Raw genomic sequence first — 144,179 nt, 5'->3', positions numbered from 1 at the left:
GTCTTTGGCAGAGGATTTCCGCAAATTCCTCCAGTTTCAAGTCAGGCAAGTACATCTACAGTTCACCTGTCTCCCTTTCGGGCTGACAACTTCACCTGGAGTTTTCTCGAAAGTCCTTTTAGCTGTGGTGGCCCTCATCAGAACAAAAGGCATACGCTTGTACCACTACCTCGGCGACCTCCTGTTGCTGTCTCAAGACAAGGAGCAGCTGTTGGTCCACAGGGAGCTGGTTATCTCCACAATACCCAAATTCGGTTGGCTCCTAAATCTGGAAAAAAGCCATTTACAGATCCAGTCCAGTGCCTAATATACTTAGGCACTGGACTGGAAAGTACCATCTCTCTCCTAGTGGAGAAGATCCCAGTCATTCGGGAAAGAATCTCATGAGCCCTGAGCTCCCCGCGCCTGAAGGCCTCTCAGTGCCTAAAAATTATTGGCACGATGGTCTCTATGACCCCCAAGGTCAAGTGATCCCTGTGGAGGTTACGCCATTTCCAGATAGGGTTTCTTCAGCAGTGGGAATCAGGGGACATTAATCAATCGATTCACATAACTTCAGTGATGAGGAACAGCCTCTTCTGGTGGCTTCAATGCAGGAATCTGCTCAACCGCCACTCCACTGTCCCCATCTCATGGGTCACAGTCACGACTGATGCCAGCAGTACTGGTTGGGGAGCCCTCTGCAGGTCGGAACTTGCTCAAGGCAAGTGGGATACTCACCTTCTCAACCTGGGCTCAAACGTCCTGGAACTTCGGGCAGCCTAGTGTGCCCTCCAGTCCTTCACCCATCTCCTGAAAGGGAAATCAGTGCTATTAAGGATAGACAACACCACAGCGGTCTCCTTTGTGAAGAGACGGGGGGCACCTTGCTCCAAGAAGTTGAGCCCATAATGTCTTGGGCACAGAAAAACCTGGCCAACATTTCAGCAGTCTTCATCCCTGGAGTCCAGAACATCCAAGTGGACTTCCTGTCTTGCACTCAGTTGGACAACGAGTGGTCCCTTCACGTGCAGATGTTCAATTGAATCCTGTCCTTGGGAGTCAATCCCAATGTAGATCTATTTGCATCCCCCTGCAACTTCAAGATCAAGAAGTATTACACTTGGGGCCATTGCAGCCAGGCCTTCAGAATAGATGCCCTAACGGATTAGTGGAACTTCAACAGGGCATACGCTTTTCCCCCGCTCCCGATCATCCTAAGGTTCTTACGGAGACTTTAAGCAAAAGCAGTTTGAAGTGGTAGTGATAGCACCCTACTGGCCGTACAGGCCATGGTTCCCCTCCTGGTCCAGCTCAGCTTTCGAGACCTGGTCCCTCTTCCTCTCAGGCCAGACCTTCTTTCCCAGGGGGCAGTCCTGCACCCTTGTCTGGCATTACTGGGACTAATGGTCTGGTTCTTTGGTTCTTTAGAGGGAGAAGCTGCAATTGCTGAGATGTGCTTCAAGGGTGATTTCCACCCTTATGAGGTCTAGGAAGTTAAGCATGAATAAAGTCTTTGAGAGAATTTGAACCAAGTTTGTGGAATTCTCATCCTTTACGGGCAGATCATTCAGAGACCCAGATATTCGGGATATACTCAGCTTCCTTCAATCCGGCCTAGATTTGTTATCTATCAGCTCTCTCAAGGTTCAGGTCTCAGCCGTATCAGCCTTCTCCGGAACATCATGGGCGGTCCACCCTTTAATACGGCAGTTCTTCCATGGGGCCACAAAGAAAACCAAGATTCCCCAAATGGGATCTTCCGCTTGTTCTTGACTCACTGTCTGGATTAAGTCCTGTGGGATCTACCTCACTTCCTATTAAAGAACTTTCTGCAAGATTTGCTTTCCTAGTAGCTATAACTTCGGTCAAAAGGGTTTCCGAGATAGGATCCTTGGGTTACAAAGAACCATTCCTGACTTTCTTCCCGGACTGGGTGGTCCTAATCCCTATGCTCGGCTCAAACCCAAAAGTCATTTCTGTGTTCCATGAGAACCAAGAGATTGTCCTACATACATTTAGGGCCCCAGGGTCCACAAAGATTCACCCTCTGGATGTGGGTGAAATACTGAAAGAATTACTGCAAGTTAGTTCCTCCTTGAGACGCTCCGACTACCTGTTTATCCTGTACTCCGACAGTAACAGAGAGAAGCGAGCTTTGACCAGAATGATTGTGGACTGGTGGCCCTGTGTAGTGTGTGTTCGGTGTTGAAAGACAGAGACAGAGAGACAGTGTCATTTGATTTAAGTTAGATAGATTAGGCAGGACAGTAAGTGAGTTAGCTGCACTTACAGTGTATTGTGTGTGTGTGTATATATATATATATATATATATATATATATATCCCAGGTGTTGTGTATGTGTGTGTGTATCTGTGTGTGTATGTGTGTGTGTGTGTGTGTGTGTGTGTGTATATATATATATATATATATATATATATATATATATATATATACACACACACACACACAGATACACACACACATACACAACACCTGGGATATATATATATATATATATATATATACACAATACACTGTAAGTGCAGCTAACTCACTTACTGTCCTGCCTAATCTATCTAACTTAAATCAAATGACACTGTCTCTCTGTCTCTGTCTTTCAACACCGAACACACACTACACAGGGCCACCAGTCCACAATCATTCTGGTCGAAGCTGGCTTCTCTCTGTTACTGTCGGAGTACAGGATAAACAGTTAGTCGGAGCGTCTCAAGGAGGAACTAACTTGCAGTAATTCTTTCAGTATTTCACCCACATCCAGAGGGTGAATCTTTGTGGACCCTGGGGCCCTAAATGTATGTAGGACAATCTCTTGGTTCTCATGGAACACAGAAATGACTTTTGGGTTTGAGCCGAGCATAGGGATTAGGACCACCCAGTCCGGGAAGAAAGTCAGGAATGGTTCTTTGTAACCCAAGGATCCTATCTCGGAAACCCTTTTGACCGAAGTTATAGCTACTATATATATATATATATATATATATATAGTGTGTGTGTGTGTGTATACACACACACACACACACACACACTCTATTCAGTTTAGCGAGATCCATTCCTGTTATTATCTTCCTACTGACAGGCAGGCTTGTCTTGTTACAGTATTTACAGCTACCTGAAGAAAATTGCTGGTGTTCTTCTGATCCTATTAGTACTACAGTCGGGCAGCTAGACTATTTACATTTAGTGTAGTGCGTCCTCCTCACAGTGTTCAGCTAAAGCTACAAGTTAGTTTAGTGTGACCTCTGCACAGTGTTCAGCTAAAGCTACAAATTAGTGTAGTGCGTCCTCTGAACAGTGTTCAGCTAAAGCTACAAGTTAGTGTAGTGCACAGTGTTCAGCTAAAGCTACAAGTTAGTGTAGTGCGTCCTCCTCACAGTGTTCAGCTAAAGCTACAAGTTAGTGTAGTGCACAGTGTTCAGCTACAGCTACAAGTTAGTGTAGTGAGTCCTCCTCACAGTGTTCAGCTAAAGCTACAAGTTAGTGTAGTGCACAGTGTTCAGCTAAAGCTACAAGTTAGTGTAGTGAGTCCTCTGAACAGTGTTCAGCTAAAGCCACAATTAGTGTAGTGCGTCCTCTGAACAGTGTTCAGCTAAAGCTACAAGTTAGTGAAGTGTGTCCTCCTCAGTGTTCAACTAAAGCTACAAGTTAGTGTAGTGCGTCCTCCTCACAGTGTTCAGCTAAAGCTACAAGTTAGTGTAGTGTGACCTCTGCACAGTGTTCAGCTAAAGCTACAAGTTAGTGTAGAGCAAAATGTTCAGCTAAAGCTACAAGTTAGTGTAGTGCATCCTCCTCAGTGTTCAGCTAAAGCTACAAGTTAGTGTAGTGCGTCCTCCTCACAGTGTTCAGCTAAAGCTACAAGTTAGTGTAGTGCGTCCTCCTCACAGTGTTCAGCTAAAGCTACAAGTTAGTGTAGTGTGTCCTCCTCACAGTGTTCAGCTAAAGCTAAAAGTTAGTGTAGTGCGTCCTCTGAACAGTGTTCAGCTAAAGCTACAAGTTAGTGTAGTGCACAGTGTTCAGCTAAAGCTACAAGTTAGTGTAGTGCGTCCTCTGAACAGTGTTCAGCTAAAGCCACAATTAGTGTAGTGCGTCCTCTGAACAGTGTTCAGCTAAAGCTACAAGTTAGTGTAGTGCACAGTGTATAGCTAAAGCTACAAGTTAGTGTAGTGTGTCCTCCTCACAGTGTTCAGCTAAAGCTACAAGTTAGTGTAGTGTGACCTCTGCACAGTGTTCAGATAAAGCTACAAGTTAGTGTAGTGCGTCCTCTGAACAGTGTTCAGCTAAAGCTACAAGTTAGTGTAGTGTGACCTCTGCACAGTGTTCAGCTAAAGCTACAAGTTAGTGTAGTTTGTCCTCCTCACAGTGTTCAGCTAAAGCTGCAAGTTAGTGTAGTGTATCCTCCTCACAGTGTTCAGCTAAAGCTACAAGTTAGTGTAGTGCGTCCTCCTCACAGTGTTCAGCTAAAGCTACAAGTTAGTGTAGTGCGTCCTCCTCACAGCGTTCAGCTAAAGCTACAAGTTAGTGTAGTGCACAGTGTTCAGCTACAGCTACAAGTTAGTGTAGTGCATCCTCCTCACAGTGTTCAGCTAAAGCTACAAGTTAGTGTAGTGCGTCCTCCTCACAGTGTTCAGCTAAAGCTACAAGTTAGTGTAGTGCGTCCTCTGAACAGTGTTCAGCTAAAGCTACAAGTTAGTGTAGTGTGACCTCTGCACAGTGTTCAGCTAAAGCTACAAGTTAGTGTAGTGCATCCTCCTCACAGTGTTCAGCTAAAGCTACAAGTTAGTGTAGTGCATCCTCCTCACAGTGTTCAGCTAAAGCTACAAGTTAGTGTAGTGCGTCCTCTGAACAGTGTTCAGCTAAAGCTACAAGTTAGTGTAGTGCACAGTGTTCAGCTAAAGCTACAAGTTAGTGTAGTGCGTCCTCTGAACAGTGTTCAGCTAAAGCTACAAGTTAGTGTAGTGCACAGTGTTCAGCTAAAGCTACAAGTTAGTGTAGTGCGTCCTCTGAACAGTGTTCAGCTAAAGCCACAATTAGTGTAGTGCGTCCTCTGAACAGTGTTCAGCTAAAGCTACAAGTTAGTGTAGTGCACAGTGTATAGCTAAAGCTACAAGTTAGTGTAGTGTGACCTCCTCACAGTGTTCAGCTAAAGCTACAAGTTAGTGTAGTGTGACCTCTGCACAGTGTTCAGATAAAGCTACAAGTTAGTGTAGTGCGTCCTCTGAACAGTGTTCAGCTAAAGCTACAAGTTAGTGTAGTGCGACCTCTGCACAGTGTTCAGCTAAAGCTACAAGTTAGTGTAGTTTGTCCTCCTCACAGTGTTCAGCTAAAGCTGCAAGTTAGTGTAGTGTATCCTCCTCACAGTGTTCAGCTAAAGCTACAAGTTAGTGTAGTGCGTCCTCCTCACAGTGTTCAGCTAAAGCTACAAGTTAGTGTAGTGCGTCCTCCTCACAGCGTTCAGCTAAAGCTACAAGTTAGTGTAGTGCACAGTGTTCAGCTACAGCTACAAGTTAGTGTAGTGTGACCTCTGCACAGTGTTCAGATAAAGCTACAAGTTAGTGTAGTGCGTCCTCTGAACAGTGTTCAGCTAAAGCTACAAGTTAGTGTAGTGCGACCTCTGCACAGTGTTCAGCTAAAGCTACAAGTTAGTGTAGTTTGTCCTCCTCACAGTGTTCAGCTAAAGCTGCAAGTTAGTGTAGTGCATCCTCCTCACAGTGTTCAGCTAAAGCTACAAGTTAGTGTAGTGCGTCCTCCTCACAGTGTTCAGCTAAAGCTACAAGTTAGTGTAGTGCGTCCTCCTCACAGCGTTCAGCTAAAGCTACAAGTTAGTGTAGTGCACAGTGTTCAGCTACAGCTACAAGTTAGTGTAGTGCATCCTCCTCACAGTGTTCAGCTAAAGCTACAAGTTAGTGTAGTGCGTCCTCCTCACAGTGTTCAGCTAAAGCTACAAGTTAGTGTAGTGCGTCCTCTGAACAGTGTTCAGCTAAAGCTACAAGTTAGTGTAGTGCACAGTGTTCAGCTAAAGCTACAAGTTAGTGTAGTGCGTCCTCTGAACAGTGTTCAGCTAAAGCTACAAGTTAGTGTAGTGCACAGTGTTCAGCTAAAGCTACAAGTTAGTGTAGTGCGTCCTCTGAACAGTGTTCAGCTAAAGCCACAATTAGTGTAGTGCGTCCTCTGAACAGTGTTCAGCTAAAGCTACAAGTTAGTGAAGTGTGTCCTCCTCAGTGTTCAGCTAAAGCTACAAGGTAGTGTAGTGTGACCTCTGCACAGTGTTCAGCTAAAGCTACAAGTTAGTGTAGTGCACAGTGTTCAGCTAAAGCTACAAGTTAGTGTAGTGCATCCTCCTCAGTGTTCAGCTAAAGCTACAAGTTAGTGTAGTGCGTCCTCCTCACAGTGTTCAGCTAAAGCTACAAGTTAGTGTAGTGCACAGTGTTCAGCTAAAGCTACAAGTTAGTGTAGTGCGTCCTCTGAACAGTGTTCAGCTAAAGCTACAAGTTAGTGTAGTGTGACCTCTGCGCAGTGTTCAGCTAAAGCTACAATTAGTGTAGTGCGTCCTCCTCACAGTGTTCAGCTAAAGCTACAAGTTAGTGTAGTGTGACCTCTGCACAGTGTTCAGCTAAAGCTACAAGTTAGTGTAGTGCGTCCTCCTCACAGTGTTCAGCTAAAGCTGCAAGTTAGTGTAGTGCGTCCTCCTCACAGTGTTCAGCTAAAGCTACAAGTTAGTGTAGTGCACAGTGTTCAGCTAAAGCTACAAGTTAGTGTAGTGCGTCCTCCTCACAGTGTTCAGCTAAAGCTACAAGTTAGTGTAGTGCGTCCTCCTCGCAGTGTTCAGCTAAAGCTACAAGTTAGTGTAGTGCGTCCTCCTCACAGTGTTCAGCTAAAGGTACAAGTTAGTGTAGTTGGACCTCTGCACAGTGTTCAGCTAAAGCTACAAGTTAGCGTATTGCGTCCTCTGAACAGTGTTCATCTAAAGCTACAAGTTAGTGTAGTGCACAGTGTTCAGCTAAAGCAACAAGTTAGTGTAGTGCGTCCTCCTCACAGTGTTCAGCTAAGGCTACAAGTTAGTGTAGTGCGACCTCTGCACAGTGTTCAGCTAAAGCTACAAGTTAGTGTAGTGTAGGGATGAGCCGAACACCCCCCCGGTTCGGTTCGCACCAGAACCTGCGAACGGACCGCAAATTCGCACGAACGTTAGAACCCCATTGACGTCTATGGGACTCGAACGTTCAAAATCAAAAGTGCTCATTTTAAAGGTTAATTTGCATGGTATTGTCCTAAAAAGGGTTTGGGGACCCGGGCCCTCCCCAGGGGACATGTATCAATGCAAAAAAAACTTTTAAAAACGGCCGTTTTTTCGGGAGCAGTGATTTTAATGATGCTTAAAGTAAAAAAAAAAAAAGTGAAATATTCCTTTAAATATCGTACCTGGGGTGTGTCTATAGTATGCCTGTAAAGTGGCGCGCGTTTCCCGTGTTTAGAACAGTCCCTGCACAAAATGTAATTTTTAAAGGAAAAAATCTCATTTAAAACTGCTGGCGGGTTTAATGTAATGTCGGGTCCTGGCAATATGGATGAAAATCAGTGAGACAAACGGCATGGGTACCCCCCAGACCATTACCAGGCCCTTTGGGTCTTGTATGGATATTAAGGGGAACCCCGCACCCAAATTAAAATAAGGAAAGGTGTGGAGCCACCAGGCCCTATATACTCTGAACAGCAGTATACAGGCGGTGCAAACAAGACAGGGACTGTAGGTTTGTTGTTAAGTAGAATCTGTAATTTTTAACGGGTACATTTTTAACGTTTTTAGCTCCAGCCAAAAAATCTTTTTTAAGCTTTCTTGAAAACATAGGGAAGGGTTATCACCCCTGTGACATTTGTTTCACTGTCTTTCCTCCTCTTCAGAAGATTTCACCTCACTTTTTGTCCCAATGACAAATGTTTTTTGAAAATTTGGGTTTTTTGTGGAACAAGGATTGGAAAGCATCAGTGGAAAGGAGAAATATTTTTCCCATATTAACTCTTACAGGAGAGAATTTCCCTTCCTAGGGGTAGATTTCATCTCACTTCCTGTTGTCTCTTTCCGTTTGCAAGTAGGAGTCGTTTGTAAGTTAGATGTTTGAAAGTAGGGGCCTGCCCTATATACTCAGCAGAAATTTGGGCCTTAGGTGTTGTTGTGGCCACAACACTGTAAGCCCTCACAGGGCCCTGCTGTGAAATATTAGATCAAGAATTGTAATTACATGCCCCTGTTGAACAAGGGCAGAAAAATTGGGCCTTTGGTGGTGGTGGTGCCACAACACTGTAAGTCCTCACTGGCTCTTGGTGGGTGCAGAAATGGGCCCTGCTGTGAAATATTAGATCAAGAATTGTAATTACATGCCCCTGTTGAACAGGGGCTGAAAAATTAGGCCTTAGGCACTGGTGCTGTTGCCACAACACTGCAACCTCTCACAGATACTCTAGTTGTAACGCAGAAACGAGCCCTGCTGCAAAGTATTGCATCAAAAATTGTAATTACACGCCCCTTTAACAGGGGCTGAAAAATTGGGCCTTAGGCACTGGTGGTGGCGCCCAGAACCAAAAATGTTCTTACAAGCTATCAGCGTGATGATTGAGGAGGAAGAGGATAATTACTCAGGGATAGTCACTCAGCATTAGCATAGGCAGTCTTTTGAAGGGATCTGAGATTTCAAAAAAAATTATTCGGTTACATCAGCATCAGGTGCTTGGTAGCTGGGGGTGATCCAAGACTGATTCATTTTTATGAAGGTCAGTTGATCGACCGAGTTGGACGCACCCTGTGATTGGTTACAAAGCCTCCAGCAGCACTGAATGTGCGTTCTGAAAGAACGCTGGATGCAGGACAGACCAGTAGCTCAATTGCATACTGTGCAAGCTCTGGCCAGTGATCCATCCTCAAGACCCAGTAACCCAGAGGATTTTTGGTGGGAAAGGTGTCCAAGTCAGATCTTGCCCCTAGGTATTCCTGCACCATGTAAAACAGATGCTGGCGATGGTTGCTGGAACCGATCATACCTTGGGGCTGCGGACCAAAAAATTGTCTGAACGCATCGGTCAGACGGCCACCTTCTCCACCGCTCCTTCTTTGACTGACCGAAGCCTCAGCAACACGTTGTCCAGAATCAGGAGTTTGTAACCTCCCAGTCTCTGGGAACGCGTTGCACAGACTTTTCTGCAAGGCCTCTCCAAGATGTTTCATCCTCTGCTCCCTCTGCGATGGCAAGATAAGGTCCGCAACCTTGTAACGTGGATCAAGGAGGGTTGCCAGCCAGTATTGGTCCTTCTCCTTGATACCACGAATACGAGGATCCTTACGCAGGCTTTGCAGGATCAGGGAGGCCATGCAGCGTAGGTTTGCTGAGGCATTCGGTCCGGAGTCCTCTGGGTCACTAAGGATGACATGGTCCGCAGCCACCTCCTCCCAGCCACGTACAAGTCCATATGTTTCTTGGGACTGATCACTTAAAGACTGCTGCTGATGCTGAGTGCCAGGCTCCACCTCCATACTGACACAATCTTCCTCCTCCTCCTCCTGCTCTTCCTGTGTGATCGGCGGGCACGCAGGAACACTGTCTGGATAAAGGGGGCCTTGAGAGCTAAGGAAGTCCTCCTCTTCCTGCCTCTCTTCTGCCTCAAGTGCCCTGTCCATTATTCCACGCAGCGTGTGCTCCAACAGGTGGACAAGGGGGACAGTGTCACTGATGCATGCACTGTCACTGCTCACCATCCTCGTGGCCTCCTCAAATGGTGACAGGACAGTGCATGCATCCCTGATCATGGCCCACTGGCGTGGGGAAAAAAAAACAAGCTCCCCTGACCCTGTCCTGGTGCCATAATCGCACAGGTACTCATTGATGGCCCTCTGCTGCGTGTGCAGCCGCTGCAGCATGGCCAACGTTGAGTTCCACCTGGTGGGCATGTCACAGATTAGACGGTTCTTGGGCAGGTTAAACTCCTTTTTGGAGGTCCGTCAGCCGAGCATTGGCATTATATGACCTCTCTCCTCCACCCCCTCCTGACTTTCCTGGCCTGCCTCAGGACATCCTGTAAGCCCGGGTACCTGCCCAAGAACCGCTGCACCACCAAGTTAAGGACATGAGCCAAACAGGGCACATGGGTCATTTGTCCCTGTCGGAGGGCAGAGAGGAGGTTGGTGCCATTGTCACAAACCACCATTCCTGCCTTAAGTTGGTGTGGCGTCAACCACCTCTGAACCTGCCCCTGCAGAGCTGACAGAACCTCTGCCCCAGTGTGGCTCCTGTCCCCCAAGCACACCAGCTCAAGCACCGCATGGCATCTTTTGGCCTGCGTACTTGCGTAGCCCCTTGAACGACTACGGAGCACCGCTGGTTCCGAGGACAAAGCACAGGAAGAGGCCATGGAGGAAGAAGAAGAGGAGGGGGTGGAGGAGAGAGGTGTGTCACAATCATTAGCATTTTGGAGGCGTGGTGGCGGAACAACCTCCAACACTACTGCACCTTGTCCTGCATCCTTCCCAGCTGCCAGCAGAGTCACCCAATGCGCCGTGAAACTTAGGTAACGTCCCTGTCCATGCCTGCTGGACCATGAGTCAGCGGTAATATGCACCTTACCGCTGACCGCCCTGTCCAGCGAGGCATGGACATTGCCTTCCACATGCCGGTAGAGAGCCGGAATCGCCTTCCGTGAGGAAAAAGTGGCGTTTGGGTACCTGCCACTGAGGAACCGCACATTCCACAAACTCACGGAAGGGGGCAGAGTCTACCAACTGAAAAGGCAGCAGTTGAAGTGCTAGCAATTTTGCCAAGCTAGCATTCAACCGCTGGGCATGTGGATGGCTGGGAGCAAACTTCTTTCGGCGGTGCAGCAGCTGGGGCAGGGAAATTTGCCTGGTACAATCTGACGTCGGTGTACCAAAAGCAGATTGCCCACAAGTACTTGGCTGTGACACACCTAATTCTACACCTTCATTCCTCTCAGTGCAGGTCTCAGAGAGGACTGAACGTATAGTGGGGTTGGAGATCTCAGCTGATGAGGAGCAAGGAGAGGTCCTCTTTGTTCTTTGGTGTGGGCCTTTTAGATACGCTTGCCAACGAACTGCATGGCAGCTCAACTTATGTCTGGTCAAGCATGTGGTACCCAAGCAGGAGATGTTTTGGCCACGCGAGATACGCTTGAGACATATGTTGCAAATAGCAGCGGTGCGATCTGATGCACTCGTCTCAAAAAAGGCCCACACCAAAGAACTTTTTGAATAACGCGCAGAGACTGCAGCGCCCTGCACATGTGGAGCTTTGGGGTGTGATGCAGTCAAGGTGCTGCCCTTAGGCTGGCCCCTGGAGGGCATCCTGCCTTGTTGGTGATGTGCCGCCTCCTCCTCCTCTCTCCTATCAGGCACCCACGTTGAGTCAGTGACCTCATCATCCCCTCCCTCCTCATCACTGGAGCAAACCTGGCAGTATGCTGCAGCAGGGGGAGCATGACTGCCAGATTGCTGTCCTTCTTGGGCATCCCCTCTGTCCGTGCTCACGTTACTGCCTTCATCGAGCTCAGTATCATCACCAGAGCCTTCCAAACGCTGGGCATCCTCCTGGAGCATGTACCCAACACTGTGGTCAAACAGTTCGAGGGACTCCTCAGGAGGACATGGTGGGGCTAGGGAAGGAGTCACTGATGACATTGAGCCAAGGGAAGAGGCCGCTGCTTTGCCAGACAAAGTACCCTGAGCATGGGTGAGAGAGGATGAGGAGGATGAGGACGGCTTGGTCATCCACTCGACCAAGTCTTCCGCATGTTGCGGCTCAACACGGCCAGCTGCCAAAAAAAGGCCAAGCTTGTCCCACGGCCACGTGCTGATGAGGATGCACCATCTCCACGACCAGCACTAGACACAGAGCCTACTTGCCCTCCCTTATTGGCTTGTGACTGTCTGCCTCTCCTTCTTGGCCTTCCAGACATACTAATGGCCTGTAGCTGCACTAAGCTGGGATATAGATATATATATATATATATATATATATATATATATATATATATATATATATATATATATATATATCTCTATCTCTATCTATAATGTATGTACTAATACTGCAGCTAGCAAAATCAACTGCCTGCCTGTAGTATGAGAACACCACCAACCTTCTACAGGTAGCTTTAGCTGAACACTGTGCAGAGCTCACAAAAAAATAACTTGTAGGTTTAGCTGAACACTGTGAGGTAGACGCACCGCACTAAGTTGTAATTTTAGCTGAACACTGTGAGGTGGACGCACCACACTAACTTATAGTTTTAGCTGAACACTGTGAGCAGGACGCACAGCACTAACTTGTAGTTTTAGCTGTACACTGTGAGCAGGACGCACCGCACTAACTTGTAGGTTTAGCTGAACACTGTGAGGTGGATGCACCCCACTAACTTGTAGGTTTAGCTGAACACTGTGAGCAGGATGCACCCCACTAACTTGTAGTTTTAGCTGAACACTGTGAGCAGGACACACTGCACTAACTGTAAATAGTCTAGCTGCCTGACTGTGGTACTAATAGGACCAAAAGAACACCAGCAATTTTCTTCAGGTAGCTGTAAATACAAGCCTGTCTGTCAGTAAGAAGATAACAGGAACGGATCTAGCTGAACACTGTGAGCAGGACGCACTGCACTAACTTGTAGCTTTAGATGAACACTGTGCAGAGGTCTCACTACGCTAACTTGTAGGTTTAGCTGAACACTGTGAGGAGGACGCACAGCACTAACTCGTAGTTTTAGCTGAACACTGTGAGCAGGACGCACCACACTAACTTGTAGGTTTCGCTGAACACTGAGCAGGACGCACCCCACTAACTTGTAGGTTTAGCTGAACACTGTGAGCAGGACGCACCCCACTAACTTGTAGGTTTAGCTGAACACTGTGAGCAGGACGCACCCCACTAACTTGTAGTTTTAGCTGAACACTGTGAGCAGGACGCACTGCACTAACTGTAAATAGTCTAGCTGCCTGACTGTGGTACTAATAGGATCAAAAGAACACCAGCAATTTTCTTCAGGTAGCTGTAAATACAAGCCTGTCTGTCAGTAAGAAGATAACAGGAACGGATCTAGCTGAACACTGTGAGCAGGACGCACTGCACTAACTTGTAGCTTTAGATGAACACTGTGCAGAGGTCTCACTACGCTAACTTGTAGGTTTAGCTGAACACTGTGAGGAGGACGCACAGCACTAACTTGTAGTTTTAGCTGAACACTGTGAGCAGGACGCACCGCACTAACTTGTAGGTTTAGCTGAACACTGTGAGGTGGACGCACCACACTAACTTGTAGGTTTAGCTGAACACTGAGCAGGACGCACCCCACTAACTTGTAGGTTTAGCTGAACACTGTGAGCAGGACGCACCCCACTAACTTGTAGGTTTAGCTGAACACTGTGAGCAGGACGCACCCCACTAACTTGTAGTTTTAGCTGAACACTGTGAGCAGGACGCACTGCACTAACTGTAAATAGTCTAGCTGCCTGACTGTGGTACTAATAGGATCAAAAGAACACCAGCAATTTTCTTCAGGTAGCTGTAAATACTGTAACAAGACAAGCCTGCCTGTCAGTAAGAAGATAACAGGAACGGATCTAGCTAAACTGAATACACCTGGGATGCATATATATATATATATATATATATATATATATATATATATATATATATACACAATACTCTGGAAGTGCAGCTAACTGACTGACTGTTCTGCCTAATCTATCTAACTCAAATCAAATGACACTGTCTGTCTCTCTCTCTATCTATGAACGCCGGAACACACACTACACAGGGCCGCCGTGCAGGCGGCCTTATATAGTGTGGGGCGTGTGCTAAATCCCCTGAGCCATAATTGGCCAAAGCCTCCTTGGCTTTGGCCAATTACGGCTCTCTGTTCAGACGGCGCTGTGATTGGCCAAGCATGCGGGTCAAAGTGCATGCTTGGCCAATCATCAGCCAGCAATGCACTGCGATGCCGCAGTGAATTATGGGCCGTGACGCGCCACACGAATTTGGCGCGAACGGCCCATATCGTTCGCAATTCGGCGAACGGGTGAACAGACGATGTTCGAGTCGAACATGGGTTCGACTCGAACACGAAGCTCATCCCTAGTGTAGTGCATCCTCTGAACAGTGTTCATCTAAAGCTACGAGTTAGTGTAGTGCAAATTGTTCAGCTAAAGCTACAAGTTATCTTGCTGATATGGTACACAGATGATACGCCCCTTTCTGTGTGCCAAACACTGCGCTTATGGGGTGAGCCCCTCCCTCTGAGCAGCTGCTTAAAATCAAAAACTCATGGATTGGACATGGATGGTTTGGACTTTTTTATTGATTTTTTTGATTTTTTGCTGTTATACACCAATTAATTGCATGAGGAGTGTTCATTAGAAACACTGTTTGGTTCTTTATTATGGACACATAATATTATCACTTTTAGTTATCACATTGAGCAATCACTGTATATACCAATTTTTTTTGAATTAGGGTATGTTTTAGGTATTCAGCGCTGCTATTTGATCACACTATTGGTGAGGGCGATTATATAGTGTATCATTTATTTTATATCACAAAAGCTACAAGTTAGTGTAGTGCATCCTCCTCACAGTGTTCAGCAAAAGCTACAAGTTAGTGTAGTGCATCCTCCTCACAGTGTTCAGCTAAAGCTACAAGTTAGTGTAGTGAGACTTCTGCACAGTGTTCAGCTAAAGCTACAACTTAGTGTAGTGCGTCCTCCTGACAGTGTTCAGCTAAAGCTACAAGTTAGTGTAGTGTGTCCTCCTCATAGTGTTCAGCTAAAGCTACAAGTTAGTGTAGTGCGACCTCTACACAGTGTTAAGCTAAAGCTACAAGTTAGTGTAGTGCGTCCTCTGAACAGTGTTCAGCTAAAGTTACAAGTTAGTGTAGTGTGACCTCTGCACAGTGTTCAGCTAAAGCTACCTGTAGAAGGTTGGTGGTGTTTTCCTGATCCTATCACTACCGCAGGCAGCTACATTATTTTAACGTTAGTGTAGTGCATCCTCTGCACAGTGCTCAGCTAAAGCTATCTTTAGAAGGTTAGTGGTGTTTTCCTGATCCTATCACTAGCGCAGGCAGCTACATTATTTACACGTTAGTCTAGTGCGACCTCTGCACAGTGTTCAGCTAAAGCTACCTGTAGAAGGTTGGTGGTGTTTTCCTGATCCTATTACTACCGCAGGCAGCTACATTATTTTAACATTGGTGTAGTGTTTCCTCTGCACAGTGTTCAGCCAAAGCTACAAGTTAGTGTAGTGCGACCTCTGCACAGTGTTCATCTAAAGCTAGTTGATTTTGCTAGCTGCAGTATCAAAATATATATATGTATGTATGTATGTATGTATGTATATGTGTGTATATATATATATATATATATATATATATATATATATATATATATATATATATATATATATATATATATATATATATATATATATATATATATATATATATATATATATATCTCCCAGCTTAGTGCAGCTACATCTCACTGCAGGCCATTAGTATGTCTGGAAAGCCAACAAGGAGAGGCAGACAGTCACAAGCCAATAAAAGAGGGCAAGCAGGCTCTGTGTCTAGAGGCAACAGTGCTGGTCATGGACACAGTGCATCCTCATTAGCACGTGGCCGTGGGACATGCTTGGCATTTTTTCCGGCAGCCGGCCGTGTTGAGCCGCAACATGCGGAAGACTTGGTCGAGTGGATGACCAAGCCATCCTCATGCTCCTCATCCTCTCTCACCCATGCTCAGGGTACTTTGTCTGGCAAAGCAGCTGCCAACGCAGCCTCTTCCCTCAGCTCAATGGCATCAGTGACACCTTCCCTAGCCCCACCATGTCCTCCTGAGGAGTCCCTCGAACTGTTTGACCACAGTGTTGGGTACATGCTCCAGGAGGATGCCCAGCGTTTAGAAGGCTCTTATGATGATACTGAGCTAGATGAAGACAGTAATGTGAGCACGGACAGAGGGGGTGCCCAAGAAGGACAGCCATCTGGCAGTCATGCTCCTCCTGCTGCAGCATACTGCCAGGTTTGCTCCAGTGATGAGGAGGGAGGGGATGATGAGGTCACTGACTCAACGTGGGTGCCTGATAGGAGAGAGGAGGAGGAGGAGGAGGAGGCACATCACCAACGAGGCAGGATGCCCTCCAGGGGCCAGCCTAAGGGCAGCACACTGACTGCATCACACCGCAAAGCTCCGCATGTGCAGGGCATTGCTGTCTTTGCACGTTATTCCAAAAGTTCTTTGGTGTGGGCCTTTTTTGAGACGACTACATCAGATTGCACCGTTGCTATTTGCAACATATGTCTCAAATGTATCTCGCGTGGCCAAATCATCTCACGCTTGGGAACCACATGCTTGACCAGACATATGTTGACCTGCCATGCAGTTCGTTGGCAAGCGTATCTAAAAGACCCACACCAAAGAACAAAGAGGACCTCTCCTCATCAGCTGAGATCTCCAAACCCACTATACGTTCAGTCCTCTCTGAGACCTGCACTGAGAGGAATGAAGGTGTAGAATTAGGTGTGTCACAGCCAAGTACTTGTGGGAAATCTGCTTTTGGTACACCGACATCAGATTGCACCAGGCAAATTTCCCTGCCCCAGCTGCTGCACCGCCGTAAGAAGTTCACTCCCAGCCATCCACATGCCCAGCGGTTGAATGCTAGCTTGGCAAAATTGCTAGCACTTCAACTGCTACCTTTTCAGATGGTAGACTCTGCCCCCTTCCGTGAGTTTGTGGAATGTGCGGTTCCTCAGTGGCAGGTACCCAAACGCCACTTTTTCTCATGGAAGGCAATTCTGGCTCTCTACCGGCATGTGGAAGGCAATGTCCGTGCCTCACTGGACAGGGCGGTCAGCGGTAAGGTGCATATTACTTCTGACTTATGGTCCAGCAGGCATGGACAGGGACGTTATCTATCTTTCACCGCGCACTGGGTGACTCTTCTGGCAGCTGGGAAGGATGCAGGACAGGGTGCAGTACTGTTGGAGGTTGTTCTGCCACCACGCCTCCAAAATTCTACTAGTGGTGATTCTGCCACACCTCTCTCCTCCACCTCCTCCTCTTCCTCTTCCTCCATGGCCTCTTCTTGTGCTGATTTCTCCTCGGAACCAGCGGTGCTCCGTAGGTGCTCAAGGGGCTATGCAAGCACGCAGGCAAAAAGATGCCATGCGGTGCTTGAGCTGGTGTGCTTGGGGGACAGGAGCCACACTGGGGCAGAGGTTCTGTCAGCTCTGCAGGGGCAGGTTCAGAGGTGGTTGACGCCACGCCAACTTAAGGCAGGAATGGTGGTTTGCGACAATGGCACCAACCTCCTCTCCGCCCTCCGACAGAGACAACTGACCCATGTGCCCTGTTTGGCTCACCTCCTTAACTTGGTGGTGCAGTGGTTCTTGAGCAGGTACCCTGGCTTACAGGATATCCTGAGGCAGGCCAGGAAAGTCTGTGTGCAATTCCGCCGGTCATATAATGCCAGTGCTCGGCTGGCAGACCTCCAAAAAGAATTTAACCTGCCCAAGAACCACCTAATCTGTGACATGCCCACCAGGTGGAACTCAACGTTGGCCATGCTGCAGCGGCTGCACACGCAGCAGAGGGCCATCAATGAGTACCTGCGTGACTACTGCACCAGGACAGGGTCAGGGAAGCTTGTTTTTTTCCCCACGCTAGTGGGCCATGATCAGGGATGCATGCACTGTCCTGTTACCATTTTAGGAGGCCACGAGGATGGTGAGCAGTGACAGTGCATGCATCAGTGACACTGTCCCTTGTCCACCTGTTGGAGCACATGCTGCGTGGAATAATGGACAGGGCACTTGTGGCAGAACAGAGGCAGGAAGAGGAGGGCTTCCTTAGCTCTCAAGGCCCCTTTTATCCAGACAGTGTTCCTGCGTGCCCACCGATCACACAGGAAGAGGGTGAGGAGGAGGAGAAGGAGGAGGATTGTGTCAGTATGGCGGTGGAGCCTGGCATTCAGCATCAGCAGCAGTCTTTAAGGGATCATTTACATTCCCAAGAAACACATGGAATTGTACGTGGCTGGGAGGAGGTGGCTGCGGATCATGTCGTCCTTAGTGACCCAGAGGACTCTGGACCGAATGCCTCAGCAAACCTACGCTGCATGGCCTCCCTGATCCTGCAAAGCCTGTGCAAAGATCCTCGTATTCGTGGTATCAAGGAGAAGGAACAATACCGGCTGGCAATCCTCCTTGATCCACATTACAAGTTTAAGGTTGCGGACCTTATCTTGCCATCGCAGAGGGAGCAGAGGATGAAACATCTTCCTCGGGAGGCCTTGCAGAAGGGTTTGTGCAACGCGCTCCCAGAGACTGGGAGGTTACAAACTCCTGTTTCTGGACAACATGTTGCTGAGGCTTCGGTCAGTCAAAGAAGGAGCGGTGGAGAAGGTGGCCGTCTGACTGATGCGTTCAGACAATTTTTTAGTCCGCAGCCCCAAGGTATGATCGGTTCCAGCAACCATCGCCAGCGTCTGTTTTACATGGTGCAGGAATACCTAGGGGCAAGATCTGACTTGGACACCTTTCCCACCGAAAATCTTCTGGGTTATTGGGTCTTGAGGATGGATCACTGGCCAGAGCTTGCACAGTATGCAATTGAGCTACTGGCCTGTCCTGCATCCAGCGTTCTTTCGGAACGCACATTCAGTGCTGCTGGAGGCTTTGTAACCAATCACAGGGTGCGTCTGTCCACTGACTCGGTCGATCGACTGACCTTCATAAAAGTGAATCAGTCTTGGGTCACCACCAGCTACCAAGCACCTGATGCTGATGTAACCGAATACATTTTTTTGAAATGTCAGATCCCTTCAAAGACTGCCTATGCTGATGCTGAGTGACTATCCTGTTATACTGAGTAATTATCCTCTTCCTCCACAATGATCATGATGATAGCTTGTAAGAACATTTTTGGTTCTGGGCGCTGCCAGTCCCGCCACCAGTGCCTAAGGCTCAATTTTTCAGCCCCTGTTTAACAGGGGCATGTAATTAAAATTTTTCATGCAATTCTTTGCAGCAGGGCTAGTTCCTGCGCTCCAACTAGAGTATCTGTGAGGGGTTGCAGTGTTGTGGCACCAGCACCAGTGCCGAAGGCCCAATTTTTCAGCCCCTGTTCAACAGGGGTGTGTAATTACAATCTTTGATGCGATTCTTTGCAGCAGGGCTAGTTCCTGCACTCCAACTAGAGCATCTGTGAGGGGTTCCAGTGTTGTGGCAACACCACCACCACCACCAAAGGCCCAATTTTTCTGCCCCTGTTTAACAGGGGCATGTAATTACAATTCTTGATCTAATATTTCACAGCAGGGCCTTGTGAGGGCTTACAGTGTTGTGGCAAAAACAACACCTAAGGCTCAAATTTCTGCTAAGTATATAGGGCAGGCCCCTACTTTCAAACATCCAACTTACAAACGACTCCTACTTGCAAACGGAAGGAGACAACAGGAAGTGGGATGAAATCTACCCCTAGGAAGGGAAATTCTCTCCTGTAAGAGTTAATATGGGAAAAACTTTTCTCCTTTCCACTGATGTTTTATCACCAATCCTTGTTTCACAAAAAAAAAACAAATTTTCAAAAATCATTTGTCATTGGGGCAAAAAGTGAGGTAAAATCTTCTGAATAGAAGCAGAGACAGCAAAACAAATGTCACAGGGGTGATAACCTTTCCCTAGGTTTTCCAAAAAGCTTAAAATAGATTTTTTGGCTGGAGCTAAACACGTTAAAAATGTACCAGTTCAAAATTACAAACAGATTCTACTTAACAACAAACCTACAGTCCCTGTCTTGTTTGCACCGCCTGTATACTGCTGTTCAGAGTATATAGGGCCTGGGGGCCCCACACCTTTCCTTTTTTAATTTGGGTGCGGGGTTCCCCTTAATATCCATACAAGACCCAAAGGGCCTGGTAATGGACTTGGGGGTACCCATGTCGTTTGTTTCACTGATTTTCATCCATATTGCCAGGACTCGATATTACATTAAAGCCGCAAGCAGTTTTAAATGACTTTTTTTCCTTTAAAAATGACATTTTGTGCAGGGACTGTTCTTAGCACAGGAAACATGCGCACTTTTACAGGCATACTATAGACACCCCCTAGGTACGATATTTAAAGAAATATTTCACTTTTTTTTTTTTTTACTTTAAGCATCATTTAAATCACTGCTCCTGAAAAAACGGCCACTTTTAAAACTTTTTTTTGCATTGATAAATGTCCCCTGGGGCAGGATGCGGATCCCAAAACCCTTTTTAGGACAATACCATGTAAATTAGCCTTTAAAATTAGCACTTTTGATTTTGAACGTTCGAGTCCCATAGCCGTCAATGGGGTTTTCAAATACTTACCGTAATTTTCCTTTCCTGATGGACTCCATGGCAGACGGAGTTCCCACCCATCAGTCAAGAGTAGGCTAGTTACGGAACACATTCTCTATCGGTGATTTCAAATTTATGGGAGTGGGGTCCTATAGAATTGGAGAGGAGGTGGGATTAACCCACACGTAGGCTGCCATGGAGTCCATCAGTAAGGGAAAATTACGGTAAGTATTTGAAAATAAATTTCCCATCACCAGTACATCGGTTCGTGCAGGAGAGCCGACCTGCCGCCATAAAAAAATGGTGGCTGGACGGCCAGTGGTAAAAACTCTTATCAACAAAGCAAAATGCGTGTTCAACAATGAGTAAAACGATGCCTGTATGTTAACCCTGTCTGTACTCTGCTGGCAGATATCCTTATTAGTTGTAAACAAGATATGAACATTGTCATAAAAAAGGGTTAACAATTTAGAAGCTGTACTTAACTAAATGTTAATGAGAGAAAGCACACTCAGTCCTGTATTTTTTTTTTGATGAGTTGTGTGAATAGGAACACCTAATAAACATGCAGAGGGTTTTTTTTAAATTTGACTGCAAAAATGGAAATACATGTTAAGGGACACAACATCTTGTCAAATTGATAAAGGAGGATGGAGTGGGCATCTTAGTTTCAAAAGGTCAATGTCATCATACTTCATGTCTAAAGACAAGAGATAAAAATAAAAGTTAAGATAGAGACACCTGTTTTACTACCAAAAGAATTAGTGGCATCCTTTTGTAATAAGTAATATTATCAACATCTTGTCCTAAATATTTTCTAAAATAACACATGCATAATATAGGAATGAAAAAAATATATATACAGTATATCAATATATATCTACATAGATATATATATATATATATATACATACAGTATATATACATATACAGTATATATACACAGTTAGGCCCATGTATATTTGGACACAGGCACAATTTTAGTTTTTTTCAGGTATTTACCAAAAATGATTCAAGCTATAGTTATATAATGGATATGGGCTGAAAGTGAACACTCTCGGATTTAATTTGTGCATCCAAATTGGAGGAAGGGCTTAGGAATTACTGCTCTTAAGAATAGCCAACCCCCTTTTTCAAGGGACCAAAAGTAATTGGACAATTGAATCAAAAGCTGTTTCATGGCCAGGTGCGGGCTACTCATTTGTTATTTCTTTATTGATTAAGCAGGTAAAAGGTCTGGAGTTGATTCTAAGTGTGGAATTTGCATTTGGAATCTATTGCTGTGAACCTACATCATGCATTCAAAGGAGCTGTCCATGCAATTGAAACAGGCCATTGTAAGGCTTCAAAAAGTAAACAAATCCATCAGAGAGATAGCAGCAACATTAGGAGTGGCCAAATCGACAGTTTGGTACATTATGTGGAAAGAATAACGCACTGGTGAGCTCAGCAACATAAAAAGGCATGGACGTCCACGGAAGACAACAGTGGTGGATGATCGCAGGATCGTCTCTGTTAATTAAATACCCATTTACAACATCCAGACAAGTGAAGGACTCTCTGTAGGAGGTGGGCGTGTCATTGTCAAAGTCTACAATCAAAAGAAGACTTCACAAGAACAAATACAGAGGGTTCACCACAAGTGCAAACCATTCATAGGCCTGAAGAATAGAAAAGCCAGATTAGACTTTGGCAAAAAAATCTAAAAAAGCCTGACAAGTTCTGTAAAAGCATTCTTTGGATGGATGAAAATAAGATTAATCAGTACCAGAACGACGGGAAGAAAAAAGTGTGGAGAAGGCTTGAAACAGTTCCTAATCCAAAGCACACAACGTCATCTGTAAAACATGGTGGAGGCAGTATGATGGCATGGGCATGCATGGCTTCCAGTGGCACTGGGTCATTGGTGCTTATTGATGATGTGACAGAAGACAGAAGCAGCCGGATGAATTCTGCAGTATTTAGAAAAATACTGTCAGCCCAGATTCAGCCAAATGCAGCAAAGTTGATTCGGACTGCGCTTCACAGTACAGATGGACAATGATCCAAAACACACTGCAAAAGAAATCCAGGAGCTTTTAAATGAAAAGAAGTGGAATATTCTGCAATGGCCGAGTCAATCACCTGATCTCAACCCAATTGAGCATGCAGTTCACTTGCTAAAGGCAAAACTAAAGGCAGAAAGACACACTGAAGACACCTGCAGCTACAGTCTGGCAAAGCATCAGAAAGGAGGAAACCCAGTCTTTGGTAATGTCCATGGGTTCCAGACTTCAAGCAGTCATTGCCAGTAAAGGATTCTCAACAAAATATTTAAAATGAACATTTTATTTATGATTATATTCATTTGTCCAATTACATTTGAGCCCCTGAAAATGGGGGGACTGTGTATAAAAATGGTTGCAGTTTTTAAAATTTGTACTTATTATTCATGTTCAACCCCTTGAATTATATCTGAAAGTCTGCACTTCAAATTAATTTGGATTGTTTTGTTTTAATTTTATTCTGGTGGCATACAGAGACAAAAGTAAGGCGAGGTGATTGATGGACGTTATGTTTCACCTAATATGCGTTCATTTACAGTGAACTAAGGTGGAATCCTGTTTTACCAGCCACCTTGGCAGGGTTGGTTCCAGACCAGATTTTTCCATCCACTTGTGTCCACTAATATGTGGTATAAATAAAGCAGAACTGGAACAAAGAATTGCTCTTGGTCTGGGACTCAGGAATCCATACCTGAGAGAGAGAGCTACTGATGTGATGTCTGCTTTGTGAGAGACAGGAAAAAGGTTTGCATTGTCATTCTTTTGTGGGTGACTGGGAGAAGCCCTTCATCTGTCAGTTAGGATCCTGATCTGTTTAGTTAGTGCCTGCATGGCGAGGATTTATTTTCTGTTTTGTTTGATTTTGATGCAACCTTTTAAAAATAAAACTGGCTATAAGTCAGATTTTAAGAAAACCTGCTGCTTGGATTACCCTTTTTCCCAGGGAAGATGATCCCCCATTGAGCTAACCCCCCTACATTAATATATATATATATATATATATATATATATATATATATATATACACATATACACACACACACACACACACACACACACACACACACACACACACACACACACACACACACACACACACACACAGTATCTCACAAAAGTGAGTACACCCCTCTCACATTTTTGTAAATATTTTATTATATCTTTTCATGTGACAACACTGAAGAAATGACATTTTGCTACAATGTAAAGTAGTGTGTGTACACCTCGCATAACAGTGTAAATTTGCTGTATCCTCAAAATAACTCAGTGCACAGCCATTAATGTATCAACCGCTGGCAACAAAAGTGAGTACACCCCTAAGTGTAAGTACATAGTTTGTGTGGCCAACATTATTTTCCAGCACTGCCTTAACCCTCTTGGGCATGGAGTTCACCAGAGCTTCACAGGTTGCCACTGGAGTCCTCTTCCACTCCTCCATGATGACATCATGGAGCTGGTGGATGTTAGAGACCTTGTGCTCCGCCACATTCCATTTGAGAATGCCCCACAGATGCTCAATAGGGTTTAGGTCTGGAGACACGCTTGGCCATCACCTTTACCCTCAGCTTCTTTAGCAGGGCAGTGATTGTCTAGAAGGGCGGCACAGTGGTACAGTGGATAGCACTTTCGCCTAGCAGTAAGAAGGGTCGCTGGTTCGAATCCCACCCACGACACTACCTGCCTGGAGTTTGCATGTTCTCCCTGTGCCTGCGTGGGTTTCCTCCGGGTACTCCGGTTTCCTCCCACACTCCAAAGACATGCTGGTAGGTTAATTGGATCCTGTCTAAATTGCCCCTAGTATGTATGAATGTGAGTTAGGGACCTTAGATTGTAAGCTCCTTGAGGGTAGGGACTGATGTGAATGTACAATGTATATGTAAAGCGCTGCGTAAATTGACGGCGCTATATAAGTACCTGAAATAAATAAATAAATAAGGTGTGTTTGGGGTTGTTATCAAGTTGTAATACTGCCCTGCGGCCCAGTCTCCAAAGGGAGGGGATCGTGCTCTGCTTCACTATGTCACAGTACATGTTGGCATTCATGGTTCCATCAATGAACTGTAGCTCCCCAGTGCCAGCAGCACTTATGCAGCTGCAGACCTTGACACTCCCACCACCATGCTTGACTGTAGGCAAGACACATTTGTTGTTGTACTCCTCACCTTGTTTCATCCACACATGCTTGACACCATCAGTACCAAATAATTTTATCTTGGTCTCATCAGACCACAATGCATGTTTTCAGTAATCCATGTCCTTGGTCTGCTTGTCTTCAGCAAACTGTTTGTGGACTCTCTTGTGCATGATCTTTAGAAGAGGCTTCCTTCTGGGACAACAGCCATGCAGACCAATTTGATGCAGTGTGCGGCAAATGGTCTGAGCACTGACAGGCTGAACCCTTCAACCTCTGCAGCAATGCGGGCAGAACTCATACATCTACTTCCCAAAGACAACCTTTGGATATGACGCTGAGCATGTACACTCAACTTCTTTGGTCAACCATGGCGAAGCCTGTTCTGAGTGGAACCTGTCCTGTTAAACCACTCTTGGGTGGTCTTGGGCACCGTGCTGCAACTCAGTTTCAGGGTTTTGGCAATTTTCTTATAGCCTAAGCCATCTTTATGTAAAGCAAATTTTTTTTTTTCAGATCCTCAGAGAGTTTTTTGCCATGAGGTGCCATATTGAACTTCCAGTGATCAGTATGAGAGAGTGAGAGTGATAACACCAAATTTAACTTACCTGCTCCCCATTCACATCTGAGACCTTGCAACACTAACGAGTCACAAGACACAGGGAGGGAAAATGGCTAATTGGGCCCAGCGGTTTAGACATTAATGGCTGTGTGTTGAGTTATTTTGAGAAGACAGCAACTTTACACTGTTATACAAGCTATGCACTCACTACTTTACATTGTAGCAAAGTGCCATTTCTTTAGTGTTGTCGCATGAAAAGATATAATAAAATATTTACAAAAATGTGAGGGGAATGTACTCATTTTGTGAGATACTGTATATATGATCCATTATATTATTACAGATAGCTATAATAACATTTTATGTATTTTACATTGTTTCAATATGGTCATTTACTTTTCTAATATATGTAAAGAAAAAATTTGTAAAGAAAAAATTTTGTTAATGTATGATATATTTGTGCATCTCTAAAGTATTGTTTCACTATCCAGTGTTGATTATTTTTAGAATAATTGAAATGTGCTATATATTTATTAAATAATAATAATAATAATAATAATAATAATAAAAATAATAATAATTTTACAAAGAAATTAACTGTTGGTAGTTCATTTTGAAAATGACCTTATAGGAAAAGATTGTTTCAGCTGTTTGACAGAGTGCCCTCTCTGTAAGTGGTATCAACGGCCTCAGGCTCTCAAATCACAAATTTGCAGCATGCTAAAAATGTCTTTTCATCACTCAGAATTGCGCTGCTGTAAGGATTCATTAAGCAGACAGATAGGAGATTATCATAAGTGAAACTGGAATCTTCATTCTGGATGAAAAACTGACCTGTTTATTGCCAGCATCAACTGGGAAAAGGGCCTTTCATTAGAAACTGTGCCAGACACATCATAAAATGGATTTTGAGTAATCTATCTGATATGTAAAGGTACCTGCAGACAGCAGATGACAGACTACCAATCATGACAGATTCTGGAAAAAAACATAATCTTCATGTCAGTATTGCCTTCACACCTCACCAAACTCCCCCAGCCATGAGGCTATTGTTTCTCTGAGATCCAAGAAGCAGTGAGAATCCCTGCAGATCTTTTCAGCAAAAAACAATTGGCCCAATTTTTTCAGATACTTCAATGAACTTATCACATTGTTTTCACAGTAGCCTATTTGTATTCATTTTTTTTTTTTTCAAGGTAGAAACATAAACCTGCAGCCATACTCGTTAAGAGCTACATAGGTACCATCCCAGAAAGATACAAAAATCAATAACAAAGTTAGGGTGGAGTGGGACTTTGTATGTACGTCTGTAGGGTTTAAATGAAGATATATACCACAGAGTAAAAATATAGTTAAACTATATTTTCCCTATATCACTGGTCAAATAAGAGCATTTTACAACTATAACAAGTTAAAATCACAGTTACTGTTATTTGGTCCAGTGCTGATCCTGACAGAAAGAGTCAAAACAGATGGCCTACGCATTTTGCGGGGATCCCCACTTCGTCAGGGCCTTAAAGTAGCATGAATTTGGTACAAATATTGTAATAACCTATGAATGAAATATTGACAAGGTTATAGGTATGGATGGGCTTTATGTTCGGGTCGAACATGAGTTTGACTCGAACATTGGCTCTTCACCCGTTCGCCGAACAGCGAACAATTTGGGGTGTTCGCGGCAAATTTGAAAGCCACGGAACACCCTTTAAAAGTCTATGGGAGAAATCAAAAGTGCTAATTTTAAAGGCTTATATGCATGGTATTGTCATAAAACGTGTTTGGGGACCTGGGTCCTGCCCCAGGGGACATGTATCAATGCAAAAAAAAAGTTTTAAAAACTGGCATTTTTTCGGGAGCAGTGATTTTAATAATGCTTAAAGTGGAACAATAAAAGTGTAATATTCCTTTAAATTTCGTACCTGGAGGGTGTCTATAGTATGCCTGTAAAGGGGCGCATGTTTCCCATGTTTAGAACAGTCTGACAACAAAATGACATTTGTAAAGGAAAAAAAGTCATGTAAAACTACTATCGCTACTATCACTACTAATAGGTAAATATTAATAAATGCTTAAATCATTATAAGAGCATAGAATTTAGAACATTTATGAGGCATTCACAATTGCCCGAATAACATTACAGTGTAATATAGCATAAAACTTGACAAATTAAAGTTGCATTCTATTTATTTGATGTCCAACAATGTGTCAAGGAACCAAGAATGAAGAAAAGGAACAAATAGATCAATTAATGCCTATAGCTTAAAGTTATATTAATGTATTGTTCTTTCAATATCGATAATACAGTCAGTCCACTGGGGAAGGAGCCTGGTGAGCCCGTGGGGATGACCTCCACGTCCTCACTGGAAAGCAGTGCAGACTTCTATGTAATGGTGATTATAATATTGATGTTTGTAATAACAGTGTAGCACCCACAAAGAGAAAGAAAAAAGAGAAAAGAAAAGTAAGCAGAAAAGGGAAGGGAAAGAGAGAAGGAGAAAAGGAAAATGAAAAAAATAAATAAAGGAAAAGAAAAATGGTGTATGCATACACATAGAGATAGATAAATAAAAAGGTGTATGTGGATGAAAGTAGTATAGGGGGTAGAAAAGGAGAGGGGGATTTGTAAGTATTATAGTCCTACCTTGCACTAACAGGGGAGCCAATGTATGGTTTAAGATGTTCAAAAGAATATATATATATATATATATATATATATATATATATATATATATATATATATATATATATATATATATATATATATATATATATATATATATATATATATATATATATATATATATATATAGTGGGGATGGAAAGTATTCAGACTCCCTTAAATGTTTCACACTTTGTTATATTGCAGCCATTTGCTAAAATCATTTAAGTTCATTTTTTTCCTCATTAATGTACAACACAGCACCCCATATTGACAGAAAAACACAGAATTGTTGACATTTTTGCAGATTAAAAAAGAAAAACTGGAATATCACATGGTCCTAAGTATTCAGACCCTTTGCTGTGACGCTCATATATTTAACTCAGGTGCTGTCCATTTCTTCTGATCATCCTTGAGATGGTTCTACACTTTCATTTGAGTCCACCTGTGTTTGATTATATTGATTGGACTTGATTAGGAAAGCCACACACCTGTCTATATAAGACCTTACATCTCACAGTGCATGTCAGAGCAAATGAGAATCATGAGGTCAAAGGAACTGCCTGAAGAGCTCAGAGACAGAATTGTGGCAAGGCACAGATCTGGCCAAGGTTACAAAAAAATTTCTGCTGCACTTAAGGTTCCTAAGAGCACAGTGACCTCCATAATTCTTAAATGGAAGATGTTTGGGACGACCAGAACCCTTCCTAGAGCTGGCCGTCCAGCCAAACTGAGCTATCAGGGGAGAAGAGCCTTGGCGAGAGAGGTAAAGAAGAACCCAATGATCACTGTGGCTGAGCTCCAGAGATGGAGATGGGAGAAAGTTGTAGAAAGTCAACCATCACTGCAGCCCTCCACCAGTCGGGGCTTTATGGCAGAGTGGCCCGACGGAAGCCTCTCCTCAGTGCAAGACACATGAAAACCCGCATGGAGTTTGCTAAAAAAACACCTGAAGGACTCCAAGATGGTGAGAAATAAGATTCTCTGGTCTGATGAGACCAAGATAGAACTTTTTGGCCTTAATTTTAAGCGGTATGTGTGCAGAAAACCAGGCACTGCTCATCACCTGTCCAATACAGTTCCAACAGTGAAGCATGGTGGTGGCAGCATCATGCTGTGGGGGTGTTTTTCAGCTGCAGGGATAGGATGACTGGTTGCAATTGAGGGAAAGATGAATGCGGCCAAGTACAGGGATATCCTGGATGAAAACCTTCTATAGAGTGCTCTGGACCTCAGACTGGGCCGAAGGTTTACCTTCCAACAAGACAATGACCCTAAGCACACAGCTAAAATAATGAAGGAGTGGTTTCACAACAACTCCGTAACTGTTCTTGAATGGCCCTGCCAGAGCCCTGACTTAAACCCAATTGAGCATCTCTGGAGAGACCTAAAAATGGCTGTCCACCAACGTTTACCATCCAACCTGACAGAACTGGAGAGGATCTGCAAGGAGGAATGGCAGAGGATCCCCAAATCCAGGTGTGAAAAACTTGTTGCATCTTTCCCAAAAAGACTCACGGCTGTATTAGATCAAAGGGGTGCTTCTACTAAATACTGAGCAAAGGGTCTGAATACTTAGGACCATGTGATATTTCAGTTTTTCTTTTTTAATAAATCTGCAAAATTCTGTGTTTTTCTGTCAATATGGGGTGCTGTGTGTACATTAATGAGGAAAAAAATGAACTTAAATGTGTGTGTGTGTGTGTGTGTGTGTGTGTGTGTGTGTGTGTGTGTGTGTGTGTGTATATCTCTGTTGGAGTCTATCTCTTGGTAGAAGATGGATTGAGTGACTAGGAATGTGAGCCAAACCGCCCTTTTTCAATCCGAATCCCCAGGAATGGTGTTATAAGGGAAAGCCACAAAAGGACCTAATAAGAAGAAGGGAGGTCCAGTTAAGCCAAAGAAATAAACAAATGATAGCCCTTTAAGGTTTGTCCCAGCATGAGGAGCTCTCACCTGGTTCCCTGTATATGTGTGTCTCCTTCCAGTGTTTCCACAAGTAATTGGACCGCTGAATGGAGACCTTCATAGACTGTGGTATATATATGTGTGAGGGAGTCTGCTGTGATTGCCAGGGGAGGAGGAAGGAGGGATCCCCGAGGCTGCCCACATCGCTCGGATCACAGATCCAGATAGGTTCTGTGGGATCAGAAGGGACGGGGGAGGGCTCATCTGTCCACTGACATGCCAGGTGATGTTCACGTCACCACTGTGGCATGTATCTCCGCCGAATCCATCTTCCACGTTTGCAGGTATCCCAGAGGAGGTGTGGGTGGTGGCAAGTGTGCCCGCAGCTGATAGCTATCAGCAGAGGGGAATCCTCTGCAAAGAAGGGGAGGATCCGAGCTGGCCGAGTGCTGGAAATGACGCATACCGAAGGTGCATCATCGGCACTGTGCGTTCCAAGTGGGCAGAAGTGAGAAACTGGAAGTGACGCAACCCAGAAGTCACTTCAGAATGTGATCAACAAAAGATGTAAACATCCGCCCAGGTATTGCCTCTGTAAGATTCCAAGGTAGTGAAAGGTGCAAGAGATCCTGTGTGTGAAAAATGACACACGCAGGGCTCCAACTCCAACAGGCAGTGGGCAGACAGGGGTGAGGCTATTTCCATCAAAGCAGACAACAAATCGACATTACCCTATTTGCAAGGGAATTAGATAAAATAAAATTAAGCATAACTAAAGACTCGTGTAAATCTGAGCATACAAATCACCTTTGGTCCATATATTCTTGGTTTGACACATAGATTGTTGCTGGACATTTACAATATATGTACAGATACCTTTCAAAGATACATAGCCTAAATATCACAAAAGTACATATCAATATGTACATTAAGGTTTTTATTAACAAGTTCAGCCAATGTGGCAATCCAACAGAGAAATAATTCATTTTCATATTCAGGTGGGGAAAGGAGAGTGGTAGGGAAAAAAAAAACAAAAAAAAAACAAAGAGGGAATGGGACTGGATTTACCATAGATAGGGATCAAATAATTAAAGAAATGGGCATAACTAATAGCATCATTCAACCCTGGTGGTTGAGTGGCCCTTAGTTTGCATATCCACTTAGCCTCAATTTGCAGGATTTTCTGGTCAAAATCACCCTTTCTGACACTTCTACCACTTCCTCCCACAGATCCCAAACCAATCGCACACACCGAAGCTCACAACGTTCCTTCACACCTCACCCGAACCCTATGGGGCAGAGTGAGAACACATAGGAAGCTATGGAAACTAATCGCACTCAGGCACAGAAACGCAAGACATCACCACCATCTGATGGGGAGGATCTTGAACACACTTTAATAGACACTAATGGTAAAAATTATCCTAGTGGATCAGCATCTGGTGCCACTCCCAAACAACAAAGACAGTCAAGTTTTTGCACACTTGCCTCCAAAGACAAAACCCCAATGATCCCAAGACCCCCACACAACACAGCACAGAGTCACAAAGATCAATTTGTAGTTCATCCCACTTAGTTCAATCTTGTACTTTTGATGTTATTAATTTAACTTCACACACTTCCACACCGACAGAACTCAAGGTCATGGGACTTAGACTTAATTTCTGTCTAACAGGAGATTTAGATCGCTTTGACTGTGTCGAAGGTATCAACTTATTTGCCAGAAAATTTAATTTCAAATCCTATTGGCATAATCAATCCACCCATACCAAAGAGAACAAAGTGTACCAAGTTTTAACTAATACAGAAGATATAGATACCTCTAACTTCACACCCCCTGAGTATAAAAATAGATCACACAAATTTCTGGCCTTTTCCAAATCAAATCTCAAACTATTTGTTGATCGGGTAACCCAACATGACGCACCTCCGGCGCTTGGCCAGCTCCGATCCTCCCCTTCTTTACAGGTGTGGCCCTGATTTCCCTCTGCTGATAGCTATCAGCTGGGGCACACTTGCTGCCACCTACACCTCCTCTGGGATTCCTGCAAACCTGGAAGATGGATTCGGCAGAGGTACACACCACAGCGATGAAATGAACCTCACCTGGCATGTCAGTGTACAGATGAGCCCTCCCCAGTCCCTCTGGATCCCACAGAATCTGGATATGTGATCCGGGCGAAGTGCCGGCCTCAGGGATCCCTCCTTCCTCCTCCCCTGGCAATCACAGCAGACTCCCTCACACTCTCTCCCTAAGTCTATTAAGGTCTTCATTCAGTGATCCAATTACTTGTGGAAACACTGGAAGGAGACACACATATACAGGGAACCAGGTGAGAACTCTTCATGCTGGGACAAACCTTACAAGGCTATCATTCGTTTATTTCTTTGGCTTAATGTAACCCCCCCTTCTTATAAGGGAGAGCCACAAAAGGATCTAATAACACCATTCCTGGGGATTGGGATTGAAACCAAAGGGCGGTTTGGCTTACATCCCTAGTCACTCAATCCATCTTCTACCAAGGGTTTATATACAGTGGGGCAAAAAGTATTTAGTCATCGACCAATTATGCAAGTTCTCCCACTTAAAAAGATGAGAGAGGCCTGTAATTATCTCATAGGTATACCTCAACTATTTGAGACAAAATGTGGAAACAAATCCAGACAATCACATTGTCTTATTTTTGAAAGAATTTATTTGCAAATTATGGTGGAAAATAGGTATTTGGTCAATATCAAAAGTTCATCTCAATACTTTGTTATATATCCTTTGTTGGCAACGACAGAGGTCAAGCGTTTTCTATAAGTCCTCACAAGGTTGTCATACACTGTTGATGGTATGTTGGCCCATTCCTCCATGCAGTTCTCCTCTAGAGCAGTGATTTTTTGGGGCTGTCGCTGGGCAACACGGACTTTCAACTCCCTCCAAAGGTTTTCTATGGGGTTGAGATCTGGCGACTGGCTAGGCAACTCCAGGACCTTGAAATGCTTCTTACGAAGCCACTCCTTCGTTCTCCAGGTGGTGTGTTTGGGATCATTGTCATACTGAAAGACCCAGCCACGTTTCATCTTCAATGCCCTTGCTGATGGGAAGAGGTTTGCACTCAAAATCTCACGATACATGGCCCCATTCATTCTTTCATGTACACGGATCAGTTGTCCTGTTCCCTTTGCAGAGAATCAGCCCCAAAGCATGATGTTGCCACCCCCATGCTTCACAGTAGGTATGTTCTTTGCAACTCAGCATTCTCTCTCCTCCAAACACGACAAGTTGTGTTTCTACCAAACAGTTCTACTTTGGTTTCATCTGACCATATGACATTCTTCCAGTCCTCTTCTGGATCATCCAAATGTTCTCTAGCAAACCTCAGGCAGGCCCGGACATGTACTGGCTTAAGCAGGGGGACACGTCTGGCACTGCAGGATCTGAGTCCCTGGCGGCATAGTGTGCTACTGATGGTAACCTTTGTTACGTTGGTCCCAGCTCTCTGCAGGTCATTCACTAGGTCCCCCCGTGTGGTTCTGGAGTGTTTGCTCACCGTTCTGGTGATCATTTTGACCCAACGGGGTGAGATCTTGCATAGAGCCCCAGATTGAGGCAGATTATCAGTGGTCTTGTATGTTTTCCATTTTCTAATTATTGCTCCCACAGTTGATTTCTTCACACCAAGCTGCTTGCCTATTGCAGATTCAGTCTTCCCAGCCTGGTGCAGGTCTACAATTTTGTTTCTGGTGTCCTTCGACAGCTTTTTGGTCTTTATCATAGTGAAGTTTGGAGTGTGACTGTTTGAGGTTGTGGACAGGTGTTTTTTATACTGATAACAAGTTCAAACAGGTGCCATTAATATAGGTAATGAGTGGAGGACAGAGGAGCCTCTTAAAGAAGAAGATACAGGTCTGTGAGAGCCAGAAATCTTGCTTGTTTGTAGGTGACCAAATACTTATTTTCCACTATAATTTGCAAATAAATTCTTTCAAAAATCAGACAATGTGGTTGTCTGGATTTGTTTCCACATTTTGTCTCTCATAGTTGAGGTATACCTATGATGACAATTACAGGCCTCTCTCATCTTTTTAAGTGGGAGAACTTGCACAATTGGTGGCTGACTAAATACTTTTTTGCCCCAGTGTATATGTGTATACTTACACATACATATATATACTCTTTTGAATATCCTAAACCATACATTGGTTTCCCTGTTAGTGCAAGGTAAGACACTATAATACTTGCAAATCCCCCTCTCCTTTCCTCCCCCGTATATTACTTTCATCCACATATACCCTTTTTTATCTACCTTTTGTTATTGATTTTTGTATTTATACTGAGATTAAATTACACACAGGTGGAATCTATTTACTAGGTAACTTTTGAAGGCATATATACAAAACAATTCTGCGCTGCCGTAACGACAAAAAGCAGCTAACACAACCAACAAAGCAAAACAGAGAGAAAACACACAATAAGTGTAGTGCTAGTAGAAATGAGAAAACGTCCAATATGGAAAATGTCAAAATCACAGTTCCAAGTATGAATACTGCAGAGGGAACATCAATATGTGTATGGAGGGAAAAAGTCTTTAGAAAAACATTCCAACCAAAGCTATATAAAATCTTGAGATGAAAAACAGACACACCACCACCAATTGTGAGAAGGCTTACCGGATGGAGGGGACCCAATGGGGCATATGCCGGACTGGGTCGGATGCGCTTAGGTGATGGGTGGCTGGAGATGGCCCGGGAAGGTGATGTTGGTGGGTGGACCCACGCGTTACTCTGTCACTCTAGGTGATGCAGGAATCCAGAGAGATGTGTGGACCGGAACGCACATTGTAGTTTCGCTCAAATTGATGTTGAAGAAGGCTCTCCAGTGCACAGCCAGACTCACACAGCCTCCAGCATTGCTGGAGCGAAAGTACAATGTGCGTTCCGGTCCACACATCTCTCTGGATTCCTGCATCACCTAGAGTGACAGAGTAACACGTGGGTCCACCCACCAACATCGCCTTCCCGGGTCATCTCCAGCCACCCATCACCTAAGCGCATCCGACCCAGTCCGGCGTATGCCCCATTGGGTCCACTCCATCCAGTAAGCCTTCTCACAATTGGTAATGGTGTGTCTGTTTTTCATCTCAAGATTTTATATAGTTTGGTTGGAATGTTTTTCTAAAGACTTTTTCCCTCCATACACATTTTGATGTTCCCTCTGCAGTATTCATACTTGGAACTGTGATTTTGACGTTTTCCATATTGGACATTTTCTCATTTCTACTAGCGCTACACTTATTGTGTGTTTTCTCTCAACTTTTGAAGGCACTTGGTTTCACTAGATTATGGTTAGGGGTATCAGAATAAGGGGGCTGCATATAAATGCACGCCACACTTTTCAAATATTTATTTGTAAAAAAAATTGAAAACCATTTATCAATTTCCTTCTACTTCACAATTATGTGCCAATTTGTTTTGGTCTATCACATAAAATCCCAATAAAATACATTTACGTTTTTTGGTTGTAACATGACAAAATATGGAAAATTTCAAGGGGTATGAATAATTTTTCAAGGCACTGTATATGTGGCCTCCCACTGGAACCCCCCCATGAGACCTGATTCATGCATAGATTTTGACACATATTCATATGCACAGATATGATTAAGACATAAGTACACACGTGATGAGCTACAGCTAGCTTTCTTCTCTGGAGAGTTTTTTGGACATTCATTAAAAAAAAATACAAATACAAATAAAGTGCCCATGTGAATGAAGCCTCATTTTTTTAATTAAACTGAAAAAAAAAATATTTTGATAGATTTCTTTTCCACTTGTCAGAACAGGGTAAAAATTATTTTAGATTATATATTTATTATGATTGCAAGCTCTTCGGAGCAGGGCCATCTTAATCCTCTTGTATTGTATTGTATTATAACTGTATTGTCTCCCTTTTATATTGTAAAGCGCTGCGTAAACTGTAAACGCTATATAAATCCTGAATGATAATAATAATAATTATATTGCTATGCAAAAAAGTTAAAGCTTTACATTTAATCTTTTATAGATCATCCCTAGGTTGTTTAAAAATGAGCACAGTCAGTTTAATACATAGTTAAGGTATCCCTAGACAAAAGGTAGCACATATATACCTCTGGTCATTAGGAACATCTTTCCTATTTGCCTAAATGTCATGTATAGTGCAGGAAGACAGCTGTCTGCATTTGTAATGCTACAATCATATCTGTGTTGGCAAGAGCTCTGTGTATAGGAAATCTGCGTTGTAGCAACTGTCACATTTACACATGGAGACCTTGGTGACAGTTGATTGTGCAGAATTTGGCAATCATCTCAGTGTCAGACTGTAGCATGCCCCTAGGCTGATAAGTCTTAAGGAAAAATTGTCTATCAGGATGGATTTTCCCTGACCATTGCTATTGTTATCCTGGGTTAAAGGTACACTCAAAATTGAAAAAGAAACCATAAAGTGCATAAAAAGAGTCTGCCTGTTGAGTACTAATGTTTTTCATTTTTTCAAGGATTTCTGTACTGCACTAGATCACCTACTTCTTTGAAACACACCTGTTGTTGATGCTTGGCACCCTTCTTGGTGCTTCTCACACATATCCTGATGTACAAAAATACATGTTTTGTAAAATATCAGTACTTAGAATAGCTATCACTTTGAAATGCAATTGGTAATGCATAAATAGAATATTACATAGGCTTCAGTAAGTACACTTCTGCTGCCCTTTTATTGCTCCTGCATGGAGCTGTTTGTGCATACTCTGCTACATTGGTTACATTGAATTGAGGTTAGGGTAATGTATCAAGCCCCTACTCGCTCGGTTCCACTCACCCGACACTCCTCTGCAGCTATAGAATCAGATTGCAGATCGCAACATCTGATTGTTCAGTCATCCAATGCTCCGGGATTAGAACTACAGCTATGTGCCGTTCTAACCCAGTTGTGAAAGCTCAGAACAAACACCAGGCAGGCTGTATGTAAGTTCAACCAGGAATCTCCTTTATTGGAAAATACAGGCTCTTTTATACACTAAAAGTGGAGGTGAATACCTTCGCCTCATATTACTCTAACAATACATCTGTAACCTAATTAACCTAATTAACATGAGCTAATTAACTAATCCCTTTAGACAGCCTAGATGACTCAGACATGACCTTTAGGCCAGACTGGCCGTCTTGTAGTTCAGAAAATCCAATCAACATTATCACACTAGCAGAGTTAATTAAACACAAACAACAATGGGGATCGAATGACTCTTAGATCCCATACTAGAGACTTATTTACAATACTCATTTTAGCCGACAACAGACAGGTAGCTGGAATTGATGACATTAGCATTTAACAGTATGAATCAGTCACTATTCCAATATGGCAAATCCAGGGTCCCCAGAGTCTGTGTGTCCCGGTTGACCAGGACCCGAATCCACAGTAATACCACCTCAAGGGTCCCCAGGCATACAGCTCACAAAGAGCACCGTTCCCCCAAATGCCAGGCCCCACGATTGATCGGCCAGAGGCTAGCATTCAGTCCCCTCCAAAATTCTCTCTCCCGGCTAGGTCTGTCACATTTCTCCCCTTTTGGCAGGAGACTAACACAGGAGGAGACCCCAGACGGGTTGACTCTGAAGTTAATCAGTAGTTCCAGTCCTCTAATGCCTGTACCCACACAGTACCCCAAACAAATTGTTCCAAACAAAGAATTACTCACCCAGCCAACCTCTGCCTCTCTCAGAGAACATATCTGCCTCTGGGGAGAGGCCTGGACTGGCCCTTCTCGTCCTTTCTGCCGCTGGAGAGAAGACAGGGTGTCTGGGCTCACTCCGTCATGCTGTTGGGGATCTGGGCTGACTGCCCAGCATCCCTGGGGTATACAGGTGGAGACTAAAGTCCCATCCACCTTTACAGGAAATCCATCCTCTGTTAGTTGAGGGCAGAGTCCAGCAGTACTCGGCCCTGTTGCCAGCCCTTCTGCTGGAAACCCCACACCATCTGCTCCGGCTAACTGTTGGGGAGGGACAACACACACCTCCTCTGCCTTCTCCCCCTGTATCTGCTGCTGGGAAGTGATTGCCACCTTCTCACCCTGAGCCTCTGAAACTGCCACAGGTGTGGGGCAGAGGTCTTGGACCCTCTGTCCGGTTGCCAGCGCTTCAGCTGGGGAAGTTCCTTGTCACTTTACAGATACTTCTGTTGGTGCTGGGCAGAGCACAGTGAAGTTTGGCCCTAATAACAGCTCTTCTTCTGCTGGAGGCTCACCAGGTTGTTCTTCCTCAGCAGAAAAGTCTATCAAATCCCCTGTCTCTGCAACTGGTGTCTGGGGATAAAGGTTCTCTGTGGAACCCAGAAGATGCTATCAGTGCTGGGCAGAGGTTAGCAGAGCTCTGCCCTGTTGTCAGCACTTCAGGTTTGGGGACGGCAATCTTCAGATTTTCCGCTGCCAATTCTCTGGCATTCTGCTGGACAGGCACATTCCTCCATCCAAGATCATCCAATGCAGAAACAGGTTCATCCAGATCAGTCAGCAGTTGCTGCATCCGCCATAAGACCTCCACCTCCATAGCTGTGGGGGCAGGTTGGCAAAGCACACTGTTACTCTGCCACATTGTCAACTCTTCAGCCAGGATTTCAGAGTTGTCAACTGGTATTTCCTGATAGTCCCAGGCAAAGGGAGCACCACCCTGCTGCTGAGCAGGGTCTAACAGCTGTTTGTAGGTGATCTCCAGCTCCCATTCCTGAACGGCCAGAAACTCCAAATCTTCCTGTGCCCAGTGCACTTCTGAGACATTCAGTCTTCGCTCACTGTGCTCCATTATTTCCTCCAAACTCCACTCCCGATCACTCCCAAAGTCAGGGTCCCTGGACAGCCTCCAGTATAACAATCCCAGGCCATCGTAGTCAAAGCCTTCCGTGGGGCTGTCATCCGCTGTCCACGGGCACACTTGGGCTGCATACCACTGGAGGGCTCTGTAGCTCTCGTCCAACCGAATTTCGGCCCAGATCAGACTGCTTAACTCGGCTGTCCACTCCTGGTTCAGCTGTTCCCCCAAAAACAGCATTCGCACTTCATACTGCGACCAGTACTTCACATGGATGGAGGGGAGAACTTTTCCCTGGTGTTGCTGCTCACGGGCTAGCGCTTCCTTCCAGAGTTCACAGCGGATAGAATCAAACCATCCTAGCAGGACCTGCTCTGATACTGGTCCTCTGTGCTGTATCTGCATCTCTCGCAACCTCCTTCTGAATTCCTCATCCATGGTGGCTGGTATCTCTCCTCTCCTGCTATCTGGACCTTGGATCCAGGTGATGGTTTGGATGTGTTCACGGCAAGGAAGCACGATCCCACCATTCCCTCCACGGCTCTCAAGTAAGTCTTTCAGTGTGGCTCTCCTGCAGGCTGGTTTGGAGTGTCCCAGTAACTGGAGAGCAATTCCCACTGCTGCCAACCAATGGAACGAGCCCCTACTCGCTCGATTCCACTCTCCCGACACTCCTCTGCTGCTATAGAATCAGATTGCAGATCGCAACATCTGATTGTTCGGTCGTCCGATGCTCCGGGATTAGAACTACAGCTATGTGCCATTCTAACCCAGTTGTGATAGCTCAGAACAAACACCAGGCAGGCTGTATGTAAGTTCAACCAGGAATCTCCTTTATTGGAAAATACAGGCTCTTTTATACACTAAAAGTGGAGGTGCATACCTCCAGCTCATATTACTCTAACAATACATCTGTAACCTAATTAACCTAATTAACATGAGCTAATTAACTAATCCCTTTAGACAGACTAGATGACTCAGACATGACCTTTAGGCCAGACTGGCCGTCTTGTAGTTCAGAAAATCCAATCAACATTATCACACTAGCAGAGTTAAACACAAACAACAATGGGGATCTAATGACTCTTAGATCCCATACTAGACTTATTTACAATACACATTTTACCAGACAACAGACAGGTAACTGGAATTGATGACATTAGCATTTAACAGTAGGAGTCCCAACGGTATGAATCATTCACTATTCTTATATGGCAAATCCAGGGTCCCCAGAGTCTGTGTGTCCTGGGGGACCAGAACCCGAATCCACAGTAATACCACCTCAAGGGTCCCCAGGCATACAGCTCACAAAGAGCACCGTTCCCCCAAATGCCAGGGCCCACGATCGATCGGCAAGAGGCTAGCATTCAATCCCCTCCAAAAGTCTCATTCCCGGCTAGGTCTGTCACAGGTAAATTTAATGAACTTTTGGACTTTAGCACAATTCCTCTGTTTATTGGTGATAGGAATAACTATTTATTTATGAAACATTTAGTTATGATTATCAAAACATATATTCTGATTAAGCAGAGGTACTTTTTAGAAATGTTTAGTTACAGGATGTATAACAGCTGTTTTTGGTTGTGGTCAAATGCCATTCACACCTTCAGCTTGAAAAAGTTTATCTCTGATTTCCCACAGAGATTGGGAAGTGACATGTATATGTTAATTGACCAACAAGTTAATCAGGACTTCAAAGAGACCTACAAGGTAGCCCACACCTTTGTATAGAGTATAAATTGTACTATGAGGCTCTCAGCCATTTCAGAACAATCATATTGAATGTCACCATGTACTTACTGTATTGTTCTCCCTGCCTATGGCTAAAACTGTAGGCTTGAATATTAAACACATCTTTTTGAATGTGGTTCAGCAGTCAAAATGTTATTGGAAACCCCTAAATTCTGGGATTTTCCTATCAATTGGTCCTTTGAAGCCGGAAATGATAACTCTACAGACATCGCAAAGAAATGGAACACAAGTTGGGAATTCACTTCTGCTGGTGAAGGTAAGCTAACTTTTTGCTTACTGTGACTTCCCCTTGTGCTGTGCCTATTTCTGTAAGTTAGTGTCATGTAGAAGTACTCTTCCCAAGAACCTTGACTGTTGAATTTTTTTTTTTTTTTTTTTTTTAAGTTTTTTTTTACTTTCCATACTATCTGTACTTATTACTGTCCTTGCGTGTGTGTGTTCTGTGTGAATGGCTTGCCCTATTTCAGGCGCAATACTGTATGTTCATAGTTAGGATTTTTGCAGTTCCTGAAGTCTGGGGTGACCAGCCAGGTCAAAAATCGGGTCTTCGGACTCAAGGGATCATTCATAGGCTGTGGCTGATAAGGTACTATGCGTGGTGAGGCCCTGGTTTACTGCCGTGGGTGACGGCCTGCTTAAAAAACAGCACCGCTTGAAACCTTAGTACCATTTTTCTCGTCTGCGTAGTTCTCTATGAAACTACACAATAAGCAGATGTACTATCTCTCCTATTCTGCATAGTGCCTATAAACTGATGTGGAAGACTTTACAAGACTGCACAATTTGTTGGAATATGTGATGCTGTGTGTGTGTCCTGCATGAGTGGCTTGTCTAAGGGAGTGCTGTTTACATTCGTGAACTGGTTTAATCTGTCTATGTGACCCCATTCAGTTTGTGTAACTGAACCCCTATTCAGTTGTGTGCCTGTCATATGTGCTGCCATGTATCTTGCATATAAGTGGACAGTTTCTATTTAGAAAGGAGTGTGTTTTTACATCTTAAATCCAGAGTTTCCTTTTTTTAGCAGCTTCTGTGACTAAACCCCCCCATTCAGTTGTGTGCCTGTCAGTCTGTGTGACTGATTTGTGCAGTGTATAGTCCGGTATAGATCCTTGGCCGAGATTGGGGGCTAGATATATAGTTCCTGCTATTACTTAGGTTCACTGTGTCTGTGTGATGTGGGGACCTAGGAATAGATGAATCCTCGAGGAAGTCTCACCATCGTGTGATATGGGGAATTGTACCACCGAGTACACTCCCAGATTGGGATCTGTGTGATCCCACCAGGAGCTCCTGTGGGCTGTCTGTGTGACCCCATTCAGTTTGTGTAACTGAACCCCTATTAACAGGAGTGGCCGAGTCCCTCAAGGAATGGAACCATAGCACACAGGGGTTTTGTACCACTAGAAGGCTAAAACAAATGACAAAAATGTTGAAAAAAGGAAATGAAAGAAACTTATTGTCCTGTATATGAATTTGAACCTAATAATAACATTGCTAAAATAACTACAAGCACATTATACCCTGCCACCCAGCGCACTTATAATGACCCAAGTAGACATATGGATTAGAGCCCATTATAGATGAGTGAACTTATATAAAAAAAAAATTAAAAAAGTGCAGTTTTATTAGAGAAATATTTTTGTCTACAGGGTGTAGTTGGCTAAGTGTGAGAGTTATGTTTGTTGTACATATGTGTGTGAGATCCACGGATTGTTATGTCATGTTAGTTGTATTAATACGCCCAAAGTGCTGTACCAGCAAAACAGTTGATCCAAACCACAACTGTACCTACATGAAGTTTGCGTGTTCTCCCTGTGCCTGCATGGGTTACCGCCGGGTACTTCTACACTCTGGAGAAATGCTGGTAGGTTAATTAGATCCTGTCTAAATTGTCCCTAGTGTATGTATGAATGTGAGTTAGGGACCTTAGGATTGTAAGCTCCTTGAGGGTAGGGACTGATGAATGTGAAATAATAGTAACACAGTACGAATATGGGTGGCATGATGATTTGTTTTGTGTTTTTTTATGTATGTTTTAAGTGATGGGACATTGCCACATAGACAATTACAGGTAACAAGTCAGTGGAATGTTGGTCATTGCAACTTTTAGAAGTGTAACTTTAAAAAGACTAAAAATTGTATTTCTGACTTAAAAGAACAATTTGATCTATATAATTTGGGTATAAAAAAAAATTGACTTAAAATTGTAAAATCGTGTGCAATGTGTAGTCATTTTGCACTGTGGTCAATTTAATATGAAAAAGAAAACATAAAATATTATATTTGCTTATTCTAAAAGGAAAGTTAATCTAAAAACTGTGAGCTGAAAATTGTTAATTTAAATACTTGCTGGGGTGGCTAATCATGTGGTCATTGGAGTTATACCCAATACACTTAATAAAATAAAAAAAAAAAAAAAAAAAAATTAAAGTGAAATGTTAAAAGATTAGTGACGTAAAAAAACCTTTTTCACTGATGATTAAAGTTTAAAAATAAGGAATGGTGTTTTAAAGTTTAAAGGAGCAATGAGCCCCCCTCCCCCCTTTTCTTTGACACGGGTTAAATTGCATGGCTTGTGTGTGTGTGTGTGAACAACTGTATTGTCATGCAAACTGAGTGAGCTGAGTGAACTGTAAAGAAAGTAAGATACCTCCTAATAATGTATATTTATATGTGTGTGTGTATTTATGGTAATCTTTGTTTTTTTGAAGTTTTTGAAAAAGTTTTCCAATGTGCTCAGTATGGTGAAGTATAACTGTCTTGCAAGACAAAGGGGAACTTATAAAAAAAATTAGTTTTTTTGAGCTGCTCATTTTTAACCATGGTGAATAATAGTTTTTTTATAGTAATAGTATACCATACATAAAATCCACGTGGTAACATTTAGTTTGACATCAAACAATTCTTGGTATTAGAAAAAGTGCACTGGTAAAACATCTAAGAAATAAAATGTTCAAAATGCTTACTGTATGCTAAATATCTCTAACCTTTGGTTTATTTTTAGGAGGAAAATATAATGTGTTGTTACTAAAATGTTGATGCTTATTACTCAGATTAGTTATATGCCTTGAGTGGATTTATTTAACCTCTTCAGATCCATGCTATTGCCAAATGACGGCAACAGCATGGACCTACATTGCCAGGATGACGTCTATTGACCTCGTCCTGTGCACGAGCGGCCTGCGCGCCCCCTGCAGGGTGCGTGCGGCGCACTCGGTGATCAGCGAGTCTATGAGACTCGCCTGATCACAGATCAGAGTAAGGGGTCGGTCCTGACCCCTTACCACATGATCAGTTGTCAGCCAATGACAGCTGATCATGTGATGTAAACAGAGCTGGTAATCGGCTATTTTTTCTCCTTGCTCTGACAGCGTAAGGAGGAAAAAAAAAGCTGATCACCAGCGGCCGTGAGAGGGACATCAGTCCCGATCATGGCGATCATCTGTGTCCCCTGCCAGTGACACCTAGCAATAGGCAGCAGTGCCGCCTACCAGTGCCCACCAGCATCACCCATCAGTGCCCACAGTGCCACCCATCAGTGCCCACAGTGCCACCCATCAGTGCCCACAATCAGTGCCACAACAACAGTGCTGCAAATCAGTGTCACCTACCAGTGCCCATCAGTGTCACCTAGCAGTGCCCATAAGTGCCCATCAGTGCCCCCATCAGTGCCGTCCATCAGTGGCCCCCATCCGTGGTACCTATAAGTGCCACCTATCCATGCCACACATCCGTGCCACCCATCAGTGCCCATCAGTGGCCATCAGTGCCGCCTTATCTGTGCCCATCAGTACCTCCTTATCTGTCCCCATCAGTGCCGCCTTAACTGTGCCTATCAGTGCCACCTTAACTGTGCCTATCAGTGCCACCTTAACTGTGCCTATCCGTGCCACCTTAACCTTGCCTATCCATGCCCATCAGTGCAGCATATCAGTGCCCACCAGTGCTGCCTCATCAGAGCATATCAATGAAGGAGAAAAATTACCTGTTTGCAAAATTTTATAACAAACTATGAAACATGATTTTTTTTTTCAAAATTTTCCATTTTTTTTTGTTTGTTTAGCAAAAAATAAAAATCCCAGCTGTGATTAAATACCACCAAAAGAAAGCTCTATTTGTGGGAAAAAAAATGATAAAAATTTAATTTGGGTACAGTGTTGTATGACCGCGCAATTGTCATTCAAAATGCGTCAGCACTGAAAGCTGAAAATTGGTCTGGGCAGGAGGGGGTTTTAAGTGCCCAGTAAGCAAGTGGTTAAAGTCTTCCGAACAGAAGGAGACCACAGCCTTCAAAAACAATTCACCAATGGAAGTATTTTTCTAAAGTGTTTCTATTTTCATATGTCAACATTTATGGGTTTCACTCCCCCAATAGCTAAATATTGATGCAGTCATCTGAGTCTGTACTGCCCAGTTTCTTGTTCCTATTTACAATATAAGGTGCTAAATTTTATGTTGTGTTATGATCTGACATGTATGAGCTTTGAAATTTAACAAGTTTCAATACCCTAGATTACAGGTGTCAAACACAAGGCCCGTTGCCGAATCCGGCCCTCCAGGCCATTTCATGTGGCCCTCGCACCTCTCCTGCAGCTGCAGGAGAGCTCCAGCCCTCCTCTCGTCCCCCTCCAGACCCATACTTTCTGCTTTCAAGTAATGCATCCAGCTTCTTCCCAGCAGTAGCATAAGGAAAGGGGTGCACTGTGATGTAAGGGAGAGTAGGGGACTCAACTTCTGATGGTAGGATGGCTCTTGACATCTAATGTAAGGGGAGGGGATGCGCTGGACATCTAATCTTACAGATACAACCAGCCCTTTTGAGGACAATCATAATGCTGATGCGGCCCACGATGAAGTTGAGTTTAACACCCCTGCCCTAGATAATTAAGCGTTTCTTGTCCTAGACTACGTTTCCACTATAATGACTACTGACTTGCAATCTCGAAATACCCAATACAAGGACAATATTGACCGGTCTAAACTATGTGGCATGTTCACCAATGCCAGGAGCATGGCGGACAAGATGGGTGAACTAGAGATACTGTTGTACAAGGAGGATTTGGATTTTGTGGGAATTTCAGAGACCTGGTTCAACAGCTCTCATGATTGGCTGGCAAACATTCAAGGGTATACCCTATACCGCAAGGATAGAGAGGGTAAAAAAGGGGGAGGGGTATGCCTATATATCAAGAATAATGTACAAGTGAATGTGAGAGATGTCATCACCGAGGGAGCTAGAGAGGAGGTGGAATCCTTATGGGTAGAGCTCCAAAGGGATGAAGTTAAGGGGAAAATAATACTGGGAGTATGCTATAGGCCCCCTAAGCTGAGGGAGGAAGTGGAGACAGATCTCCTATCACAAATTGGATTAGCAGCAAGGATGGGAAGTGTTATCATAATGGGGGATTTTAATTATCCAGACATAGACTGGGCGGAGGGAACTGCGCATTCATTTAAGGCTCGCCAGTTCCTTACTGTCTTGCAGGACAATTTTGTGGGTCAGATGGTACACCAACTAGAAATAAAACATTACTGGATCTACTGATTACCAACAATAGAGACCTGATCACAGATGTGGAAATACGGGGCAATTTAGGTAACAGCGATCACAGGTCAATTAGTTTCAGTATAAATCACACAGATAGGAAACATAAAGGGAATACAAAGACACTGAATTTCAAAAGAGCCAACTTCCCTAAACTACAAACCTTGCTAAAAGGCATAAATTGGGATAAAATATTAGGAACAAAGAATATGGAGAAGAGATGGGTTTGCTTTAAGAGCATATTAAATAAGGGCATTAGCCAATGTATCCCATTGGGTAATAAATTTAAAAGAGCAAACAAAAATCCTGCATGGCTTAACTCCAATGTAAAAATGCATATAAAAGCAAAGGAGAAGGCCTTCAAAAAATACAAGGTTGAGGGATCATCCTCAGCATTCAGACTTTATAAAAAATGCAACAAGAAATGTAAGCGTGCAATTAGGATGGCTAAGATAGAACATGAAAGACACATAGCGGAGGAGAGCAAAAAAAATCGCAAGAAATTCTTCAAGTATGTAAACCGTAAAAAAGGGAGGACAGACCATATTGGCCCCATAAAGAATGAGGAAGGACATCTGGTTACAAAACATGGGGAGATGGCGAAGGTATTGAATTTATTCTTCTCCTCAGTCTTCACGAGTGAATTGGGGGGCTTCAGTAACCAAAACTGAAGTGTTTATCTTTATGACACAACACAGGAAGCACCTCCATGGTTAACAGAGGACAGAATTAAAATTAGACTTGAGAAACTTAACATTAATAAATCACTGGGACCAGATGGCTTGCATCCGAGGGTACTTAGGGAACTCAGTCAAGTGATTGCCAGACCGTTGTTCCTAATTTTTACAGATAGTCTACTGACTGGAATGGTACCAGCTGATTGGAGAAAAGCCAATGTAGCACAAATATTTAAAAAGGGCCCAAAATACATCCCTGGGAATTACAGACCAGTTAGCCTAACATCAATAGTATGTAAACTCTTGGAGGGGATGATAATGGACTATATACAAGATTTTAGTAATAAGAACGGTATCATTAGCAGTAATCAGCATGGATTCATGAAGAATCGTTCTTGCCAAACCAATCTATTAACCTTCTATGAGGAGGTGAGTTGCCATCTTGATAAAGGAAGGCCCGTAGACGTGGTGTATCTGGATTTTGCAAAAGCATTTGACACAGTTCCCCATAAACGTTTACTGTACAAAATAAGGTCCGTTGGCATGGACCATAGGGTGAGTACATGGATTGAAAACTGGCTACAAGGGCGAGTTCAGAGGGTGGTGATAAATGGGGAGTACTCAGAATGGTCAGGGGTGGGTAGTGGGGTTCCCCAGGGTTCTGTGCATGGACCAATCCTATTTAATTTGTTCATAAACAACCTGGAAGATGGGATAAACAGTTCAATCTCTGTATTTGCAGACGATACTAAGCTAAGCAGGGCAATAACTTCTCCGCAGGATGTGGAAACCTTGCAAAAAGACCTGAACAAATTAATGGGGTGGGCGACTACATGGCAAATGAGGTTCAATGTAGAAAATTGTAAAATAATGCATTTGGGTGGCAAAAATATGAATGCAATCTATACACTGGGGGGAGAACCTCTGGGGGAATCTAGGATGGAAAAGGACCTGGGGGTCCTAGTAGATGATAGGCTCAGCAATGGCATGCAATGCCAAGCTGCTGCTAACAAAGCAAACAGAATATTGGCATGCATTAAAAGGGGGATCAACGCCAGAGATAAAATGATAATTCTCCCACTCTACAAGGCTCTGGTCCGGCCGCACCTGGAGTATGCTGTCCAGTTCTGGGCACCAGTCCTCAGGAAGGATGTACTGGAAATGGAGCAAGTACAAAGAAGGGCAACAAAGCTAATAAAGGGTCTGGAGGATCTTAGTTATGAGGAAAGGTTGCGAGCACTGAACTTATTCTCTCTGAAGAAGAGACACTTGAGAGGGGATATGATTTCAATTTACAAATACTGTACTGGTCACCCCACAATAGGGATAAAACTTTTTCGCAGAAGAGAGTTTAATAAGACTCGTGGCCACTCATTACAATTAGAAGAAAAGAGGTTTAACCTTAAACTACGTAGAGGGTTCTTTACTGTAAGAGCGGCACGGATGTGGAATTCCCTTCCACAGGCGGTGGTCTCAGCAGGGAGCATTGATAGCTTCAAGAAACTATTAGATAATCACCTGAATGACCGCAACATACAGGGATATACAATGTAATACTGACACATAATCACACACATAGGTTGGACATGATGGACTTGTGTCTTTTTTCAACCTCACCTACTATGTAACTATGTAACTATGTGATTCAGAGACTCTGGAGTGTGACTTTGATCCATCTTCACAGTCTCTAGATCAGAGTTGCATTGAATGTCACATCAAGGTAGTGCAAGAACCTTTTCAAAGTCGCTGCAACTTTAAGTCGTAATAGTGTGAACTGAGCCTTATATAGTTTTTGTGTATTATTTTAAGATGAAGAAGTTATTCACATTGAATAGAATAATTGCTGCTCTAGTTTAAACACCTATGATGACAAAAAAAAGTAATGAATGTATTACTACATGTATGTCAGTGTTACTACATTGAGTGTTAAGAATTACTTGGGGATTATTAAGATTTTAAATTAGACCTGTCACAGATCGTCAGCTTTTTCACAGATCTGTCTCCTCTATTCCCAAAGATCAGCAGGTATGCTGGTATTACATAGTAGGTGAGATTGAAGAAAAAAAAAAAAAAAAGACACAAGTCCATCAAGTCCATCAAGTATGTGTGTGATTAATGTATTGGTATTGGCATTTAGTTCCAATGCTTTAACTTATAAGGTCTGCGGTTGTATCTTGTCCCACAAAACTTGTTTTTAAGACTAGATTAAACCTCCTGTTGTTAATTGGATTAGCTACATGCCCAGCCAGTACTGCCTTTTCAAGCTGAAGCAGATTGCCTTAGGCTTTGAATAATAATGTCCCAAGCAAGTTTGCCTTTGTGTCTCCAAGTGTATTTGTAAGCTAGGTTCCTGTTTGGTGACACCATGCAACTTCACTACTCTTATAGATTCTGTGTGACTGTCTGCATGGCTACTCATTTCTAGCTGTTTATGTGTCTGTGTGTATCTGTCCACAATGTCTGTGTGTGTCCAGGCACACACCTGTCAGCTTGAATTTTGCTTCCTACTGTTTAGTGATCCCAGCACCTCAGTGCTGCAAGGGATTCTTATTTGTCCATTGGCCTTTAGTTCTAGGTATCTGCCTGCTTGGGTGAGTAAGAGGGCCGAAACCGGGGAACTGTCCGCAGCACAAAACCATCTCTACCCTCAAGAGCTATGGAGAAGACAACTCAGTTCCTTAGACCCTGCGCCTCGGCCCTTTCAAGGGCCCTCACCATTGTTGAATGTGCGGACATGCTGCATTCTCCCCAGATAGTACCATTAGGTATCCTTCCTGCCTTAGAATCCTTGTACACATCAACTGTACTGTCTTATGTATCTGACTTCCTGTGAACCCTGAACCCCAGTACTGCACTATACTCCTGTCATTCTTGTAAATCCTGTATTCTTTTTTTTTTTTTTTTTTTTCAAAAAGTTTTTTATTTTATTTTTAAAGAATAACAGAGAGAGGGTTACAAATCCAAGACCATCAGTAGATTGAATACAGGGGTGTAAGGATACAAATTATATGCAAAAACAGAGTACAAATATAAACTGTAGAGTTATACAAATCTGTTAAAGATATTGAGCTATTCTGAAAGTCTGAGATTTAGCTAAATAGAAGAGACATATCTAAAAACTAAATCAAAGGAAAGGAAAATAAAAAAAAAAAAAAAAAAAAAAAAAAAAAAAACATACAAAGAAAGTCCAATGCTGGAAAATAAGAATTACAAAATCAAAATAAAAAGGAAAGAAAACCATAGGTTTGTCAGGTTTGGAGCCTAAATAAGAACCAAGGGTTCCAGATTGCGTCATGTTTAGGTATAGTGTCATGTAAGGTGTGGTAGATTTTATCTGTCAACATCATGTGGTCTATTCTTGCGATAACCTGAGAGTATGGTACTGAAGCCGATTTCCAATGTAGAGCAACCATCCAATGAAAAGCTATACAGATAGAGTGGATAAGTTTAACCAAAGGTTTTGGGGTGTCTGAAGGGGATTGAAATAATAAGCAGTGTTGGTATGAGATATTAAGAGGTTTGCCTGCTAATTTATCCATAACTTTAAGGATCTCATTCCAAGTTGGACGTAGTTTCTCACAGTCCCAAAATATATGGAGAAATGAGCCTTGTTGCATGCATCCTCTAAAGCATAGAGGGGATGATTGTGGGTAGATCTTGTGAATTCGTGTTGGGGTGTAGTACCAGCGTGTTATTAATTTAATAGCAGTTTCGCGAACTATGAAGGATTTAGTGCATTTACGTAGGTTCTGCCAGCCCTTCACCCAGTCAATGTCATCTACCTCAGGATCTAGTTCCGATTCCCATTGAGCTCTATATTTAAGGATTGTTCCTTCTGAGTTAGCTTCTAGATTGATATAGACTAGTGAGATCAGACCTTTTTGGCGGGATGAGTTGTAACATATGTCTTCATATAGAGTGGTGGAGGTCGCCACAGGTCCAGTGTAGTGTTTTTGGAAGAAGTGACGTATTTGTAAGAAGTGATAGAATTCAGTGTTTGGAATCTGGTATGTGGATTGTAGCTGAGAAAAAGAGATAAAGTTTGAGTTTATGAAAAATTTATCTAACGTAATTAGTTTTAGGTCAATCCAGAGTTGAAAGGAGGAGGGTCTGTCAAAGGCCAATGGGAATCTAGAATCGCCCAGGAATGAAGCACCTAGAGGGACAGCTGAAATGAGGTTGTATGTTTTTTTATATGTGTCCCAAAGTTGAAGACTGTCTTGTGTGATCAGATTTTTAGTGCCTACTTCTGGTCTGTCTGGGTTGTTTGACCACATAAGGGCAGGGAGATATAGAGGAGCAATGGATTCGTTTTCAAATTGCACCCAAGGGATTCTGGAGTTATGAATATTCCATTGCGCTTGTTGGGTATATCTACTGGCTAAGTAGTAAAGCCATATTTGAGGAACCCCTAGACCACCCCTTTTAGAAGAACGGTAAAGGACTTCTTTGGCGAAGCGTGGGGGTTTGTCTTTCCATATAAATCTGTTAAGCAACACCTGAATCGTGTGGAGGTATGTTTTAGAAATTTTAAGAGGCAGGGATCTAAAAAGGTAGAGGAGTTTGGGAAGAATAGTCATCTTAAGAGCAGTGATTCTGCCCAGGAATGAAATGTGAAGGTGTGACCAAGATTTAAGGATACCTTTTATTTTTGAAACCATAGGTGGGAAATTTACTTCAAAGAGTTTGCGGTAATCCTTAGTCAGGTTGATTCCCAGATATTGAAGGTGAGAATCTGCCCAAATAAAAGGATAGACTGACTGAAGATGTCGCAGTTCTCCAGGAGAATAGCCAATAGGCAAGGCGCTGGATTTAGTCATGTTGATGGATAGACCTGAGATCTCTGCAAACCTAGAAAGAGTTTGAAATAAGTTCGGCAGAGAGATCAGGGGGTTAGTGAGAAACATTAGAACGTCATCAGCATACATTCCAAATTTGTATGTGGAGTGGCCCTTAACATAACCCGAAATATCAGGGTCTTGGAGTATAGCTATGGCTAATGGCTCAAGGGCTAACGCAAAAATTAAAGGTGACAACGGGCACCCTTGTCTCGTACCCTTGCCTAGGTCAAAAAACCTAGAGTTACAGCCAGGGAGCCTGATCCGGGTTTTCGGGTTATGATAAAGGGCCAAAAAAGCTTGAAGAAATGCTCCCTGGAAACCCATCCTCTGTAAGAGTGTGGTGATGTATGACCATGAGACGCTATCAAATGCCTTCTGTATGTCCAGGCTAAGCATGAGGAGTTTACGTGAAAAAAGGTTGGCATCTTGTATTATATTAGTCGCTAGCCGGATATTATCGGTGATAAGTCTATGGGGTATAAAACCCGATTGAAAAGGGGAAATCAAATAGGGGATAACACCTGCTAGTCTGTCTGCCATGATCCTGCTAAATATTTTCAGGTCATTATTAATGACCGAAATAGGTCGGTAGTTTTGTGGTAGAGTGTGGTTTTTGTGGGGTTTCGGTATCAGGGACATATTGGCTAGTAACATCTCTTCAGGGAAACTACCACCTTGTAGGATATAATTAAATAAATGGGTCAACCTAGTGGTGAGGAGGGATGAAAATTTTTTATAGTATAGGGAGGAAAATCCGTCGGGGCCTGGGGCTGAGGTTGATTTTAAGGATTTGATTACGTTCAAAACCTCTGCAGAAGTGATGGGGGCGTTCAGTTTGTCAAGATGTGTAGGAGTAAGATGTGGTAGAGGAATGTTCTTAAACCAGGCCTCATCATCTGGTGAGGGTTTTAATTGAGAGGGGGCCAGCAGAGAAGAGTAAAATTGTTCAAAGATATGTAGGACCTCTGAGGGATGGGAAGTGAGATGTCCAGAGGGGGTCGCTAATCTATAAATGTGGGGTGGGCGAGATGAGTGATTTAACTTTCTGGCGAAGAGGGTAGAGGCAGAGCTCTCGTGAAGAAGGAATTTGGCTTTAGACCATCGCAGAGATTTTTCAACCCTCTTTGACAGGATGCCATCCAACTCTAATCTCTTTTGATCAATCTGCTGTCTAGTGGAGTCTAGGTGTAAGAGATTAGTATTTTTATATAGATCATCTAGGTCTTTAGTGAGGGTTAAGATGTTTTGTTTGTCCATTTTGTTCTGGGCTGAGGCTAGACTAATTAATTTGCCCCTAAGGACTGCCTTATGCGCTGACCAGACTACGGCAGGGGGGGTTTCTGGAATGGCATTAAAATTAAAATATTCTTCGATGGCTTGTGCGATTTCTGCCTCCACCACTGCATCTGAGAGGAGGGCTTCATTTAGACGCCAAGAGTAAGTGGTAGGCGCAAGCCTAATGTAAGTAGTGGTGAAGGCAGTGGCATGATGGTCAGACCAGGGGCAGGGGTGGATGCTAGCATCTGTGGTGTTGGCGAGAATTATTGGGGTGGTGTAAATATAATCCAATCTTGCATAACTTTTATGAGGATAGGAGTAGAATGTGTATTCTCTAGAACCAATGTTGAGGGCTCTCCAGGAGTCTACCAGCTGATGTTCTAGTAATCCACTGGAGAGGGAGCGGGGAAATGATTTGGCTGATGGGGACAGGTTGGATCTATCCAGGTTGGGGTTGGCAACCATATTGAAGTCCCCTCCAATAATCATGTGTGGTGAATGGTAATGAGAGAGGCGGTCAAAGAATGAGTGGAAAAAAGAGGCGGGGGAGTCATTTGGAGCATAAATACTGGCAATAGTGAGATCTCTGTTGTGAATCTGGCCTTTGATTATGACATATCTGCTGTCTTTGTCTTTAAAAACCTGTTTGACTTCCATTGGGAAGGATCTGTGCAAGAGTATGGCGGCTCCCCTACTTTTAGTTTGGTGTAAGGAGCAGAAAGTCTGAGGAAAGCTTCTATGGAGAAATTTGGGGTGTGAGGAGTGTGCAAAATGTGTCTCCTGTAATAGGAGAATTTGAGCTCCCAATTGTTTATAAAAGGTAAAAGCCTTCTTCCTTTTAGGTGGGGAATTGAATCCCTTAACATTGTGTGATACACATTTAATTACCATGGTAAATGTTTTTATCCGCTATAATCTGAAGATAGATAGGAGCCAGATGTGTTTTATGACCAGTATCTATCATTTCAAGGGTCAAGCTGAGGGCAGACATACTCATGCACAGGAGGGTAGTGAAGTATAACACACAAATATGCAAGCCATAAAGGCTTAATGAGGCATGTATCCAGCAAGACAATAATGCAATAAAGAGTCGATGCAAACATAGACTACCGGAAGTCCAAAACCTGTGGGTAAAAAAAAGAGCCAAAAAAATAAAAAGAGAGAAGGATAAGAAAAAAAAACATAGGAGTGATAGTAACATAAGAGTCATCATAACTAGAAACTGGATCAGGTAATTGTAGAAAACCTGATAAGAAAAATACCTACTCCCGAGACTGCAAGGTCTCGAACCCAGCGTGTAAAATGTCCTGAACTTTGCAGAGCAAGTGGGTATAAACCCAAAAACAAAACAAATAGAGAACAGGCCTGCAGTAATGACTCAAACCAAAAATAAAAAAGGTCAGAAACTGCAAGCTTCTGCTGGGTGGGGTGTGCATGTCGCAGCTCCAAGGGACCGATGTCCGGGTCACTGTAAACTGGTATGTGGTGCAAGTTGCTGGGGTATCTTGTAGTTGTCGGCATCGCTGAGATGATCACGGAAAGGGATCTTCCAATCTGTCTCCGATGTCATATCTGATCCTCCGTCTGTCTCTCCTAGTTGGGGGGGTCTGCCAGATGGGTGAAGGTCTAGGCGTAGAAGGGGGCCGACGGATGACTTCTGGTTCCAAAAGGCCCAATTTGACCAGGACCTCTTGACCTTCCAGGAGTGATGTGGCAGAATAAGTGGTGCCATTGTGGGGAATTACTAGCTTGAAAGGGAAGCCCCATCTGTAGCGGATGCGTGCAGCTTGGAGAGCAGATGTGATTTCTTTAAGGCCACGTCTCCTGTCCAAGGTGGCGGGAGAAATATCGGGGTAAATTTGGATGGTACGATCGTCTAGAGTGATGCGTTGTTGGTTGCGAGCAGCTCTGAGGATCTCTTCTTTAATTAAAAAGTCCTTCATACAAAGAACTATATCCCTGGGGGGCTTGTCATCTGGAGGTTTGGGTCTGAGGGCTCTGTGGATGCGATCACAGGTAAATGCTCCGGCATCTGTGTCAGGGAGCAGAGATTTGAATAGGCGAATCATTGTAGGGATGAGGTCTGTAACAGATTCCGGTATACCTCTTATCCGCAGATTGTTACGTCTATTGCGGTTATCGAGGTCCTCGATTTGGGATTGCATTTGGGAGAAGGCCGTGGCTAGGGAGTCATGTTCTCTGGATAGGTCACTGTATGCAAGTAAATCCTGTATTCTGTGCTCTCTTGTCTATGTTCCTGTAGTATCACTGATCCAAGCCATAAGTGATGCCCCCCCCCTTCTTCTGAGAAGCCTATTGTTCATGACAAATGTTTATGGTATAGACAGTTTAGTTTAAATGACAGTTGAATAACATTTTATACTAAATGAGAATGATTTCTCCTTGTATTAAGACATTTTCTTTTCTTCTAGGTCTTACCTCTAGAACATAGATTTACTTCAGCAGAAAAAAAAAAACGGCTTTATGGGCATTTTTGTTAATGATCAAATGTTGGACTAACAATCTAAATGATGCCATCCTCAAAAATATCCTCCCTCATTCCTTGGCTTTATGACATCAGCCACAAATAGCATTGATGGAAAAGCGTGCTTTCAGAAGCTTTTTAGATGTCTGAAGAACTTTGATACGTATCGTGTCAGCTGTCTAAAAAAATCATAGCTCACTTTGATATAATTGCAAAAAGATCTGCACACCTACTGGAAGTTTCTTGTCATGTGGACTGCGATAGTCCTGAAGTAAAGAAGATTATGTATGAAAACTGTATGCCTTCTTAACCACTTGCCGACCGCCTAACGCACATATACGGCGGCAGAATGGCACGGGCAGGCAGAATCACGTACCCATATGTGATCTGCCTCCCGCGGGCGGGGGGTCCGATCGGACCCCCCCCCGGTGCCAGCGGCGGTCGGCATTTGACTGGGTGCGTCGGGAGGCGAGGGGGAGACCATCCGATCGTGGCCCCCCCCTCGCGATCGCTCCCAGCCAATCGGAATCCTCCCCTGCCTGTGTGTAGTTTCACACAGGCAGAGGATGTGATGTCATCTCTCCTCGGCTTGGCAGTTTCCGTCCCAGCGCCAAGGAGAGAAGACATGTGAGTGCACAACACACACACACACAGTAGAACATGCCAGGCATACTTTACACCCCCGATCCCTCCCCCGATCGCCCCCCGATCCCCCTCCAATCACCCCCCCCTGTCACAAACTGACAGCAAGCAGTATTTTTTTTTTTTTTCTGATTACTGCATGGTGTCAGTTTGTGACAGTTACAGTGTTAGGGCAGTGAGTATTACCCCCCTTTAGGTCTAGGATACCCCCCTAACCCCCCCTAATAAAGTTTTAACCCCTTGATCACCCCCTGTCACCAGTGTCACTAAGCGATCATTTTTCTGATCGCTGTATTAGTGTTGCTGGTGACGCTAGTTAGGGAAGTAAATATTTAGGTTCGCCGTCAGCATTTTATAGCGACAGGGACCCCCATATACTATCTAATAAATGTTTTAACCCCTTGATTGCCCCCTAGTTAACCCTTTCACCACTGATCACCGTATAACCGTTACGGGTGACGCTGGTTAGTTTGTTTATTTTTTATAGTGTCAGGGCACCCGCCGTTTATTACCGAATAAAGGTTTAGCCCCCTGATCGCCCGGCGGTGATATGCGTCGCCCCAGGCAGCGTCAGATTAGCGCCAGTACCGCTAACACCCACGCAGGCAGCATACGCCTCCCTTAGTGGTATAGTATCTGTACGGATCAATATCTGATCCGATCAGATCTATACTAGTGTCCCCAGCAGTTTAGGGTTCCCAAAAACGCAGTGTTAGCGGGATCAGCCCAGATACCCGCTAGCACCTGCGTTTTTCCCCTCTGCCCGGCCCAGCCCACCCAAGTGCAGTATCGATCGATCACTGTCACTTACGAAACACTAAACGCATAACTGCAGCGTTCACAGAGTCAGGCCTGATCCCTGCGATCGCTAACAGTTTTCTTGGTAGCGTTTTGGTGAACTGGCAAGCACCAGCCCCAGGCAGCGTCAGGTTAGCACCAGTACCGCTAACACCCACGCACGCAGCGTACACCTCCCTTAGTGGTATAGTATCTGAACGGATCAATATCTGATCCGATCAGATCTATACTAGCGTCCCCAGCAGTTTAGGGTTCCCAAACACGCAGTGTTAGCGGGATCAGCCCAGATACCTGCTAGCACCTGCGTTTTGCCCCTTGGCCCAGCCCAGCCCACCCAAGTGCAGTATCGATCGATCACTGTCACTTACAAAACACTAAACGCATAACTGCAGCGTTCGCAGAGTCAGGCCTGATCCCTGCGATCGCTAACAGTTTTTTTTGTAGCGTTTTGGTGAACTGGCAAGCACCAGCGGCCTAGTACACCCCGGTCATAGTCAAACCAGCACTGCAGTAACACTTGGTGATGTGGCGAGTCCCATAAGTGCAGTTCAAGCTGGTGAGGTGGCAAGCACAAGTAGTGTCCCGCTGCCACCAAAAAGACAAACACAGGCCCGTCGTGCCCATAGTGCCCTTCCTGCTGCATTCGCCAATCCTAATTGGGAACCCACCACTTCTGCAGCGCCCGTACTTCCCCCATTCACATCCCCAACCAAATGCAGTCGGCTGCATGAGAGGCAATTTCTTTATGTCCTCCCGAGTACCCCTACCCAATGAACCCCCCCAAAAAAGATGTTGTGTCTGCAGCAAGCGCGGATATAGGCGTGACACCCGCTATTATTGTCCCTCCTGTCCTGACAATCCTGGTCTTTGCATTGGTGAATGTTTTGAACGCTACCATTCACTAGTTGAGTATTAGCGTAGGGTACAGCATTGCACAGACTAGGCACACTTTCACAGGGTCTCCCAAGATGCCATCGCATAAAAGTTAGTTACAAAAAAAAGTGTAAAAAAAAAAAAAAAACACATACAAAAATATAAAATAAAAAAAAAATAGTTGTCGTTTTATTGTTCTCTCTCTCTCTATTCTCTCTCTATTGTTCTGCTCTTTTTTACTGTATTCTATTCTGCAATGTTTTATTGTTGTTATGTTTTATCATGTTTGCTTCTCAGATATGCAATTTTTTATACCTTACCGTTTACTGTGCTTTATTGTTAACCATTTTTTTGTCTTCAGGTACGCCATTCACGACTTTGAGTGGTTATACCAGAATGATGCCTGCAGGTTTAGGTATCATCTTGGTATCATTCTTTTCAGCCAGTGATCGGCTTTCATGTAAAAGCAATCCTAGCAGCTAATTAGCCTCTAGACTGCTTTTACAAGCAGTGGGAGGGAATGCCCCCCCCCAATGTCTTCCGTGTTTTTCTCTGGCTCTCCTGTCTCAACAGGGAACCTGAGAATGCAGCCGGTGATTCAGCCAGCTGACCATAGAGCTGATCAGAGACCAGAGTGGCTCCAAACATCTCTATGGCCTAAGAAACCGGAAGCTACGAGCATTTTATGACTTAGATTTCGCCGGATGTAAACAGTGCCATTGGGAAATTGGGAAAGCATTTTATCACACCGATCTTGGTGTGGTCAGATGCTTTGAGGGCAGAGGAGAAATCTAGGGTCTAATAGACCCCAATTTTTGCAAAAAAGAGTACCTGTCACTACCTATTGCTATGATAGGGGATATTTACATTCCCTGAGATAACAATAAAAATGATTTAAAAAAAAAAAAAAAAATGAAAGGAACAGTTTAAAAATAAGATAAAAAAATAATAATAATAAAGAAAAAAAAGAAAAAAAAAAAAAAAAAAAAAAAGCACCCCTGTCCCCCCTGCTCTCGCGCTAAGGCGAACGCAAGCGTCGGTCTGGCGTCAAATGTAAACAGCAATTGCACCATGCATGTGAGGTATCACCGCGAACGTCAGATCGAGGGCAGTAATTTTAGCAGTAGACCTCCTCTGTAAATCTAAAGTGGTAACCTGTAAAGGCTTTTAAAGGCTTTTAAAAATGTATTTAGTTTGTCGCCACTGCACGTTTGTACGCAATTTTAAAGCATGTCATGTTTGGTATCCATGTACTCGGCCTAAGATCATCTTTTTTATTCCATCAAACATTTGGGCAATATAGTGTGTTTTAGTGCATTAAAATTTAAAAAAGTGTGTTTTTTCCCCAAAAAATGCGTTTGAAAAATCGCTGCGCAAATACTGTGTGAAAAAAAAAAAATGAAACACCCACCATTTTAATCTGTAGGGCATTTGCTTTAAAAAAATATATAATGTTTGGGGGTTCAAAGTAATTTTCTTGCAAAAAAAAATTATTTTTTTATGTAATCAAAAAGTGTCAGAAAGGGCTTTGTCTTCAAGTGGTTAGAAGAGTGGGTGATGTGTGACATAAGCTTCTAGATGTTGTGCATAAAATGCCAGGACAGTTCAAAACCCCCGCAAATGACCCCATTTTGGAAAGTAGACACCCCAAGCTATTTGCTGAGAGGCATGTCGAGTCCATGGAATATTTTTTATTGTGACACAAGTTGCGGGAAAGAGACAATTTTTTATTTTTTGAATTTTTTTTTGCGCAAAGTTGTCACTAAATGATATATTGCTCAAACATGCCATGGGAATATGTGAAATTACACCCAAAAATACATTCTGTTGCTTCTCCTGAGTACGGGGATACCACATGTGTGAGACTTTTTGGGAGCCTAGCCGCGTACGGGACCCCGAAAACCAAGCACCGCCTTCAGGCTTTCTAAGGCCGTAAATTTTTGATTTCACTCTTCACTGCCTATCACAGTTTCGGAGGCCATGGAATGCCCAGGTGGCAAAAAAAACCCCAAATGACCCCATTTTGGAAAGTAGACACCCCAAGCTATTTGATGAGAGGTATAGTGAGTATTTTGCAGACCTCACTTTTTGTCACAAAGTTTTGAAAATTGAAAAAAGAAAAAAAAAATTTTTTTTTCTCGTCTTTCTTTATTTTCAAAAACAAATGAGAGCTGCAAAATACTCACCATGCCTCTCAGCAAATAGCTTGGGGTGTCTACTTTCCAAAATGGGGTCATTTGGGGGGGGGTTTGTGCCACCTGGGCATTCCATGGCCTCCGAATCTGTGATAGGTAGTGAGGAGTAAAATCAAAAATGTACGCCCTTAGAAATCCTGAAGGCAGTGATTGGTTTTCGGGGCCCCGTACGCGGCTAGGCTCCCAAAAAGTCCCACACATGTGGTATCCCCGTACTCAGGAGAAGCAGCTAAATGTATTTTGGGGTGCAATTCCACATATGCCCATGGCCTGTGCGAGCAATATATCATTTAGTGACAACTTTGTGCAAAAAAAAAAAAAAAAATTTGTCACTTTCCTGCAACTTGTGTCAAAATATAAAACATTCCATGGACTCAACATGCCTCAAAGCAAATAGCTTGGGGTGTCTACTTTCCAAAATGGGGTCATTTGGGGGGGTTTTATGCCATCTGGGCATTTTATGGCCTTCAAAACTGTGATAGGTAGTGAGGAGTAAAATCAAAAATGTACGCCCTTAGAAATCCTGAAGGCAGTGATTGGTTTTCGGGGCCCCGTACGCGGCTAGGCTCCCAAAAAGTCCCACACATGTGGTATCCCCATACTCAGGAGAAGCAGCTAAATGTATTTTGGGGTGCAATTCCACATATGCCCATGGCCTGTGTGAGCAATATATCATTTAGTGACAACTTTTTGTAATTTTTTTTTTTTTTTGTCATTATTCAATCACTTGGGACAAAAAAAAATGAATATTTAATGGGCTCAACATGCCTCTCAGCAAATTCCTTGGGGTGTCTACTTTCCAAAATGGGGTCATTTGTGGGGGTTTTGTACTGCCCTGCCATTTTAGCACCTCAAGAAACGACATAGGCAGTCATAAATTAAAGGCTGTGTAAATTCCAGAAAATGTACCCTAGTTTGTAGGCGCTATAACTTTTGCGCAAACCAATAAATATACACTTATTGACATTTTTTCTACCAAAGACATGTGGCCGAATACATTTTGGCCTAAATGTATGACTAAAATTGAGTTTATTGGATTTTTTTTAGAACAAAAAGTAGAAAATATCATTTTTTTTCAAAATTTTCGGTCTTTTTCCGTGTATAGCGCAAAAAATAAAAACGGCAGAGGTGATCAAATACCATCAAAAGAAAGCTCTATTTGTGGGAAGAAAAGGACGCAAATTTCGTTTGGGTACAGCATTGCATGACCGCGCAATTAGCAGTTAAAGCGACGCAGTGCCGAATTGTAAAAAGTGCTCTGGTCAGGAAGGGGGTAAAACCTTCCGGGGCTGAAGTGGTTAAGGTGTTGCAATGGAATCTTATGGAGGACGAGCTGTCAAAGTTACAGCGGAGGAATCGACTAAAGACTTGGTGTTCATACATTCTTAGACCAACGTGTAATTTTTATTTTTAGACATTTTTGTATTTATATTTTTGTTTAGCCTTGACAAAGCAAAATGAGATTTTTCTGCAGAAGTAAATTGGGTACATAAATTAGGAGGAATATGAACTAGAAAAATAAATATTTAAACTAAGATTAGGCAGTTGGAGGAAGATGTTGGAATTTAGAAGCGATTTATGGGAATTGTAATTTTATCTGCCTTTCTTTGTAGGTTGTGCTTGTGTTATGAGACTTAGTTTGTTCCATTCTCAAAATATCATTGCCTGTAATATTTACATCTAGTTAGGTCCCACACAGCTTTAACTGTCACCAAAAGAATCTCTACACTGAATAGTCAAGAACCCAACTGTCCACAACCAGTGTATGAATTGTTTGTTATAGTGCTGTTATGTTATGTTTTGCTAGTTATGTGGTCAATTTTTAAGTTGACCAAGAGATGGGATTGATAGGGTAAATGGAAAAACTATTTATTTATCAAACATTTAGTTATGATTATCAAAACATGTATTCTGATTAAGCAGAGCTACTTTTTACAAATGTTTAGTTACAGAATGTATAACAGCTGTTTTTGGTTGTGGTCAAATGCCATTCACACCTTCAGTTTGAAAAGGTTTATCTCTGATTTCCCACAGAGATTGGGAAGTGACATGTATATGTTAATTGACCAACAAGTTAATCAGGACTTCAAAGAGACTTACAAGGTAGCCCCCACCTTTGTATTGAGTATAAATTGTGCTATGAGGCTCTCAGCCATTTCAGAACAATCATATTGAATGTCACCATGTACTTACTGTATTGTTCTCCCTGCCTATGGCTAACACTATAGGTTTGAATATTAAATACATCTTTTTGAATGTGGTTCAGCAGTCAAAATGTTATTGGAAACCCCTAAGTTCTGGGATTTCCCTATCATTGGGAAGCCTTTGTAGCTCAATGAATGCTTTTGCATGTTGCATGGAAAGGATCTTACATGCTTGTATTGGTAGTATCTGATAACCATTCCAAAATGCAATATTGGCATTCATGTCTCTCCTCTAATCTGAAAAAAAAAAATAAAAATACATCAATTGGATAGTACTAGCACATTTGACTATGATCTAGTGCCTTTAGCTAGCTTAACATTCCACAAGTCACACTGAAAGATAAGAAGATGGGTTATTTAAGACAGATAAGGTGACCTAAACATGTGGGAAGGCCATTTGGAATAAGAAAATTGTTTTTAGTTGGAGCTGTAATGGATGTAATTTATATAAAGATAATGACGTTATGGTAAAGTACTGTATAGACTATGAACCTCCATAAATATCAGTATTTCTTCTTAAGTATATTGACTTTAATGGGAACACCAATGTTTACTTCAAATTAATTTTCTTTTAGAAGGGGGCTGAAACTGAATCTTTATTCTTCAGGATTTTAAAACATGTTTCTATTTTACTCGCAAAAGTGCTTCTGTAATGAAATACTTTATTGCTGCTTTAAAAGATCTAATTGCATATTTTGAACTTTCTCCATTTTTTTTTTTTGTTTTAATCTATAGAAATGGAGGCACGGCTACAATATCAGCAAGTTACAACAGAGATATACAGTACTGAGCTAGAAAAGAATGTGCCGGCTTCTAGTAGCAGCTTTCGAATTTATTATTATGTTTGCGGAGTAAAATCAGTATTGATTATATCTGCAGCTGTAATTGAACCTTGAGGTCTTTTGGGAGTCAGAGCAGTAAGAGGAGATACATGGCACCAGAGAAAAAATATATAACTTTGTGTGCACGGGTTGATTAGTAAGACATGTCTTGAGGGACTGGATGGGACTTTTATTTATTTATTTGTCTGGATACTAAATAAAGGGATTATTCACTTGACATTCATTCACATTGACATGTTACTAAAGAGCATTAACAGGTGGACAATTGAAACAGCATTTATAGACCAACGATTTCTATTAAGCATGCCATAGACAATGGTCAGAAGATCACTTCAACTTCCTTTATAACATATTAACACATAGACATGCACTGTGGTAATAAAATATTAGGTTTAGCATCAAAGTGAAGTTTTATATAAAAAAAAAAAAAAAAGAGTAGTAAGGGTGCAGCAAAATGGCAAATTGTAAATGTCTTAGAAATAGGCTTTGATTTAGTCCCCACGCAAGGAAAATTATCAAAGCCTCTCCACAAGGCTGGAGAAGAACTAGCTCTGAGTAAGCAGGAGGTGCACCATAGAGACACTGCTGCTTCTACATTGAAAACATTGTTTTTCTCTGCAGTTTCCTGCCAGGTTACTGACATTTTTGCTGACACTAGGGCTGAATTAAAAATGTTTACCATTTTTGTAAACCCTCGGTATATCTACATTACTTTTTGAGGTTTTTTTTTTCTTTTTTTTTGTATTAAGCCTCAATTGAGCTTTAACACTCTGTAGTGGGAGACATACAGGGACTGCACTGCAGGGAGTGACCTTTTTTCTAGGGATCCTAGATCACTGGCAATCTCTAGCTTCAATACTTGCTGACCTGAGTTTCTGACCAGATACAAGCATAATGATTAGAAAGTAATAGTGCAGTTATAATTTTAAATACTTGCTCTAGGTCAGTGCCTACACCTGCTCAAAGTCACTAGAACAGAAAAACAGCTAGATAACTAGAATCTTCACAAGGAACGATTGCCAGCGGCAGCTCTATATTCTCTTACTACCAAAGAGCCTTGAATAGCAAAGCCACACAACAAGTGAAACCAATCACTTATTGAAATCTCAATAATATCAAGAAAATGCTGTGTGAGAAAACCATGTCAAAGTCAGAAAGTCCTTCATTCTACCATACTCTAAATTTTGTGTCATCCACTGCAACAAGAGTTAATATAGCTCTTTGCATGTTGTGGATAGGTCTGCTAAATCTACCCAGTGCTGTTTAACTTCTCATCTCTCTTTGTTTCATGCATTAAAAATCCAAGTCAAACTTCTGAGGTGGAAGAATAGTGAGGAACTTTTTAGTACTAATACATTAGGCTTTTCGTATGTGAAAGACAGCAAGAACCCTGCAATGTTTGTTTGCCCTAAAGTCTCCTTATTCCAAATTTTTTCTTTACTGAATAGTTTTAAAGTTCCCTTTTTAAGAACTAAAACATTCATGTCCTCTATAGTGTGGTCTGGTTATGAGAAGTAATTTTTCCACATGTGTGCAGAAATCTTTTTAACCGTTGGTCAACACGTCTCTCCCATCAATCAAACTAAAAATTAACTATTCTAGTACACATGTTAATTTCCTGGAAAACCACTGTATACATCAGGGATGATAAGCTGCACATCCCACTATATAGGAAACTCACTTATAGATGCAATTATTTCCACAGTTCCAACTTTCACCCCCAACACACAAACGGGCCATCATACATGACCAGGCCATCAGATATCACCAATTATACTTGAACCAAGAAGACAGAAATAATCAATATAAGCACAAGCAAGGCCCTGAAAACCTGAAGAGAAAGTTTCCTACAATACAAAGAGAGAAAAACAAATAGCCATGCACCTTTAGTAATCACAAACCATTCAACACTAGAAGAGATAAGAAGGATAATCAAAGAACATCATCATCATCATAACAGAGGATGAAACACTGAAATAAATATTCCAATAACCCCTATTGCTGACTTTCAGGCAACCACCCAACCTCAGACATAAACTAATAAGCAGGAAACATCATTCTGATTATGAAGTCATATACTGTATAAAGAAAGAAAGCCTTGCAACAAAAAATACTGTGAACTGTTCAGCCAAATCAACTCATTAAAAAAGTGCCATGCACACAAAAGGGACCTTTAATATTACAGGATCATACAGCTGTACTTCCAGTGAGGTTGTGTATCTCATCCAATGTAAAAAAAAATGTAACCAAAGATATTATTTTGGCAAAACAGGTCAGAAATTACAAATGAGAAGGAATTTAGACAGACATATATCAAAGAACATAAGAAAGATGATTTCTACACACCAGTGGGGCACCATTTCCCACAACCAGACCACATTACGGAAGACATGATGGTTTTAGTTCCTAAAGGGAAATTCAAAACTATTCAGGAAAGGAAAACTTTTAAACTAAGAATAATTCTTTTTGACACAAAGGATAAGTGATACTAAAGTCTCAGTTTTTTTTGTTAAAAATAACAAACATTGGGGGGCATGCGTGGTGCAAAGCTGGACAGTCGCAACTGAGCAGAGCACCGAGCACAGCGGGGACTTCCCTGAGGCCATAAAACTGCTCCTTTCATCTCTAAAATCACCAGCACCCCTGGGGGAACGAGCGGTGCATGTCGTCATCCAAGTCCCACTGCGGGAAACCAGAGCAAAAGTCCCTCACAAATTATCTCCTCAGGGTCTGGGAGATGTCTGGAAAGCCTCCAAGATGGCACCGAGCCACAACATGCTCAGGCCACAACACACAGCCCAGTGGTCTCCCCCATCCACTCATCAGGAGACGGTGAGTACCCAGTGCAGCTCACCAAGGTAGACCTTGATGATAGCTTTGCTGCAATGTATGCAATGATTGCAGAGAAATTCCACAAATACACTGCAGCAGGAGATAGCGGCTTTAGGGGGCAGAACAGATCTCCTGGAGGCAAAACATGATGAACTGCAACTTGCTTACACTGACCTCCGCAGAGATCATGAATCCCTCACTGAATCTGTCTCCCAGCTCCAGGCTTACCTGGAGGATTTGGACAACAAAAACAGATTGAATAATCTGAGAATAAGCGGGGTCCCTGAGACGGTCACCGACCCAATCCCTGCAATCCACAAACTGTTCCAGTCATTATTGCCTGCATCTCCAGTGGCTGCATTCTCCTGTGACAGGATTCATAGAGCCCTCTGTCTCAAACTGCCAGAGTACAAACCACCCATCCTGTGCCTTAAAGACTACCTGGTAAAGGAAGAGATCCTTAGGGCCTCCCACAATACCCCTAACATTCTGCTAGATGGGACCAGAATTTAGATATTTCCTGATATACCCCAGCCACACTGGACAAGCGTCGTAAGATGAAGGAGATCACCACAGCACTCTAAGACGCAAGTATCCTTTATAGATGGGAATTTCCTTTTGAACTCCAAGTCCCCCACATTGTCACTACATACACTGTTGTCACAGTCCAGGAAGGGAAGGAGTTCCTGGTCAAGCTGGGATTGATGGCTAAGGAGGATCTACCTAGAATGCCCTCCACCCCTCGTCCTTCAGCCATCTGGGCAACCCCTTCACCACAGAGAGATCGCAGACGACAGAGACAAGATCTCAGGGATCGGCTGAACTTATCAAACACTGCTTTCCATAGGTTCCGGACCCAATTCATTCATTTAATTTTTCCCACGGATAGGGACTGCACAAGTTGGTAAAGAATGACCACCGCATTATACCGAGGAGGGGAGAATTAAAGATCTGTTTTTCAGTACCAGAGCCTCACCTCCCCTCCTGTTGAGCTTTTACTCCTTTCTATGTTTTAAAGTTTTATTGGTTTTTCAAAAGGATAACATGAAATATCATTACAATCAGAATATCAGCTGGAAAATAGGTTCAATGTACAAAATAGGTCAATAACTTCTAGGTCAATAATGTTCACCACGGAGAAGACAGTCTTTAGGAAGACCTTGTGCGACCTGAGTGATTTAAAGAGGCGATTATTAATCCGTCCCAGGCCTCTAAATGTCTGATGACTTTATTTACCACCTCGTCTCCTAACACCCCAGTAGGGAACTCACTGTGTCAGGAGAGGAAGACCACATCTTGCTACTAGAGGCCTCGAGTCGGGCAAGGTATTAGTTATGTCTTCTATTCTTCTGGTGTGGATTGTCTGAGTTATTAACATTCAAAACCAGATATAGAGATCAATCCAGAGTTAATCCAGGTAAAATAACAAAATACAGAGAAATCAGTATATAATTAAAACAACGAAAATATGTCCCGGTTTCAACTTAACACACGTTCTGATGTTGGTTATAGTTACCATGGGACATGACCCGAGTTATCCCGTAAGGGGATAAGGAGGTAAGTGGGAGGGAGGGTAAGAAGGAAAAGAGGTGAAAGATAGACAGAGAGAGAGCGATACGAGTTAGTCATCTGCCCGTCCATTCCTGAGTTTATTCATTACTATTAACTTTTAGTGAGGGAACACCCACTCCGACGTATTTAGCCCATGGTTCCCAAGTCTTCTCAAACTGTACTGAGGTGTCTAGCATGGAACTCACCATCTTCTCTTGGGCCATTATCCATGAGATTTTGCGTTTCGCTGCTATAACAGAGACCTTAGGGAGCTTCCATGCTTTGGCCAAAGTGAGTTTGGCACCAAGCAGGATGAAGAATATTAGTTTATGCTTGTATTTCGGTGCCCCTGGAATTTGGTGGTTGAGAAGAGCCGTCAGAGGAGACCTGGGGACCGTCAGGGCTGTGACTTTAGAGATTATTTGAAAGATTTTAGTCCAAAAGCTTCTGATTTTAGGACATTCCCACCAGATGTGTATCATGGTGCCCTTCATGTGGCATCCGCGGAAACATAGTGGAGATACCGAAGGGTACATGATGGAAAGTCTGGAGGGAGTTAGATACCATCTAGTGATGACCTTCAAGCTAGCTTCAATTAATGAGATGTTTAGTATGCCTTTAAAGGATCTAAAGAAGGTTTTGTGCCAGTGTTCCAGGTCCCAGGATTCCTGAAAATCCTTCTCCCATTCCAGCATGAATTTTGTTTTCCTGTCGTTTGTTGCAAGTGAGGAGTAGATTATGGAGATCCCCCCCCCTCTGCTCCAGAAGCTGCCCACACCATAATTCATATGGGGTAAATTGGAGAGGGTCCGGCTTAGAGACCCAGATGGAGTGAAGAAAATGTGATAGTTGCATATATCTGAACCTCTCCGACATGGGCAGGTCCAGATGTTTAATGCAATGGGCTAGAGAAATTGGTCCAGCTGAGGTAAAATAGTTCCCGATCCGATACAAATCCCCTATCCAACCACCATCTAAACGCTTTAATATCTAGGCCCGGGGGGAAATCTGGGTTACGGAAAACGTGAGCCAGAGGTTTGCTTTGTGAGACTAGAGAGGGGTCCTTCCTAAGGGTATCCCAGATTCTCAATGACTGTGACAAGGAGGGGAATAGGATGGGAGGTCTAGTCTGTGGGGGGCACCAGAGGAGAAAATCTATCGTGAAAGAAGGAGCCGCTTGTCTCTCCATTTCTACCCAGTCAGGTTTGGCTGATTTAGCATAGACAGTGGAAAGCTGAGCTAGCCTGGCAGCTTGGTAGTACCAAAAGAAGTTTGGAAGGCCTAGGCCCCCCCTTTTTCTCAGATTATATAAGGACTGTCTTGCCAATCGGTGGCCCAACTTTCCCCAAATGAATTTAACCACCTTATTTTGGAACGCTAGGAGATGATCCTTGTTGATGGCAATCGGGAGCGAGCGAAATATATATAATAATCTTGGGAGTAGGGTCATTTTGATAGAATTTATCTTACCTAGCCAGGAAATTTTGTGCGGGGACCATTGTTTAAGATCTGATTCCAATTTTTTGTAGATTGGGGGGTAATTAGCCTGGTATAGTTGTTCAAATTTAGGTGTGAGATTGATACCAAGGTATCGTATGGAGGACTCGCTCCACGAAAAGCGGAAGGAGGCCTTTAACCGGGATACTAGTGACTCTGGGAGTGACACATTGAGCGCTTGAGATTTAGAATAGTTGACATGTAGTCCTGAAGTCTTTTTACTCCTTTCTGCAGCATTTCTCAACTTGACTGCTCCTCGCTGCACCAGAGCACAGCGGCACCCATTTTGTTGTCCCCCTACTCTTGTTGAAGTTTACAGTGAGACTGACCAGCCAGGTGGCTGGTCCTGGGCCTTCCCACTATCTTGCATTAAAAGGGAAAAGGATTAACTTTTTTTTCCTCATACTTTTTTTTTTCATTATATTTTTTTTGCTCTAGCAGGTTGACAAGAATGTTGGACATTATTGTCCTATTGTTCAGGAATTTTATACCTTTTAATTGTTACATCTTGTCACTGTCGGGAAGGCCTATCCCCTCCTGACCCCCACTGGTTTGAATACTCATGGTTTTGTTCTATCTTTTTGCCCCTTTTGTTTCTTGGACTCTTTTTTATGGTAGAACCTACACTATTTTTCTGGGAACTGCAATTTCAATGGCTCCAACTACTGGGGTATTAAGGATGTAATGCTTATACCAGGTACTCTTGCCCTACATAGGTGGGAGTCCCCGGCTGACCACTCCCCCACTAACCCACACATACTTAGCCACCCATATCCAAAATGGGTATTAAAGTCATTTACCACAATGTTAGGGTTTTTGACTCCCCTCAAAAAGAAAAAAGCCTTCAATTCATATAAACACCTAAAAGCCAATATCCTGCTCCTACAGGAGACCCATTTCTCTGAAGCTAATCACCCAACCTATTTTGATAGATCTTATAGCATGGGGCATTATACCACTTTTGGGTCCAGGTCCTGAGGAGTGGCAATCTTTATAAGAAATAATATAGCATTTGATGTGGAAAAAATTTACAAAGATCCAGTGAGCAGATTTATTATTGTTATGGGTTTACTACAAGGGAAGATGGTTTCTATAGCCAATGTATATGCCCCTAATGATTTGCAAGCAACCTTCTTTAAATCATTTTTTCAGATTTTAGATAAATATTCCTCCGCACATCTCCTGCTCAGGGGAGATTTTAACTTGGTAGCACATTCCACTCTCGATAGAAGTCGAGTTGATAGTATCATCAATGCTTTCCCCAAAACCTTGAAATCACTGCTACACTCGCACCAACTGGTAGACGCATAGCGAGCCCACAATGTGGGAGTACACTTTTTACTCACACCCCCACGACAGTTATTTCAAACTGGATTACTTGTTCTGTACCCCTATTCTCCTTGCAAACTCTACCACAGCCACTATACATTCTTGCCCTTGGTCGGACCACCATGTAGTCTCCCTGGACATTTCACACATAGGTCTTCGGCCTTCCATGGCAGGTTGGAGACTTAACAAATCCCTTCTCATGGACCCAGTGTTGGTTTCACAAATTTCTAAACACATAGAAGAATACTTTGCCATTAATGACACAAATGATATCTCTCCCACCATTTTGTGGGCTGCTCATAAAGCGATAAGGTCATCTGATACACCTAGCAGTCATCTGGTCCACCTAGCAGCTTCAAGGAAAAGGGGGAGACTTGTAGATATTGCCAGACTCGCCAATGACCTTGATAAACTGTACCACCTGCATAGCCAAATTCACTCTCCAGACCTACTGAAGAAAATCAATGTAAACAGATTAGAATTAGATAAGATCCTTTCAGAGCAGACTGAGAAATCCCTGAGATGTTTGAGAGCTAAGTTCCCTTCTGCACAGTAACTCAGCTTCTGCCATGTTTTCAAAAAACCTCAATCAATCTATACAACCCCCACACACACACACATACAAACTTAGAAACTCCACCAGGAATTTGGTTTCCCACCCCGCGGAAGTACTGCAGATATTCTCAAAATTTTACAAGGAGCTCCTTTCTCCCCCCACCTCCTCACTGGACACCTCTCTCAAGTCGTGGCTTAATAATATACCTTTCCCAGCCCTTACACAAGAAAACCGGGAGTTTACAGGAGTTGAACGCCCCTTGCTCCGACACAGAAGTAATCTCCATCATTAAATCTCTAAAACCCTCCAAAACCGGCCCAGATGAATATTCAGCCCCATATTATAAAAAATGTCAAAGTTGTTTCATACCCTACCTTAAATCCTTTTTCAATCACATCCTTAAGGGGCACGTTTTCACAGATGACATGCTCATAGCCAATATGTCCCTGATTCCCAAACCAAACAAGGACCACTCTCTCCCCCAAAATTTTAGGCCGATCTCGGTCATTAACACCGACCTGAAAATATTTGGCCGCATCCTGGCAGATAGACTTTCTAAAATGATCACCTCATTAATCTCCCCTGACCAAACAGGATTCATCCCGATTAGGCAAATCACAGATAATATTAGACTTGCATCCAATATGATACAAGACGCTGAAATTTTCTCACGAAAAGTGCTCCTCCTGAGCCTTGACATTCACAAGGCCTTCAACAGCGTGTTATGGCCATATCTCGAACTGACCCTCGAGAAATATGGCTTCTAGGGGCCTTTGTTCACGGATTCCAGGCACTTTACCATCACCCTCCCACTGGGATAAAACTCCCGGGCTGCAACTCTGAATACTTTACACTAGGCAGGAGAACAAGGCAAGGTTGCCCTTTGTCCCCGCTCTTATTCACCCTGGCTATTGTGCCCCTGGCCTGATCTATCAACCTAGACTCTAATATTAGGGGATACTTAAAGGGAGACCAGGAATTTAAACTTAGTATGTACGCCGATGACATCCTATTATTTTTGACTGACTCGGTTGTTTCTTTGCCCAACCTCACTTCTACCCTTCGCAAATTCCAAGACATTATGGTTCTGGGGGTTAACCTCTCTAAATGCTCCGCCTTCCCAATAAATTTTACTCAAAATATGATATCTTCCATTCAATCTAAATTCATATTCTCAATAGAAGGACAGACACTGCCTTATCTGGGCATTAAATTGGCCCCTACACTCAGACTATACCTCACTAACTACCCCCAATTGTTCGCACGTATTAGACAGCTACTACACACTTTGACCCCATACCATATTACATTTTTAGGTAGGATCCAGGCTGTGAAGATGTCAATGCTCCCAAAACTACTGTTTTTTTTTCAGGGCCCTACTTATTCATGTGTCACGCTAGACAATTGATCTGATTCAGAGGGACATTAATAAATTTGTTTGGCAAAGCAAAAAACCCTGCCTGGGTAGGACAATGGTATACAGATCGTGGGCTATGGGAGGGCTGGCATTACCAAATCTTTGGTTTTATTGAACTAGTCTGACCTGCCAGACTAGTTCAATTGGCACAGTGGAACATCCACTCAATTGGCGCAGTGGCACACCCTTCCGAATAACATCCCCTGGCTCCGATTTGAGCAGACTTCCATAATCTCATATTTCCTACCCAGGTTACTATGGGCAAACTCAGTTCACCCCAAGGGCATATCCCCTCTAAACCTAGTGGTGGGACAATCTCTGCACTTATGGACATTATATAAAAGAAAATTCTCACTACTCCCATCTAGTCCCAGGCTGGCAACCTTTGTCGGGGACCCTACATTCCACTCGGCGTTCCCCTCCCCAAATGCTCTTTCCCTTTGGATCTTGAAAGATCTTATTAGCCTGGACTCATTATTAAAGGATGGGGTAATCCACCCTTTTTCTACCCTACAGTCCACCCACTCACTTCCCTAGAACAGAATTCTACAAATACCTGCAGATCAGACATTTTTTCTGCTCTCAATACTCCCTGAGTGGAGCAAATACAACCACCATATTCAAGGACTTATGTGGATCCTCATCTAGGGACAGAGGTACTATCTCCACTTTGTATAACTATCTGAACGGTCTGGGCCTTCCAGAGATATCTGCAGCTATGCTCAGCTGGGAAGCAGAGACCGGACATGTGTCTTCTCCAGAAGAATGGATGGACAGGATCTCTAACATGAACAAATGCACTAAATCCATAGCGGTGAAGGAAACATGGGTAAAACTACACACGAGATGGTACAAAATCCCCTCAAAATGACATAAATGTTTACCCACTGTCTCTGAACACTGCTTTAGAGGTTTACTTGAAAAGGGGACACACTTACATATCTTTTAGACATGTGCACACTGAAATATTTTGTTTCGGAATTTCGTTTTCATCCGAAAAATACATTTATTTAGTTACTTCCGAAATTCGTTTTTATTTATTTTGTTTCGTTAAAAAATGCATTCGTCCAAAAATCCGAAATAATTAAGGTTGAATTGAAGGCTTATGATGTTGAAGGCTTATGATGTTGGTCGAATGTTCTAAGAAGATTTGACGGAGCAGCTAAACTGTACGACGCCGCAATCGTACATTTCCAGTCGAATGTTCCGCCTACAAGCTATAGTAGAATTCTAATGTTGTATGACACTAGTAATAATTATATTTATTATTACTAAATATAGTTGTGGCTAGATGGTTATGTTGGATACGGCACCTCATCCCAAAGTAATTAGATAACTGATGAGTAAAGGGACAGGGGATTATAACTTTATTTCACAATATTAAATACATAGAGCAATAAAATGGTTAACAACCAAAAAGCATATATACTGCGTGTGACCCAAATGCGATAGGGTGGGCCGGATGGAGACGGCCATCAAAGCAAAGGCTCGGTTTCCTACATGTTTCGCCAAGGCATTGGCTTCCTCAGGGAACAAGAGCTCTATTTCAATATAAAGAGATGTGTACATTGGAATACAAAAAACATCATATAAACAAGCAGGAATGCTAGAAAATGGACTGTTTTAAGCAAAACTGAATGTTGGAATATTATGGCTGAACAATCTCACACAAGGAGGTAACCCTTATATAGCCCCGGGATCCCAAACATACCTGAGCGACCGACACCCAGGGGAGGCACGGCAAAAGACCCCGAAAGGGGGAAGGGCAGGCTGCACCGTATTTGTGCCTGCAGGGGGCACGCAGTAAACCTGGCAATGGAATATATTAAAGGTTAGAGATAAATGATGAGTAGGTAAGTATTGGGTATGTATTAAACATTACATTAAGGGAACACGAAGGGTGATGCATTATACATCAATTGAATAGGGCAAAAAAGCCTCTAGAGAACTCACACTATTTATTAAAAGCAAGTTGATTGGTAGAGGGGAAAACGCCTGTAGATGGATTCAAGGACACACAGGAGCAATTGGCAAGATTGGCAATTGGTTAAATAGTGACCTATGTGGGAGAACATAAGCAAATTAACATTGCAGATATACCTGGCAGTCATCTTAGAGAAGGGTAGAAGAGATCACAAAGAAAGGCTTACCTAATGAGCTATATTGTAGGGCATGTGACTAACACCAGACCCCAGTGTTCACATGATTTGTGTGGACATGAGGAATTGAAAGATGGTAGGGAATTGGTGAGTCCTGGAAGAGGATAAATAGAAAGGGCTGGATTGAGAGTGAAGGAACAGTATGTTTGGGAATGGGAGATGAGATAAATGGCAGAAAATAGCTTACCTAGTAAGCCATTAGCTAGACAAGTGACTGTTGGGAGGGTTCACAAGGCTGCACAAGGCTGCCAAAAGGGTCACAGATTAAGCAATAGCAAAGGGTTAGTAAGTCCTGGGGAGAGATAAATGGAACCTGAGTTAAAAGTAGAGGGGCAGTTTGTTAGAAGTAACAAATAAGATTGCCATCCAAAATTACCTGGCTGATGTATGTAGAGCAAAGACAGGCGTGTCCCTCGTCCAGCATGTTATCCTGGGACAGGCCGGCTACTTAAGAACCCCCCACACCTGATCAGATAATGATCAGGTGTGCGGACGCGAGAAAGAGGTGTCCACGCATGCGCACTGGACAACACCCCGGAGCCTACAAGCTCCGGCGTGCATCGCGCACGCTCAGACACCACGGCCCCCGCATGGCCAATGGGAGGACGGAACGCCATGGAGCAGGAGGTCCCAAGGCGCCGGCAACACCCATCCGCCGATGGAGTGCAGGAGGCCGGGAAGTACAAGCAATGCGCGGACATCTGGGGCAGACAGGATGTGTACTGCCCCGGGCATCCGTACAAGCACCAGCAGTGCTAACTCTGCCCATCCCAGCAGGGGGCCAGAGCCGCACCCCCCCGTGGGATGCAGGAGGAACAGTGAATGAAAACGATCCAGGGGTGGGACCCCCAGTGGTGAGATGAGGCGCGGGCGGGGGCGCAGGGTGAGGGGATGAACCCCCAACCCACCCAACGGTCCACAGGGGTCTCTGGGGGTGGAGGGAGCAACCCTGCGCCTCAACCCGCAATGTCCAGCCACAAAGACCATATCAGACATGGAGAACCACAGGGTCCTGGTTGGATGGAAAATGGGAAAAATAAATACAAGCAAATACAAAAGTTATTCAGGAACTGATACAGATATAATGAATGTCTCAGAGCAAAGGGCAACAAAGTTAACAAATATCAATAAACCAATATCATGAAATACATATACAAAAATAAATATTGGCATGAACATGTTGCATAAATCGCTGTTATTATTGAAATCAAGTGTCTAGAACTATGCAAGAAAAACACGACAATGTCCCATGGCAAAAGAATCAGAAAGAGAAAGAACATGAGAGGGAGAGGTAAACGATAGAGACGGGGAGGAGAAGAGAAAGGAGGGAAAAGAAAAGAAAAAGAAAGTGATGGAAAGGATACTATACATGGCGTGAGTTGGAAAGGAGCACAAAGCACTTGGATAGATAGAGTATTGTGGTGAAAAAATTAAAGTAAACTAATAAATATGCTGGCTCACAAAAAGGGTTTGAAACTTATGTGTTCATTAAGCCCGGGAAATTTTGTAGCTTGTAAGGTGTGGATCCATTTTGTTTCCAGCTGTAGTAATCTGTTGTCAATGCTCCCGCCTCTAGCATGTGGAGGGACATGCTCGAGTGCGGAGAATAGAATAACGTAAGGGTCAGAGTTAAGCTGGGCGGCAATATGCCGATTAATGGCTGTGGTAGTGGTATTTTTGTATAGCGGTTTAATGTGGTCTCGGATACGAACCTGGAATTATTATTACTAGTCAACCAACATTAGAATTCTTCTATAGCCTATGGGTGGAGCATTTGCCAAAAAAGAACATTTCTCGAACACCATCTCAACTGCCTTAAACCGCCGGCGGGAACTTTTCAAAATAGTCACCCAGTCAATGAACCCAACCTGCTTACAGCCCCCAGCAAACAATACTCAAGAATTCTGCAATGAGTTATCAAATTTCTTCATCGACAAAATCAACAACAATCGGGAATCAATTCAACAGAAAAAAACAACTAACCTCACTCAACCAAAGCAAAAAGAGGATATTGACACGACATCCCACAACCACTGGATTTCTCTTTGACCCCAATCACCACTGACACGACTAAAAACATTATGAGAAGCCTTCGAGACAACACATCACCAAACAACATCATTCCCACAAAACTCCTGAAAGAATGTTCTGACATCTTGGCCCCTACGATAACACACTTAATAAATCAGTCGTTCAAAGAAGGGATTGTGCCAACCACCCTCAAGCAAGGCATAGTCAAACCCCTGCTAAAGAAACCCAATCTTGACCCTAAGGACCCTAACCACCACAGACCGATAACAAGCCTCAACACCATCTCCAAGATTATGGAGAAAGCAGTAGTACAACAGCTACAACACCACCTGGACACACACCAACTCCTGGACCCTCTGCAATCAGGCTTCTGCCCAGGCCATGGCACAGAAACAGCACTTCTTAAAATATGGGACGATGCCCTTGAAGCAGCAGATGACAGAGAATCATGTCTCCCAGTACTGTTAGACCTCAGTGCAGCATTTGATACAGTGGACCACAATACTCTACTTGTCCGCCTCACAGAAGTAGCAGGAGCCACAGATTCTGGTCTAAAATGGTTTGCAGGTTTGCAAACTAGGAACATTCACCTCTGAAACCCGGCAATCTCCTGTGGAGTCCCTCAGGGTTCACCCTTGTCACCAGTGCTATTCAACATCTACATCAGCCCACTCCTCAAAATTATCAAAAAATCGGACCTCCGCTACCACTCATACGCTGATGACACCCAACTCTACCTTCGCATCACCGGACAAAAAGGCCACCATCAGCAATTAGAGAAATGCCTCACTTTGATAGATAACTGGATGACCATTAGCTCCCTCAAACTCAATGGTTCAAAAACAGAACTTCTTCTCCTACACGCTAACCAAAATTCCTAAACCAAGACTCCATGGACACCTCCCACCATCTTTAGACAGACCATCTCTCCAAGCACCAAAGCCAAGAGCCTCAGAGTTATCTTTGACTCAGAAATGACAATGGATGCACAAATAGGATCAGTAGTTAGCGGATCTCACCATCTCCTCCGCCTGCTACGTAGACTCATCCCCTTCATCTCAGAAGAGGACAAAGCAGCACTAGTTGGTACAATCATCAATTCCCGTCTCGACTATGCAAACTCGCTCTACATAGGATTACCCCAATATCAGCTTACGCGCCTACAGGTCAAGACTGCTAACAGGAAAAAAACCCTGGGAGTCCATTTCCCCAACCCTGTGGAGCCTACATTGGCTAACCATAAAGAATCGGACCACATTCAAGACCCTCTGCCTCACCCACAAATGCATACAAGGAAACGCTCCTCAATACCTTCGAGAGAAAATAAAACACTACACACCCAATCGCAATCTTCAATCATCTAACCAAAACCTCCTCCTCATTCCCAAATACAGCTACAAATCAAAGGGAGAATGAAGATTCGCAGTCCAAGGACCTCGGCTATGGAACGCTTATCCGACGCACATCCGCATGGAAGAAAACCATCTGGCCTTCAGGAAAAAACTCAAGACCTTCCTCTTCTAAGAAGCTGACAACACAAAACACATTTAGCTCCTTTAGGCGATTCAGTTCGCATTTTCAGCGCTTTACCAATCCATTCATTCACCATAAATGTCCGCTTGCGGCAACTGCTTCGTCGAATCTTCATGTCGAATCTTTTCTCTCTATGTCGAATAATCTTGGACTAATAGAGTTAGGTTAGGCACATTCAACCTTTTTTGCTATTGTCTCTATAATGTCGAATCTTTTCTCTCTATGTAGAATAATCTTGAACTAATAGAGCTAAGGTTAGGCACATTCGACCACAGGTTCGATGGACACAGATCGCTATTGTCAGCGTCATGTTGAATCTCCTATCTACATCGAACTGTTGTCACAATGAAAATGAAAATAAAGCATTTGTTTATGTTGGATCTTTCGGTTTTCGGATTCTGCATGTTCGTTATCGTTTGTTTTTCACAGAAATACCTGGGCCTTTCCCCCCTGAACAAAAACTGTCCCACACTTTATTTAATGCGGTCCACTGGACTATTCTGACATTCTCCTGGTGTCCCCCGGGATCAGGTCCTTAAGCGTATGGTGGGCTGCTATACAGCTCATGGAAAAACTATGAGCTATCATGAACACCATGCCCATCTATGATAGGAAATGGAAGTCCTGGTCAACATGATGCCCGAGGAGCATATATATTCTCCCACTGAAAATACCTCAGATAATATTGCACTGTAATGCCCTGTACACACGATAGGATTTTCCGACAACAAAATCCATGTTTTTTTTCGATGGATGTTGGCTCAAACTTGTCTTGTATAAACACGGTCACACAAATCTTGTCGGAAATTCCGAACATCAAGAACGAGGAGACGTACAACACGTATGACGAGCCCAGAAAAATGAAGTTCAATAACCAGTGCGGCTCTTCTGCTTGATTCCGAGCATGCGTGGAACTTTGTGCATCGGAATTGTGTACATATGATCAGAATTTAGGACAACGGATTTTGTTGTGGGAAAATTTTGGGATCCAGATCTCAAATTTTGTGTGACGGAAATTCCGATGGAAAATGTCCGATGGAGCCTACACATGGTCGGAATTTCCGACAACAAGGTCCCATAGAACATTTTCCGTCGGAAAATCCCATTGTATGTACGGGGCATTAGCCTACATTATCCTTAGGTTCTCTGTAGTTTTTTTTTCTTTTTTTTTCTCTTTTTATTTACTTGTTTGTTTGGTCTCTATTTTTTTCATCTTTTTCTTCTACAGTAGATGTGTCAAAGAGTGTTTGGGATGCCCACTATACCTTTAGCAAGATTTTGGGTTCCTCTCATAGGGCAGACTCTCTTAGGCAAACAACTTATGTGGCAATACAAAAAGAAGGTGATGGGATGTCCCCTTTTGGACTTCGGATCATCATTCGCTTGTATAAGACTTTACTATTAATGAATGCATAAAATTTTTACATACAATGTACTATCTTCTGTAGTTGATACTTACTGTTTTTATTCTTTACTGTATACAATAAAGAAATCGTTTGTATTAAAAATAAAAAAGTAACAAACATGTCATACTTACCTGCTCTGTGTAGTAGTTTTGTACAGAGCAGCCCAGATCCTCCTCTTCTTGGGTCCCTCTTCGGTGCTCCTGGCCCCTTCCTCTGGTTGAGTGCCCCCACAGCAAGCAGCTTGCTATGGGGGCACCCGAGCTGAGCTGCAGCTCTCTGCATCCATTTAGCCACGGAGCCACGGCCCTGCCCCACCCCCCTCTCTCTCCTCCTTGGCTCACTGACCTTTACAGCAGCGAAGGCAATTGGGCCTCGCTGCTGTTTCAGCCAAAGAGGAGGGAGAGTCCTGGGCAGCCGAGTCTCTCATAAAACATTGAGAGATGGGCTCAGGTAAATATTAGGGGCTGCTGGACACAGAAGGCCTTTTATCTTAATGCATAGAATGCATTAAGATAAAAAACCTTCTGCCTTTACAACCACTTTAACCACTTCAATACAGGGCACTTAAACACCTTCCCGCCCAGACCAATTTTCAGCTTTCAGTACTCTCACACTTTGAATGACAATTACTCTGTCATGCTACACTGTATCCAAAAAAAATTTTTATCTTTTTTTTCTCACAATTAGAGTTTTCTTTTGGTGGTATTTAATCACTGCTGGGTTTTTTCTTTTTTGTGATATAAGTGAAAAAAGAGAGAACATTTTGAAAAAAAAAACACTTTTTTTTAGTTTCTATTGTAAAATTTTGCAAATAAGTCATTTTTCTTCATAAATTTGGGCCAAAATTTATACTGCTACATATCTTTGGTAAAAAATAACCCAAATTAGTGGATATTATTTAGTCTGTGTGAAAGTTATAGTCTACAAATTAGGGTGCAAATCACTGAAAATTGATCACATCTGATCACACCTGATGTACTGCAGGCCTATCATTTCTTGAGACACTAACAATCAAGGAAAGTACAAATACCCCCCAAATGACCCCTTTTTGGAAAGTAGACAGTCCAGGGTATTTAGTAAGAGGCATGGTGAGTTTTTTGAAGTTGTAATTTTTTCCCACAATTCTTAGGAAAATGAAGACTTTTTTTTTTACACAAACTTATTGTATTGACAGGTTATTTCTTGAACACAGCATGCCCATACTTGCCCATACTACACCCAAAAATACATTCTGCTGCTCCTCCTGAGTATGGTGATACCACATGTGTGAGACTTGTACACAGCCTGGCTACATACAGAGGCCCAACATGCAGGGAGCACCTCCAGGCATTCTAGAAGCAAAATTACACATATAATTTCATGACAACCTATCTCAATTTTGAAGGCCCTGGAGCACCAGGACAATGGAAACGCCCACAAAATGACCCCATTTTGGAAAGCAAACATCCCAACGTATAATCTATGAGTCATAATGAGTCTTTTGAACGGTTCATTTTTTTCCAGAAGTTTTCGGAAAACGTGGGAAAAAAATGAAAACACATTTTTTTTTTACATAAAGTTGTCGATTTATAAGATATTTTTAACACATAGCATGTACATAGCAAAAATGACACCCCAAAATACATTCTACTACTCCTCATGAGTTTAACGATGTGTGACACTTTTACACAGCCTGGCCACATACAGAGGCCCAACATCCAAATAGCACCACCAGTCGTTCTAGGAGCACAAATTACACATATAATTTCATGACTACGGATCAGATTTTTGAAGGCCCTTCATATGTACACATAACATGTACATACCAAATAACAAAAGATTACCTGTGGTTTTAGTAGTGTAGTGGTCCACAGAGGAGAGCATCGGTCCAGGCATCAGGCAGGGATGTGGTCAGCGACAGCAAAAGCAATCGTTCAGGTAGCAATACTGTCAATAGTTAGTTCAGGCAGAGATACTGTCAGCACAGCCAAAGCATTGGTCCAGGTAGCAGGCAGAGATGTCCAGGCAGAAATACTGTCTATAGTCAGTAGAGGCAGCAGGCTGAGATATGGTCAACACAGCCAAAGTATTGATCCAGGCAGCAGAAATAAACACAGTCCATAAAGTCCTGGGTCATTACAGGCAGCGATATGGTCAGCACAGCCAAAGTATTCTGAAGCCCCTCACATATGTGAGACCACTGTGTACTGAAGTAGAAGGGCAAAAGATCAGTCCAAGTGGCAGGCAAAAACATGGTCGCTTTAAAAGGCCGAGGTCGGTGCACGTGGAAGTCAGAAACATGGTTAAAACGGCAGCCAAAGGCAACGTCGGTAAACAGGCTGAGGTTGGTGTACGTGGAAGTCAGAAACATGGTTAAAACGGCAGGCAAAGGCATCGTCAGTAAACAGGCTGAGGTCGGTGCACGTGGAAGTCAGAAACGTGGTTAAAATGGCAGGCAAAGACATTGTCAGTAAACAGGCCAGGGTCAGTTAACATGGAAGGTATAAACATGGTGGCAGGCAAATCATGCACACAGGTAATTGAAATGGGGAAATGGCAGCCTGTTACTAATAAGGGGAACTAATATCTGATGGATGTGTGATAATTTTTGAAGCAATCACCGATACACAGTGTCACGAAGATCCTGCCAGTAACCGGCGTCCCAGGCGCACGGGAACCCGGCCACGCACGCGCGCGCGCACTCCCGCTGGTGTTAGGCGGGCTATTTAAACCTGCCTGTCACACTCCATCCCCGCTGTCTGCTCTACAGTGTTCTGTGAGTGTTACCTGATCTGATCTGTGTTTCCTGTTATCTGACCCGGCTTCCTGTTTGACGATCCTGCTATCTGCCTGCACCAGACCCTCTTGGCTTGCCTGACCATTCCTCTGCATTACCCCTGGTACCTCTGCTGTCCGAACGTTACTGACCACCGGCTTGTTGACCCTCCGCAGTGTTCATCAGCTTCCAGTCTGCTATTACCTGCTGTTGTTCCTGGTTCCAGTCCAGCTTCCAGTTTGCTATTACCTGCTGTTGTTCCTGGTTCCAGTCCAGCGTTCCAGGCTATCTTCTGCTTTGTTCCAGCCCAGCGTTCCAGGCTATCTTCTGCTGTGTTCCAGTCCAGCGTTCCAGTCTATTACCTGCTGTTGTTCCTGGTTCCAGTCCAGCTTCCAGTTTGCTATTACCTGCTGTTGTTCCTGGTTCCAGTCCAGAGTTCCAGGCTACCTTCTGCTGTGTTCCAGTCCAGCGTTCCAGGCTACCTTCTGCTGTGTTCCAGTCCAGCGTTCCAGTCTATTACCTGCTGTTGTTCCTGGTTCCAGTCCAGTGTTCCAGGCTACCTCTGCTGTTGTTCCAGTCCAGCTTCCAGTCTGCTATTACCTGCTGTTGTTCCTGGTTCCAGTCCTGCATTCCAGTCTCTGTCCTCAGTCTACTCCTCAGACTACTGACTCCAGAGGGTGCCACCACTACTGGACTTTCAGCAACTGTTGATCCTGCCAGGCACCCACACCACTCTTCACTCCTGGCCCTCTGTCTCCATTCCAGGGGAACGGGAGTGGGAGCTGTAAGGGAGGTCTTTTCCTGCACTTCAGGCTCACAACCTACCAGGTACGTGACAGTAGCAGACAGCCATGTCTGAGCCTGAGCGGGGAATGTCTCCCATGGAGGAACTCTGTGCACACCTGGCAGGAAGCAGTCAAAAATCTGAAGCAGTCAAAAATCTGCAGCAAGGATACACCAGCCTGGAGGAACGAGTGTTAACCCTGTCTAACCCCATTGGGGCCCAGGGAGCTTCCTCTGCTCCTGCTCCTTCAGTTGGGCCTTCCTCAACGGTGGTGATGCTCCCTCCGGAACCTAAGGTTCCCACACCTGAACGTTTCTTTGGAAATCGCCATAAGTTCAGAGCCTTCCGCAACTCCTGCGAACTATTTTTTGCTCTTCAACCACGTACCTTTTCCCTGGAGGCTACAAAGGTGGGCTACGTGATTTCTCTACTCTCTGGTAACCCCCAAACCTGGGCCCATCGCCTCTTAGAGCAAAAGGACATATCTCTGACCAACCTCTCCACTTTCTTTGACGCACTAGGCCAGTTATATGATGACCCCCAGCTATCTGTAACTGCAGAGGCGGCTCTACACTCCCTTCAACAAGGTCGCAGAGCAGCAGAGGATTATGTGGCTGAATTCAGGAAGTGGAGTGCGGATACTAACTGGAATGATGCGGCTCTCCGTTATCAATTTCGGTTGGGACTTTCTGATCCTCTGAAGGATGAACTGGCCAGGGTGGGTACACCACAGACTTTAAATGCTTTAATCGATCTAGCTATCCAGATCGATCGACGCCTACGAGAGCGCAGGTCTGAGAGAGCTATGGGGTCTTCTCGTCCAACTTGGGTTACCCCTAAGGTTCCCCATCACCCATCATCAACACCACCTACCTCCACTCTTAACTTACCTGAGCCAATGCAATTAGGAGTCCTGCGGCCTTCACTCACCCCAGAGGAACGACAACGTCGTCGAGCAAATAACTTGTGACTGTATTGTGGGGAACCCAGGCACTATGTCAGGAACTGTCCCCTCAAACTCTGTAAGTGTTTATCCCTATCTAATGACTATGTGACATCTCTGGTTAAAAATACCACTCACCTTGCTCTTCCTCTTCTGCTACAGCTTCCAGGGAAGGATCTACAAATCACCGCTATTATTGACTCAGGAGCTTGCAGCTGTTTCATGGATTCTCGTTTTGCCATCCAACACCAAATACCCTTGTCACCTAAAGTCCATGGACTTTCTGTCCATCTAGCTGATGGGACCGCTATCAAGTCTGGACCTGTCACCCAAGAGACTATGCCAATACCCGTTTTCATTTCCAACGTCCATCAGGAACAGCTGCGCCTGGACATTATCGCTTCACCCCTGTTCCCCATAATACACGGCATGCCATGGTTACAGGCCCATAATCCGGACATAAATTGGATCACGGGTGAGGTGACCTTTCCCTCTCCTTACTGCCAACAGTTTTGCAGAACCCAGAACATCCAGGAGAACTCTACTCTGTTATGCCTAGATACAGATCCTAGTCTACTTCAATCCATTCCTTCCGCCTATCATGATTTCCTGGACGTATTTAGTAAACAGAGGGCAGAGGTGTTACCCCCTCACCGGGCCTATGACTGTCCCATTGAGTTACTTCCTGGTGCTGAAATTCCTTTTGGAAGAATATTTCCCCTGACTGAGGTGGAGCAAGGGGCATTGAAGGAATACATTGACGAAAACCTCAAAAGAGGCTTCATTCGTCCATCCACGTCCCCCGCAGGTGCAGGCATCTTCTTCGTGCAGAAAAAAGATAAAACTCTCAGGCCGTGTGTGGATTACCGCGAACTAAACAAAATTACTGTGAAGAATCGGTACCCTCTCCCCTTAGTACCAGAATTGTTTCAGAGACTGGGGACGGCTACCATATTCACCAAACTTGATCTCCGTGGGGCCTACAATTTAGTTCGTATCAGGGATGGAGACGAATGGAAGACCGCTTTTCGTGCCCGTTATGGACATTTTGAGTACCTCGTGATGCCTTTCGGCCTGTGTAATGCCCCTGCCACATTTCAATACTTTATTAATGATGTGTTACGTGACTTTCTAGACCTGTTTGTCATCGTCTATTTAGACGACATATTGATTTTCTCTTGTTCCCTTGAATCCCATCGCAGGCACGTCAGAAGTGTATTGGGCCGACTTCGACAACACGGTCTATATGCAAAGGCTGAAAAATGTGAATTCGAACAGGAAAGTATTCCATTTTTAGGGTTAGTCATCTCCAGTAAGGGCATTAAAATGGACCCCCAGAAGGTCACGGCTGTTCTAGATTGGCCAGTCCCGACTGATAAGAAAGGAATCCAGCGATTCGTTGGATTCGCTAATTTTTACCGCAAATTTATTAAAGGGTTCTCAGCCATCATTGCACCCATCACACAGCTTACCAAACAGGGTACACGCTTCCATTGGTCGGCCGAGGCTCAAAAGGCTTTTGAGACTCTCAAGGGCCTTTTTACCTCCGCCTCTGTACTGAAGCATCCTGATTCCTCTCTGCCATTTATTCTAGAAGTGGATGCATCTGAAATTGCTGTAGGAGCAGTATTATCCCAAAGACAGGGAACCAAAGCCCTGCTGCATCCTGTGGCTTTCTTTTCTCCTAAATTATCCACGGCAGAGAGAAATTATGATGTAGGTGACAGAGAGTTGTTGGCAATCAAGTCAGCATTGGAGGAGTGGCGTTACCTGTTGGAGGGTGCCGCTCATCCAGTTTTAATCTTTACAGATCATAAGAACCTGGAGTATTTGAGGTCTGCAAAGAGGTTGAAACCACGTCAGGCCAGGTGGGCTCTCTTTTTCTCCAGGTTCTCCTTCCACGTCACTTACCGTCCTGGCTCCAAGAATACCAAACCTGACGCCCTGTCTAGGATGTTTCACAAACCTCGAGATTTCCCCTCCAGACACCATTTTGTCTCCAGGGAACTTTCTTCTACTTCAGGGAAACCTGCTTTCCCAGATTAAACAGGCCTCCGCAGAAATAGAATCTTCCATTAAGACAGAGCTCCAGGTTAAGGATGGGTTATTGTGGCATGAGAGTAGGATCTTTATACCTGAAACACTACGAGTTCCAGTACTAGAGCTTTGTCACGATCATGCGCTGGCTGGGCATTTCGGTGTGGCTAAGATCACTGATTTGGTTCAGCGCACCTTCTGGTGGCCTCAGCTGCGCAAAGATTGTAAAGAGTTTGTAGAGTCCTGTACCACCTGCCTTAGGAACAAAGGGCACAAAACAAAGGCATAGGGTCTACTAAAACCCTTGCCTGTCCCAGATAGACCCTGGAAAATGCTCTCAATAGATTTTATTGTAGAACTACCCCCGGCCGGGGGCTTCACTTCAATCTTTGTCATAGTGGACCGGTTGTCGAAGATGGCGCACTTTGTCCCAATGAAGGGTACCCCTTCAGCTACAGAAACAGCACAAGCATTCATTAAAGAGGTCGTCAGGCTCCATGGGGTACCAGTTAACATCGTTTCAGATCGAGGGGTACAATTTACCTCTCGATTCTGGAGGGCTTTGAGTAAAACCTTGGACATTGAACTCTCATTTTCATCGGCTTATCACCCCCAGACTAATGGGCAAACAGAAAGAACAAACCAGACCCTTGAACAATATTTGCGCTGTTTTTCTTCCTTTGCCCAAGATAATTGGATTGCTGTTTTACCATTGGCCGAATTCGCTTATAACAATTCTATTCATTCTGCTATCAAGCAAACTCCGTTTTTTGCGAATTATGGTTTCCACCCCTCATTTTTACCAAACTCTCTTCCAGAATGCACAGTACCCGCAGTCCAGGAGAAATTTGATTTCTTTACCTCTAACAACCAAGTTCTACAGGACACCATAACCAGAACCCAGGAGTACAACAAAGCAACCTTCGATAAAAAGAGGCGAGGTGAGCTCTTACTTGCACCTGGGGATCAGGTATGGTTATCCACCATAAACCTCAGGTTGGCCTGCCCTTCCAAGAAATTGGGTCCCAAATTTCTTGGACCATTCCCTGTTAAACGGAGAATTAATGAAGTTGCATATGAACTTGAACTCCCGGATTCACTAAAGGTACATCCAGTTTTTCACGTGTCCTTGCTTAAAACATCTATTACTAACCCATTTCCAGGTCGAAGTACGGATCCTCCTGATCCAATCCTGGTAGATGGGGAAGAGGAATTCGAGGTGGAGGCTATCATGGACCACAGGAAAAGAGGTAACCAAAATCAATTCTTAATAAAGTGGAAGGGGTTTGGCCCAGAGGAGAATTCTTGGGAACCAGAGGATAATATCCATGCTGAAGACCTGTTACAAGCCTTTAAGACAGCTCATCCAGAGAAATTTTTTCAAAGGGGCATCCGAAGGCTGCCCCTTGGGGGGGGCAATGTCACGAAGATCCTGCCAGTAACCGGCGTCCCAGGCGCACGGGAACCCGGCCACGGGTCCCATTGCGCATGCGCGCGCATTCACGGGTGCGGTCACGCACGGGCACGCGCGCGCGCACTCCCGCTGGTGTCAGGCGGGCTATTTAAACCTGCCTGTCACACTCCATCCCTGCTGTCTGCTCTACAGCATTCTGTGAGTGTTACCTGATCTGATCTGTGTTTCCTGTTATCTGACCCGGCTTCCTGTTTGACGATCCTGCTATCTGCCTGCACCAGACCCTCTTGGCTTGCCTGACCATCCCTCTGCATTACCCCTGGTAACTCTGCTGTCCGAACGTTACTGACCACCGGCTTGTTGACCCTCCGCAGTGTTCATCAGCTTCCATTCTGCTATTACCTGCTGTTGTTCCTGGTTCCAGTCCAGCTTCCAGTTTGCTATTACCTGCTGTTGTTCCTGGTTCCAGTCCAGAGTTCCAGGCTACCTTCTGTTGTGTTCCAGTCCAGCGTTCCAGGCTACCTTCTGCTGTGTTCCAGTCCAGCGTTCCAGTCTATTACCTGCTGTTGTTCCTGGTTCCAGTCCAGTGTTCCAGGCTACCTCTGCTGTTGTTCCAGTCCAGCTTCCAGTCTGCTATTACCTGCTGTTGTTCCTGGTTCCAGTCCTGCATTCCAGTCTCTGTCCTCAGTCTACTCCTCAGGCTACTGACTCCAGAGGGTGCCACCACTACTGGACTTTCAGCAACTGTTGATCCTGCCAGGCACCCATACCACTCTTCACTCCTGGCCCTCTGTCTCCATTCCAGGGGAACGGGAGTGGGAGCTGTAAGGGAGGTCTTTTCCTGCACTTCAGGCTCACAACCTACCAGGTACGTGACACACAGGCCAGGTTAGGAGGGCCATTGGGGACAATAATAACTTGTACTGTATATCTTCTAGCTCCTCCACTTGAGCATACACGACATTTCTATTGGCGTATTCTTCCGGATTCTGCAGGGGGAATGTTATAGGGAAAATGTTGCTCATGAAGTCGACTTACACTATCAGAGCAAATGCTTCCTGGGGTGGGTCCTTGCTGGTAAATAAGGGCAGTGACAATGTTTTCAATATGATTGAGGTAGGTGATGGGTTGGTTTTCAGGTGATTTTTGATAGCAGACAAATGAATTGAACATGGCCATATGAAACAGATGAAATGCAACTTTTTTATACCAATAATTGGACTTGCGGGTTGAAAAATATGGTTGCAGCATCTGATCATTTAAATCCACCCCCCATATACAGATTGTAGTCATGAACACATTCAGGCTTTACTATGGGGCCATGTCTTCTCAGAACATCTACCAATTGTGAATTGTAGTCATCATGTGAACATCCTTCTTGTCCCGCCACTTCATGGCCAACACCTCCTCATTCCTCATGAATGCGGCTTCCCCCTTTTGTAGCCATTTTGATAGTAAATTCTGTGGGAAGCCCTTCCTATTTTTTCGGAAGGTACTGCAGGCCAGGGTTTTTTCACGATACAGGTGACGGAAAAGGGTAATTATCTACATATAAGTGCTAACCTTTTTTGAACAGGGGGTATGCAAGGTTCCACACAATTTTACCACTGGTTCCTATGTATGTGGGGCACTCTCAGGGCTGGAGCTGGGAGTCTTTGCCCTTATAAATACGAAATGAGTACACGTATCCAGTGGCTCGGTCACATAATTTATTCAATTTCACCTCATACCTGGCTTTCTTACTTGGGATATACTGCTTGATATGCAGCCGGCCAGTAAAGTGGATAAGGGATTCATCTACACAAATATTTTGGTCAGGGATAAAGACTTCAGAAAATCGTTTGGTAAAAGAATTTATTAGGGGGCCAATATAATATATTATATATATATAATTTGTAGTGGTTGGGATGATCTTGGGGAGGGCACTGCAAATTGTCATTGAAATGTAGGAAATGCATAATCATATTGTACCGTGTCCTGGACATAACAGAAGAATTTATGGGCATGTGGTGGATGGGGTAGGTGGACCAGTAGGCATGCAGTTTGTTTTTCTTTGTAAGCCCCATATTAAAAGTAAGGCCCAAGAACAATTTGAATTTGTCTAGTGTGAGACATCGCCAAGGGAACATACGGGCGTAGGACAAACTGGGGTTGGCAGCAATAAATTGCTCTGCATAGAGATTTGTTTGGTTCACCATGTACTGCAACAAATCTTCCGGGAAAAACAAATAGAAATAGTCTAAATATGAAAAATTTGAAGTTTTGGGCTGCACACCTGTCTGTGCTGTGAAAGGGGGGATTGTAGAGGATCCTGAGTTGGCAGGCAACCATAAGGGGTTTAGCAGGGCATTGGGAAGGTAGGACTGGGCCCGAATTCTTTGGGCTGGATGTGCAATTCCTGTACTTGTACTGGGCTCCTCTTCCTGGAGTCTGGCACTGCTGGTGGTAGGCAGGTGTTCTGATCTTGCTCCTGATCTCCTTACCCTCCCCACTGACTCGGACTCCGATCCACTACCCTCCACTGGCTCATATTACGAACCAGAATCGGATAATGAGAGCTCCCCGTTGCTCTCATCATCCAACATGGTAAGCATGTTATATGCCTCCTCAGCTGTGTAAACTCTTTGGGACATGATGGTGGTACTTTTGGTGGGCCTGTGTGATGGAACTGGTGGTGCTACTGACAGCTCACTGATGGCGGGCCTGTGTGATGGTACTGACAGGTTACTGATGGCCTGTGTGACGGTACTTATGGCGGGACTGTGCGATGGTAGTGATGGCAGGCCTGTGTGACAGATGGGCTATGACAGATGGGCTGTCAGATCCAGATGGTACCGATGGCGGTACTGATGGCAGTACTAATCACAGTACCGTTAGTGGTACTAATAGTGGCCTGTGTGACAGATGGGCTGTCAGATCCAGATAGTACCGATGGCGGTGCTGATGGTGGTGGCTGTGCCGATGGATGGCAGTACCGATGGCGGTGCTGATGGCATGCTGTGACAGGTTCTGATGGGCTGTGACAGATCCTGATGGGCTGTGACAGATCCTGATGGACTGTGACAGGTTCTGATGGGCTATGACAGGTTCTGATGGGCTGTGACAGGTTCTGATGGGCTGTGACAGGTTCTGATGGGCTATGACATATGGGATGTCAGATCCAGATGGTACAGATGGCGGTACTAATAGCGGTAACGTTAGTGGTACTGATGGTGACCTGTGTGACAGATGGGCTGTCAGATCCAGATGGTACCTGATGGCAGTGCTGATGGCGGTGCTGATGGTGAGCTGTGACAGGTTCTGATGGGCTGTGACAGGTTCTGATGGGCTGTGACAGATCCTGATGGACTGTGACAGGTTCTGATGGGCTGTGACAGGTTCTCTTTATTGGTGGGGGGGTGCGCGTTGTGCAGACAGTAGATGTGTAAAAAAAAGGTGTTTCACTCACTGATCAGATCTCTCCTGGAAACCACTACAGTGTTTATACTTGTGACCGACTGTGATTGGACACAGCCGATCACCCTGGTCCTTATGGGGCTATGTCCAAGGGACACTCGCCATCTCCGATCGACGCGCTGCGCACCCCCGGCGGCGCGCATTATGCGTGAGCCCGATTTGTTTTGACATGTGACCAGCTGTTATTGGACACAGATGATTACATGGTAAACAGCCAATTTCATTGGCTGTTTACCCTGATCGGGGATGCGCTGTGCACGGGGGCGCGCAATAGAGATGCATCCTGAAGGACGTCATATGATGCCCAGTCAGGATTTTCAAACCACTTTGCCGTCTCCATTTTGTAGTAGGGCAGGCGGCAAGTGGTTAAATGTGGACCTTCTATTTCCTAACCACTATCCCACTCTCCACCAGTTTTAATATTCTGCTAAAACTTTGTGTATTAGTACTGCTTGGACCTTGAAGAAGGAGGTACCCCCTAAAAGTGTGTCCTGAAAATGTGGATGTTAATGCAAATAAAAAAAGTATCAATTAAAGTACTCAATTGTTTGTGTTGCAAGTGCACTAATACGACTACAATCACCTCAAGCAATATCACCCTCAAAGCTGAATGAAAGGTAGTCTCTCCCACGTCTGGTATTTTTAAAAAAGGTTTTTAGCTTTGGTACTTGTCCCCCACAGCAGTGCCCAGCTTCCCATGCCTATTGAACCCTAAAAATTGGCACTATTGACTAACCAAACCTTTAACAAACCCTAGGAAAATCAGACCTGGCCAGGTTTTCGCACCATTAAAGCAGTATTAAACCCAAATGAAAACATGTATTATATTGCAACTTACAGATTTTTAGATTTGATGGCTAAAATAATGTTCTTTTTTAGGTTTACATTCTACTATTTTCATCAGTGTAACCTTACATTTATGTCATCAGCCTATTAAAGTGCACCTGTCCTATGCATCCATAATAATGAAAAAAAGACCTTATCTGCTTGTTGTTTGAAAGGGTGATGTTAAAGCAAATCTAACTTTCCACCCCCCCCCCCCCAAAAAAAAAAAATAATAATAATAATAATAATAATATATTGAAGCTTACCGGTCCTTTAGGCATTTAAGCAAGGCATTTATTTCCTTTTTTCCCATTTTCCTTTTGGGCTTTTTTTCTCATATTTTGGATGTAGAGGATAGTTGCACTTTAAAATATTGAATGGCTAATAACATAAATGGAAGGCTAAAAAAAATACTACAGCTACCTTTTGCCTGCAGTGGTTTGAGAAAATGTCTCTATTTATTAACACAAATGCATCACTTAATTTACTCCTGATCATATCAAACCCATATGTTTGCATGTTTAACATGCTTTCATAATTTCAGCAACCATTGGGATCTTGTAACTTGAAATGTGTGATTCTTTGAAACATCTGTGATCCACCATATGCTACTGTAAAATAATGAAAACGAACTAAGAAATTTGTAAATATGCAATTCATGTGCTTGTTAAATGGGGTTTATGGCGCACATAACCCTTACACGACACTGTAACCCAATTTTAGGATAGAAATCCATGAGAGAACAGTAATTAAAACAGAAAAATAATGAAACATATGTAGAGCAATTAAAATGATTTACTGACTGGATACAGAGGAAATTCTAAAAAAAAAAAATGATACAAGATCATAGTAAATTGAGCCACTATGTGATGCACAGATGCACCGTAAACAGAAATACATTTAAATGCCAAGAAGCTAATCAAGATAGAAAACCCATATGCATTGAATGCTACAACAGTAATTTAAAAATCTATCTATAGTGCTGCTAAGCTTATTCGCCAAACAAAATAGGGAAACCAGGGATTGTGATGGACTTGAGGAAAAAAATTACATTGTGTTTATTAAAATATATGCAAATCCAAAAAAAACAAAGATCGTATATAAGCTTAAACATGATGATGCAATTTAAAAGTCATTTTTCTTAACCGGGTTGCTTTAAGGTTAAATTCAGACCTATGCTTTTAAAGTGGTTCTAAAGGCAGAAGGTTTTTTTTACCCTAATGCATTCTATGCATTAACGTTTAAAACCTTCTATGTGTTATCCCCCCTTATACTTACTGGAGCCCAATCTTGATCCAGCAATGTGCACAAGAGCACCAGCTCTCTCTGTTCACTTTCTCCTCATCGGCTCAATGATGATGTCTCAATAAAGAGTACCTATCACTGCTCCAGTCTGTCACAAGAAGACCTCGTGATAGCAATAAAGTTAAAAGCAATGAAAAAAAAAAAATAAAAAAGTATAAAAATAATTAAAACAATGTAAAAGCATCCCTTCCCTCATGCTTGCACACAAATGCAAATGTGCACTTAAGTCCTGCTGACATATAGTCAGGTCCATAAATATTGGGACATTGACACAATTCTAATCTTTTTGGCTCTATACACCACCACAATGGATTTGAAATGAAACGAACAAGATGTGCTTTAACTGCAGACTTTCAGCTTTAATTTGAGAGTATTCACATCCAAATCAGGTGAACGGTGTAGGAATTACAACAGTTTGTATATATGCCTCCCACTTTTTAAGAGACCAAAAGTAATGGGACAGATTAACAATCATCCATCAAACTTTCACTTTTTAATACTTGGTTGCAAATCCTTTGCAGTCAATTACAGCCTGAAGTCTGGACCGCATAGACATCACCAGAAGCTGGGTTTCATCCCTGGTGATGCTCTGCCAGGCCTCTACTGCAACTGTCTTCAGTTCCTGCTTGTTCTTGGGGCATTTTCCCTTCAGTTTTGTTTTCAGCAAGTGAAATGCATGCTCAATCGGATTCAGGTCAGGTGATTGACTTGGCCATTGCATAACATTCCACTTCTTTCCCTTAAAAAACTCTTTGGTTGCTTTCATAGTATGCTTCGGGTCATTGTCCATCTGCACTGTGAAGCGCCGTCCAATGAGTTCTGAAGCATTTTGCTGAATATGAGCAGATAATATTGCCCGAAACACTTCAGAATTCATCCTGCTGCTTTTGTAAGCAGTCACATAATCAATAAATACAAGATAACCAGTTCCATTGGCAGCCATACATGTCCACACCATGACACTACCACCACCATGCTTCACTGATGAGTTGGTATGCTTTGGATCATGAGCAGTTTCTTTCCTTCTCCATACTCTTCTCTTCCCATCACTCTGGTACAAGTTGATCTTGTTCTCATCTGTCCATAGAATGTTGTTTCAGAACTGTGAAGGTTTTTTTAGTTGGCAAACCTTCCTGTTTTTAAGGCTCACCAATGGTTTACATCTTGTGGTGAACCCTCTGTATTCACTTTGGTGAAGTCTTCCCTTGATTTTTGACTTTGACACACATACACCTACTTCCTGGGGAGTGTGGTCAACTGTTGTGAAGAGTGTTTTCTTCACCAGGGAAAGAATTCTTCGGTCATCCACCACAGTTGTTTTCCGTGGTCTTCCAGGTCTTTTGGTGTTGCTGAGCTCACCGGTGCATTCTTTCTTTTTAAGGATGTTCCAAACAGTTGGTTTGGCCACACCTAATGTTTTTGTTATCTCTCTGTTGTTTTTGTTTTGTTTTTTCAGCCTAATGACGGCTTGCTTCACTGATAGTGACAGCTCTTTGGATCTCATTTTGAGAGTTGACAGCAACAGATTCCAAATGCAAATAGCACACTTGAAATGAACTCTGGACCTTTTTATTTGCTCCTTGTAAATGGAATAATGAGGGAATAACACACACCTGGCCATGGAACAGCTGAGCAGCCAAATGTCCCATTACTTTTGCTTAAAAAGTGGGAGGCACGTATACAAACTGTTGTAATTCCTACACCGTTAACCTGATTTGGATGTAAATACCCTCAAATTAAAACTGAAAGTCTGCAGTTAAAATGCATCTTGTTCATTTCATTTTAAATCCATTGTGGTGGTGTATAGAGCCAAAAAGATTAGAATTGTGTTGATGTCCCAATATTTATGGACCTGACTGGATATAAACAGTGATTACACCACACAATGTGAGGCACTGGTGTGAACATTAGCGTGAAAGCAAAAATTCTAGTGCCATAGCCATGTTTAACTCTAAATTGATAACTTGTAAAGGAATTTGAAGTGTCACCTATGGACAATTTTAGGCACCGTAGTTTGTCACCATTTCACAGGAGTGCACAGTTTTAAATCTTGACTTGATTTAAATAGAAATTGGTATCTATTTACTAACTGCAACATCATATTTTATACTTTAGCAAAAATTGAGAATTGTATTGTGTTTGTGTGCACTAAAAAGTGTATTCTTGCCTGATAAATTTGATAAATGGCTGCGCAAATATCACGTGACAAAACAACAGCCACCATTTTATTTTCTAGGGCCTCTGTTTTCAGAAAATATATAATGTTTTTATTTTCTAGCAAAAAATACTGATCTTAACCACTTTCGGACCACCCACTGCACATATACTGCAGCAAGGCGGTCCGGCTGTGCGAACTGACATACCTGTACGTTCCCTTGGGAGCAGAATAGCCCCCTTGGTCCAAGATCCCCCACGGGAAAATAGGTCTTTTCTTCAAAATCTCACTGGGTACTATAAATGTGGCAAATGTCAAGTTTGTTCTCTCAATGCCAACAGAGGTAGTCAGATCACCACGTTTACCATCTACCAGCACCCAGCGGTCATATGAGATTGAACCCTTCATTACCTGTAGTTCTGAAGGGGTGGTCTACCTCTTACAATGCCCTTGTGAGCTTCAGTATGTGGGGAGGACCAAAAGGGCTTTGCGTGTCCGCCTGAATGAACACATAGGGAATATAAGGAGAAGCTCTGACAAGCACCCTGTTTCTAGACATTATGACCAGGTACATAAAAGGGACCCTTCCAATACATTATATGTAGGCATCGATAAATATAGACCACATTGGCGAGGTAGTTGGCTTGTCAGGGAGAGCTCTAAGCAAGAGATGTCCTGGATTTATAGATTGAAAAGCTATGTGCCATTTGGCATGAACGTTGACACAGACGTGAATGCCTTCATTAACAATGCTTAATGAGGAATTTTAGGTTGCCCCCTACCTCTTATAATCCATATTGTTGGTGAATGGTTAGATTAATCTAGGGCCCAGTCTATCTTCCATAATTGTTATAGATAGTGAATGGTTGGACCAATCTAGGGCCTGGTTATGTTCTGTACATGATTTGCATTTTGAATATGATTATGCTAACTAAGTAATCTTACTGTGAAAGTCTTTACTCTGAGTTCTTATCCATCCGGACTATTGTGGTGATTTAATGGACGAGTGGGGCCATTCTTGGATTTCCATCACCATTTTTTGCTGTGCCTGGCCCCCATTTGTTTCCAACATGCAGACTTTGGGCTCCTCAGTGGGATGTTTTTTTTTTTTGTTTATTTATTTTAACCAAAAAATACCTCTCAGGGTTATTGTAATGATACCCTTATCAGGATTTATATATTTTCTGTATGGTCTTGGGACTTAAATATGCCCGTAACACACAAGGGCATCATAGTATTTTGCCTTAGGACCTTTGTGTTTTCTTCTGATGTTTAATTGCTCTTATATTTTTATTTTATATTTCTTCACCATTTGATTATTATTGCATTCAATAATGGGATCTGGTTTGCTCCGGGTTTTATTTATTTTTTGCAAATTACCAATATGGCCACAAGGTGACCAACATTCATTTGATTGTGTCTCCTTGGGCTTATATTCGACCATTTCCGGTCGGTGTCACGGACCGCGCTGGGTGCCGTGATTTTATATCTCCGACTCCACTGCGGTCTGTTCATGTCCGGACCCAAATATATCCCCTTTCTGACCCCGTTTAGTTAGTGGGTTCATGAATTTGGATGCACATTGTTTCAACTAGTAACCATTTAATTTTCTATTCATGTATTTTTCAGTCACTGACTGTTATTAGTTGGTTATTTGCACCATATCGGATATTGATGCATGTATGGCACTTTTATTAGGATCCTGAACGATTAAACCTTTTATGTGCCCCATGCCGTCTTAATTTTTTTGACCCCATATTCCTCCTTCTGCGAACATAATTACCCTAGCCTTATGGGCTTCACTGAATCCTCATTAACCATGGGTGCACTTGCGCACTCGGATCACTTAATGCTTGCAATTCAGGCCCATTGCGGAAGTCCGCCGATGTAGTGGAACTCAGAGTGAGGCTTGGTTAGGTCATTTGCTGTACTATATAGGGAGGTGATGCGACGCGCCGAACATGCCAATGGACGACGTAACTCTATTACGAAACGCGCGTAGGGTGGAGCAACGTGTTCGCATCACCTCCCACTGCTGCTGTGATACCAGTAGTACGGGCTGTCTGTGAGCTCCCGGCCGGTGCTCCAGACGTCTTTTCTATGCGCTCAACATTAAACATCTACATGTGAGTGTTTTTATTAGTTGATTTTACAATAAAGCCTTACGTTTTTACACTATTGGAGTTTTTTCTGTTTTATATTAATCCACCCTGCTGAGGGCTTGATGTCAGAAATCCTGCAAGTGTGAACCATTCCTTCATCACACCAAGGCCCCTGATGTTCCATCTCAGTGCAATTCCAGGTTTTTCGTTGGTGGTTTGAAGTAACAGTCCATACAGCTCACTCTGACCCCCTGTAGTGGGGGGGTCACGAGTTTCTGGTAAGCGGCCAGTCCCTCTATATATGGTGGTGGACCAAGCACTTTGTCCTTATCCAGCAGGACCACAATTGATCTTTAGTAATCACTTGGGTGATTTCACCTTATCGTCTACACATGGACTTTTATATTTTTCTTCACTGTTGAACATGTATAATGTATTTTTGATGGACTATTTATTTGTGATTTATCCATTGACATTGGTAGCATATTATAATTTATGTTTTATACACATAGATTTCCACTCATTCACTTCTTAGGAGGATTGATGGTCATTAATATGGTCACCAGCCCCATCCTCAGCGCAATTCCATTTTTCTAAGTTTATTTTATACCTGTACATTGGTCCTTGCATGAGATACAGTGCGCGCACCCTGTGGTAAAGCAAGGCAGAATGGGGATCTGCCTATATAAACAAGGCGGATCTCTGTTCTAACAGGGGACAATACTGAGACTGGCTGTTCCTAGTGATCAGGAACAGCGATCTTTGTGTTGTACCAGTAAGCCCATCCCCCACACAGTTAGAACACACCCAGGAAACACAGTTAACCCCCTTGATCGCCCCCTAGTGTCAACCCCATCCCTGCCAGTGTCATACATTGATCAGTGCATTTTTATAGCACTGATCACTGTAATAATGTCACTTGTCACCAAAAAATGTCACTTGGGTTCAGATTTGTCTGCCACAACATCACAGTCCCACAAAAAATTGCAAATCTCCACCATTGCCAGTAAAAACAATATAAAAAAAAGTCCATAAATCTATCCCATAGTTTGTAGACGCTATAACTTTTGAGCAAACCAATCAATATACGCTTATTGAGATTTTTTTACCAAAAATATGTAGAATACATATTGGCCTAAACTGGTGAATAAACTTGTTTTTTTTTTTTTTTTTGGATATGTATTATAGCAGAAAGTAAAAAAATAATTCTGTCTTTTTAAATAATAATAATTGTCTGTCTTTTTTTTGTTTATAGTGAAAAAAAAAACTGCAGAGATGATCGAATATCACCAAAAGAATGCTCTATTTGTGGGAAAAAAAGGACATCAATTTTGTTTAAGTACAACTTTGCACAACTGTACAATTGTCAGTTAAAGTGACGCAGTGCCCTATCGCAAAAAATGGCCTGGTCATTAAGGGGGTAAATCCTCCCGGGGCTGAAGTGGTTAACATGCAATGGGAAAAAATTACAAAACTACTCTAGTAGATAATCAAATAAGGATTTTTAGAACAGAGACCTCACATAGCAGATGCTGTATGAAGAAAGACTTGGGATGCATTGTTCTTACACATTTTTAATGAAGTAGAAAACATATAGGGTACTAGATTAAAAAAAGACGCACCTCTCCTCTCCTTTGTCCCCACTGCCAGAGCAGTCTCACATACACAAGGGAACATCAAAGACAGGCTTCATAGCGTAACCCCGTTTAACTCAGTTTATTTTTAAAAGGTAAAATATTGCACTTTTATGACATCAGCTTGGTAAACACATCAGCTTGTATAAATGCTGGAAGTCCAGGACATGATGCGTTCCACAGACCCGAAGTGATGCCATGACGCTGTAGCTCTGCTCTACTCGTTTCGTCACAACAATGTTATCAGGAGTGCTGCCATCTTGCTACACCCTTTGGTTATTGATGGTGTACTGTATCCTAGCAACCCGGGTACATGTGACTCATAGCCATGTTTTGAATTAATGTTTTGTATCATGAATAGTAATATATGCACTTGCGATGTCATTCAAACTCAGACATCTATGCTCTGCAATCCTAATTGTTATGTGTCACTAGGTCCTAGCAACCCGAGGTTAAGAGGTCTCGTGGCCATATTTAGATGGTATTATGGTAGCCGTGCATTGCCTTAGTAACCACTATGTAAATACCACAGGGCATTTGTAGGGGTGATATTTTATTCACCAGAGACCCAGACGTACAACTATACATTGCCTGATTTTTAACAAATGGGCTATGTATAACAGGGTTGTTATCCTACCACCATAGGTTACAATCATTTTAACATATTTAAAATACTTTATTGAAATATAAATATATAAGGAAACAAATAAAATGAATTGGTAATATAGCAATAAAAAAAAAAAAAATGAAGAAAACAAATGTGAAAAAAATGTACAAAAAATTATACATAAACATGTATAAAAATGATATATATGCATGTGTGTGCATAAAATAGGGAGGAATGAAAAGGTAAATTTGTAAATGCATATGTATGTTTATAAGGAAGTGAAATTGTTTTATTGAATCCTAATTTAGGGCCCTTATGTAAGGGTCAGAGAGAGGACCTTAGGAAAGAAACTGTCTTTGGGAAGAATATATTATTATTATTATTATTATTATAAAGGTTTTATATAGCGCCAACAGTTTGCGCATCGCTTTACAACATGAGGGCAGACATTACAGTTACATTACAATTTGATACAAGAGGAATCAGAGGGCCCTTACAATCTAAAAAGGAGAGGGCAATTGATACAAAAGGTAAAAGCTGTGGAGGGATGAGCTGATGGAGGAAGTAAAACAGAGTTAGTTAGAAGCAGGATAGGCTTCTTTGAAGAGTAGGGTTTTCAGGGATCGCCTAAAGATGGATAGATTAGGGGACAGTCGGACAGATTGGGGTAGGGAGTTCCAAAGGATGGGAGAAGCTTTGGAGAAATCCTGGAGGTGAGCATGGGAGGAGGTGACAAGGGAGCTAGAGAGTAGGAGGTCTTGGGATGACCGAAGAGAGCGGATTGGTTGGTATTTTGGGACTAGGTTAGTGATGTAGCTGGGGGCAGAGTTATGGATGGCTTTGTAAATTATTATTAGTACTTTGAATTTTATTGGGTGAGTGGAAGCCAGTGGAGGGATTGGCAGAGAGGGGTGGAGGACACTGAATGGTTGGTAAGGTGTATGAATATTGCAGCGCATTCATTATGGACTGAAGGGGGGATAGTCTATATAAAGGCAATCCAATGAGGAGGGAGTTGCAGTAATTGAGGCGAGAGATGACCAGGGAGTGAATTAGAAGCTTGATGGTGTCTTTAGTTAAAAAGGGGCGTATTCTGGAAATGTTGCGGCGGCTAAGGCATCATGATTTGGACAGGGATTGTATGTGGGCCTGAAAGGACAGTGCAAAGTCTAAGGTTACCCCTAGCACCCTGGCATGTGGGGACGGATTGATAGATGTGCCATTGATCTTGACAGAGAAGTCAGGGGAGGGGCCACGTGGGGGAGGAAATATTAAGAGCTCAGTTTTAGATTCAATTCAATTTGATGGAAGTGGTTTGACATCCAGGTTGATATGTCTGTTAGTAGATCAGTGATGCGTGAGGAGAATGATGGGGTGAACTGAGGGGCAGAGAGATAGATTTGGGTGTCATCAGCATATAAATGGTAGTGAAAGCCATGGAAGGCTATCAGCTGACCCAGGGAGGATGTGTAGATCGAGAACAGTAGAGGTCCAAGGACAGAACCTTGGGGGACCCCAACGTTAAGAGGAGTTGGAGAAGAGGAGGTGGAGTTGTAAGTGACACTGAAGGTGCAATGAGATAGGTAAGATTCGAACCAATGGAGAGTGCAGCCATGGAGACTAAGCAAATTTAGTTTTTTGAGGAGGAGGGGGTGGTCAACTGTATCAAAGGCAGCAGAAAGGTCCAAGAGTAAGAGTATGGAATAATCACCACTGGTTTTGGCTGTTAGTAAGTCGTTTGTGAATTTTAGGAGAGTAGTTTCTGTGGAGTGCTGTGGGCGAAATCCAGAATGAAGGGGATCAAGAAGGTTATTTACAATGAGGAGATTGCTCAGTCGGTTGTAGACTAAACGTTTAAGGAGTTTGGAGGCAAAAGGGAGTATAGAGATGGGTCTTAGGTTGTTAAGATTGGTGAGGTCTGAGGCCTTTTTTGGTATGGGAGTGACTAGCGCATGTTTTAAACAGTTGGGGAAGATGCCAGTAGAGAGAGAGAGGTTGAAGATATGAGTTAAGGAGTGAAGGAATGAGTCAGCTGGTGACCGTAGTATTTGAGAAGGAACAGGGTCCAGGGGGCAGGAGGTTAGGTGGGAATTAGAAAGAAGTTGAGTGACTTCCCCTACAGTAGCTGTGTTAAAAGAGGGAAGTATTGATTGTGCAGGAGGACAAGGAGTGTAAAGTGAGGGAGATGTCTGTAGAGCGGAGATCTCGAGACAAATTGTATAAATCTTATTTTTGAAGTGATTAGCAATCTCCTGGGCAGTGAGTAAGTTAGTGGGTGGGTGTAATGGAGGAAGAAGTAGAGTGGTAAAGGTAGAAAAGAGTTGACGGGGACTGCGTGAGAGGGTGTTAATGAGAGTGATAAAGTAGGTCTGTTTGGCAGTGTGCAGGCATGAATGGTATTTTTGGAGGGCAGATTTATATTGGCTGAATTCTTGCTGTGACTTTTGTTTTGCGCCACAGACGCTCAAGAGCGCGACTACGTTTTATGAGGCTTCTGGTATTGTCTGTCTGCCAGGGTTGTAGCGGTCAGGGTCTGATTCTGTGTGTAGCGAGGGGAGCCAAGGTATCCAGGGTGGATGACAGTGAACTGTTGTAGATAGAAGTGGCCAAGTTGGGGCAGGACAAGGATGAGATTTTGTTGTAGAGAGAATCTGTAGCAGAAAAAAGAAGAGAAGGGTTAAGATGGCGAAGGTTTCTACGGGTAGTAGTTTGGTTAGGCAAGGAGGAGGCAGACAAGGATAGAGTGAAACTAATAAGGTGGTGATCAGAGAAAGGAAAAGGAATGATGGAGAGGTTGTGCGGAGTGCATAGGTAGGAGAATATGAGGTCAAGGCAGTTGCCAACAGAGTGAGTAGAAGCGCTTGTCCATTGATCTAGGTCAAAAGAGGAGGTTAGGCTCAGCAGCTTAGAAGTAGCGGGAGTGTTAAGATTAACAGGGATGTTGAAGTCACCAAGAATGATTGTTGGAATTTCAGAAGAGAGAAAGTAGGGTAGCCAGGCAGAGAAGTCATCAAGGAAGTTTGATACCGGTCCAGGGGGCCAATAGATCACAGCAATTCTCAATGAAACTGGAGAAAATAGACGAATACATTGAGCTTCAAATGAGGAGAGGGGCAGAGAGGGAGGTGGATGAAGAACCTGAAAAGTGCTTTGAGGGGATAGGAGGATTCCAACACCACCCCCTTTTCGTCCACTAGGCCACCGTAGGAGAGAGAAGCAGGAGAAGGAAGGTCAGATTCTTGAATCCAGGTCTCAGTAATTGCAAGTAGGTTCAGGGAGTTTGTGATAAATAGGTCATGGACGGTGGTGAGTTTGTTACAAACAGAGCGGGCATTCCAAAGGGCACAGGAGAAGGGGAGGCTGGTTCTAGGCTGAAGAGGAATATAAATGAGATTGTGTGGATTGCGACTGCCATTAGAGGATGGGGGGTGCTGGGTATGTTGGCCGAAGGTAAATGATGGCGGTCCAAGATTTGGAGAAATATCTCCAGAAGTTAAGAGAAGCAAAAGGGTGAAAGAGGTAATATGGGAGTGTGATTAATGTGGAGGGGGGGGGGGGGCATGTCCCAGTGGCCTGCAGGTTTTATTGGTATATGGGTTCAGAATTAGCAGGAGCTGATACGTGCAGTAATAAGGGGAAGACAGGAGTGAGGGTGATATATATATAAGCTGTGGGGTGGAGAAGATGGGTGAAGGAGTGAGAATTTAAGGAGAGAGGATGCAACTGTGAGAAAGAAAAGTAGGGAGTGCATGATACAGATACAGAGTGGTGAAATTGAGAGGAAGCCTGAATGAGAGATGAAAAAGTTTGATGGAGAATCATGTCACCTGTAGTCTGTTTAGTGTTCTGCAGAAGTCTGTTTTATATTTTCGCTTTGTGCATTCGCTGAAGTCCTGAGCGGAAGTGTAATACTTAATCCAATATGAATACTGAAGCCAAGATGATAGTTGCCAATGTAATCCCAGCCTGTGCAAACCCCTGCCTGTGCATCCCCAGGTAAGACCTAAATTTATACTGAGTTTGGGTGGGGGTATTGCCAATTAATTAGTCAGGATTGCATCTAAGGAACACATGGCTAACAGAATGAACTTCTCACACTAAGGCTCACTACAAGACACAGCAAGAGAGCAGAAAGGTCAGAGCCGTAAAGATAGGAACTGCTCATGATATAGGTAAAGACAATAAGAAAGTAAAATAAACATCACTGTGATATGGACAGAGGTAAAGAATTTGAAGGCAGCATAGATCACCAAAAGCACATACACAGAATTTAGCAAGCAGATCCCAGTTTCAATTGAAGGTGGAAGATGTGGTTGAGCTGACACATACACAGAATTTAGCAAGCAGATCCCAGTTTCAATAAAAGGTGGAAGATGTGGTTGAGCTGACACACACACAGAATTTAGCAAGCAGATCCCAGTTTCAATATACATATACAGTATCTGCCAAAAGTGAGTACACCCCTCACATTTTTGTAAATATTTTATTATATCTTTTCATGTGACAACACTGAAGAAATAACACTTTGCTACAATGTAAAGTAGGTCTGTTTGGCAGTGTGCAGGCATGAATGGTATTTTTGGAGGGCAGATTTATATTGGCTGAATTCTTGCTGTGACTTTTGTTTTGCGCCACAGACGCTCAAGAGCGCGACTACGTTTTATGAGGCTTCTGGTATTGTCTGTCTGCCAGGGTTGTAGCGGTCAGGGTCTGATTCTGTGTGTAGCGAGGGGAGCCAAGGTATCCAGGGTGGATGACAGTGAACTGTTGTAGATAGAAGTGGCCAAGTTGGGGCAGGACAAGGATGAGATTTTGTTGTAGAGAGAATCTGTAGCAGAAAAAAGAAGAGAAGGGTTAAGATGGCGAAGGTTTCTACGGGTAGTAGTTTGGTTAGGCAAGGAGGAGGCAGACAAGGATAGAGTGAAACTAATAAGGTGGTGATCAGAGAAAGGAAAAGGAATGATAGAGAGGTTATGCGGAGTGCATAGGTAGGAGAATATGAGGTCAAGGCAGTTGCCAACAGAGTGAGTAGAAGCGCTTGTCCATTGATCTAGGTCAAAAGAGGAGGTTAGGCTCAGCAGCTTAGAAGTAGCGGGAGTGTTAAGATTAACAGGGATGTTGAAGTCACCAAGAATGATTGTTGGAATTTCAGAAGAGAGAAAGTAGGGTAGCCAGGCAGAGAAGTCATCAAGGAAGTTTGATACCGGTCCAGGGGGCCAATAGATCACAGCAATTCTCAATGAAACTGGAGAAAATAGACGAATACATTGAGCTTCAAATGAGGAGAGGGGCAGAGAGGGAGGTGGATGAAGAACCTGAAAAGTGCTTTGAGGGGATAGGAGGATTCCAACACCACCCCCTTTTCGTCTACTAGGCCACCGTAGGAGAGAGAAGCAGGAGAAGGAAGGTCAGATTCTTGAATCCAGGTCTCAGTAATTGCAAGTAGGTTCAGGGAGTTTGTGATAAATAGGTCATGGACGGTGGTGAGTTTGTTACAAACAGAGCGGGCATTCCAAAGGGCACAGGAGAAGGGGAGGCTGGTTCTAGGCTGAAGAGGAATATAAATGAGATTGTGTGGATTGCGACTGCCATTAGAGGATGGGGGGTGCTGGGTATGTTGGCCGAAGGTAAATGATGGCGGTCCAAGATTTGGAGAAATATCTCCAGAAGTTAAGAGAAGCAAAAGGGTGAAAGAGGTAATATGGGAGTGTGATTAATGTGGAGGGGGGGGGGGGCATGTCCCAGTGGCCTGCAGGTTTTATTGGTATATGGGTTCAGAATTAGCAGGAGCTGATACGTGCAGTAATAAGGGGAAGACAGGAGTGAGGGTGATATATATAAGCTGTGGGGTGGAGAAGATGGGTGAAGGAGTGAGAATTTAAGGAGAGAGGATGCAACTGTGAGAAAGAAAAGTAGGGAGTGCATGATACAGATACAGAGTGGTGAAATTGAGAGGAAGCCTGAATGAGAGATGAAAAAGTTTGATGGAGAATCATGTAACCTGTAGTCTGTTTAGTGTTCTGCAGAAGTCTGTTTTATATTTTCGCTTTGTGCATTCGCTGAAGTCCTGAGCGGAAGTGTAATACTTAATCCAATATGAATACTGAAGCCAAGATGATAGTTGCCAATGTAATCCCAGCCTGTGCAAACCCCTGCCTGTGCATCCCCAGGTAAGACCTAAATTTATACTGAGTTTGGGTGGGGGTATTGCCAATTAATTAGTCAGGATTGCATCTAAGGAACACATGGCTAACAGAATGAACTTCTCACACTAAGGCTCACTACAAGACACAGCAAGAGAGCAGAAAGGTCAGAGCCGTAAAGATAGGAACTGCTCATGATATAGGTAAAGACAATAAGAAAGTAAAATAAACATCACTGTGATATGGACAGAGGTAAAGAATTTGAAGGCAGCATAGATCACCAAAAGCACATACACAGAATTTAGCAAGCAGATCCCAGTTTCAATTGAAGGTGGAAGATGTGGTTGAGCTGACACATACACAGAATTTAGCAAGCAGATCCCAGTTTCAATAAAAGGTGGAAGATGTGGTTGAGCTGACACACACACAGAATTTAGCAAGCAGATCCCAGTTTCAATATACATATACAGTATCTGCCAAAAGTGAGTACACCCCTCACATTTTTGTAAATATTTTATTATATCTTTTCATGTGACAACACTGAAGAAATGACACTTTGCTACAATGTAAAGTGGTGAGTATACGGCTTCTATAACAGTGTAAATTTGCTGTCCCCTCAAAATAACTCAACACACAGCCATTAATGTCTAAACCACTGGCAACAAAAGTGAGTACACCCCTAAGTAAAAATGTCCAAATTGGGCCCAATGAACCATTTTCCTTCCCCGGTGTCATGTGACTCGTTAGTGTTACAAGATCTCAGGTGTGAATGGGGAGCAGGTGTGTTAAATTTGGTGTTATCACTCTCTCATACTGGTCACTGGAAGTTCAACATGGCACCTCATGGCAAAGAACTCTCTGAGGATCCAAAAAAATAATTGTTTTCTCTACATAAAGATGGCCTAGGCTATAAAAAGATTGCCAAGACCCTGAAACTGAGCTGCAGCATGGTGACCAGGACCATACAGCGGTTTAACAGGACAGGTTCCACTCAGAACAGGCCTCGCCACTGTCGACCAAAGAAGTTGAGTGCACGTGCTCAGCATCATATCCAGAGGTTGGCTTTTGGAAATAGACCTATGAGTACTGCCAGCATTGCTGCAGAGTTTGAAGGGGTGGTGAGTCACCCTGTCAGTGCTCAGACCATACACTGCACACTGCATCAAATTGGTCTGCATGGCTGTCATCCCAGAAGGAAGCCTCTTCTAAAGCCTCTTCTAGCGAATCTGGCAAACTCACACGTTTTTGGTCCCTTAGGGTTCCTTCAGAGGGATGATCAGTCCTATCCTCTGTACAGAGCCGCTGGTAGGTTTAATTCTGTGTTGGCACTTTGAAAGAAATAAGTTGGTTTTGTGGCCTGAGTGCCAGTTTGGGCACTTGGGCTCAAAAAGGTTTGCCATCACTGGTCTAGACTGACTCTCCCATTAATCTGTTTATGCTAGCTATGCCCTGGAATCCAACCTAGTCTATCGCTACCACATTTCTGGTATCCTACATCGTTAATTGCAATCCCTTCCGAAGGCTTTTCAGCAACCAATTTTGATCTGGAACACTGTTATTGCCTGGTGGGAGTTCAGGAAGCAACTTAATCTATCTCACTACATTTCCCAACATCTCCTGCTTCATGGCAACCCTATGTTTCCACAGGCCACAGAATTTTAGGCTTACAACATTTGGTGCATGAGAGGATTGGTAAAAGTAACCTCCTTGTTTCACTTGGACACTATGAAACCAAAACTTTTCTCAGAGATAACAACTAAATTCCAACTTCCTTCAGTGCAACTTATATATTATCATCAGGCGATCTCCTACTCTACATCACCTCTGCTGCCAAGACACTTCTAAAAGTTTGCATTTTTCTCTGATTGACTGCCTGCTCAACAAACGTACCTATTTCATTTATGATATTTATAAATCGCTACATCCTGTCCTTAATAATGTTACAGCTGAAGCTCTCTTTGTGATATGGCACAAGGACTTCCCTGACTATGACCTGGAAGACAAGATCTTGGAGGGCTATTTGAAAATTTGTAAATGCGTCTGGACCCGGGCAGGAGGCGGAGACTAGCAGAGCAGACATGCATTGTTAGAGCTCCACACCGCTGAGGAGAGAAGAGAAGGACAAAGCGGAGCCTGCAGGCTCAAAAGGTATCCATTTGAACCTTTTTGCCCCAGGGAACAAACTGTGAAAGTTTGGGCAGGAAATATGGTACTGGGAGGAAACCGTGGCAGAAATAAAAATCACCTCACAAAGAGCTCACAGGCACTCACTGCAGCTGAAGCAGCTCCAGTCACCTCACAAGATACAGCATCAGGGCGCTCTCACAGACAGAAAATGTCACCGCAAGACTCTCCATTTGAGTCAAATCCTCTCACAAACTTCTCCACAAGCCTCCTCAGTATCCCCAGTAATATTATTACAATTTGAAAAGATGCTTCATAAGGCTTTATAACAAACCTCAGACCAAATAACAAAAAGCCTAACCAAAGAAATAAGAGAGCTGGGAAACCGCACCGCAGCCTTAGAAATAAAAATGGATGAAATTGAAATTACAACCCAAGAAAATATAACAGAATTGGAACAATTAAAAAAAGAGAATTTAATACTTCAAACTAAGCTCGAAGATTACGAAAATAGAGCCAGACGTTCAAACTTGCGCATAAGGAGAATACCTGAAACTGTGACAGACCTGCAATCTACTATCACTGCTATTACTGCTCTATTACAAGAACTAAAGCCAGATATCCCTATTGAACGTTTAGAACTGGACAGAGTACACAGAGCCCTCACAGCCAAAAAGAAAGATGGACCCCCACGTGATATAATCACAAAATTTCATTATTACAGAACGAAAGAACAAATACTAATTGCTGCAAGAGAAAAAAAGGAACTTAATTTTCAAGGACACAATTATCAAATTTTTGCTGACCTATCCCAACTTACTATTACTAAAAGACGATCCATAAAACCCCAACTAATGGAACTGCAACGCCACAACATTATGTATCAATGAGGCTTCCCCTTTTCAGTCAGATTTAACTACCAAGGTACAATTTACAGAAGCAGATCAGCAGATGAACTACAACAAACCCTTTTAAAATTAAATCTGACAGAACCCACAAGCAGCAACACTCCCACACGCAGAAGAATGGCATCATCTTCACCTTCAGGCAGCACCCAGAAAATTTCAGAACAAAATGGGAATCATCATTCTCACAAAAGAGGCCGTTATGCCACATCATCCATGGACCAAGAAGATTCAATGGACTGACATCCTAATTCCTGATATCTCTTCATTTATTATACTAAGAGATGGTTCTCTATAAAAAATCTATATTTATAACTGAATGTAACTGCATTCTGATAGTCACACACTGTGTGGTATCATGTTACATTCCAGTTATATTTCTTATTACTTCTGATTCATATAGCCTTAGAATATATAAGTGAAATAAGGAAATTCTTGTTCAGTTATATATTATCAGGTAATAACAATAGATTTATTACTTTTTAGGACAAATATATTCAATAATCCAGAAGTAATGGAAGCTTTTTCTTTCTTTTCTTAAAACAAATATATTATTATCTAACTAGTTCCTAGAATTATGTTTTTGTTTATTCTAATCTGAAGCAATACAACCTCTATTTTATGAGTTAACATATCTAAACAGTTACATATGAATAAAATATGTAATTGTTTACTCTAAAAGGGTTAAAATCCCAAAATAATTCAAACTATCTTCATCAATACCAAAGTTATTAACAGTACCTTTCTAACTGAATTATTTAGCCTAGGGCAAGACTAACCATATACAACCACCCTGGAATAAATAATTTCAACAAAAACTATATTCTGCACTCCAATTAATGAAACATCATTTTGATGTCTTTTGACATAGCACTTCTCTCCTGTAAGCGGAAGATCCATGTACCCCCATTAGCCCTCCTCATTCTCCCAACCATATTATGTGGGAGTGTGACGAAGGCACTTATTCCCCTGAGAGAGATATTTATTCTCTTTCACGGGTAAATTGTGACATCAGGCATTCAGGCATTCAGACACTAAATGACTTCATAGCATCTAAATCATTCCTTTCATTCCCATCGCTTAGAGAAAAATATGATCTACCAAACTCTGAGATATTCAGATATCTCCAAATCAAAAATTTCTATACACCATTCCTAAAGGGGGATACACCATTATCCCAATTATCCATTTTTGAATCAATCTGTACAAAAGATCCATTTGCTAAAGGTACAATTTCATCACTTTATAATCAATTATATGGAGTAGCAAATCTTAATAGACCCTCTTACGTTCAGAGGTGGGAGGAGGACCTGGGACGAACTTTAGAAGACACAGACTGGTCTAACATATGGCTTACATCTAAGTCATCTTCACCCAACATCTTAGCACTGGAGACAAATTATAAAGTCCTAACTCGCTGGTACCTTGTACCCGCTAGAGTGGCAAAATATTCACCTAATACCTCAGCTCTTTGTTTTCGAGGATGCCCAGAAATAGGCACATATTTACACATATGGTGGACGTGCCCAGTAATCCAAACCTTCTGGAAGGAAGTCTTCGTGATTGCATCTAAAATATTTAAAAAAATAATACAACCAGATCCATATTTAACTTTACTTAATCTAAAACCGGAATGGTTAACACTCTCTCAATTCAAACTTATGATCCAACTAATAACGGCTGCAAAACAAACAGTGGCCAAGGCATTGTAAACTTACTTTATGTATCTTTATAACATTGTATACTCAATAAACTTCTTTTGACAAGGAAAATTTGTAAATGCATCATCAATGAAACATGGAGAGAAACTCAGTTCAAACTATTACACAGGGCTTTTATTCAGTTTCTCTCTTTGAACACAATTCCTCACTCTGCAACATGCCCACAATGTGAGTATATCAAGCCCTCACTGCTTCACCGCTTCTGGCATTGTTCTCCAATCTCAGCCTTTTGGGACCAAATTTCATACATGGCATCACTGGACTACACATCCCCAAAGCACCACTCTTATGCCCCGTACACACGGTCGGACTTTGTTCGGACATTCCGACAACGAAATCCTAGGATTTTTTCCGACGGATGTTGGCTCAATCTTGTCTTGCATACACACGGTCACACAAAGTTGTTGGAAAATCCGATCGTTCTAAACGCGGTGACGTAAAACACATACGTTGGGACTATAAATGGGGCAGTGGCCAATAGCTTTCATCTCTTTATTTATTCTGAGCATGCGTGGCACTTTGTCCGTTGGATTTGTGTACACACGATCAGAATTTCCGACAACGGATTTTGTTGTCGGAAAATTTTATATCCTGCTCTCAAACTTTGTGTGTCGGAAAATCCAATGGAAAATGTGTGATGGAGCCTACACATGGTCAGAATTTCTGACAAGGTCCTATCACACATTTTCCATCGGAAAATCCGACCGTGTGTGGACAGGGCATTACTGTTATTCTGTCACAGTACGCTCCAGGCAGTCACCAGAACACATATTCCTTAATGGATCCAACTTTGTCTTTTGGAAGCTCAAAAAAATATTTTGACAACATGGACTACCTCTCCCCACCTATCATCTCTGCAGTCAAAAAGGACTTTACAACACTTCTCTATAGAGAGAAACTGGACACCGAAACACAGAACTATTTCCCCTACCAAAAATGTCTTTATTTGATGGTGCTCTTATATTAAGCATACCTTCTCACATTTGAAAATTGTGTCATTAATGACATCCTTTCAATATACGGAGTGGTACCTTAGGGCTAATCTTACCAATTCCCTGGTCAAATTGAAAATCTCAGTCCTATGATGATGATATTTTCTCTGAGGAACAACCACCTCAATTTTTGCCCCATTTTCACTCTATCATAATATTAGGTGTAGAAGCATGTTCACTGACTTAACATTGAAAATTGTTCTACCATAATACTTCTTTTAATTCATCAAAGTACAATATCATTTGAGAGTCATCCAACCTTTGGGTTCGTTTTTCCCCAACGTTTCATGCAAGAAAGATTACCACTATGTTATTGTTGGAATATGCTCTACCCTTATTTAATGCAGTCATGACTGCTTTTGACGTTGGTATTTTTTTGGCATTCTAATTGTAGTTCTATACTTTTTGACTGTTACTTTATTTTCACTTTTACTGTGTTTTGTATACTTAAAATTTCTAATACACATACACATATTTTGGAAACTCACATTAGAGATCTGGAGGAGCAAATTGCAACACTGGGCAGAACTGACAACCTTGAAACAGGTCTTCTGCTCACTAAGCAGGTGGTTAATGGGGTTGATGTAGAGGGTGGAGTGGTAAGTCAGGATTATCAGGTAGGAAGATTGGTTACTGTAGTTAAAGGGAATGGTAGGGGCTCGCAGAAAAGGAAGGCCCTGGGTTTGAGGACCCAAACAAGTTAAGTGAAGATGTGGGGGTGGCAAACCTAATGGTGGCAGCCTTAGATGTCACTGCTACCCCTAATAGCGACAGTGACTAAAATAACAATTTTTCGCCAGGATTGCTTTAACCAAATGGTTTGCTGTTTCTCTGGTGCCAATGTTCTGCATGTAGTGGATGGGGTTAATAAGTGTGTAGGAGGGTCTGACCCAGCTGGGGGACATATATTACTGAATGCATGGCCAAAAGCCTGGTGTAAGAGGGAAGGGTTTGGGCTGCCTACCTACCGCCCACTCCCAGCTGCATGTTTTTTTAAACTAAATGCAATCAATCAGTGATCACCCTTCTCACTAAATACACAATATACAATCAGATTGCATAGTGTATGGCCATCTTTATCTCCGATCTGTCTCAGAACGGAGAGACACACTATTTCGGCTTTTTAGCATTTTTTTGGCTTTCTATAGAGCAGTGCACTGAAGCACCCAACAAATGTGAGTACCCTGACAGTGGGGTTATGGATTATTAATAAAAGTATATTTTTTCGAAACAGTATCACACTATCAAGTTTCTTTATGTTTTATGCGAGTGTGTAAGCAGCAATACTGAGCAGCCCAGGACTCCATCACTGACACTGAACCCAGGGGTGGTTCAAAAGCATGTTCTGACTGAACTTAATTGTGAGGTCACACGCTCTATGGTGAGCGTACACACATAAGGGGGAGCATCTGAGTGAACACGAGAACACGAGTTGTATCACCAGCACAAGCTGTGAATAACTTTGGAATGGACTTTATTATCTAATGACGTTATTATTCATATGAAATTTTGATATCTGTTTGCACGTAGCACTTTTTGTCACCGGATCACTTTAATTATTTTCGCATGTATTTGGACCACTATATTTGATATATGAAGTTTTTGATCCTATATTGTATGACATTTTTGGAATTTGTATGAGGACACTTTATTTGTTCATTTTTTAACATTAAAGCTCTTTATATATTCTAGTATACAGTATATTTGGATTATAAGGTTTATGATGTTTTGATTACATACTTTATGCTTTATGGTAAAAATATTCTTTTGCACACAAACATTTTATTTATTTTGTGTCATTGCAATAAGGCACTCATGCTAACATACAGATAGCACAGCATTTCCTTTATAAGTATTGGTTTTGCACGGTTGTATAGGACGTGATCAGTGCTAGCAGTTGTCCTGAGAGGAGGTGTTACATATTTACATATGGTAGCTCGCAAGATTTATTTGTTTTAGTATATAGCAGTCTGTTGACTTGTATCAGTCTCTGCTTAAGCGTGTAGGAGGAGTTTTCATTCTCCCTTGACCCTCTGTCTGGACAGTGCTGATTGGCCCTGTGCTGATCACATGCACCCTCCCAAGGAAAAAAAAAATCTCTCTAGCAATACACACCAAACTGAGCATGTGCAGCCTGACTCCTAATGATCTGTTCTATCAAGAGATGAGTTGGAGTCAGTTAAAGAAGAGGAGGATCAGAGAGGAAAGGATCACACAGCCTTTATACATAATGCAGAGGATTAACCCCTAAGGTTCCACAATGAGTATAACAAGCATGCTTTACTGCATAAACACACTGATTTTACTGTTGTGGGTTTAGTGACTAGGGATAAGCTTTCTGTTTGGGTCGAACATGAGTTCGACCCGAATATTGGATGTTCGCCCGTTCATTGAAAACCGAACATTATGGGCTGTTCGCACCAAATTTGAGCGGCGCGAATGCTCCATAATGCACTGCGGGAGAGCAGTGCAATGCTGTATGATGATTGGCCAGAGCATGCACCATCATAGCCAATATTTGAGAAGAAGAGGGGTTTTTCCGGTGCTCCAGCTCTTGTAATGTCTAGAATGGAATGGTGCAATAATGGTTCTGATAGTACATTTGAAATAATGTTTAAACAAGGGGGGAGAGAGAGGAGGCAGCCATCCTCAGAGGGTGTCCATAGCCTCTCTAAGCATAGCAATGAGAAGGAGGGGGGATGTGAAGGGGCCAACTCTGCTGATATTGTCATATGGTGTTGGTCTAATGCATACACTTACTGGTTAGCAGGTTCAGATGGGGTGGCGATGTCCATCGAGGGTTGTGATGTCCTGGGATGTGCTGGTGTAGAAGTGCAGGGTTCATTGGCAGTCCTTCGGCTCAGGGGATGTTTGGTCCTGGTTGAAAAAGGGCTATACAGTGGTGTCCAATGTGTGGAAGCTCTACGCTAACCACCCTGGAACGCGGAAGCGGAAGTGACGTCAGCGGTGCACAGAAAACATCCAGACACAGATAGGGGATAGTACAGGCTACACGCTCGGAGCTCTCAGCTCCTTCTACTGGCCTGTTTGCTCTCAGGAGGAGAGCAACTTAAATAGAGGTGCAGGACATCTGACTGAAGGGATGTGGGCGGGACATCCGCGGCTGTGGAACCATAACAGCCTGTGGACCCACATTGTAAAGAAAAATAAAAAATAAAAGTTGGAAATGGGGAAAGACATGTTCAAAGTCAATAGTTTAATGTAAAAGAAAAAAATATTTAATATAAAAGAAGTCATTAATTTAATAAGCAACTATTTCATACATAAAAAAAATTAATAAAAAAATAATAAAAAGAGGATATAAACAAGTAAGGATTAAAAAATGCATGGAAATGCACTGTTGGTTGGTGAACAATGGAGCACATTTATGGGATAAAAAAGTAAAAGGGGGGGAAGACTTTATCCCCCAAGTTATGCATTATCCCAGGGAAACGGAAAATGAACCCAGTGGGAATTGTTTAATTATAGAGGACGAGGATGAGGTTGATGGCAAAAAACATTAGTAAAAGATAAAAAATATTAGTAAAGGATAGTGGGGGTCGAACTACAATAAAGAGTGTGTCTCTATTTCTTAATTGAGTCCCCCCCGGCAAGAGAGTGTTCGAAGAATATATCCAGTACGTTTCCTGCTGACATAAATGTTTGAAACGTTCTGCAGTAGGAAGATCTCTGGAAATGGCCTCTATAACCCAGACTTTGAGGCCTGTGGTAGATTTTTGATGTTCCTTCAGAAAATGGTGAGGAACACTGTGTTTGTCACAGCCTTTCTCTATAAAACGCCTATGTTCGCCAAATCGTTGGCGTACAGTGCGTATAGTCCTGCCCACATAAAACAGGCCACATGGGCAGGACAGGCAGTATACCACTTACTCACTGGAGAAATTGTGGAATTCTTTTATTATATATGTTTTCCCTTGGATGGTGAAGTCTTTCTGCCCATGATTCACAAATTTACAGGTGAGACATAATTTCTTCCTGCATTGATACATTCCCACTAATGGAATGAGGGGAATACATGAGACCAAAGTAGATGGGACATTTTTTATTTTGCTAGGTACTATTTTACTCTTTATGTTTTTGGCTTTGCAATAGGATACCTTGGGTTGTTGGGTGAGAGAAGAGCCCAAAAATGGGTCTCTGAGCAGGATGCACCAATGTTTGGCTATGATGTTCTCCATTTTTTTATGACAGTCATGAAACTGAGTTGTGAATCGTGTTAATTGTAAATCATCTACAGTTTTGGCCTTTGGTGGAAGTTTTATTGCTTGTTGACTGAAGGCTTTTTGGACCAGATTTGGTGGGTACCCTTTGACTTTTAGGTATATTTTTGATCCATCTTGAGTGGTGACAGCTCTGGTAGTGAATGTAGGAATTTCCAGCGGTTGGTTTGACAAAATTTGTGGCATGTATTTGGGATTCACTGCGGAAAAGTTCTAAGGAAGGAATAAGGAAGGCTAATTTGTTAGGGTCTTGAACATGAGTGAAGGATAGCCCCAGGGAGTTGTGGTTGCAGTGCTCAACAAAGGGTTCCACACTCTCTTTTGGACCATCCCAGATTATTACGATATCATCGATGTAACGTCCATAGTAAATAATATGGACAGCAAAGGGATTGTTGTATAGGACATACTGTAGTTTCCAATAGCCCATAGTCAAATTGGCGTAGCTTGGAGCAAAATTGGCACCCATGGCAGTACCTTGGGATTGTAAATAAAAGGTATGATCAAACTCAAAATAGGTATATTCTAAACAGAATTTTGTGGCCTCCAGGATGTACTGTGCCTGTCTGGGGTTGATGAGAGGGTCCCCGGAAAGAAAATTTTCCACAGCTCTAAGGCCTATGGCGTGAGGGATGGAGGTATATAGGGATGCGACATCTAGGGACACCCACTGATAAGTTGGTTCCCAGGTGTAAAAGGAAAGCATTTCTAGTAGATGGGTACTATCCTATCGCAAAGCCAAAAACATAAAGAGTAAAATAGCACCTAGCAAAATAAAAAATGTCCCATCCACTTCGGTCTCATATATTCCCCTTATTCCATTAGTGGGAATGTATCAATGCAGGAAGAAATTATGTCTCACCTATAAATTTGTGAATCACGGGCAGAAAGACTTCACCATCCAAAGGAAAACATATATAATAAAAGAATTCCACAATTGCTCCAGTGAGTACGTGGTATACTGCCTGACCTGCCCATGTGGCCTGTTTTATGTGGGCAGGACTATACGCACCTTATGCCAACGTTTTGGTGAACATAGGCGTTTCATAGAGAAAGGCTGTGACAAACACAGTGTTCCTCTCCATTTCCTGAAGGAACATCAAAAATCTACCACAGGCCTCAAAGTCTGGGTTATAGAGGCCATTTCCAGAGATCTTCCTACTGCAGAACGTTTCAAACGTTTATGTCAGCAGGAAACGTACTGGATATACCGTATTTATTGGCGTATAACACGCACTTTTTTCCCCTTAAAATCAGGGGAAAATCGTGGGTGCGTGTTATACGCCGATCCTCGCTAATTATGAGCTATCAGCGGCGATCGCCGCCAACATTCACATTGCGAGTAGTTTTAAATATGGCGCCGCAGAGTTCGGAGGAACTCGGCGGAGCTGAAAGAGCGCCACCAAAATCACAGAGCCGAGATACACATAGTCGAGTGTATTCGGCTCTTTCCGGCGCCGCTCACAGTCACGCCCAGTCCCGCCATTGGACCTGTGTTATGTCCATCATAGGGCAGGACTGGGCGGGACTGTGAGCGGCACCGGAAAGAGCCGAATACACTTGACTATGTGTATCTCAGCAGCATTCGTTCAGTTCCGTCGGCGCCGAGTCCCTCCGAACTCCGGGGCGCCATATTTAAAACTACATGCAGCTATGTGTATGGCGGCGGCGGTAGGCATGGACACTGGGGACAAGGCTGCACTGACCACTGGGGCAAAGCTGCACTGACAAGGCTGCACTGGGGCAAGGCTGCACTGACAAGGCTGCACTGGGGCAAGGCTGCACTGACAAGGCTGCACTGGGGCAAAGCTGCACTGACAAGACTGCACTGACAAGGCTGCACTGGGGCAAAGCTGCACTGACAAGACTGCACTGACAAGGCTGCACTGGGGCAAGGCTGCACTGACAAGACTGAACTGGGGCAAAGCTGCACTGACAAGACTGCACTGGGGCAAAGCTGCACTGACAAGGCTGCACTGGGGCAAAGCTGCACTGACAAGGCTGCACTGGACACTGGGTCAAGGCTGCACTGACACTGAAAAGGCTGCAATGACACTAACAAGGCTGCAGATGAACACTGATGAGGCTGCATTGATGGGCATTTTAATGTAAGTTTCTTTTCCTTAAACTTCCCTCCTAAAAGTTTTTTCCTTAAAATTCTCTCCTAAACTTGGGGTGCGTGTTATACACCGGCGCGTGTTATACGCCGATAAATACGGTATTCTTTGAACACTCTCTCGCTGGGGGGACTCAATAAAGAAATAGAGACACACTCTTTATTGTAGTTCGACCCCCACTATCCTTTTCTAATATTTTTTATCTTTCACTAATATTTTTTGTCATCAACCTCATCCTTGTCCCCTATAGTTAAACAATTCCCACTGGGTTAATTTTCCATTTCCCTGGGATAATGCGTAACTTGGGGGATAAAGTCTTTTCCCCCCTTTACTTTTTTATCCCATAAATGTGCTCCATTGTTCACCAACCAACAGTGCATTTCCATGCATTTTTTAATCCTTCCTTTTTTTATTCTCTTTTTATTAATTTTTTTATATATGAAATAGTTGCTTATTAAATTAATGACTTTTATAATAAATATTTTTTTCTTTTACATTAAACTATTGACATTGAACATGTCTTTCCCCATTTCCAAATTGTATTTTTTATTTTTCTTTACAATGTGGGTCCGCTGGCTGTTATGGTTCCACAGCCGCGGACGTCCCGCCCACATCCCTTCAGTCAGATGTCCTGCACCTCTATTTAAGTTGCTCTCCTCCTGAGAGCAAACAGGCCAGTAGAAGGAGCTGTGGGCCCAGACCTCGTAGCCTGTACTATCCCCCATCTGTGTCTGGATGTTTTCTGTGCACCGCTGATGTCACTTCTGCTTCTGTGTTCCAGGGTGGTTAGCGTGGGGCTTCCACACATTGGACACCACTGTATAGCCCTTTTCCAACCAGGACCAAACATCCCCTGAGCCGAAGGACCGCCACTGAAGCCTGCACTTCTGCATTAGCACATCCCAGGACATCACCCATCTGAACCTGCTAACCAGTAAGTGTATGCATTACACCAACACCATATGACAGTATCAGCAGAGTTGGCGCCTCCACAAACCCCCCCTCCTTCTCACCATCATGGCCAATCACAGCGCCGTCAGCTAAGAAAGCCATAATTGGCCAAAGGCAGGGTGCCTTTGGCCAATCATGGCTCAGGGGTACTAAGTCCATGCCCCACGCTATATAAGGCCGTCTGCACGTCGGTCTCGTGTAGTGTGTCATTGCCAGCGTGGACGGAGAGAGAGTATGTCATTTAGATTGAGTAGGCAGGCAGGGGATTCAGTTAGCTGCAGTGTATTTAATATATATAAGACTGACTGTATATATTAAATACACTGCAGCTAACTGAATCAACTGCCTGCCTGAAGTATATTAGAAACAATGTACCAGGAACGGACTGCAGTCAGATCTAGCTAAACTGGATACAGTGGATATATATATAGAGACTATCTGTGTATATGTATATATATATATATATATACAGATAGTCTTGTATATGTATATATCTCCACTGCATACAGTTTAGCTAGATCTCACTGCAGGCCATTCCTGGTGTACTGTGATTCAGTTAGCTGCAGTGTATTTAACCGATTAACAACCGGCCCATAGCCAAATTACGGCTACAGGGCGGTTACTTAACCCCGGGAGGGCGTACTATGATGTCCTCCCAGAATTCCGCTCTCACGCGCCTCCTGGGGCACGCACCCGAGAACATCCGTGACCGCCGGGTACAGAGGACAGAGGCTCATCGCAGGCATTTAAAAGGTGATCGCTCCATCAAATGACGGAGCAATCACATGTAAACAAACCGGTGTCATGTCATGACACTGGTTCCTTTCTCCCCTCTCTGTACCGATCAGTACAGTGTGAGCGGAGAGGGGGAGGGATCGGATAGCAGCAGCGCTGTTGGATGCATCTGTAGTGCCCACAGTGCTGCTCTGTGACACAGAGCCACAATCCATCCATCCATGCTCAGCCATCCCTCCATGCTCAGAAATACCCTGCAATACTCTGCAATACCCTGTGCAATACTCTGCAATACCCTGTGCAATACCCTGTGCAATACCCTGTGCAATACTCTGCAATACCCTGTGCAATACCCTGTGCAATACTCTGCAATACCCTGTGCAATATCCTGTGCAATACTCTGCAATACCCTCTGCAATACTCGGCAATACCCTGTGCAATACCCTGTGCAATACTCGGCAATACCCTGTGCAATACTCTGCAATAGCCTGCAATACCCTGCAATGCTCTGAAATACCCCGCAATACTCTGTAATACCCCCGCAATACCCCACAATCCCCTGCAATACCCTGCAATAGCCTGCAATGCTCTGCAATACCCTGCAATACTCTGCAATACCCCGCAATACCCCACAATACTCTGCCATACCTACAGCCATACCCAGCTATACCCAGCCTCTGTATGTGGCCAGGCTGTGGAAGTCTCACACATGTGGTATCGCCGTACTCAGGAGGAGTAGGAGAATCTGTTTTGGGGTGTCATTTTTGGTATGTGTACATGCTATGTGTTAGAGATATTGTATATATGGACAACTGTGTGTTAAAAAAAAATGCGTTTTAACCACTTCCCGTCTGCCGTCATATGACGTCCTTGACTTTGTGTGGGGATATCTGAATGATGCCTGCAGCTACAGGCATCATTCAGATATCAGCTTTTTCAGCTGGCGATTCCCTACACCATAAGAGTGATCATAGCAGCTGTTCCACTGCTTGATCGTTCTTACTGGAGGCGAGAGGGGACGTCCCACCCCTCCCGCCACCCTCCGGTGCTTCTGCCGACTCACCACTACGATCGAAGCCAGGATTTTTTTTTTATTATTTCAGGCTTCCCAGCCTAGAGGTGAGATGTGGGGTCTTATTGACTCCATATCTCACTGTAAAGAGGACCTGTCATGCCATATTCCTATTACAAGGGATGTTTTACATTCCTTGTAATAGGAATAAAAGTGATCAAAAAATTTATTTTTTGGAAAAAAATGAAATAAATAATGTAAAATGAACAATAAAAAAAAAAAAATTTAAAGCGCCCCTGTCCCATGTGCTCGCATGCAGAAGCAAACGCATACATAAGTCCCCCCACATATGAAAATGGTGTTCAAACCACACATGTGAGGTATCGCTGTGATCGTTAGAGTGAGAGCAATAATTTTGGCCCTAGACTTCCTCTGTGACTCAAAACATGTAACCAGTAAAAAATGTTAAAGCATCGCCTATGGGGATTTTTAATTGGCGAAGTTTGGCACCATTCCATGAGCATGTACAATTTTGAAGGATGACATGTTAGGTATCTATTTACTCGGCGTAACTTCATCTTTCACATTATGCAAAAACATTGGGCTAACTTTACTGTTTTGTTTTTTTTTTAAAGCACAAAACTGTTTTTTTTTTCCCCAAAAAAACGCATTCGAAAAATTGCTGCGCAAATACTGTGTGAGATAAAAATTTGCAACGACCGCCATTGTATTTTCTAGGGTCTTTGCTAAAAAAAAATATATAATGTTTTGGTGTTCTATGTAATTTTCGACCAAATAAATGATGATTTTTACATGTAGGAGAGAAATGTCAGAATTGGTGCTCCAGAATGCCTGAAGGTGCTCCTTGCATGTTGGGCCTCTGTATGTGGCCACACTGTGTGAAAGTCTCACACATATGGTATCGCCATACTTGGGAGTAATAACAGAATGTGTTATGGGGTGTAATTTGTTGTATGCATATGCAGTGTGTGAGAAATAACCTGCTAATATGACAAAAAAAGAAAAAAAAATCTTGATTTTGCAAAGAATTGTGGGAAAAAATGACAACTTCAAAAAACTCACCATGCATCTTTCTAAATACCTTGTAATGTCTTCTTTCCAAAAAGGGGTCATTTGAGGGGTATTTGTACTTTTCTGGCATGTTAGGGTCTCAAGAAATTAGATAGGCTGCCAGTAATTCAGGTGTGATCAATTTTCAGATATTGGCATTCCTGGTGTACTCTTTCTAATATACTTCTGGCAGGCGATTCAGTTAGCTGCAGTGTATTTAATATATATATATATATATATATATATATATATATATACAGATAGTCTCATATATATATCCACTGCATACAGTTTAGCTATATCTCACTTCAGGCCATTCCTGGTATACTCTTTCTAATATACTTCAGGCAGGCGATTCAGTTAGCTGCAGTGTATTTAATATATATATACAGATAGTCTTGTGTATACATATATATCCACTGCATACCGTTTAGCTATATCTCACTGCAGGTCGCTCCTGGTGTACTCTTTCTAATATACTTCAGGCAGGCGATTCAGTTAGCTGCAGTGTATTTAATATATATATATACAGATAGTCTCATACATATATATATCCACTGCATACAGTTTAGCTATATCTCACTGCAGGCCGTTCCTGGTGTACTCTTAGTCTTGCACCCCTTACATTTTTGTAAATATTTTATTCTATCTTTTCATGTGACAACACTGAAGAAATTACACTTTGCTACAATGTAAAGTAGTGAGTGTACAGCTTGTATAACAGTGTAAATTTGCTGTCCCCTCAAAATAACTTAACAGACAGCCATTAATGTCTAAACCACTGGCAACAAAAGTGAGTACACCCCTAAGTGAAAATGTCTAAGTTGAGCCCAATTACCCATTTTCCTTCCCCAGTGTAATGTGACTCGTTAGTGTTACAAGGTCTCAGGTGTGAATGGGGAGCAGGTGTGTTAAATTTGGTGTTATCGCTCTCACGCTCTCATACTGGTCACTGGAAGTTCAACATTGCACCTCATGGCAAAGAAATCTTTGAGGATCTGAAAAAAATAATTATTGCTCTACTTAAAGATGGCCTAGGCTATAAGAAGATTGCAAAGACCCTGAAACTGAGCTGCAGCATGGTGGCCAAGACCATACAGTGGTTTAACAAGACAGGTTCCACTCAGAACAGACCTCGCCATGGTCGACCAAAGGAGTTGAGTGCACGTGCTCAGCGTCATATCCAGAGGTTGTCTTTGGGAAATAGACATATGAGTGCTGCCAGCCTTGCTGCATAGGTTGAATGGGTGGGGGGCAGCCTGTCAGTGCTCAGACCATATGCCACACACTGCATAAAATTGGTCTGCATGGCTGTCGTCTCAAAAGGAAGCCTCTTCTAAAGATGATGCACAAGAAAGCCCACAAACAGTTTGCTGAAGACAAGCAGACTAAGGACATGGATTACTGGAACCATGTCCTGTGGTCTGATGAGACCAAGATAAACTTAATTGGTTCAGATGGTGTCAAGTGTGTGTGGTGGCAACCAGGTGAGGAGTACAAAGACAAGTGTGTCTTGCCTACAGTCAAGCATGGTGGTGGGAGTGTCATGGTCTGGGGCTGCATGAGTGCTGCCGGCACTGGTGAGCTACAGTTCATTGAGAGAACCACGAATGCCAACATGTACTTTGACATACTGAAGCAGAGCATGATCCCCTCCCTTCAGAGACTGGGCTGCAGGGCAATATTCCAACATGATAACGACCACAAACACATCTCCACCTCCACACCACTGCCTTGCTAAAGAAGCTGAAGGTAAAGGTGATTGGCCTGGCCAAGCATGCCTCCAGACCTAAACCCTATTGAGCATTTGTGGGAAATCCTCAAATGGAAAGTGGAGGAGCGCAAGGTCTCTAACATCCACCAGCTCAGTGATGTCATGGAGGAGTGGAAGAGGACTCCAGTGGCAACCTGTGAAGCTCTGGTGAACTCCATGCCCAAGAGGGTTAAGGCAATGCTGAAAAATAATTGTGGCCACACAAATTATTGACACTTTGGGCCCAATTTGGACATTTTCACTTAGGGGTGTACTCACTTTTGTTGCCAGCGGTTTAGACATTAATGGCTGTGTGTTGAGTTATTTTGAGGGGACAGCAAATTTACACTTTTATACAAGCTGTACACTCACTACTTTACATTGTAGCAAAGTGTCATGTATTCAGTGTTGTCACATGGAAAGATAGAACAAAATATTTACAAAAATGTGAGGGGTGTACTCACTTTTTTGAGATACTGTATATCCACTGCATACAGTTTAGCTATATATCACTGAAGACTGTTCCTGGTGTACTGTTTCTAATATACTTCAGGCGGTGTACACAGTACCGTGCACCCCTAGTGCATTTGCTACTACTTTTCTGGTGGTGTACACAGTACACAATACATACAGTGCACCCATAGTTGCTATTAGACTTCTGGTGGTGTACACAATACCGTGCACCCATAGTGCAGTTGCTACTACTTTTCTGGTGGTGTACATAATACAGTACACCCATAGTTGTTATTACACTCCTGTTGGTGTACGCAGTACCGTGCACCCATAGTGCAGTTGCTACTACTTTTCTGGTGGTGTACACAGTACACAATACAGTGTAGTGTGGTGTTGCAAAACAAAATCCCCATCATGTCCAGAAGGCCACCAAGGAGAGGCAGATGCTCACAGGCTACTAAAAGAGGGCAAGCAGGCTCTGTGTCTACAGTCCACAGTGCTGGTCATGGACATGGTGCATCTTCTGCAGGTGGCCGTGGGGCACGCTTGTCCTTTTTTTCTGCTGCTGGGACAAGGGCAAAAAAATTGGGCCTTTGGTGGTGGTGGTGCCACAACACTGTAACCCCTAACAGATACTCTTGTTGGGTGCAGGAACGGACCCTGCTGTGAAATATTAGATCAGAAATTGTAATTACATGCCCCTGTTAAACAGGGACAGAAAAATTGGGCCTTAAGTAGTGGTGGTGGTGCCCTAAACCAAAAATATTGTTGGAAGCTAGCATCATCAAGATTGAGGAGGAATAGGATAGTCACTCAGCATAGGCAGTCTTTAAAAGATCCCACATCCATAGAAAAATCAATCAGTTACATCAGCATCAGCTGCTTGATAGCTGCTGCTGATCCAAGACTTCATTTTTTTAAATGTCAGCCTATCAAAGGAGTCTGTGGACAGGCGCACTCTATGATCCTTTACAAACCCTCCAGCAGCACTGAATGTGTGTTCAGAAAGAACGCTGGATGCAGGACAGGCCAGTAGATCAATTGCATATTGAGCAAGTTCTGGCAAGTGGTCCATCCTCAAGACCCAGTAACCCAGTGGATGCTCTGTTGGAAATGTCTCCAAGTCTGCTCTTGCCCCTAGATATTCCTGCACCATGTAATGCAGACACTGGCGATGGTTGCTTGAACTGATCAGACCTTGGTGCTGAGGACTGAAAATTTGTCTAAAGGCATCAGTCAGCGGGCCACCTTCTCCACTGCTCTTCCTCTGACTGAACAAAGCTGTCATGGTTATGCAGTAATCTTTGTCTGTCAGCTTACCTCTCCTCCATGTGTTCAACTTTAGAGGCCAGCCACTCTCACCTGGCTACTTAAATAATCTCTCCTCAAAGCATGGCTCCACCCCAGCCCCTATCAGGGAAGTCTATATTAACGTGTGCACTGCAAGCCTGCCTTGCTGGTCAACCTTTGTGTGTTTAGCTTCCGTGTGCATCTTGCTGTGTCTTCTACATCTGATTCAAATTACCGATCTTGGCTTGTTCTCGACTATCCCTGCCTGCTTGTGACCCTGACCTTTGGCGTGTTCTATGTTTATCCTTGTCTGCTAGTCACTCTGACCTTTGGGTTATTCCCTTATTATCTCTGTCCTCCTGTAGCCTACTGTAGGCGTGAGCTGGGAGACCCTGGGGGTCACGACCTGGAGCCAGTTGCAGCCCAGTCCATCCTCACCACTAGAGGCTCTGGTGAGCCTGCTGGCTCTTAGACTCCGCACCCTGGGGAATCTTACACTCTAGCCCCTGTGGGATCTGTGTTGGTGTTCCAGCGGACCTGCCTTCCTTAACCACCTAGACTACCATCCGCAGCAGTCAGCCATAGGGTCCACTACCTTTTTTGGTGCACTCCTGACCCCAACAGTGTGCATCTGTCACCTGGCCTCAGGTGACCTGACAGAAGCCTCATCAACACGTTGTCCAGCACCAGGAAATTGTAACCTCACAGGGTCTGGAAATGCATTGCACAAACCTTTCTTCAAGGCCTCCTGAAGATGTTTCATCCTCTGCTCCCTCTGCGAAGGCAGGATGAGTTCTGCAACCTTACCCTTGTAATGTGGATCAAGAAGGGTTGGCAGCCAGTAATGATTCCTTCTCTTTGATACCACGAATCCTAGGGTCCTTACACTGCATGGCCTCCCTGATTCTGCAAAGCCTGCAAAAGTTTGCAGAGACATTCGATTCTGAGTCCTCTGGGTCACAAAGGATCACATGATCTGTAACAACCTCCTCCCAGCCATGTACAACTCCTTGGGTTTCTGGGGACTGAAAACGATCCCTTGAAGACTGCTGCTGATTGTTATTCTCCACATCCATGCTGACACAATCCTCCTCCTCTTCTTCCTGTGTGTTTGGCGGGCCTGCAGGAATAATATCTGGATAAAGGGGGCTTTTAGAGGTAAGGAAGTCCTCCTCTTCCTCACACTGTTCTGCCTCAAGTGCCCTGTCCATTATTCCATGAAGCGTGTGCTCCAACAGGAAGACAAGAGGGACAGTATCACTGATGTATCCATTGTCTGCTCACCATCCTCATGGCCTCATCAAATGGTGACAGGACAGTGCATGCATCCTTAATCAGTAGCCACTGGCCTGGCGAAAAGAAGCCAAGCTACCCTGACCCTATCCTGGTGCCATACTCACACAGGTGCTCATTGATGGCCCTCTGCTGCATGTACAGCTGCTGCAGCATTGCCAATGTTGACTTCCACTTGGCAGACATGTCACAAATGAGACGGTTGGTGGGCAGGTTGCATTCCCTTTGAATGTCAGCCAGCCGAGCACTGGCATTGTATGACCGTTGGAAATGACCACAGACTTTTCTGGCCTGCTCATGAACCGCTGCACCACCAAATTTAGAATGTGTGTCAAAAATGGAACATGGGTCAAGTGTCCCTGTCAGAGGGCAGAGAGAAGGTTGGTGCCATTGTCGCATACAATCGTTCCTGGCTGAAGCTAGTGTGGCGTCAACCACCTCTGAGCCCGCCCCTGCAGAGCTGACAGAATCTCTGCCCCAGTGTGGCTCCTGTCCCCTAAGCAGTGGTTTAACCTTAAACTACGTAGAGGGTTCTTTACTGTAAGAGTGGCAAGGTTGTGGAATTCCCTTCCACAGGTGGTGGTCTCAGTGGGGGGCATCGATAGTTTCAAGAAACTTTTAGATAAGCACCCGAACGACAGCCACATATATACAATGTAATACTGACATATAATCACACACATAGGTTGGACTTGATGGACTTGTGTCTTTTTTCAACCTCACCTACTATGTAACTATGTAACTCATGCACCGCATGGCATCTTTTTGCCTGGGTGCTTGCGTAGCCCCTTGAATGCTTATGGAACACTGCTGGTTCAGAGAACAAATCTGCAGTAGAGGCCATAGAGGAAGAAGAAGAGGAGGGGGTGGAGGTGAGAGCTGTGGCAGAATCACTGCTAGTATTTTGGAGGCGTGGTGGCAGAACAAGCTCCAACAATACTGAACCCTGTCCTGCATCCTTCCCAGCTGCCAGCAGAGTTACCAAGTGCGCCATGAAGGAAAGGTAACATCCCTGCCCATGTCTGCTGGACCATGAGTCTGCAGTAATATACACCTTACTGCTGACTGCCCTGTCCAAGAAGACAAAAACATTGCCTTCCACATGCCAGTAGAGAGCTGGAATGGCTTTCCATGAAAAGAAATGGCGTTTTGGAACCTGCAACTGAGGTACAGCACATGCCACAAATTCACAACAGGGGGAAGAGTCTACCAGCTGAAAAGGAAATAGTTGCAATGCTAGCAATTTGGCCAAGCTGGCATTCAAGCTAGCATTCAAACTGTGAGCATGTGGATGACTGAGACCAAATTTCTTTTTACGGTTTAGCAACTGGGGTAGGGAAATTTTCCTGCTAAAATCAGATGGTGGTGTACTGCTAGCATATTGGCTGCAAGTACTTGGGACACCTATTGCTATACCTTCATTCCTCTGAGTGCAGGTTTTTGAGAGGACTGGAGTAGGGTTGGAGGTCCCAAATGAGGAGAAAGGAGAAGTCCGCCTTTTTCTTTGATTTGGGTCTACGGACTTGTTGCCTTATGAGTTTATGTGAAATCTACATTAATAGCTGTAAAATATTGGAAATATGAATATATTTAATTTATATTTAATTTATATTCAATTATTTATATTTATATATTTTATATTTAACCACTTCCTTACTGGGCACTTAAACCCCCCTCCTGCCCAGACCAATTTTCAGCTTTCAGTGCTCTCACACTTTAAATGACAAATACTCAGTCATGCAACACTGTATTCAAATGATTTTTTTTGTCCTTTTCTCATACAAATAGAGCTTTCATTTGGTGGTATTTGATCACCTCTGTGTTTTTTATTTTTTGTGCTATAAATGAAAAAAGACTGAAAATTTAAAAAAAAATGCATTTTTCTTCGTTTCTGTGATAAAATTTTGCAAATTAGCAATTTTTCTTCATAAATGTTGGCCACGATTTATACTGCTACATATCTTTGGTAAAAATAACCAAAATTAGTGGATATTATGTGGTCTGTGTGAAATTTATAGAGTCTACAAGCTTTGGTGAAAATCATAAAAAAATGATCACATCTGATGTACTGAAGCCCATCTCAATTCTTGAGACCCTAACAAGCCAGGAAAGTATAAATGCCCCCCAAATGACCCCTTTTTGGAAAGTAGACATTCCAGGGTATTTAGTAAGAGGCATGGTGAGTTATTTGAAGTTGTCATTTTTTTCCCACAATTCTTTGCAAATTAAGATTTAATTTAAATTTTTATATTTTTTTCAGAAAATTGTCATTGTAATAGCTTATTTCTCTCACATGGGATGTGCATACCACAAATGACACCCCAAAATACATTTGACTACTCCTCCTGAGTATTACAATACCACATGTGTGGAACTTTTTCACTAACTGGCCACATACAGAGGCCCAACATGCAGGGAGCATCATCAGGTGTTCAAGGAGCATAAATTACTCATCTAACTTGTTGACTACCTATTACACTTTTGAAGGCCCTAGAGCACCAGGACAATGAAAACGCCTACAAAATGACCCCATTTTGAAAAGCTAACACCCCAACATATACTTTATGAGGCATAATGAGTCTTTTGAACAGTTCATTGTTTTCCAGAAGTTTTTGGAAAATGTGGAAAAAAATGAAAACGCATTTTTTTTTTTACACAAAGTTGTCCATTTATAAGATATTTCCATCACATAGCATTTACATAGCAAAAATAACACCCCAAAATACATTCTGCTACTCCTCCTGAGTAAAACGATACCACATGTGTGAGACTTTTACACAGCCTGACCACATACGGAGGCCTAACATTAAAGTAGCACCTTCAGGCATTCTAGGAGCATAAATTACACATTTCATTTCTCACCCACCTATTACACTTTTGAAGGCCCTGGAGCACCAGGACAATGGAAACACCCACAAAATGACCCTATTTTGGAAAGCACACACCCCAACGATTAATCTATGAGGTATAATGAGTCTTTTCAATGGTTCATTTTTTTCCAGAAGCTTTTGGAAAATGTGGAAAAAAATGAAAACGCATTTTTTTTTTTTACACAAAGTTGTCCGTTTATAAGATATTTCCAACACATAGCATTTACATAGCAAAAATGACACCCCAAAATACATTCTGCCACTCCTTCTGAGTATGGCAATACCACATGTGTGAGACCTTTACACAGCCTGGCCACATACAGAGACCCAACTTGCAAGGAACACCGTCAGGTGTTCCAGGAACACATAGCATGCACATACCAAGAATTACACCCCAAAATGCATTATGCTGAGCAAAGGGTAAACAAAAGATTACCTGTGGTTTTAGTAGCACAGTTGTCCACAGGAGGATAGCACAGGTCCAGGCAGCAGGCAGGGACTTGGTCAGCAACACAATTTTTCAGGCAGGAATATTGTCCATAGTCAGTACAGGCAGCAGGCAGGGATACTGTCCATATACAGTCCAGGGTCAGTGCAGGCAGAGACTGTTAGCAGTGCCAAAATATTGGTCTTGGTAGTAGGCAGGAACATTGTCCATGTGCTGTGGTCAGTGCGACAAACAGAGGCATGGCGGCAGTAACTCCTACAGGCAGCAGGCAGAAGTAGGGCCTTGTTCAGGACAGAATGGGAACGGGGTAGAGGCTTCTCTCAACCAAATCTCTTTGAAGCCTCTGAGTCTCCAGACCCTAATCTAGGAATGAGAAAACAAAGAAAATTGTTTTCTTCATCCAGAAAAACTATTCTGGAGCCCCTCACATATGTGAGACCCCTGTGTTGAATCCCACTAGTCCAGTTGCAGGGTACAAGATCAGTAAAAGAGGCAGGCAAGAGGCATGGTCAAACAGTCCAAGGTCAGTTCCAGATCAGGCAGAGGTATGTACAGAATCGTTAGGCAGAAGCATGGTCGAATAACAGTCCAGGATCAGTTCCAGATTAGGCAGCGGTATGTACAAAATCCGCAGGCAGAAGCATGGTCGAATAACAAGCCAGGGTCAGTTACAGAGCAGGCAGTGGCATAAGGGGTGTGAAGGCAGGAACTGAGGATTACGTTTACCATACTTCACTAATAATTTATTGAAGTATGGTAACGGCGGAAACATTCACCTATGCAGAGGCCTGGTTGGGAAGGACATGTGCACAATAATAAGATGTGTCTCTTCTGACTCCTGCTCTGGTACACACCTTACATCTTTTTTGACGTCTTTGGCCTGTTGGTTTGGAAGGGAGTTTATCTGGAAAGTGGCGTTGGGAGAGTCGACTAACAGCATCTGATTGGATGTTTTCTGGTGGGCCGTTCGGGAATATAAGGTCAGTGTAAATTTCCTCCTGGTAGCCAAGGAAGGGTTGGGGGTTTTGGGTGGAGTTGCGGTAAATGATATAGGGAATTGAATATGGCCAATTTAAAAAAATAAATTGCTACTTTTTTGTACCGATGGTATGTCCGTCTTTTGGCAAGGTATGGTTCCAACATTTGGTCATTGAAGTCGACTCCCCCCATAAACAAATTGTATTCATGGATTCATGTTGGTTTTTGGATGGGGCCATTCCTTCTGGGGATTTCCACATAGGTGTTATTGTGGATGGAAGACAACATGTAGACATCCCTTCTGTCCCTCCACTTCACTGCCAGAATCTCTTTGTTTCGCAGACCTGCCGTTTCTCCTTTTCTCAACTTCTTATTGACAAGACTTTGAGGAAAGCCCTTCCGATTCTTTTTTACCGTGCCACATGCTGGCGTCTTCTTCCGGTGAAAGTTGTGGAACAGGGGCAGAGATGTATAGAAGTTGTCTACATACAGGTGGTAGCCTTTCTCCAGTAGGGGGTATATGAGGTCCCAAACAACTTTCCTGGTGTAAGATGTTTTGTTCCTGTGCTACCATGTAAAAGATAAAATTATTGAAGGAAAAGCTGCTTACACCGAATAGGGTCCTAACTACCCCCTATTAGTATAATAAATCAGCGAGTAAGAGTGGTGTTGCACTTATCCAAGGAATTAATAAATAAATAAGTGAAAAGCGTGCTATGCTGCTCCAAAAGTGTATGTGAAATTAGCCTAAAAATGCAGGGGCATATACTATGTGAATAGTGAGTGAAATTAAATTTTGAAAAATACAGGTAAGATGGTGGTAGATAATCAAAATAGTGATAAGTCAATATAATAAAATTTAGGCGTATACAATTGCAAAAACATCAACATAAAACATGCAATATCAAACATATCCAAAATTGGTGCATATGGAAATGTAAAAGTGTATGGGTTGCAACAGACTACTCAACCCAATCGACAAAGCATAAAAAATAAAAATAATCAATAATAAATAAATAAATAAAAATAAACAATAAGAATACCGTGTTACACTGTACGTCCTGAGAGATCTCTAGGCGTACTGAGTAATCTAAAGTGTCCAAATTGGTGCTCAAATGATAAGGCACATCCAACCATCTATAAAGTCCAGCCAAGGTGATTTGTGCAATAAACAAAAGAGAAATAAAATTGCAAATTCTTCAATATTTCAAAAATCTTCAAAGTGCCAAGCAGTGAGATGGTGCAAACGGCAAGCTTTCTTATTAGAGCAATCACTTAAATGGGTGAAAGATGTGGAGTGCATAGACCAGAAAAGAGTACTCAATCCTCTCTTCATGCAGCAATCCTATAGTGATAGGTAATGGCCCCTTACCTCATTATACTGAGGTAACAGCATAAGATGGACACCGCTCGTATCAGAAGTGTACAAGCTCGCCGCTCGTCGGATACATGCACTCTCTGCTATCTCACTGTGTGAGTACATTTTTTTATTGTTAATAAAGCTACTCTTTTTAAAAAATACTACACTATATGGCATCTATTCCCTTTCTTTGGCCGCCTTGCCCCCTGAGGATTTAAGGTATATAGAAGCCTAGTACAAGACCCAGGACCAACCCCCATAGACACCCCACACGAGCGGTGTCCATCTTATGCTGTTACCTCAGTATAATGAGGTAAGGGGCAATTACCTATCACTGTAGGATTGCTGCATGAAGAGGATTGAGTACTCTTTTCTGGTCTATGCACTCCACATCTTTCACCCATTTAAGTGATTGCTCTAATAAGAAAGCTTGCCGTTTGAACCATCTCACTGCTTGGCACTTTGAAGATTTTTGAAATTTTGAAGAATTAGCATTTTTATTTCTCTTTTGTTCTTTGCACAAATCTTCTTGGCTGGACTTTATAGATGGTTGGATGTGCCTTATCATTTGAGCACCAATTTGGACACTTTAGATTACTCAGTACGCCTAGAGATCTCTCAGGACGTACAGTGTAACACTGTGTTCTTATTGTTTATTTTTATTTATTTATTATTGATTATTTTTTATTTTTTATGCTTTGTCGATTGGGTTGAGTAGTCTGTTGCAACCCATACACTTTTACATTTCCATATGCACCAATTTTGGATATGTTTGATATTGCATGTTTTATGTTGATGTTTTTGCAATTGTATACGCCTAAATTTTATTATATTGACTTATCACTATTTTCTATTTTGAATATCTACCACCATCTTACCTGTATTTTTCAAAATTTAATTTCACTCACTATTCACATAGTATATGCCCCTGCATTTTTAGGCTAATTTCACATACACTTTTGGAGCAGCATAGCACGCTTTTCACTTATTTATTTATTTATTCATTCCTTGGATAAGCGCAACACTACTCTTACTCACTAACTTTCCTGCTGGGTCCCAAGTAGTCCGGGCAATTAAGGGGCTGCAGCTGGGTGTCCTTCCCTTCGTACACTATGAAGCCATATGTTTACCCTGTGGCTCGGTCACATAATTTGTACATCTTCACCCTATAGCGGGCCCTTTTGCTGGGGATAAATTGCTTAATTTTAAGCCTGCCGCTAAATTTAACAAGGGACTCATCCACACATATGTGTTGGTCCGGGGTGAACAGCTGGGGGAATACTTCAGAAAAATAATTTAGTATTGGCCGAATTTTGTAAAGCCTGTCATAATTTGGGTCATTTTGGGGAGGGCACTGGGTATTTTCACTGAAATGTAGGAACCTCATTATCATCAGATACTACTGAGGACTGGCTCCTAATTTAGGTCAGACTCAGAATCCGAATTGGAAAGGGAATCCGAAAAAGAGAGCTCCCCGTTGCTCTCATCGGCCGTGGAAAGAATTTGGTATGCCTCCTCAGTGGAAAAGCTTTTTTTGGACATGGCTGCTGGTGGTGATGAGATTGCACAGGTGTGTGCTAAGCCTGCACTGATGGGCACTGATGAGGTTAGACTGATGAGCAGATGTGCACTGATGTGCACTGATTGATGCCACAGATGTGCACTGATGAGGCGACACAGATGGGCACTGATCACACAGATGTGCACTGATGAGGCGGCACAGATGGGCACTGATGAGGTGGCATAGATGGGCACTGAGGCAGCACAGATGGGCACTGAGGAAGCAGCACAGATGTGCACTGATTGATTGCACAGATGTGCACTAATGAGGCGGCACAGGTGGGCACAGATATGCACTGATGTGGCACTGGTGAGGTGGCACAGATGGGCACTGATGAGGTGGCACAGATGGGCACTGAGGCGGCACAGATGGGCACTGATGAAGCAGCACAGATGTGCACTGATTGATTGCACAGATGTGCACTGAGGCGGCACAGGTGGGCACAGATATGCACTAATGTGGCACTGGTGAGGTGGCACAGATGGGCACTGTTGAGGTGGCACAGATGGGCACTGATGAGGCAGCATAGATTGGCACTAATGAAGCGACACAGATTTTCACTGATGAGGCAGCACAGATGTGCACTGATTGATTGCACAGATGTGCACTGATGAGGCGGCACAGATGGGCACTGATTGATACAGATGTGCATTGTTGAGGTGGCACGGATGGGCACTGTTGAAGTGGCACAAATGGGCACTGTTGAGGTGGCACAAATGGGCACTGATGAGGCGGGACAGATGGGCACTGATGAGGCTGCACAGATGTGCACTGATTGAACAGATGTGCACTGATGAGGCGGCACAGATGGGCACTGATTGGTACAGATGGGCACTGATGAGGTGGCACAGATGGAACTGATTAGTTGGCACAGATGGGCACTGATGAGGTGGCACAGATGGGTACTGATGAGGTGGCACAGATGCAAACTGATTGCACAGATGCGCACTGATTGCACAGACAGGCATAGATGGGCACAGATGGGCACTGATGGCACAGATGGGCACTGATGGCACAGATGAGGCACTGATGGCACAAGTGGGCACTGATGCGCACAGGTGCGCACAGATGGCACTAGATAGATGTCACTGTGGGCACTGTTGGGCACTTTTTGGGCACACTTTGTGTTTTAGTCACAATAAATTCACTAACTCACTGTTCACAGAAGCTCTCTCTCCTCACACGCTGTCTCTGTGTGAGGAGAGAGAGCCGGTGTTCTGCTGAGAAAGTTCCTCTCTGCGGATAAGGACCCCCCTCTACTGCGCAGGCGCAGCGCCTGCGCAGTAGGAGCCGGCGGAAATAGCCAAAGTGAAATAGAGTAGAAATCAGCTGTACACGGCGCCTGTAAGAGAGCCCCTCACGGGCTCTCTTTGCTCGCCACGCTTCGGGCACGGCTTCGCTGCGCTCGGCACTTTTTTATTCTCCCTCTAGGTCCACTTGGATGGTGGGGCTTGAACCTGGACCTAGGGCGCAGGCGCCGTCTACAGCTGATTGGAGTTTTTCAGCTTTGGCTATTTTCGGCTGCTAGTCGTTATCCACCGGGGGAACTTTCTCGGCAAGACACCGGCAATGAGAGATGATCTCAATTGTTTACATTTGGGATCAACTCTCATTGGCCACGGCGATCACGCTGTAAATGACCGCTGTGATTGGCCATTTACAGTGATCTGTGATTGGCTGTGTCCAAGGGACATGGGCAACACAGATTTTCCCTGAGGCACACTCATGAGAGCGCGCTGGGAACGAGGAAAGGGGATGAAGTCAATAGATGTAGTCCCGCAATGTAGATCCGCGCTGTAGGCGTCATTTGGCTATAGCGCGGATCTGAACCGGTTAATTTATATTTTATTTATTTTTTTAATTAATATATTTAATTTAGCTTTTATCTATGTAGGACGGAACATATCTTCACAGAAATCTCTGGTGGACCAGACAAGTTGGTGCCTAGGCTTGTGTATACAAACAATGGGATCTAAACCTCATTGTTTTACACATACTCACTTCAAAGGATCCCATGCTGGGATATGCAATGAAGGGAGGCCAACCCGTAATCAATACTTAACTTCCTGGGAAAATTAAAGTTAAGCTCCTGCTCAGAATAGTCACAAGAATTTCCATTAAAGGGGGCTGACTTATGCAAAGTATAGGGATTGGAGATGTAGCCAGTCCTTAACCAGGAATAGGGAAGCTCACCAATCAGAGCCACGCTATGCCAACCAATGAGGCATCAACATGTAATGATATACACAGACTAGATGGGAGGGAAACACACACTTTTATGGGAGAGCAACCATCAGAATGGAACCTTGGTGCAAAGGGTAATTATGGGAAAGGTCTGCATTTTACTTGTAACTAAATATGTTTGCAGATTAATGTTTTCAGGAATATACTCTGTATTCTTTCATGTAATTCTCTTATTTTAACCTAATATTTTTTTCCTTGTTGTAGGCTAGGGATGAGCTTCGAGTTCGAGTCAAACTCATGTTCGACTCAAACATCGGCTGTTCGCAAGTTCGCAGAATTTACTGTGTAAATGTGACAGGCAGTGAAGGGGTTAACCACTAGGGGGACACAAGGGGTTAATTATGTTTCCTAAGGGAGTGTTTCTAACTGTAGGGGGTGGGGATGTACAAGGGGAGGAGACCGATCAGTGTTCCGCTGTACTAGGAACACAGATCGCTCTCCTCACAACTGACAGGACATGGATCTGTGTGTTTACACACACAGATCCACGGTCCGGCCCGGTTAACGCACACGCACCGGGTCCCGAGCAACACGGCGGGCGCGCGTGCCCCCGGTGGCAAGCGTGCGCCCCCTAGATGGCCGGGAATCCCAGGCCGTCATATGACGTCCACCCAGGATGGGAGATCCCATCTGTGGACGACATATGTCTATGGCTGGGTAGGGAAGTGGTTAAATTACTTTTTTTCCTTTGAAATGTCATTTTGCTGTCAGACTGTTCTAAACATGGGGAAACATGTGCCCCTTTATAGGCATACTATAGACACTCCCCAGGTACGAAATTTAAAGGAATATTACACTTTCATTGTTTTACTTTAAGCATTATTAAAATCACTGCTCCTGAAAAAAATGTCTGTTTTTAAAACTTTTTTTGCATTGATCCATGTCCCCTGGGGCAGGACCCAGGTCCCCAAATACTTTTCATGACAATAACGTGCATATAAGCCTTTAAAATTAGCACTTTTGATTATTCATGTTCAAGTCCCATAGACTTTAACGGTGTTCGCGCGTTCGAACAATTTTTTTGCCTGTTTGCATGTTCTGGTGCGAACCGAACAGGGGGGTGTTCGGCTCATCCCTAGTGTAGACTAAAGATGGTTGTGTATTAGATAGACTTTCAACTACTCACCAATAAATGTTGTTATTGTGTTAAAGCTTTCACTCATGGTCAAAGAACTCTCATTTAACCCAAATTATATCTGAAAGATATTAAATCTCAAATATTGTATACGGGAAAAAGACTGCATGGGAAGTCATCATATGTCTGGTCAAGCATGTGGTGCCCAAGCGGCTGCTGTTGTGGCCACGCTTGATCCACTTCAGACATAGGTTGCAAACAGCAATGGTGCGATCTGTTGCACACGTGTCCAAAAAGACCCACACCAAGGAACTTTTCAAAATCAGTGGGGAGACAGCAGCACCCTGTACCAGTGGAGCTCTGCAGTGTGATGCAGTAGGGTGGCTGCCCTTTAGAGGACATCCTACCTCATTGGAGTTGTGCCTCCTCCTCCTCTTCTATTTTATCAGACACCTAAGTAGAGTCTGTGACCTCATCATCCCCTCCCTCCTCGTCACTGGAGCAATCTTGGCACTATGCTGCAGCTGGGGGAACATGACTGCCAGTTTCTTGTCCTTCTTGGGCACCCCCTCTCTCTAGGCTCACGTTACTCCCTTCCTCCACCTGGAAACCAACATCAGAGCCTTCAAATCCCTGCACATCCTCCAGCAGCATGTACCCAACACTGTGGTCGAATAGTTCAGGGGACTCCTCCATGCATGATGGTGGGGCTACGGAAGGAGTGACTGTGAACAAGGAGCAGCTGCATAGGAAGGAAAACTACTCTGAGCCTGGGTGACAGAGGATGAGGAGGATGAGGACGGCTTTGTTATCCACTCCACCAACTCTTCTACATGTTCTGGCTCAATAACACGGGCAGCAGCAGAAAAAAAGGACAAGTGTGCCCCACGGCCACCAGCAGAGGATGCACCATGTCCATGACCAGCACTGTTGACTGTAGACACAGAGCCTGCTTACCCTCTTCTAGTGGCTGTGAGCGTCTGCCTCTCCTTGGTGGCCTTCTGGACATGATGTATATTTTGTTTTTCAACACCGCACTACACTGTATTGTGTACTGTGTACACCACCAGAAAAGTAGTAGCAACTGCACAATGGCTGCACTGTATCATAATTACAATTTTTGATCTAATATTTCACAGCAGGGCTTGTTCCTGTGCTCAACAAAAGTATCTGTGAGGCATCACAGTGTTGTGCCACCACCATCACCACCACCGCCTAAGGTCCAATTTTTCTGCTCCTGTTTAACAGGGGCATGTAATTACAATTCTTGATATAATATTTCACAGCATGGCCCATTCCAGCGCCCACCAAGAGTTACTGTGAGGGCTTACAGTGTTCCGGTACCACCAACACCTAAGGCCCAATTTTCCCCAGAGTGTATAGGGCAGGCCGTATAGTATATACGGGCAGTCCCCTATTTTCAAACATCAGACTTACAAACGACTCCTACTTACAAACGAGGGAGACAACAGGAAGTGAGAGGAAATCTACCCCTAGGAAGGGAAATTCTCTCTTGTAAGAGTTAATATGGGAAAAAGGTGTCTCCACTGATGCTTTATCTCCAATCCTTGTTTCACTAATAACCCAAAATTTTCAAAATCCAATTGTCATTGGGAAAGAAAGTGAGGTGAAATCTTCTGAACAGGGGCACATACAGCAAAAAAAAAATTTACAGGGGTGATAACTCTGCCCTATAGTATCCAAAAAGCTTAAAACTAGATTTTTGGGCTGGAGCTACACTTAAAAAATATACCTGTTTCAAATTACAAACAGATTAAACTTAACAACAAACCTACAGTCCCTATCTTGTTTGTAACCCGGGGACCGCCTGTATACTGCTGTTCAGAGTATATAGGACCTGGGGGCCCCACACCTTTTTTATTAATCTGGGTGCTGGGTTCCCCTTAATAACCATACCAGACCCAAAGCTGCAATTACATTACAGCTGCAAGCAGTTTTAAATGACTTTTTTCCTTTAGAAATGTCATTTTGTGCAGGGACTGTTCTAAACACTGGAAAAAGGCACCACTTTACAGGCATACTATAGACACCCCCTAGGCACGATATTTAAAGGAATATTACACTTTTATTGTTTCACTTTACGCATTATTAAAATCACTGCTCCTGAAAAAACTGCCGTTTTTAAAACTTTTTTTTGCATTGATACATGTCCCCTGGGGAAGGACCCGGGTGCCCAAACACTTTTTATGACAATAATTTGCATATTAGCCTTTAAAATTAGCACTTTTGTTTTTTTCACGTTTAAGTCCCATAAACTTTAACGGGGTTCGCATGTTAGCACAAATTTTTGGTCTGTTCGCATGTCAGGCCATGAACCGAACCGGGGGTGTTCGGCTCATCCCTATTAGTGACACTTTAAGTCCGAATATTTTTTCAGTTTCAAGACTAGAATGAGTGGCTATTATTTTTCCTCCCATTGGTTTATATATGCATGAAATTAAATATGCTTTAGAGAAATATTCAAGTAGCATTTTTCCTTGTCAAAAGAAGTTTATTGAGTATACAATGTTATAAAGATACATAAAGTAAGTTTACAAGGATCTATAAAGTAAGCTCATTGTTTTACAGTAGGGTTTATATAGGTAAATATCATGAAATTTCAAATATTAAACATTGGGTTCACGTAAACCTAAATTAAAGATATATATCATTTCCTTAGTTACTTTTGTAGGTATTTAAATGATTTATACCTACTATACATATTGTTTACAAGTAGAGTGTATATAGGTCAAATAAATTCTGATAATGAGCTTTAATCGTAAGGTGGAGAAAAGGAAAGAGAAAGAAGAAAAAGGGTTGAAAGGTAGAGGTATGGTCCACAAGGTTGTCCCGCTCGTCAGTTTGTAATTCTTTTTAGTTCTCTTTGAAGCCTTAGAATGGGTGTCTCTGTAAGTCATTTAATCTGTTACCATGGCAACAGGACAGAGTTATTGAAGTTTGACAGGAACTGTTGTTTTATCCAAGGATGCCAAAGTTTTTCAAATTTTGGAATTTGATTTTGATCGATGGCTACCATCTTAGCATGGGACATTGTATTATTCATTCTGTGAATTGTTTCTGCTAGTACCAATGTAGGAGATTTCCATGCCTTGGCCACTGTTTGTTTTGCAGCCGTTATTAGTTGGATCATAAGTTTGAATTGAGAGAGTGTTAACCATTCCGGTTTTAGATTAAGTAAAGATAAATATGGATCTGGTTGTATTATTTTTTTAAATATTTTAGATGCAATCACGAAGACTTCCTTCCAGAAGGTTTGGATTACTGGGCACGTCCACCATATGTGTAAATATGTGCCTATTTCTGGGCATCCTCGAAAACAAAGAGCTGAGGTATTAGGTGAATATTTTGCCACTCCAGCGGGTACAAGGTACCAGCGAGTTAGGACTTTATAATTTGTCTCCAGTGCTAAGATGTTGGGTGAAGATGACTTAGATGTGAGCCATATGTTAGACCAGTCCGTGTCTTCTAAAGTTCGTCCCAGGTCCTCCTCCCACCTCTGAACGTAAGAGGGTCTATTAAGATTTGCTACTCCATATAATTGATTATAAAGTGATGAAATTGTACCTTTAGCAAATGGATCTTTTGTACAGATTGATTCAAAAATGGATAATTGGGATAATGGTGTATCCCCCTTTAGGAATGGTGTATCGAAATTTTTGATTTGGAGATATCTAAATATCTCAGAGTTTGGTAGATCATATTTTTCTCTAAGCGATGGGAATGAAAGGAATGATTTAGATGCTATGAAGTCATTTAGTGTCTGAATGCCTGATGTTGTCCAAGCTTTAAAAGAATTTGGGTAGATCCATGCCGGATAAAAGGCCGGATTTCTGATAAAAGAAAGGAGAGGATTGTGTGGAGATTGTAACTGATATTTGGTTTTTAGTTTATCCCAGAGAGATAAGAAGTGTTTAGTTATGGGATTATGAATTTTAAAGCGGTCTTTAGGATCAAGCCATAATAAATTTGATATTAATAGAGGGTCATTTTCTGAAGCCTCTATAAATACCCATAATGGGATTTCCTGTTTTGCATGGTATTTGGACAGACTGGCCAAATGTGCTGCTCTGTAGTAGTTAGTAAAATTAGGGTATCCCAGGCCTCCTTTATTTTTGGGAAGATGTAGTGTGTGTATAGGTATACGTGGTTTAGAAGAGCCCCATATAAACGAAGTTGCTCTTTTTTGTACTATTCTCAAAAAATAGGAAGGAATTGGAATAGGGAGGACTCTGAATAGATAAAGCAATTTGGGTAGAATAGTCATTTTGATTGCATTAATCTTCCCTATCCAGGATAAAGGAAGTTGCGACCATTGTTTTATTAGATTTGTGATCTGTCTTAATACAGGAGGATAATTGGTTGAGAATAAGTCAGAATGAGATGCTGTTAAATGAATTCCAAGATATGGGATTGATTTTTCTGCCCATGTGAATGGGAGTGCAGCCCTAGCCGGGATCAATTCCATGTTTGTGAGTGAAATATTAAGCACTAGGCATTTCTTAGGATTAATCATAAGGCCGGGTAGGGCTGCAAATCCATCAAGAGCTGGTATTAAGTTAGGACCAGAGACCTGTGGTGATGATAGAAAAAGTAATATATCGTCTGCAAATATACATAATTTGTGTGTAATACCTCCTACTTCAATGCCAGTTATAGTTTGGTTTGTTCTGATGTATTGGGCCATGGGTTCGAGTATAAGGGCAAATAATAAGGGAGATAATGGTCAACCCTGTCGGGTACCTCTTTCGATATTAAAGGCTTCAGATTTGTATCCAGCATATTTTATATAGGCTTTGGGTTTATTATATAATGCTTTGATCCATGTTAAAAAGTGGGGTCCAAAACCCCATTTTTGTAATGAATATTGCATATATTGCCAGGATACTGTGTCAAATGCCCTCTTAATATCGAGAGATAGAAAACATAAAGGGATTTTCCGTTTTTTAGCAATATGTGCCAATAACACTGCCCTGCGTATATTATCGCCTGCCTGTCTATTTGGCATGAAGCCTACTTGATCTCTATGTATTAATTTTCCTATAATGCTATTGAGGCGTTTTGCTATTATTTTTGCTAATAATTTAATATCGAGGTTTAACAGAGAGATAGGCCGATAATTCACACAGGAAGTATCATCAGAAAGGGGTTTTGGGATCATACAAACAATTGCCATTAGTGTTTCTTGCTGAAAAGAATGTCCATCTAGAAGTTTGTTAAAAGTTTCAGTGAGAATGGGAGAGAGTATTTCTGAGAATGTTTTATAGTATAAAGCCGAGTAGCCGTCTGGGCCTGGTCTTTTGTTAAGTTTTAGGTCTTTTATGGCGTTAGCAACTTCATCTATAGTTATAGGCTCATCCAAACTGCTTTTTTGATTCTGAGATAACTCAGGTAAGGTTATTTTTGAGAAGAAGGATTCAGCCTCTGTAGGATTAAATTCATTGTTTGTCTTGTATAAAGTTGCGAGATGTGAGTGAAATTTATGGACTATTTTAACTGGATTACAAGTGTAAACATTTTTTGATAATTTCAAACGTATTGGTTTGAAAGATTTGTTAGTTGAATTTAATGCCCGAGCCAAATATGTACCTGGTTTGTTTGTATTCATGTAGAAATTGTGTTTGGAGCGTTTGAGGGATTTATCAACTGACTCAGTGAGAAATAGATCGTATTCCAATCTAGATTTTTCCAGATGAGATTTTGTACTCTGGGATGGATTATCTTGAAATGATATGTAGGCTGCATTAAAATTGAGTTCTAGTTTTTTTGCTAGATTTTTGCGTTCCCATTTAAATAGTGCCATTTGTCTTTGTATTGTACCACGCAAGACAGGCTTATGAGCTTCCCACAGTGTTATTGGGGAGATGTCTGTTGTATTATTAATTGATATGTATTCCTTTAAAGCTTGTTCAATGGCCTTCTGATGTAGTGGGTGTTTGAGCATTATGTCCGGTAAGTACCACGTTGGGTCATGCGCTTTTGGTATGGCTGAGGCTATAGTAGTGTATACTGCATTATGGTCAGACCACGGAATCGGAATTATATCTGATGCAATAATTTCTGGTATCATTCCTATTGTTAGAAAAATATGATCTATTCTGGTGAAGGTTTGATGAGGGTGCGAGAAATAAGTGAATTTCTTTTTCATTGGGTTACTTTCTCTCCATGAATCTACCAGATTGTATTTGGAAAGAAGTTGAGAAAAAGGTAATCTAGAGGTTATTTTGGATGGTGTAAAAGGTGATTTATCTAGAAATGGGAGGAGGACCTGGTTTGAATCCCCACACATTATCACTGTTCCTATTTTGTGTGTATTAATCACTTGTAATATATGTGAGAGGAATGGTGTAGGTTGTTTGTTAGGAGCGTAGTAGGAAATCACCGTGATTGCTGTATCCATTATATAACCCATGAGTATCAGGTATCTACCTTCTGGGTCTTTAATTTCTGATGATAAGGTAAATGGTGTGGATCGGTGAAATGCAATTAGAGTTCCCCTTTGCTTGGTACAGGCAGAAGCCGTGTAAATTTGTTGATAAAAAGGAGAAATATATTTTGGAGTAGAATCTTTGGTGAAGTGTGTTTCTTGGAGGCATACTATGTGAGCCTTCTTGTTATGGAAAGTACGGAAGGCTTTGGTCCTTTTTTGAGGGACATTTATTCCCTGAACATTCAGGGAAAGTATATTCAGTGGTGCCATGGCAATAGATCAAATAGTTTTGACTTACTTTTTGTTATGCAGAGCTGACTGCGCAGATCAACCTGTGTGGACTGAAGAGATGAATAGATAGAAAAGAAACCCGTGAATTCTGGAGTAAAGAGTAAACAAAAAACATATGAGATTAGATGATACATTGTATAAATTATTTTTTGCAAGTAATCACAATTTACCCATGAAAGAGAATGAATATCTCTCTCAGGGGAATAAGTGCCTTCGTCACACTCCCACATAATATGGTTGGGAGAATGAGGAGGGCTAATGGGGGTACACGGATCTTCCGCTTACAGGAGAGAAGTGCTATGTCAAAAGACATCAAAATGATGTTTCCTTAATTGGAGTGCAGAATATAGTTTTTGTTGAAATTATTTATTCCAGGGTGGTTGTATATGGTTAGTCTTGCCCTAGGCTAAATAATTCAGTTAGAAAAGTACTGTTAATAACTTTGGTATTGATGAAGATAGTTTGAATTATTTGGGGATTTTAACCCTTTTAGAGTAAACAATTACATATTTTATTCATATGTAACTGTTTAGATATGTTAACTCATAAAATTGAGTTTGTATTGCTTCAGATTAGAATAAACAAAAACATAATTCTAGGAACTAGTTAGGTAATAATATATTTGTTTTAAGAAAAGAAAGAAAAAGCTTCCATTACTTCTGGATTATTGAACATATTTGTCCTAAAAAGTAATAAATCTATTGTTATTACCAGATAATATATAACTGAACAAGAATTTCCTTATTTCACTTATATATTCTAAGGCTATATGAATCAGAAGTAATAAGCAATATAACTGGAATGTAACATGATCCCACACAGTGTGTGACTATCAGAATGCAGTTACATTCAGTTATAAATACAGGTTTTTTTATAGAGAACCATCTCTTAGTATAATAAATGAAGAGATATCAGGAATTAGGATGTCAGTCCATTGAATCTTCTTGGTCCATGGATGATGTGGCATAACGGCCTCTTTTGTGAGAATGATGATTCCCATTTTGTTCTGAAATTTTCTGGGTGCTGCCTGGAGGTGAAGATGACGCCATTCTTCTGCGTGTGGGAGTGTTGCTGCTTGTGGGTTCTGTCAGATTTAATTTTAAAAGGGTTTGTTGTAGTTCATCTGCTG

This window comes from Aquarana catesbeiana, linkage group LG08, assembly GCF_042186555.1.
Source record: "Aquarana catesbeiana isolate 2022-GZ linkage group LG08, ASM4218655v1, whole genome shotgun sequence".
In the NCBI taxonomy this organism is placed as follows: Eukaryota; Metazoa; Chordata; class Amphibia; order Anura; family Ranidae; genus Aquarana; species Aquarana catesbeiana.
The sequence above is the reverse complement of the archived record's forward strand: the minus strand, read 5'-3'. Positions refer to the sequence as shown.